The sequence below is a fragment of the Phlebotomus papatasi genome, chromosome 2, assembly GCF_024763615.1.
Source record: "Phlebotomus papatasi isolate M1 chromosome 2, Ppap_2.1, whole genome shotgun sequence".
Taxonomy (NCBI): Eukaryota; Metazoa; Arthropoda; class Insecta; order Diptera; family Psychodidae; genus Phlebotomus; species Phlebotomus papatasi.
In genome coordinates, this window is record NC_077223.1 from 17,236,952 (window position 1) to 17,358,168 (window position 121,217).

At 33.2% G+C, this 121,217-nt stretch overlaps 6 protein-coding genes, 1 long non-coding RNA gene and 1 other non-coding gene across 9 annotated transcripts; 3 read left to right on the plus strand and 5 right to left on the minus strand.

Moving 5' to 3' along the window:
• Positions 1 to 40,036: 40,036 nt before the first annotated feature.
• Positions 40,037 to 42,101, minus strand: LOC129802833 (charged multivesicular body protein 7). The gene is made up of 4 exons (XM_055848944.1): positions 42,027 to 42,101; positions 41,478 to 41,966; positions 40,988 to 41,396; positions 40,037 to 40,920 (listed from the first exon to the last, which is right to left on the minus strand). The coding sequence occupies exons 2-4, from the start codon at positions 41,922 to 41,924 to the stop codon at positions 40,523 to 40,525; spliced, it is 1,254 nt and encodes a 417-aa protein (XP_055704919.1). The 5' UTR covers positions 41,925 to 41,966; positions 42,027 to 42,101; the 3' UTR covers positions 40,037 to 40,522.
• Positions 42,102 to 44,239: 2,138 nt separating this feature from the next.
• LOC129802832 (pantothenate kinase 3) lies at positions 44,240 to 71,348 on the plus strand. Of its 2 annotated transcripts, none has more exons than XM_055848943.1 (5): positions 44,240 to 44,529; positions 59,047 to 59,225; positions 62,596 to 62,888; positions 66,427 to 66,865; positions 70,270 to 71,348. In XM_055848943.1, exons 1-5 carry the CDS (start codon positions 44,499 to 44,501, stop codon positions 70,501 to 70,503), a joined length of 1,176 nt encoding a protein of 391 aa, XP_055704918.1. In that variant the 5' UTR covers positions 44,240 to 44,498; the 3' UTR covers positions 70,504 to 71,348. The 2 variants fall into 2 exon arrangements, with proteins under 2 accessions (XP_055704918.1, XP_055704917.1); XM_055848942.1 differs by lacking the exon at positions 44,240 to 44,529 and adding an exon at positions 52,994 to 54,709.
• A 2,982-nt stretch (positions 71,349 to 74,330) lies between these two features.
• Positions 74,331 to 76,784, minus strand: LOC129802834 (F-box/WD repeat-containing protein 4). The gene is made up of 2 exons (XM_055848945.1): positions 76,615 to 76,784; positions 74,331 to 76,404 (listed from the first exon to the last, which is right to left on the minus strand). The coding sequence occupies exons 1-2, from the start codon at positions 76,754 to 76,756 to the stop codon at positions 75,326 to 75,328; spliced, it is 1,221 nt and encodes a 406-aa protein (XP_055704920.1). The 5' UTR covers positions 76,757 to 76,784; the 3' UTR covers positions 74,331 to 75,325.
• Positions 76,785 to 78,807: 2,023 nt separating this feature from the next.
• LOC129802835 (splicing factor 3A subunit 2) lies at positions 78,808 to 79,824 on the plus strand. Its single transcript, XM_055848947.1, has 2 exons — positions 78,808 to 78,892; positions 78,960 to 79,824. Exon 2 carries the CDS (start codon positions 78,961 to 78,963, stop codon positions 79,756 to 79,758), a length of 798 nt encoding a protein of 265 aa, XP_055704922.1. The 5' UTR covers positions 78,808 to 78,892; position 78,960; the 3' UTR covers positions 79,759 to 79,824.
• A 329-nt stretch (positions 79,825 to 80,153) lies between these two features.
• Positions 80,154 to 80,226, minus strand: Trnar-ccu (transfer RNA arginine (anticodon CCU)). Its single transcript has one exon. It is a non-coding gene; the product is annotated as a tRNA-Arg (tRNA).
• A 2,327-nt stretch (positions 80,227 to 82,553) lies between these two features.
• On the minus strand, positions 82,554 to 87,968 carry LOC129802837 (uncharacterized). Its single transcript, XR_008751825.1, has 3 exons — positions 87,816 to 87,968; positions 87,691 to 87,744; positions 82,554 to 83,856 (listed from the first exon to the last, which is right to left on the minus strand). It is a non-coding gene; the product is annotated as an uncharacterized LOC129802837 (long non-coding RNA).
• Positions 87,969 to 88,456: 488 nt separating this feature from the next.
• Positions 88,457 to 102,908, minus strand: LOC129802826 (uncharacterized). Its single transcript, XM_055848934.1, has 7 exons — positions 102,638 to 102,908; positions 101,756 to 102,464; positions 97,787 to 98,764; positions 93,515 to 93,819; positions 92,784 to 93,421; positions 92,471 to 92,689; positions 88,457 to 89,235 (listed from the first exon to the last, which is right to left on the minus strand). Exons 2-7 carry the CDS (start codon positions 102,379 to 102,381, stop codon positions 89,194 to 89,196), a joined length of 2,808 nt encoding a protein of 935 aa, XP_055704909.1. The 5' UTR covers positions 102,382 to 102,464; positions 102,638 to 102,908; the 3' UTR covers positions 88,457 to 89,193.
• Positions 102,909 to 102,988: 80 nt separating this feature from the next.
• LOC129802829 (general transcription and DNA repair factor IIH helicase subunit XPD) lies at positions 102,989 to 112,758 on the plus strand. Its single transcript, XM_055848936.1, has 5 exons — positions 102,989 to 103,080; positions 103,152 to 103,740; positions 106,768 to 107,370; positions 107,451 to 108,096; positions 112,184 to 112,758. Exons 1-5 carry the CDS (start codon positions 103,076 to 103,078, stop codon positions 112,633 to 112,635), a joined length of 2,295 nt encoding a protein of 764 aa, XP_055704911.1. The 5' UTR covers positions 102,989 to 103,075; the 3' UTR covers positions 112,636 to 112,758.
• Positions 112,759 to 121,217: the final 8,459 nt, after the last annotated feature.

The window sequence follows — 121,217 nt, forward strand, 5'->3', positions numbered from 1 at the left end:
TAATTTATGCATTCTCATTGCAATTCTTACGCAAATTCTCGATTACCGTATTACCTTAGCTCATACTCGGTGGCACTAGGTGCAAATAATATAAGATAATTGAAGAAATAAAACGAAATTTCGTTAAACGGTGAGCAAAAAAAACTGTAAGAGAAATTAATCGTGTTTTTTTGCTCACCGTTTATCGCATTTTCGTTTTATTTCTTCAATTTTCTTATATTATTTTCATCTAGTTCCACCGAGTATGAGATAAGGTAATATGGTAATCGAGAATTTGCGTAAGAATTGCAATGAAAATGCGTAAATTAATTAAATACATTGAGCATTTTACTGTCAATGTGATTCTGCCCTAAGTGTGAGTGGAAATTAAAGCCTCGATAGACAAAGCACTGGCTCTCTGAAGCAAGGAACCTTGGTACAATTCTCGTATCGAAAATTTAAACTAAAAAAAAGCCACTTAAAAGTAACTAAAACATCTTGGTCAATTTTTAGTAAATTTAATTTCAAAAAATACTTAGTAGATTCGCACGTTTTTTATTAGAATAGCGTATGTCGGATTTCAGTATTTTTCAGGAGACGGCTTCAAAAACTAAATTTCATTATATTTTGAATATTTTCTTCAAATAAACTATAAAATTTCTAGTATGTGATTCTACTGAACTGTCCATATATCATCGGTTGCCTCAGCAGCTGTGCTAACTGAATAACTTTTATTGATCAAAAATATTATTATAAAAAAAATTAAAAATAGACCGTCACTTTTACACTAATTGCCAAAAAATTGCTAAAAAAATCCGCCACTGTAATACTAAAAATTCAGACAGGAATTTTAACATACGTCTCTTGTTTAGCCTTAACCAAATTTTTTATTGCACTTAAGCAGTATCTCTTTGGTGCTTGACTACGAAGCATGTTAAATTAATTTTAAAAATCATACATCCTTAAAAGTCAAATACAAAAAATTGTGTAATTTATTTATACTTCATTTTATTTTTTGATGAATTCATTTCATTTTTTCAGATCTCAGCTTTGCTAAACAAAGTTTTTTCTAAATTAAGATTTTGATAAAATGTGTGATACTTCTTTGGAATGAGATTTCCTTGACACAAAGAAATAAGATCACGTTTCATTCATTTTTATTTAGTAATCCCACTTTTTTAATGATTAAGCACAATAAATCATAATATTATTCATAAAATCTTGCAACTTTCTCTAAATGTCAAAAAATGTACGCCGTTTAATGATGCAATGGCGTAGGATTCATCATCAGTGGAATAGTGGCGTATAATTCCACGAAAAACGCCATTGTAACACTAAAGGCCTCCAGGTAAATAATCATACGCCACTTGTACGCTACTTTTATTTTGCAGGCTTGACAAATACTTGAAATTATTAAAATATTTCTAACAAAGTTGTTGAGATTATTACATATAATGAATATTTAATAAATTTCCTATTAGAAAATAATAATAACTCAAAATCGACAAAAACTGAGATACGCCGTTGTAATAATAAACGTTCGAATGTAATATAGTTACCCAGCGAGCACCAAATGCTAACTGATTGCAATTCAGCTGAAAACATATGTATTTTCAGCTGAATTCTGCTAATCTTGAAACAAAATTGGCGATTCAGTGCCATTTCCATATATTTGGTTAGCACTTTTTGTTCGACAACTGCTGATAAGTCAGCAAATTTTTGCTAGTCGATTCAGCAAAAATATGCTGAAAACGCTACTTTTTTCAGCTAAGTGTGCTCGCTGGGTAATAAATATATTGTACTTAAAAATTTAAAGGGAAGGCACTATTTTTTCGACCAAAATTCTACGAATCAATAGTGTTATGCCATTTCGAGTAACCTTATAATGGGCATTTAGTTTCCATGCTGTTAAATTACCCTTTCTAAAGAAAATAAACATGTTAAGTCAATTTAACTATTTAAAGATGATAGGCTAACTGATCATCTAGTAAAGCAATAATTTTATCTGCAACTTTCAAACATGTGATTAAAATATTCTTTGTTAATATTATATCTGAAAATTAATTATGAAGCATACATTAAAACGCTAGCTTCATATTAAAAGACATTTTTATTGTCTAAAATTCCCGCCCAACTCCTCAATTCTGTCGATAACACTGCTACGTATGGGTTCTGCTGACCCGAATAACAATAGCGCTGTACAGAGGGGGACAGAATCGGGAACAATAACAACAACTTAAAAAAATAAATAATAATAATATAAGGGAAAGTACTCTCCCTTCTAACGTTCATGCCTTCGAATAATGTGAATTTTCTTTTATTTTTCTTAAGAAACTTACACATTTCTATTAAATATTAGTTAGCTCATTTCTTAGTGATTGTTATTATGTTATAATCATGTAGTCTCTTAGGAAACATTAAAAATATCAGATTATTTGAAGGCATGAACGTTCGAAGGGAGAGTAGTTTCCCCTATGTAATTCCGCATCAATTATCTTCAAAGTTAAACAATTTTTAAATCTTAAAAAACCAACACTCAGAATGTAAAATTTCAGGTTGAACTCATTTTACTGTAAAATTAACCATATATATGTAGTGAGTTATTCGAGGTCTATTTTGATCCATCGAGATATTCATTGTGAAAAGAAAACAAAACCTATTAAGAAAGCACAGGGAGACGCTATCCAACGCACGTCACTGTTACAAGAAATTTTTTTTTGTATTAAGGTCTTTAAAACACCACATATTTATATAGTGTTACCATATAAGAAAATAATTTGTCACCCGAAATTCAAATCGGGAAAAGGTATGAAGGAAAGTATTATTAAAATTGATGCGATGTCAAACTTTTCATTCACAACATCGTGCAAAAACTTTGGATAACTTTTCGCGGAGCGAGAAAGGTGCAACAAAATTGCCACGTCATTGCTACACGGTATTAAGTGACTAAGAACTGAAGTATCTAAAAATCCTATAAAATACAGCAAATTTTTGGCAATCAATACAGCAGATAAGTTCGAAAACAACCGTTTTTATATGATTTACTTTTATGGTAAATTTAATTGAAGTTCTTGTGCTTCTTAAAGGCTCAAGAGTCCTAAGAAGTTTTTTTTAAAAGAAAGTGTTTTATCATTAAACTAGCAATTTATCGAATTTTAAATATTTCATGAAGTTATAGTATAGTATAGTAGAAGAAGTCTTTTAGGCGTCGTATACACTCTGTCTTCGAACACTTATTATTTTTCCCATATTCATTCATTAATTAAGGAGAGATTTTGTGTAAAACTTACGAAGAAACAATTATAATTTGTATTTTTTGATATGATTTTTACCTCAAATTATAGAATATATCTTTATTTATCTAATTAGGAACTTTATTTAGTCATAATCTAATTTTAAATTACAAAAACTTCAAATTTTTTAAAAATGCTTAGTGTTCCATCTACTTGACCACGTAATATCAATATTCTTGATATCAATATTCCTCTACTAGACCGCCTGGAGTACCTCTACTCGTCCACTCATTTTTTTTTCTTAAAATTCAACATACCACAGAACTATAAGGTCATAGATTAAGCTTTGGCTCTCTAACACTTCATGAAAACACTTAAAATTAAGTTAGTTATTAAAATAAAATAGGAAACCTCACTTTAATGACCTATTGTAGAAGTAGAACAAGATTCAAATGAAAAAAAAGTTTCACTTACTATGATTCGTCGACTGATCGAACTGAGGAACATGTTATTTAAAATACACCTTAAATTTTAAAACATAAAATTAATATTTAACTAAATTATGGAACTAAAATTGTTGCACAGCAATAAGGATAAAGCTCTCAACTTGCGATTAGACCCAAAATTTGAATTTTCAACTAAACTGTAAGGGTAATAATTGAAATAATTCCTTAAGAAAAAGTTATGAATATAAAGAAATATGTCATAATTTGCGAAAAAATGTGAATTTTTATTTATATACCTTCATGCTTTGACTTTTTTATGCTTTTACAATATTTTGTGGTTAATTTGTATGAAATTCTAACTGATTTGTATTATTTATGAAATAATTGACCCTATTATGTTAAACCATTCGCTAAATATTATTGCAAATGTTAAAGCGTTTATCACATTTCCTAAAAAAATCGGCCAGAATCATTGAAGATTAAAGGAATAGGGTAAATGTCATAATTCAAAACGATTTCCAGACGCTTTAACTTTTACAAAAGATTCAACACATTAACTTCATATTTTTTCTGAAGAGAATTACATAAATTTGCTCCTTGACTCTTCTAGAATGTTACTGTTTAGTGAAAATTCTGTAGATATAATTTGAAAACTTCTTAAATACAAGAAAAATACGCGAGCGCAAAATGCTTCTATTGGAAAGATATTAATCCAAATGGAGACAAGGGAAAATTTCTAATTGGAGACAAACAGTGTAAGTGAAACCGCGACGAAAGGCTTCCAAGACCTTATTGAGTTGCTCTTGAGTGCAGGATTTGTTCCTATTCCTTTTCTTTTCTCCTTTCCCATAAAAAACAATTAGAAAATCTCTCCAAAAAAATCATATTTCCGGGGTTTCCTATTGAAGCATTTGCAGACACTTCAGAAAAATCCTTTTTGTTCACGAGATAGGTAATTATTTCATTTGAAAACTTCACGTACCGTTAACAATAAAGAATAGCGCTTAATTTATCAAAAATTAGCCAGAAATATAACATAAATATTAAACAAAACTAATAAACAACAGCCACCTCATTGTGTTTTTCATTGGAAAACATGGTCAATCTATGAAAAATTCAGTGGTGAAAAGGTACACTTTTAATTTTTCTGAGAAATTGACAAATTAAAATTTGTGAATATGAATGGATTTTCGCTTTATTTGGAGCCAAATTAACTAAATAATGAAACTGTGGTATAGAAAATATATAAATATAATAATTTAGTACTGTATTTATCATGAAAACAATGACGTTTCCATTTGGAGTAACGAAAAATTTCCATTTAGAGTAGGTTTTGTATTAGCTTAATTTACCCTACGAGAAAAATAGAAAAAAATATTTGTGAAGTGTTCGAAGGAAGAGGGTTCCGATCAAAAAGCCGAAAGTCAAAATTCCGAATGAGCCAAAATCCTGAAAGCCAAAATTCCGAATTCTTAAAAACTATAGCTACTCCCACGATTGCACCCGCGCTTTCTGGAGGCAAACGGAAATTTTCTGTGTCTTGGGAAATTATTCTACACATTATCCTCCATATCAATCCCTTTCAAGGCTTTGAACTTTCGGGATTTAAGCTTTCGGAATTTTGATGTTCGCGATTTTGACCCTTTTGGGATTTTGGCTGCCTCCAAAGCCAGAGTGTGTACAAAGCCGGAAAGCCTTCCTCTATTCCTTTTATTAAAAAAAAATCAAGTTCTATGAAATAAATAAATTGAGATAAATGTATAATGGCCATAAGGAGTGCCACCACCTTAAAATGGTTTTTATACGCAGAAGATACAGTAAAATTCTCGCTAAGATATATACATAGTTTTAATTTAATAATACAAAAAGTTGATGAAATACGCAAAAGAGGAGAAATGTTTGCGAAAAATTAACAGACTCTGCCTCTCTAACTTCTTTAATTTGATAATCAAATTTACCTTCAAATCAAACCGTGTGCAATTTTCGCAGAATAAAGTCCAAACCTCGCCATTGGTGCTTTGCTAAGCTGTAGATGGGAGTTTGATGACTGTTTTCATTGTCTTACTGTACCAAAAAGCATTATTCTCTTTTATTGACCCCATTCCGTCCAAACAGCTCAATCAAAACTCATTTGATGGATTTATTTGCTTTCTGAGGAATACTCTATGAGTTAGTAGAGATAAATCGTGAGTTGAATTTATTATTCTTCTGCCACTTTACCTCTTAACTTGTGAAATAACCTTTTTACTAGATAAATTCCTTAAGTACATCTTCTGTCGATTAATTTAATACAAGATGGCAGTGGAATTTTCCATATTAGTATACCTTAGCGTGCTGTGTTTAGAAGTGCATCGCATGTACAGCTGGAATATGTATTTCATCCAATGCTGAAGAAAATCGTCGCTCAAGGGGTTTCCATTGTGAGCAAATATGTTCTTACTTTATGTTTGCAACACCCTTTTTCTCTACCATCCAAATAGTTTCTGAGATTCATACAAACCCATCCTCTTGAACCGTTTTTGTGGGATAAATATTTCATCGTTCAAATCTTCGCATTCACCTAAATTGCCCCATTCTTGCCTCTCATCGTATCTATGGTTCTTCTAAGGGCAAATTTTCCCTCAATACGAATTTCGCGAAATATATAGTGGTTAAATATTTTGTGTCAATGGGAATTCGCGGTTGTTTGTCTTATGCAAATCACTCCAAGAGAAAGGCAGATTTACATATTCTTGTGGGAAGTACCCAGATTCGAATTCTCTAGTGAATGGACATTTTTTTTTACCGGGAATTTCGAGAGCAGTGCTCGCACAGAGACATAAGCGGTGTTGGCTGGAAAATTAGCAGAATGAACGGTGGTATTTCCTGAAAATATAGTCACGCAAAGAATCAATATAGACTGCCATATTCTGGGGTATAATAGTGTGTTAAATTACTACTTCAGTTGGTGAATTTTCACATGACTTTTTCATGTGTGGTCAGGAGTTTTGATGATAGCAAACAATTGTTTCCGGAAATAGCGATTTATTGTGTTTACCAACGTACTATGTTTAACCTGCAATCAGTGAAAATTGACTGAAAAATTCTCAATACTTGTATAAAACTTAAAGGGAAACTATCTAAAAAAAATTCTAAATGAATGTTTCAAAAAGAATTTTCTAAGAAAGTATCAAGAGATATCTCATGTGGTATTATCTGGGAAACTTTGCGCTAAAATTATGGTTTCCGGGGAATAGGAAGTTGCAGTTGACATTTAAGATGTTTGAAATATAGTGTCAAGAAGACACAACCATTTCCTGTATTTCCTGATGGGTTTGCGGTTCCATCCTCAGATAATACTGCAACACAAGACACAAAATCCTTGATACAATTTTACCTGAATGTCTCTGGTAATGAAGGTTCAGGGGTGTTCAGGAGTCATATTGTGCGACATTTGGGAAGCACAGCGGAAATCACATAGAAAATGTGTCAGTTGGAAAACCAAAATGCGGGATAAGCATTCTCAATGGAAGTCACAAGAGGCAATCTCAGCACCGAAATTAACTGTCTGATACTTCATTTAAATTTTCTGACACTTTTTCTCCTCCAGCTATAAATCATCTTTTCCCACTCGAAAATTTTCCACGCTATCCTACAACAATTTCTGTGGATTGACCTCAAAAACTTTCTCCCAAGTTCAAAGTCAACCCCTGGAGATCTCTGTCTTTTGCTACCATTCACTGTTGGATGTTACATCAAATTATGAATGTTCATTTCAACTGGAAAAGTTCAAAGTATACTTAACGAAATGCTCGAAACTTGAAATTCTACAATGATCCTGTAATTAAAAATCTGAATATATAATAATAATAATATAATATTTTGTGACCCTTATGGCCTCTACACACTAGATAAATTTATGTCCATATTGATGCAAATTCTCTACGCTTGTGTACACGCTTGTATTAAATTTGGAAAAAGTGTTTAATTTAAAATTGTTGAATTTAAAAATTGTTGAATTTTTATGTGTAAATTCAAAAATTGTTGAACTCTGTTTATTGTTGAATTTTCTTTTCATTTCGAAGATTTTGATTTTTTTTGCCTTTTAGACATTTTTATTGTTTTTTCCTGTACTCGGGATCTCCCTAATGTGAAATGATTACATCTGATGCTCGGATCTTCACGATATACTTATTATGCATATAAATATTTGATGGTCTATATGACTTTTGTCCAATGAAAACCATCTCGACTGAAGTATAAGTCTTAACTGGAAATTCAACAATTTTTGCACAACTTCTGTTTAAAAAATCAAGAACTTTTGTCTCAAAATTGAACAACTTTTGTTTAAAAATTCAACAACTTTTGTTTAAAAATTCAACAAATTTGGTTGAAATATACACAAGGCTTCACACTATAACAGTGTTAAAAATTATGATCAAATTATAATAGTGTTAATTTTTGATCATGTGACAAAAAATACCATAAAATTGTGTATTTTTTCACGCTATAATAATGTCAAAAACTGTAATCATACTATAATACTGGTAATTTTTAGAATTTGTCAAACAGTTTTAAATCACGAAACATTGTTGAAAAATTTTTATTTATTTTTCAACTATAATAGTGGTAATTTTCAATCACGTGACAATAAATTATCAAAATGTTGTGCATTTTTTTTAACTTTTTTAAATTAAACAACTAAAATGGTCGATTTTCAAATATTATACTAGTAAAATTTTACACATTTTTTTATTGTGTTGAAAAAACTGTCAATTATGGACATAAATTTCTCTAGTGTGTAGAGGCCATCAAGAAAAAAATTCATCTCGCAAGCTGTATGAGAGACAAGTGAGATATGTACATTTACTACTTTTTTCTTAAAATAAAAATGAGCACGTGAATACCCTGTGGAAATTTATTGCAACGAATGCAGCGTTTCAAAAACATCTTTAATATTTTAAGAACAATAGCGAATAATAGAAAAAAGTGCTTTATTCAATCTTCTAAATGGCAAAAAAATAAACAGAAAAAGATTAAATTTTGTTTTGCTGGCCAAATTTAATTTTTTACTTCTCAGTTTTTTGCCTTTAGATGAAGCGTGATTAAAAAATTCTTTTCTTAAGGTTCTTTTAGATAGGTCAAATTTCATGAAATCAGAATTCCCTTGTCTTTCTTTCTGAAAAGACTTGCATAAGTCTATCCCACTCTTTCGGTCTCAAAATTTGACTGAACCAAATTTAAATTGGTGTGATGTTTAAAGGAAGAAGAAGAGTGCGAAAGAGTAGGATTGACATATGCTAAACTTTTAAGAAAGAAAGGGATGTGAATTTTGATTTTATGAAATTTGACCGATCTAAAAAGTGTGCCAGAGCCATTACAAATAGATTATCTACTCGTCCTCAAAAGGTTAATGACAAAAAAATTTTAGAGAACCTAAAGAAATTCTTGCATCAATGCATCATAAAGCAAACGCTCTACTACATAACCCATATTTATACCATACCTAATCCCGAAATGCCAAAATCTCGAATAAGCTAAAATCCTGAATGGGCTAAAGTGCCGAATGGGTCAAAATCCAGAAAAGCCAAAATCCCGAATGGACCAAAATCCCGAAAAGCTTAAAATCTCGAAAGCCAAAATTCCGAAAACCAAAATCCCAAACGCCAAAATCGCGAAAGCGTAAGTCCTGAATGGTCAAAATCCTGAAAAGGACCAATTTAAACAAAGAATAATGTGTTGAATAATTTCCCAAAACGCAGAAAATACACCGCGTGGGTGCAATCGTGGCAGTAGCTATGACACCTTCAAGAATTCGGGATTTTAGAGCTTTAGGCTTTTTGGATTTTGGCGTGTGGGATTTTGGCTTTCAGGGTATTAGTGTTCGAGATTTTGCCCCATTCAGGATTTTAGGGATTTTGATCCCTTTGGGATTTTGGCTATTCGCAATTTTGATCCATTCGGGATTTTGATTTTTCGAGATTTTGTCCCGTTTAGGGAATCTCGTTGGCTCCGTTGGTAAGACAATTAACCTATTTTGGTGCAAATATCCCTAATTTGATGGAGTGAAGAAATTCCCGACAAAAGCTTTAAAAAGATAAGTGTCTGGATAACGACAATTTTAGCGTGAATATTCCAGCTACAACATTCATAAGTATCTTGCAGCTATATCAATGCAGTATTATTAGCTCCCGGTTGAGCTCATCTTTAATTACTCCATCACCATGAAAATTGGAGAGATAAACTCCTTTCGTATGCGACGAGGGTGTTCATCGTTTCAGGATATAAAAACATGAATATTTATTATCAAAGCTCTCAGTGCTAAAATTGGCCTTCCCTCAGTGGCCAAAAAAAGTGATTTTTTATACCATCGAAAGCATTGGCAAAAAATTCTCATATTTTCCTGTCCAGAGAGGATGAATACATCTGATGCATCTGGAAGGAGTTTATCTCCAAACTCTCGTGATACATATCTCGTCAGTGCTTCTACATAATTGCTGTGAAATCATCAGTTGCAGTTATCGAAGCGAAACTACTATAGTTCTGTTTGGGAAGTTCGTTGAGCTCGTTGACAATCACACCCCCCAACCCCACTACAGGATTTTGTTTGGACTAGGGGCCTCTCGACATTTCATTTTTCCATACGTTTTTGCATAGAGCCACTGAAGACTATTGGCAAGATTTTTTCTAAGGAGAATTGACTTATCAGTCTGATATATTTCGAAATTGTGCATTAAAAGCTATCTAAAAATATATATTTCATAATGCTCGCCGAAATAGTACAAGAAATACGAGGAAATTTGTTCAACTCGCGGTGCAATATCTGCAAAATTTTTACAAGGAAAAGTGACAAATATCTTCACTTTTTATTAGGCTTAATGGGCCCCTGGTTTGGACACATTCAGTACCGATTTTCCATCGAACATACCGATATTATTAAAACAGTTCGCATATGTAATGCGTTAAGATTTTAAAATATGGCTTAAAGTCAAAATAAATGAATCAAGAATATTATTATTATTATCCAAATAATTTCATTCTTTTGTAAAAATATTTCAAAAGATTCTTCATATTGCCCTTTTGCATTGAGGGCTTCAATTAAATACATCTTTCAATATAATAAAGAAAAAATAAATTTGGAATCCGTGTAATATCTTAACGATATTAGTAGGGGAGACCGGAACAAAATTAGTCAGACATAGAATTAGATTATGAGGTTTTATTGTTTTTCTTATGGCTCTGGCACAGCTTTTAGATCAGGAAAATTTCATGTAATCAAAATTCACGTCTCTTTCTTATTTAAAGGCTTTGCCTATCCGACTCTTTCGGACTCTTCTTCTTCTCTTGAACATCATAAGAAATTCAATTTAATTTAATCTAATTTTAAGACCGAAAGAGTGGGATAAACCTATGCAAATATTTTGAGAAAGAAATCGACTCGAATTTTGATTTCATGAAAATATACCGGCCTAAAAGGTATGCCAGAAGCATTAGAAAGTATATTAAGCAAACTACTATTTCGAAGTATTTAACTCTCTCAATATGCGTTGAAATATTTATAAATCTGAATCAAATATGCTTCTCACAAATTATAGAGAAGGAAAAGTTTCATTTGCTGGCTGCCCCGGTCTCCCCTACATAAGAATTAAAGAGACTTACAACATGTTTAAATAAAATAATGGTATATCTTTCTCATACGTTGTGAGTTATTTAGTAAGAAACAACTTTAAAAGGAACCTGAAATTTGAAATCTAACCGTTTATCCATTTGAAATTCATAATAAGGTTCCCCGTAGCCGATCGGCCGCAAAGTTTCACAGCAACGGAAAAATCCATGGAATTTTTCTCCTATCTTTCCGCGTGAGTTTCCGGGGAAATAAACGCTAATATTCCTTTTGGTATTCTGCGGAGTTGTCAGCTTCTTTTTGCGTGGATTTCCTGGAAAAAATTCCGAAGTATTTTCTTGCAATTATCTAAGAGCATTCCATGGAAATTGAAACAAAATTTCCATTGAATATTCCGAGTATATTTTCTGATATTTTTCCGGCCAAGACTCCATGGAGGTAAACGCGAAAATTCCGCAATTATTTTTCGCCCTAACGCTATAATTCTTGCGAGCTAGACATACTCAAATGAACGATATGGTAGCAATTTTCAACTCAAAAGTAGAACAACCGAATGTTCGTCTGATACATGAATACTCTCCAACTAGTCCCTGGCGAGTGGCTTTAAAAGTTGAAGCCAATTTCTTACTTTCACATACAAATGCGTATGTGAATTTTTCTGCACTCGTGATCGTTATGCTAAATATTTAAAAAGTGAGAAGTTTTTCCGTATTATAAGATACCTTTCCGTATGGAGGGATAAACATACTAAATTTTTGTTTAAGTAAATTTTTTCCTTGGAGCACTGTGAGCTGAGTCCGAGGTCAATTTAGGAATTGGCTTCAAATAGCTCCATATAAAAAGGCCAACTTGCCAGGCGCTTGCTCTCCAAGTTCCAAGTTGCCAATTGGCACTTATAGTCCATTTATTTGTGGATGTTTTTTTTTTTGAAATTCTCTATGAAAATTCCACGCCATTTTTAATTAATAGCCGTTGGCTATAGGGTTATTTTAATGAAAAATTGTCATGGTTTTTAACACTTTACTACTCTCAAGTGCTTCTACATGATCGACTTTTCTTTGTAATGGTTTTTCACAACTGTTTTGTAGAGTTAGAACACGGCAAAGATTGGGGAAAACATTCGAGACAGGAACCAATACAAAGAATAGTCGATAATGCAAAAGCTCTAGAGAACAATAAAGTGATACAAACTAAGTTTATTTTTCATTAGAATAATACCTTAAACATTACATATTTATTAAGAGTTAGACATAATAAAAATAATACAATAATTCATTTATTTAGCTGATATGACTGATACTATTGACCCCAAAAGGAAAAATTTCCTGAAAGGATTGGAATAACCTTTACTTTTCTCAACAAGTTCGAGCATTACAAGTGATGCTTTCTCATTGTTGGAAAATAACATTTTGTCCGATGTGTTTTGCCAAGGAATCCATTGAAGATACTAAAAAAAAGTTTCTATAGACTTTCCCCTGAGATATATCGACAGATAATTGAGTTCCAATTGAAAACATTGTGCTATGGTCCTCTTGAGAATATAGAAAGATATTCTTCAAAATACCAAAAGTCATTTTACATTCTTTTAGTTAAAATCCTTAACTAAAAAGCAAGATGGAGAAAAATATTTAAGTTTACCGGCAGAAATTGCATTCTTGAAATTCATAATAAACTGAAGGTTGTACGTAAGAAATTCTTTGGCAAAGTCAAGTAAAAATTGTTTGAATTTCAATGCAAAAGATATATTCTGTGAATTTAAAGTATACCTTCAGTTTTTTTTTTCGTTTTCTAAATTCGCATCCCAATGAATATATCAGATTTTCTCATATGCTTACAGCAAGTGTTTCGGTATAGCATTTCTAAAGCTTTCAAAGTAGTATATATCCAGAGAGAAATTTTGATATAATATTATATGGGGAGGATTTTTCTCCAACAAAAAGCTCAATTTACAGGCATTGGAATAAAATGAGCAAAATTTGCGACATAAATTTTCAAATATGAGATATTCGTGAGGTCTTCGAATTGGACGATGTTCGATCAATATCACAGCATTCGTTTTCGTCTTGTTTTCTGTGGGATGAAAAAAAATAAATAGGAACTTATCCTTGAACTTATCCGTAATGTGATTTATTTACTTTATTGCAATTTTCATGCTCAGGATGAGACATACCAAAAAAAAAAGAACAGCGAAAAATTGATGAAATGTCTGTGGGATTTACTCAGGGAGGGGTCCTGCTGGTGAGATTATTTTCTTGTCTTCGACATTAATCATCATTTTTGTGCTGATACAAAATTTTACAAAGCCTGTTCTTGTCACAGAAGAAATTTTATCTCGTTATCGAACTTTTGCTTTCAACCTAAAAGAGTTATCTCAATATTTCATACATGAGAGTCACGAATTTTCAACCACAAAATTTGCTATCATTCCATCCAAAATAAATATACCATAAATACTTAAAATTTAAAAATTTTCATTGATTGTATTAGCAAGAAAATTGATTTTTACCATGGCAAGAGCACCAAGAATATTTGCATCTTAAATATATTGGACTTGGGAGATAAAAAGAATTTTGCTTAAAAGTAAATATTTGCCGTGGGGAAGCTTTTAAGATTGTAAAGTGTGGTAAGAGGTATTTATGGTGGAAAAATTCAATTGAGAACACTGAAGAAATGCTGAAAATTCAATAAATATCGACATGGAGATACGAAGTAAAAATTATAATGAGATTTTGCGAATAATAAATTGCTGGAAAATCATCAGTTATCTGAAAGGAAAGCCAAATTTTATACAAAAAAAGGCAACCGTGGGGTGTACCGGCATCGTAACATCTCTCTCTCCTACATAAGAGATTAGACAAATAAATTATAGGAAAAAACAACTTTTTTTGCTTTAAAAAAATATTTTTTTTAATTATCCCACCCACTTCGATATTACGTGATTGTTACTCAATTAATCTACTTTCCTGACCTTATAATCTGGTTTTTTTCTTAATTTTTTTAATGATAAGATAAAGAAAGACATAGTCCTATGTTATAAGTTTAAAAGTATTGAAGGTCTCTTTTCCCACTTGGATTCTCTCTATAATAAGATAGACGTAATATAATAATATAGATTACGGGATTCACTGGAATGGGAAAGAGTCAATATGAGTCCCCACGCATTTTCCTGTTTCTCAACCTATCGGAATCTTAGCTTCGTTGAATTTCAAAAATATATAAGGAGTTGGAAACTGCACAACTCAATGTGATGGATTGGATGGATTCACCATATTACAATGAGGTTTTTCTGTTTGAATCCTCAAAGTGGCCATATACAGTAGAGAGAGTCTTCTAAATTCGAACGCTCGAGGGATATTTTTGACATTTCTCACTTCCCAAATTCGAATGATTTTTCCAAAACTAACGAAACGTAGGGTAAGGGCACATAATTTTGGACAGTCTGCTTATAAGCATCGTTGTTCCAAGTTTAAGTGCGATATTCTCAATAATAATTCATTTTTTTGATACTCTCTTTTCAGAAGGGTTGTTTAAAAACTTGGCAAGGTATTTATCGTCTTTTTTACTAAAATTAGTTTCAATACGTTTAAAAATGAATTGATATGTAGAGGTGAATTTGACTCGAATTTTGGACAACTTGGTTGTATATTTGGACAGTCAATTCGCCTCAATAGGATGCCCATTGTTCTTCATTTTAAGAACCAATCTTACCAAGCCCACTTCCTGTTCATGTAAGGGAACCATAGAATGGCACAAGAAACCCAGAACTCACTGCTCACAGTGAATTTTCAACAAAGCAATTTTAACTCAAATAATATTAATAATCGCTGAGCGCCTTAAAATGAAATCGACCATTAGATCGCACACTACTGCGCTGCCATTTTATTTTCAAAATCGAAATAAAAATATTTATGTGTTCCTCTACGTCACATATATAATAACCCCCGAAAATTTCATATTGATTGATTGACTAACAAAGCGAAAAAAATTTCACGAAAGAAACCGTTAATTTATGGGCATTGTGGTAGATTTACCCCTTAAATTAAGTACTTTTTAAGTGTTTAATAAGTACTTAATATATTTGTGGGGCACATATTGTTACAGATCAAGATGAAGATTGATATTATTGGTAATTCATTTAATTTGATTTATTTATTTATTATTGTAATATATTTTTATATGGCTAATTTGAAATATACAGTAATCAATTTTGTCTGGATACTCCTGTAAATTTGGCCTTAGATTTATTTCTAGCGAAAGTCAAACAAATACTCCAAGTATTTGGCTTTCACCGTTTAGCGGTTAGATAAATAACATGTTATTTAAACACACAATCAAAATTGTTACAGATTCACAAAAATTATGTCATAGTGATTCCAAGGGTGTAGCAGATTTACAAAGTTAAATATAAAAGAGTTTTTTTTCTGTAGACTTTGGACAATAAAATATTCTTGCAGAGTACGGAGCTATTCAAAGTTCGTCCAGTCTATCAAAGTTCTGAATGTAATGTTGCTATAGCCCTCCCAAACCGAACAGGACAACAGGACAAAAGGAGGATGAGTAGAACAATTTCCCATTTTATCGTCAACTTAAGTAGCAACTCTGTGCGCCCCATAAATTAACTCAAGTGCAATTAAAAACATAATTGTGTCACACAGAGAGTGTTCTCTCCAAGCTTTTTTTTCTTTTCCTCCACTTGTCTCCTCAGGACCTAAGTATTTTTGTGGTGTGGGAAAAATCAACAAAAATTTCACCCTCAATGACTTCTGTATCCAGTTCGTTACCCTCTTTGAGCTTTTTTCCCACTCGAAAGCAAAACTCAGACCCCCAGAGACAGATGATATTCCCGTTTCGCAGATGTCTTTTGATCTGCTGACAAAAAGACAACGAAGAGACATGCCTTTTCGTGTCGGTTTTCGCCACTAATCAATCAAACAGCACTCCATCGGAAAAGCCTCCACGAAAAAGCTCCTTGAGTGGTTCTTCCATTTGGGGTGAGGGACGGTCTTGCTATATAGGCTTTCTATATCAGAGTGAAAGTGTTTGGTGCTGCGCTTCCTTGTAATTAAGTTAATATTCCATTATGTCGAGCCAGATTGAATTTCAACATCATCGCATCAATGTCTTCATTACCATGATGCGTCGAGACCAATTTGCTCCTTCACTTCCCATCCTTGTCCAACTAGACGACCCCTTCGGATATTGTATGTGATTTACAGACTCAATGTTTCCATCATCTGGCGATTTTACATATCCCACACATATCGGCAAAGCTAGACACATTCGAAATATTCTGATCCAACTCAATTGAAGAGGGACAGATATGTCTGATATAATATGACACAGTCTCTCAATATTTCTATAGTACTGCCAATCTATAAAATATTCCGTGCATTTTCCAGGAATTTAAATTAAACAAATGGAAATGTATTCTGAAAGTTACGTCACATTTTTTAATTAATGTCTGGAATCTCTAAAAATAAAGAAAACTCAGCAAAAAGGGAATGGCAATGGAAACTCCCAGTTGGAAAAAATACTGTAAAAATTGCTATCCTCCATATGAGCGACATTTTTTAAAAATTATTCTGTTTATTACTCATTTATTATAGATATGAAATATTTCCTAATGATTTTGTTTTCTAATAAATAAATAAATAAATAAATAAAATGTACATTCTACACAGAAAAAAAATATTTTGTGAAACTGTTCGTAAATGTTTTGGGAACTTACAAAATGCTCGTTAATCGTATAACCCACTAAAATATTCGTAAATGCTTGTACTCTTTCACAAAGTTCATAATATGATCACTTGACGATTATTCGCAAATGTTCGTAAACACACAAAAAATGTTCGTAAAATTTTATCGTTTGTTCGTAAAGTTTTATCAGACCAACAAGAATGTAAGAAAAAATACTTGTAATACTTGTACTCAAGTTACGAACAATGTTTGTGACAAAAAAAAACAAAAACTTTTTTGTCGGTTATAAGATTTACGAGCATTTCGCAAATCCCTAGTAGGAATTTACAAACATTTACGAAGAATTTTAACAAATATTTTTTCGTGTATTGTTTTACTGTAGGAAAGTAAGGGAAGGCTCTCAGGCTCCGCACACACTCCAATTTCGAAAATTTCATACAGTGTCGGCCATAAGTTTCTTGACAAATCTATGTTCGATTACTCAAAAAAATTTAAACCCTCATCCACCAACTGATTCTGAATTTTTGGAGCTGACATCATAAAGTCACTATCAGAGATACAGTAAAGTCTCTCAAATCTGAATCTCTCAAATTCGAACGCCGTTTGGATTCAAAATGTCAATTGTGAGGGTATATTAAAAAGTTCGTATTCTGGATGATAATAATACATACATAAATACAGGACATAATCCTTCCTCAAATCCCTTAAAATTTTGTAAGTTTAAGAAGGTTCGTGAAGGCTATCTGTAATAAAAATTTCAATCCTTAGTCTCTTTCATTTTAGAAAATAGCGAATATTTAAATTTTCGTTTTGACAAATTTTGCCTTAGTCTCTTCTTTCTCTGGACGATTATCCATCCTTTAACTTCTTCTAACTTGTCATTTTACCCTTAATTATAAAGTGAAAAAAAAACATTTTATTATTATTTGGCATCACTTTTATATGTATAAATTGTCAATTGCAAACATTAGAAATGCACAAACCCACCATTTGTCTCTCAAATAACATAACCTCAAAATATTATTAGGTTAAAAGAAGTTAGTTGCACGTATTTGACCATTTTGAGTAAGTTTTACAAATGTGTCAAGAAACTTTTGGCCGATGAAAAATGCTCAACTCTAGGAAAACAATTATTTTTGATATGAGATAATGTGAATTAAAATTTTTAAAATACATAAATAACATATATGGATTACAAGGGATTCATTTGCAAAAAAAATTAAAAAGTTTTTTTTTTCTTTCATTATTTCCATATGGTTTCTCGAACAGAGATTTTTCAAGAAACTTATGGCCGACACTGTATGTTTTTCCATATTCCTTTTATGAATCTCACCTATTGGCAATATAATTTTAATTATTTTAATTATTAGTTATATTAACTGCTCGAACTCCACGAGAGAGCAGTTTCCATTTTTTAATTAATTATAAATTAAAGAAAAACAGATAATAATAAAAGTTAATCAATTAATAATAATAAAAATTAATCTTGATTTTTCTGCGCAAATCAACAGACAAAAATATCTTGGTCATTCCTGGATTTTTTTGGAAATAACCATAACTAGCTAGAGTCTGAAATAGATAGTTAGTGTTTAGTCTTCAGCGTGTTAAGAATTCATTGAATGAAGTTTATCAATACTGTAATATTTAAGTATTTTAATTTTCCATTCAAGTACCTTCAAATTGTTTTAGGTATGGGATAAATGTTCTAATTCAAAACCATTTCCAGACGCTTTAACTTTGACAGAAGATTCAACACATTAAATTCATATTTTTTGCTGAAGAGAATTACATAAATTTGCTCCTTGACTCTTCCAGAATGTTATTGTATAGTGAAAATTCTTTAGATATAATTTGAAAACTTCTTAAATACAAGAAAAATACGTGAGCGTAAAATGCTTCTATTGGAAACATATTAATCCAAATGGAGACAAGGGAAAGTTTCTAATTGGAGACAAACAGTCTAACAGAGACAAACGACGAAAGTATTATAGAATAGTATAGAAAATATATAAATATAATAATTTAGTACTGTATCGTGAAAACAATGACGTTTCCATTTGGAGTAGAGAAAAATTTCCATTTGGAGCAGGTTTTGAATTATCTTGATTTACCCTACTTGTACGTTGAAAGAAAATGCTTTAAAAATTTTGGTTTACCTTCGGTTCAGAAGTTAAAATAATATACTCAAATTCTACAAGATGTAATTGATTAACCCATTCCTTACCATGGTATTATACATCATACGCAAATTGAGTGATTTTTGATGATTTATTTCTGAGATAAAAAAAAATTTCTTTTCAAAAAATTCATCTACTAATCTGTAGGAAACTAATCCCAAAATATGAACATTCTATCTCAAGTATTTCTGATACATTAACTGAAATGGATAAAGTAACAAGAAAATAGAATTTTCTCATCAGATTTCCTGTAATTTTCAGAAGGTTTAATGTAATCAAGTAAATTATAAGAATTCTTTACTGAACTTCGTAATTTTTAGTATCCTATTGTTCTCAGTGTAGAATTCAAAGGTGATGAATCACTGAATTGCGAAAACTGGTGAAAACCTTCACACAATCAATTTTAATCTCTTCGAAAGAGCAAATGTTATGGGATAATTCACGAGGAAATTGAGTTCAATTGTGTTGAGAATTTTCCGTTACCGGAAAAAAAGTATGTTTCCTCTTTCGATTGGGAAAGTTTCTCAGTATCGAATTTGCGCCAATACGAATGTTCAGTGGAGAAATGATTCTTCAGAGGAAAAAGCTCGTCAGATTGTGGGTGGTAGATATACTCATGAAACGTGAGAAAGAAGAGCACCAAAAGCATTTAACATTGACTTGCGTTTCCTATTGTGGAAGGAAAAACTAAAGAGTGATTTAGAGGAGTATGAAGAAAGGGAATTCATTTGCTGGTTGAATGATATTGAGTGTCTTTGGTATTAAATGTGGTGATGTAGTGTTTTACCTCATGGCACTATAAATTTGTCGTTTTGTCATCAATTTAACAGACTTTGCGAACCACCCACACATTTTGCCCTATTCTCAAGACTTTCTTTATTGGTAGTTATGTGATAAATGGAAAATGTTGAAGCAATGGAACTTCGATATTATTAAATTTATGCCAAAAGTGATAACGAATTTTGCAACAAAGGGAACACTCAGTAACGTTTTCACCTCCATGTTCTTCACTGCAGAGTCATTTGTCGTCTCCTCCTCAGGGGGTGGTTGGGTTTTTTGGGGAGGTATGAGACTAGCTGGGAAGGACGTCTATGTATCAGGGACACCAGCTGAGTTCAGGCACGATAATCCGACATTTGCCAATATTAACGCAACTCTGGAGGGATATATTGTATGAAATTGCTCCATGAGATACAACAACTAAGATTTGCTACAAATTTTTGCCTTCACTGATAATCTTTATCTTTTCAGCTGACACAGAAACACACTTCCACTTCGTTCAATGCTTATCATCATGATCGAGGAATTTTTCTCTACTTACAACAATTTATTACCACTTTGGCTCAGGAAAAGCACATTTTCAACTTGTATGCAGGATTTTGGTTTAAACATTGATTAAAGAACAGAGATAAGCATAAATAAGTTTACGGTTAGTGAGATTTTATGTCGCGTATATTCAAAATACATATAGCCTGGCCTGAAAACCGCAAGTCGATTTCTCTTTCCGTTCTCTCTCCCGAAACGTTTGTACGATACTCAGAAACGTCCAGCTTGATGGACAGACAAAATAATCGATTTTAGATTGTAAACATTTGTGAATTAATGCAAATCAAAATGTGGTCCTACGAGGATTGGGTTCAATCATACGGTGTCGGGTTTCACCTTGGGCTGCAGAAAAATTCTAATGATAAAAAGTGTTTCCATCATTCAAAAAGTATTTCAAAAGGGATTGAATGTTAATTAAATCAATTAAAAACTGAAGATGCAAAAATATTAGCTAACATAGGGTCGGAGGAACGTCTGTTCGACAGGGAACCCCTATTGACATTTTTGTCAAAATGTTGAAAATTATTTAATGTAGAGTAAGTGTGCCAAATTTCGGCATAGTTGCATGCAAGCGTCAAAGTCTCAAATTTGAAATGTAATATTGTAAATACAAATTGATGTTTTTTTTATTCTTTCTTCTGAAAGAGTGTTGCTCGGAACCTTGTAAAGAGTTTACCGTCTTTATTTACTCTAAAATCATTCTTAATACATTTTAAAATGAATAAAAATATAGACATAGCTTTGGTGCCCTATTTCGGCCACCTTCATTCTCATAGTTCTTTGCCCTTCGGGAATTAATTCAATATCTTTTTCACGTCATCTCGTTTGTCGAAGTTACATTTTTTGTTATTCTTTTGCGTTGTATAATATCTAGAGTACGTAAAATCTAAAAGTTCCTGGAAATTCGAGGAACAAAAAATGTGGCCGAAGTTGCAAACTGGCCGGAATTAGGCACACTTACCCTATCTAGTAAAATATAAGTAATATAACGTTTTTTCTGTAATATACCTTTTACTATAAACAAAGATATTCAAATTTCATATCCCAAATGGTACAGAGTAGGGTGTCAATAGGTGCTGACATGAATTCTTAAAGTGTCAATAGACGTTCCTTTCACCCTATCCGACAAAAACGACCAACAGAAGAGCAATATTAAGCATAAAGTATATTAAGAGTATCTTGATATAGAACCCACCTCGCTACAAAACAAGTCAAACAGAATGAAATATTTATATCAACATTAGGGTAGGGTAAATTAAGCTAATTCAAAATCTGCTCCAAATGGAAATCTTTCGCTACTCCAAATGGAAACGTAATTGTTTTCATGATAAATACAGTACTAAATTATTATATTTATATATTTTCTATACCACAGTTTTATTATTTAGTTAATTTTGCTCCAAATAAAACGAAAATCTATTCATATTCACAAATTTTTATTTGTTAATTTCTCAGAAAAATTAAAAGTGTACCTTTTCACCAACGAATTTTTCATCGATCGCTCATGTTTTCCAATAAAAAACACAGTGAGGTGATTGTTGTTTATTCGTTTTGTTGAACATTTATGTCATATTTCTGGCTAATTTTTGTTAAATTAAGTGCTAATCTTTATTGTTGACGATACGTGAAGTTTTCAAATGAAATAATTACCTATTTCGTAAACAAAAAGGATTTATCTGAAGTGTCTGCAAATGCTTCAATAGCAAACCCCGGAAATATGATTTTTGGAGAGATTTTCTTATTGTTTTAGATGGGAAAAGAGAAAAGACCAAGAATAAGAGCAAATCCTGCACTCAAGAGCAACTCAACAAGGTTTTGGAAGCCTTTCGTCGCGGTTTCACTTACACTGTTTGTCTCCAATTAGAAACTTTCCCTTGTCTCCATTTGGATAAATATGTTTCCAATAGAAGCATTTTACGCTCGCGTATTTTTCTTGTATTTATGAAGTTTTCAAATTAAATCTAATGAATTTTCACTAAACAGTAACATTTTAGAAGAGTCAAGGAGCAAATTTATGTAATTCTCTTTCAGAAAAAATATGAACTTAATGTGTTGAATCTTCTGTCAAAGTTAAAGCGTCTGGAAATGGTTTTGAATTAGGACATTTACCCTATTCGTGAGATCTTTTGGACCCGTGAGGGATACTGCAACGGAGGATTTCAGGATCTGGATTAACAATGCATTGAAGCAGATGTACGAGGAACCCCCATGAGCCAGATCGATCATGTGTACCGAATTCCTGACGAGAGCATGCCCAGACAGCTGGAATCCGGAACCGGTGGGATTTCATGAAATTTTCCTGATCTAAATGATCTACCGGATCCATAAAGAGTTTAATATAGCTAGTAAAAATTTAAAATTAGTCGGCAATGCCTCTGATATACCTTTTAGATCAGGACAATTTCATGAAATCAAAATTCACATTCCTTTCTTTTTCAAATTTTTAATATAAATGTCCATCTTATATACTTTTATACTCTTCTTCTTCTTTTGAACATCACAATAAATCGAATTTCGTTCAATCAAATTATAAGTGGATAGAATGAGATTTAAAAAGCGTCTAAGAAAGGGATCAGAATATTGATTTCATCGATTTTATGAATTTTTCCAGATCTAAAAGAAGTACCGAAAGCATAAAAATGAATATAGTCAGCAAGATAATTAACTTTGATCAGTAGAAAACCTAAATCGTCACAAAAATTAGTAAATTTTATAAATAATATCTAAGATGGGTGCAGGAAAAGTAGAAACTTCTTTATTTTTCCTTTATCAATAATTTTACAATAAAATTTCACTGTTTTAAAGCTCTATTGGGTACTGATCAAATTTGACCTTTTGCTGACCTAATTTAATTTTTGACTGCTGACTTGTGCAGAGCTTTCTCAGAGATTTTTACTATTTCAAACTTTTCCAATATGATGGTTATTCTTCAAAAATGTCGCATAACTCACTCCCTCAATCAAAAGCTGATTATGGAAAATCACTAGAAATTGTATAAGACTTTCGACTGCCAATAAATCACAATTGTAGAACACACAAGATAGAGCAATTCATTGTGTCAAGCTTTATAAAATTTACTATAGAAAATGCAATTTCTTTGCTATTCTTTCTTTGCAATTTCTTTTTTCCGATAAGAAGCACCAGGTGAGCTTGAAGGAGATTTTGCTTGCGCTTGTAAAAGACACTTGGTCATGCACTAACTTACATTATATTTTTATATATAGAGTTTTATATATCATATAAAAATATGCTTTTTCATGCAACTATTAAAATACTAAATAATTAAAATAATGAAAGCATTAACCTTGTTGAAATAAAGGCATAAATAAAAGATTTGAATTAAAAAGAAAATTTTTGGAAATAATTTCAGAATTAGGGGAAAGTGCCCATGCTTGATACCATTGGAAGCTTCGTAATGACTAAATTTTCTATGTTTCACAATATATATATGACTCATCGCAATCATATTTTAAAAACTATGGGAAAGTGGCCAGTTTTTAAAATATATTGCGGAGTCACGTTTATTGAGAAACATAGGAAAAATTTAGTCATTACGGTGCTTCCAATGGTATCAAGCATGGGCACTTTCCCCTATCCTCAGCTCAAGCCAGATTTAAAGTAATTTGCAATAGGTTTAAAATTTCTTTTGAAATAAAATTACATTAATAGGTTACTATCGTGTTTCAATTTTTCATGGATTTCTTGAAAGCTATACGAAATGTGAGGCAACAAAAGTGGTTCTAATTTATTGAATTTCTCTCTAATAAATCAACCAAAAATTTCGTTGACTTCCCTCATGCCATTCTTGGGTGTTTCTCGATTGTAGAGATAAAAATTAGATTTACTGTGGCACAATAGGAATACTCGAGGACTTTTCAAGAGACTCCGTCAGGAAATTGTGAGACCTAAGGAGAAGTCGTAAAAGAAAAAAAAAAGAATGAGACACAGAAATGTGTGATTGAAGAGGATTGCTGGAGAAAAATGACTAAAGAGGGATTGAGGAAAAAAGCCGCCAACAAGGAAGATTATAATCTCTTCTTAACAAAAGTCTCTATTCCAAGTGCAAGGCATTGGCAAGAAGTGTTGAGAGCTTCATTAAAAAACAGCAAAAGCACCAGGCTTTGCCCCAAATTCTCTTTCAGATGGGTGAATATTAATCATGATAAGAGGTGACGATGGGCGAATAAAGTGTTTCGAGCAGAAATCCCTCCTTCAAGCTATAAAGTTCAATGAGAGCTTTTGAGATACAGAAACCAACATGGAAATCATAACAGTGAGAGTAATTGGTGGTTTTTCCAGCAAATTCAGAATCTACTTTTGCATATTGAACTTCATCTCCAGATGGTTAATACCATAGAAAATTGTATCTTTGCCAAGTTTTACTGCATCCCCCGAAGAACTATTTCATCAAACAATTTAATTACTAAAATACATTCCAATTATTGTTCAACAAAGACTTGCTTGTGCTAATTATAAAATATAACAATATGCACAAAATGTTTCAGATAAATTGTGAATTGTATTTCAGATACATTTTCCCTAGAGAAAAAATCTAAGAACTTTCTTAAAATTTAATAAAAAGGAGAAGCACTGTGATTTACACTTTGTGGAACGCTCGGAGTTGTTTTCTGAATGTCAAATATATTCACGAGTTTAAGAATTCTGGGAGGTTTCATTTACGTCACTGTGCCTTTTTTATGTTTACCAGTTCACAACCGATTCAAATAAATGACTAACTAGAGGCGATTAAAACAGATTCATAACCAGATATAACTTAGAAGTTTTTAAAACAGATTCATAACCAGATATAACATAACGGTTTTTCAAAGTCAAAAGTTAAAAAGGCTCTAGAGAGCGCAGTTATCTACCGAATGGGGTCATTTTTTAGCTAATTGGAAAGGTCTTGGAATTTCTGACAAGACTGAGCTGCTTCCAATCGGTTATACGGGCTTCAGACCTAAGGCTTAGCCATCTGGCTTAAGTCCTCTAATTCCTTATCAGGCAAGATTTTTATGAAATTGTTGTTTAGGATTGGATATTAATGACAAATATGGCATTAGATTTTGAAAAATCAATAAAATGGCTTGTTATTTAGATTTTTGAGATCTTCTGGAACTGAGCTAAACCTCCAGTCTGAAGTCATCAGTAGGAACCGGTAATAAACCTATTCATTACCGATATCTAACTTTTATCCAAAATTCAATTATATTACTCTTAAGGTATTTTGTGAAATGTTTTTAATGATTTATAAAAGGTTAAAATCTATTGAGAATCGGTAAACGGTAAATAATGCAAAAAAATGTTTTTGAGGTAGGGGAAGACCTCGTAATTTTCAACTGTTTCTAAATTTGGACACTTTGAGGGTAAAATTGGATACTAGAAATAAATTTATTAAAATTATGGATTTTTACTGCTCGAACTCAAAGGGAGAGCAGTTATATAATAGTCTTTTTTTTTCAACTTTGTCACTGTTCTGGAGCTTAAGTAGTAAGAGATATCGACTTCCAGTCTTCGATGACCCCCAATAAAAAAACAATATCTCTAGACGTTTTCCCCCTCCCCACCCCCCCCCTCTAACTCCTCGTAAACCATCTTTTTTGGTTTTTCTCAAAATTGCACCAAGCTTTTTCAGTTATTTTTGGATATGTTTTAGAGATAGACCAAGCGAACATTTAGTCCAAACATACCTATCAGCGGAAAATTCTCCATTTTTAATTAATGAAGGTCAAAGGTCAATCATTTTGGAGGGCTCACTTTTTAACCGATTTAGTTAAATTTGGATTTTTTGGAAAGGTATTGAAATTCTGAACCCGGATGCATCGGCCTTCATCAGTAATGAACCAGTTAAGTACCGATTTTTGAATAATTTTACACCCTCTATAATTAACGTCCCCTAAAAATAATGTTTTTTTTTCGGTTTTTCTCAAAATTGCCCTAAGCTTTTTCAATAATTTTCAGATATGTTTTAGAGGTAGTATAGGCGAATATTTCGTCCAAACATACCTATCACCGGAAAATTCGCCATTCTGAATTATTGAAGGTCAAAGGTCAATCACTTTGGAGGCCCAGTTTTCAACCGTTTTGCTTAAATTTGGATTTTTTAGAAAGGTATTGAGATTTTGAACCCGGTTGCATCTGTCTTCATCAGTAATGAACGGTTAAGTACCGATTTTTGAATAATTTTACATCCCCTATAATTAACGTCCCCTTAAAATAACGTATTTTCGGTTTTTTATTCCAAAATTTGATGAATAATGAATTCTGTCTAAATATTTGTTCTTTCTGGAAGATTTCAACACGAGGTGATACGTTTTATTTTAGACAAGTATTTTTTCTCGAAATTTCCTGGAGATTTAGCTTTTGTGGTGACTAGATTGTATAAACTCCTGGAAAAACCAAGGAGCTTCATCTCTACGAAAGAGATGTAGTGAGAAAAGCCTTAAAAAGCTCCCGAAAAGGCCAGGGAATGCACAAATCCGTGCATACTTAGAGTACAGAAGTCAACTCACTTTAATGAATAATATGGAAAATTTCCGGGAATCTTGTAACATTTTACGGTTCCCTTACATAAAGGAAGAGGACTTGATAAGATAGGTTCTTGAAATGGAGAACAGTGGACATCCTATTGAGGCAGACTAGCTGTCCAAATATACAGCCAAGGTGTCCAAATTTACAATCAAGGTGTCTAAAATTTGAGTCAAATTCATCTCTACATATCAATTCATTTTTAAACGTATTGAGACCAATTTTAGTAAGAACAAAGACAATACACAGCTTGCCAACTTTCTAAACAACCCTTCTGAAAAGAGAGTAACAAAAAATCAATTAGTATTGAAAATATCGCACTTCAAACTTTGAACATTGATGCTTATAAGCACCCTGGCCAAAATTATGAGCATTTCTCCTATAGAATCTAAGTTACGAATTCGAGCATTTCGCAAAGCCTGGGCCGCTTTCCCACCCCTTAACTGTGTTTTCACACTTGCACATTAAAATTTTAATATGATTCATATTAATTGTCGCTGGTGAGAGTCCAAATGTGTAATTTGTGTGTTTGAATCATTTTATATTCAAAATTTGATCTATTTGTTGATAAAAAGGTAGACTTGGCCCGCAAAATTTGATATAAATTGATTTATAGCATTAATGCGAAAAATTAATGCGATTTTCTCTTTAATTTTTTAATGTGAAAAATATTTATGCTTTAAGTAAATTTAAACTTTTTTTGCAGGCCAAGTCCACTTCTTTATCAATAAATAGAAAAACCCCAAATATTAAGTGACTCAAAGACACAAATAACATATTTGAACGCTCACAAGCGACAATTAATGTAAATCACATTAAAATATTAATGTGCAAGTGTGATAACGTCGTAAGAATAAAAAAGAACACGTCAAGAGAGGATATTAATTTATGGTAAGACTTACCTTCATAAGATCAACTTCTGAAGGTCTCCCCAAGACCATACGTCGTTGTCATTTCCCGTTTTGTCTCAAAGATGTAGAACAGACACATGAAATATAGAAAACGACGAGATGTAAATTTTCACGATACCTCGTAATATCAAATTTTTACGAACATAAAAAGCCAAATTATTTAGAGTCTCATCAAGTGGGACAGTAACATTGAATTATGCCACCACCCTATGATCCTTTCGTAAGGTAAACAGTCGTAATAAGTAATATAATTCACAATCTAAGGATTACATTGCTCTCTCTCCCTCCATGGAGTCAGAGCAGTAACAAATAATTTATATGTGAATATTACCGCAGAACTTCTAAATTAATTAGACTCCTCTGTTTAATATTAGTATGAACAAAACATATTTAGAAATTAAAATAAATGGTTCTCATTTATTCTGCTTGAGTTTTGCGTTGGCTTTTATTTTTCCATGACGAATTTTGTGGAATTTTCATGCTTTGATCCATCTTCCCTAAAATTACCCTAAACAAATAGAGCAGAGAGCTTTATAAGTTCGTGCGTCTCATGGGATTGTTTACAATCGTCGAAATTTTTGGTGCTTTTCTGCCTTGACCTTTTGCCTTCTGCATCACCATCATTAATCGCGACACAGTTTTCCGGAATGGCAAGGGAAGCCTCTTTTGCCTGTTTTTCACAGTTGTTTTTCTATCAAAACTGTTTACTTGTGATTGTGATTGATTTTTCTTGGTGAACGATCTCGTATTTCGGTAGCAAGAACCAATATCAACCACTCAGTTGATAATCAACTAGGACAAATTTCGGTGTGTAGGAGAGATAATCAATATTCTTTTCCTTTTTCCTCAAACATTACAGTATTTTGCAATGCAAATGGGTTTGAGTTATTTTTTTTTCGATGTTGACGAAACGTGTAAATTTATTGAGGACTTTTATCCTTCAATAGATTCACGGTTCAGTGATTTTCTTAAGCTCCCCATTCACCGGATGGAAATTTTTCTCATTAGGCGTGATTTTCCAATTTGGGTAAACCGAAGATATTGAATTTTCAGGAATGATAAGTGAAAAAAATTGAGGGTCACAGAATTTGCATAATTACACTATAAAAAATACTTTTCCTTTGCTTTACTGAACTATAGAAATAAATTAGCAATTTTTATGTGTAAGCCAAACTCTCACAAACTTCGTAAATACCACTCCACTTTGTATACTTCATAGAGAACTTCAATCATGGGTTTGTCGAGTGTTCTAAAATTTCCTAAAACTATTTCAAATCCACTAACAAATGCTAATTTATTCCACAATGCTTTTCCCGAATTTTATATTAAGTGGCATTTTGAGAGATCAAAAATGTTCATTGCAAAGCAAATGCTGGAAATGTGTACAGTACAGTGTGTAAAGTAATCGATTTCTATCGGTGGATCGCATTTTTTTTAAAGTTCTTATATTCAATATTCCCAGCTGGAACCAGCAGGGAATGCACAAAAGGAAGTTGAGAGCGAGTCGACTGAGGTAATTTGGAATCAAAACTTAATTATAGAAAAAGACTATGAAAAGGTAAAAGCAAAAGTACTTCGTGTTATTTCTCCCTACGTCCACCTAAATAGTAGTGAGCAAGGTAGTGAGGAAATCTTAAAATTTCAATTTAGAATCTAAATTAACTCCACAGTAATCTAGGGTAGACTGGGGCAAAAAGTAACAAATCGAAAAATTCAAAATTCATTACCTTTCAAATTAAAAGAGACTGAAGCTTTAAATGTTTACCGTACAATTCCTTTGGACAACTTTAAGGGGGAGGCCTGAATTACAAGGTAAAAATTGATTTTTTTATAATTGCCAAAATCGAAAGGTAAACTTTCGAATGCTCTTGAAATCAATTGCTTGTAACAAGCATTTTAAATTGTTTTTCTTTTTCTCATGGCACTTTTGATCCCACCAAAGTGTTATAATTACCCAAAACTAAACTGTTAAATCAATATTTATCACAATATTTTATGTACATGTACAGCTTCATTATAATACTAATCTATCTACAGGAACATTTCTTTTTGACTAACTGTTTATTGCAATCTGTTTTGATAAACATTCAGCAATTTTGTTCACTCACATGCTTTAACGATAGTAATTGGTTGCTTAGGCTTAGATTAATGAAGAGTAGATCCACCGACCTAGTCTTCCAACATGAACATGATTCATGTACAGGAACATGAATCAAAAAATATTATTACTATTGATAAAATTTCGAAGATACAGAGACGAAAGCAGAGACGCGTATTTGGTTTGGAGCAGGTTTGAAAGCTCTCGGGCGAGCATCCAAAATTTTGAAGCGTGTGTTTTTCCTCTTTTCTTTTTTTTCACAATTTGTCCAATTGGAGACAACGATAACAAATAACTTATAGACCAAAATGTAAATTTGTTAATCACTCACGAATTTGTACAACGTCTTGATTGCATTGAGATTCGACTTAAACTAAATACCCTTTCTACTTGAATAAAAGCTTATTCACTTCAAAAGTAAATATTAAGTTTACCAATTGTTGTTAACCTATTTTTAACTGCTCGAACCCCAAGAGAGAACAGTTTCCACAATCCAATTTTTTTTTTTTTTTTAAATTTGCACTATCCTGACTAATAAACGGTAAGAACGCTTACCGTTTATATTGACTTCCGGTCTTCGGTGACCCCCCCCACAAGTCAACATTCTCTAGCGAACTAACTTACCCAGAGCACCCCCCCCCCTTTTATCCCCTCCCAAAACATGATACCTTGACTTATCTTAAAATTGGCCCAAGCGATTTCAATGATTTTCGGATATGTTTTGTAGTTAGTCCAGCTGAACATTAAAACATCGACACCTTTCAGCGCTTCAATCGCCATGTTGAATTATTCAAGGTTAAAAGGAATAATTTTTAACGGATTTGGTCAAATTAAATAATTTAAATTATTCAAAATTAATCTTATATCAGCATCCAAAAGAATTGCTAAAAAGAATATAAGACAGAGCTCCTTCTTGGGAGTTCGAGCAGCTCGCAAAGCCTCGGACGTTTTGCCACCACTTCTACAGCATGTTACAGTCAAAATTTTATCCCAAAACTGCACGTTTGAAAAAAATGAGGAAAAATCTAATTTCAAGATTTTCTTCGGATTTTCTTTATGTTACTATGAAATACACTAGGGTAAAGTGATACAAGTTGGACATAGTGTTACAAGTTGGACAGGGATTTTTTCTTGATAAATACAATACTAATTTTTTTTAAGCATAAGGAACCAAATTATAAAACTAAAGCATTAAAAATATACAAAGAAAAATGAAATACTAAATTTATCAAAAAAAGCCCTGTCCAATTTGTACCATTATTGTCCAACTTGTACCACTTTACCCTACTGAAAATTAAATTTATTAGATTTTTGTTTTATCAGACTTAGATTAAAAGACGCACATTTCCTGCCTATTAGATAATGTATTAACTTTGATTTTCATGCACATATGAGCACAAAAATTACAGTTAAAACCATCCTCTAAATCTAAATATTTGGGAGGGGAAGTAGACCATCTTTGAATTTGAGCTCCTTTTAAAATAGGTATTTTTCTCCTTTAAAAAGGAGCTGAATCTTATCATTAAGGTTACGTTAGACAAAATAAAAAGACAGCATATTTATCTCTAATTTTTTTTCAACATAATAAAAAAATTATTTCATATCCAAGATAAGACTTATAAAAGTACAACTTTTAAACTATATTTTCTGAAAACTTCACTTAAAAAAATAAAAATTTTTAAATGAAATGAATTCAATTAAGGATTCTTGAAAAAAAAATTAACCTTAATCTTAATCTTAAGGTCCAATTCTATTAAAAAAAGGAAAAAGATTTTTTCAAAAATGCCCCAATTCAAAAGTATCTCTCTTCCCCTAATCGGATTTAATAATGCAAAACAGTTAATTTTACATCAATTCGAGTATGTTTTCCTCATGTTTATTACTTAAAATTCTTGACAAAACTTAATTTTTGCTTATCATTTTTACCAAAATACTGTTACAGTTTTTTTTCTTACAATATGTTTACTCGTAGCGTTGATTTTTTTAGTACTTGATCATTTTGAAATAAAGAAATCACTTGTAATATGATAATAAGTTGAAAGCTTCACTGCACCATCTGAACATTAAAATAACAAAAAGGCTAATTTTACAAATATTTATATAAATATTATTGTTTTAGTGTAGCAATTGTATATATTAATATTATATGTAGTTCACAAAAACCTTTGAGGGATTAAACTTGAAACTTCCAGTTATTTCGAGTGATTTTATAGTCGCATACTTGTATGAAAGAATGTGCAAAATATTTCTGAAGAAAATTCTTCGACTAAGTTATTTGCTCATACATCAACAGACTTTAGAAGTTACTCTCACAAAATTATTTTCAACTCTCACAATAATTTATTACTTAAAGGAATTAAAGAGCTCTTTTACTTGCACTCTTTGGTACTTCGCATAGAAATATTATTTGCATTAAAGGAATGAGGTATCCGCGAAAAACTTTGATCCACTTTACACAGAGAGAGAGAGAGTAAAAATAAAGGAGTTTAAGGTAGAAGTTACGTTGACGATGATCCAGTTAATTGTGTACAATTATCCCTTGTTACTCTATATAAAAGGAATCACATAGGAATTCATAATGACTCTCCTGTTGTGTTTTCCCACAGATAAAAGTCACACGGAGATAATATTCAAGGGGGAAGAATTCCACCCGGAAAAGCTCGGAAGAGCTAGTAAAGGATTGGAAGACTCGTATTGTGCAGACTATTTAATTTATGTGTGCTAATTATCATTCAGAGGAGAAATTTTCTCAGTGACAGAGAATCACAATGCATGAGAAATTATCGGGGGAAAATTCACCGTTGGAATGTTTGATTAGATAACAAGGACAAGAACATACCATGAAAATCCTCATCATCCCAAATAATTGAATTATCACCCCTCAATAGCGTTCCTACTTCTTCCTCACAGTGAGAGACAAATTGTTCGGAAAGTGTATTAATAATTTTCATTGCCGCAGAGGTCACAGAATTATCCTCGTCAGCATTATGTTTAATAAATTTATGCAAATCAATAAAAGTAATTGTAAAACAATTATTTTCTTTTAGCTATGCTGATTCTAAGACAAACTACATTACTCATGCGGAGCTTTAAAGCTGTTTTTCAGGGTGGGGAATTGTCTGTGATTTTAGACTTGTCTCGCCAGATCCCCCAAAATCTCCATAATCCTAAAATTCACTGAACATGTTTCCAAATTTAGGCTTCAAGATATTTGGCGCCAGAGTCCCTTTTAGAGCTTTCTCAACTCTATCGATTGGGAAAGGCATGTCGCAAGATTTTACGAGCATTGCCTCTTGTAGTATCCGTGTTTGGTAGATCTCTTCACAGATTTATTAATATAATTCCCCAGGGAAAAGTGTAAATAATCCATTATATTTTATTCTGTTTGGCTTGAAAAACATTAAATGGGAAAAGTTTGCGATTTGTACGAAAACAGGCAAAAAAGCAATGCTTTAATTGAGCCATTTAATTAAAAATTAAGTTTCTTTATGTTTCAGTATAATCACTGAGAGAAATCCGAAAAAGTTAAAATAATATTCCGGAAATGTTTATTTTATCCTGCAGTGTTGATTCGAAATTGGTGTAAATATTGTGCTTTTTAGGTGTATTAGGGGTTAAAGTTATCCTTTTTCATGTTAATTTTACCCTTAAAAAGTTGTAAAATTAACATTAAAAATGTTGATATATTTTTACACCTTGAAAGTGTTAAAATTATGAGGAAAAAATTTTAATCGCACTTTTTTTCCTCATAACTTTAACACCTTTTTTAGGTGTAAAAATATATCAACATTTTTTAATGTTAATTTTACACCTTTTTAAGGGTAAAAATAACATGAAAAAGGATAACTTTAACCCCCAATACACCTAAAAAGCATAATATTTACACCAATTTCGAATCAATACTGCAGGGTAAAATTAACATTTCCAGAATGTTATTTTAACTTTTTCGGATTTCTCTCAGTGCAGTGATTAGATGTTTTTTCAACCTTTCGATTTTAATTTAATTAGCATAGTTTCAACATCGATTTATTTGAATTTTATTAAATAAAAAAAATATTCTGTCAAAACTTTACGGATTCAGTTTATAAAATATGAATTTATCACCCATTTTACACTTCACGAGTAACCTATGCGATATTATACAATTTAAGAAATATAACAGCGAATATTTTGCATTACATATTTCAAAAATATTTGAAATATTTGCAATAAATTTACTATATTCAAAAATATTTGAAAAATAAATCGTAAAGACCATTAATTTTAATGATCCACCGATTATTCACATAAATAGTCGCGCTTGCAAAATACAAAAAATGCAATCACTATGAATTTTCCTTTGTTTTTCTCACAATATTATTCAACAATAAAAACTTTGGGAAATTTTTGTGAGATTATTTATCTTTATTTTAATGTAAATTGAGGGACAATAATTTTTTAAGAGAATGTTATAAAAATGTATACACTACACAAATAAATTGTGATAAATAGTTCTAAACTCTACTTAACCTTCTCCTAAGGTGTGACCCTCTAAGGATCCACAAGAAAATTCTATTTTTTTTTCTTAAACGTTTCAAATATCCTTTACTCTTCTTTACTTAATATAATCTTGTAAAATAGTTTTATTCGTATCGCGTTCAATTTGGTCATACATTTTGGTAATTGGGATAATGCTTAAAGATTAACAATTTAACCCATGCAAACAATATTACTAGAATATAGGAGGACGTTCGCATTTTAGAGTAATCTCCTTAGTTTATTTTTGCCAAAAGAAAATTTAATATATGTTTTAACTTTAACTGAAAATAAATTCTTTACGTTAAATTCTTTCAAAAACCATTTATTTATATAATGTAACTGTCTAAGAAAAGAATTTGTCAATCAGAATTCAAATAAAGAAAGAGAAAGAAGGAAATTATTATTAAAATCGACAGTTTGAAACCGAAGAAACGGAACAAACGTCAAATGAAAATTGTACATCAATGGTCAAAACGCTACCTGTAGTACAAACTTATTTTGACGTTTTATTTGGTTTCAAACGGTTCTTGCTGACCCCTGTGCTATAGGTTTCTCAAATTCACTATGAATTTCCTTGGTTCACTATGGATTCCTTGGGTTCCCTATGGATTCCCTACACCGGTAGCAGTGAAATCCCGAAAGCCAAAATCCCGAATGTTCAAAATCGTGAAAGGGATGAAATTATGCGGAGGAAAATGTTTAAAATGATTTTCCAAGACACACAAGATTTCCCTTTGCCTCCAGCAAGCGCGGATGCAATCGTGGGAGTAGCTATGACACTTTTAAGAATTCGAGAATTTGGCTTTCGGGATTTTGGCCATTCGGAATTTTGGCTTCCGGGATTTTGGCGTTCGGGATTTTGGCTTTTGGGATTTTGGCTTTCGGGATTATGACCGGGACCCCCTATAGATTCCCTGGATTTTCTACGGATTCCTAAGGTTCCCTATATAGATTCCCAGGGTTCCCTATAGGTTCCCCTGAATTCTTTATAGGTTTCCGAGGTTTCCAATGAGTTTCCTAGGATCACTATGGGTTCCACGGACAAATTGACTTGAGCTTCCTAAAATAAATTACGTGTTGGGCAATTCTGCGTAAATTTAGAAAACTTATGAAATTTTTTGAGAATATGTTAAGAACAGTGAAAAATTCTTAAATTTATTTTCTAAATTATTATGTTTCCATTTAGGTAAACTGAGGATAAGATTTGGTAATAAGATAAGATTTAATAAGATTTGGTCAAAGGGAAATATAACAAAACATGAGCTTTTTTTGTAAATAAAAGAAAGACATAAATCGTAGTTTTCTTACATCAAATTTGAAAAAAATTATAAATCTCCAAATAAAACGATAAGGACTTTTTTCAGTAATTACCTTACCAGACACATTGTCGTCCTTAAAGGGTTAAATTTTGTGAAAAAACAAAGAGAAATAGAAATAACAGAATGTAGTAAGAAATAATATTATACTCTAACACTTAAATCCTCATGCTTTCCTGAGTCCTCAGTGAACGCTTTAAGTCCACTCTCTTCACAGAATCTCTTACTTAGCTGCAAATGTAACATTGTGCGAAAAGAAAATCCTCTGAGGAAACACATATCAAAAGTATGAAGAAGATTTAAAGTGCATTAAGACAAATTGAGAGAGAATTTTACTGAAAAGATTTAACAAAGGAAATATGGTAAGATGTTGCAAATGCTTTCCATTCAACAAAAAGATATTAAAGGTAATTTGAATGGAACTTTTATTATTGTGGAATAAAAGAAGACAATTTTATTTCAGTGATGTGGATAATGATTTTCCAATCTTCATGGGAAAATTTCTAAAAGAATCCCCTCAATTTTTCATCTTTCCTAAATATTGGACATGCTATGAATGCCTGCTCAAAGTCATCCTAGTTGCTTTTATCATGTCAATTCACTCGGGATAGCCGCATAAACGGAACAATAGGTAATTTTGCTGACGAAAAGAATGCATGAGAAGCCTAAAGCATATCCTCAAATGAACTGTAGATTGCTATCAAACTTTACGATATTTCTATTCATGAAAGTGTGATTGATTGGAACGTTAAATTCTAATAAACCACGCAGATAGAACACAAAACGAGCGGTAAAAAATAAATGTCGCGAAACACTTTACTTTATTATTTTCTCATATTCTGGAAAAAGACTAAATGTGAGCAATTTTGCTATAGAAAACTTCTCGATTATCGTTAACAAAGCATAGTGTACGTTTTTACAACATTATCTGAGACTTTGCTTGCATTTTTTATGAAAACAACTCTGAAACAAGCAGCGAGTTGCAGGGAATATGCTGGATAACAAAAAAAAGTTGTAAAAATCTTTTTGTCTAGGAGACTGATTGAACTTTAGTGCATTGTACATATACCCAGTAGAGATGAAAAAGTAATAGATAATAGATTACGAATAAGGTGTTTATGAAACTGAAACTTTCAGAGTAAAAGGGACCCTAACGTATAAGGGAAGAGTACCAGCAATCGGCAGTGTTCCTCGAATCGTCAGGCTGTTACCATATTGTTGCACCAATTCAAATGAATTTTTAAAAATTATTAGGTACTTTTTACCGTTTAACTCTTTCGCGTCATTAGGGTCATATATGACCCGGGGAAAAACATTTTTTTTTAACTATTTACATTAATTGAAATATATCGGTTTGTGCACGACATCATAATGGAAGGATGTAAGATTCTTGGCTAATTTTCTCAAGACTCCAGATATTAGGGAAAAGAAAATATTTCAGATCAAAAATCACTAATTTCGAACTTTTGGAAATGACTTTTCTCTTTCAACATTTTTTATATTAATTTATTTTTTTCAGCAAAAAGTTCAACAAAATATAATATCCAAAGATTGTATATTGCATATTTAGATATAATAAACTACTCTCAATTTTCCAGAAAAGCGTGTAGAATTTTCCGGGTCATATATGACCCTATTGTCGGGGGACCCCCTATAAGTCGACCCAAGGATCATTAACCTCCCCTTCCCTTCCAAAACCATGTTTTTTGGGAATTCTCGAGAACGCGTCGTCCGATTTTTTGTTCATTTTTTGGGTATATTTTAGAGATTACCCAGGCGGACATTTCGTCCTTAGACGAAAATAGCGTTGAATCATTCCTAATAAAGGTTTTCAAGGTCAAAAGTTAAAAAAGACACCAGAGAGCGCATTTATCAAGCGAATGGGGTCATGTTTGGGCTGGTTGGAGAGATCTTGGAATTTCCTATAAAATTGAACCGGTTCTAATCGGTTCTGAACCGGTAATGAACCGATTCATAGCCGATAACTAATTTTTTATCTGAAAATCAGTTCTATTACTTTTAAAACAATTCTGGGGATCATTTGAGAAACTTTGAAAACCTGTAAATGATGCGAAAATACTTTTGAGGTATAGCATCTAAATCTTGAGTTCAAGCATTTTACAAAGCCTGGGACGCTTTGTAACCCCTTTTCATTTCATTATTTATTAATAATAACAATGCTTTGATCTGGTGCTTTTGAAAGAAGAAAAAAAGGATACATATATTAAGATATAAAGATTTGTTAGAAAGCAATACTTGCATCCACCGCCGTCTTAGCGTTGGTGACTAACCTCCAGAACCAAACGTTGGAAATGATCTTTATCTCAGGTCGTATAAGTCATCTGCATCATTTGAAAAAAAAAATCAGAAAAAGAATATAAGGCAAAGCTCCTTCTCGGGAGTTTGAGCAGCTAGCAAAGCCTCGAACACTTTTCCACCCCTTTAATGTCAAGGATCACTGCCTCACTGGATCAGTTCTGAGGTCTGTGAGGTCTTAAGTTCGAAATTCGGCAGTTGCAGATTTTTCAGCACCCCTATCGAATTATTAGTCAAATTAGTATCCAATTAGTTATCGAATTAGTATCGATTTAGTAATGCCCCATGCATTGACAATGAAACAAGGGAGGCTGGTACAGAAACGTGTTCGGCATGAAGAGATCTATCGATACAAGTACACATTCACTACAACTAATCCAAGTAAGGCTTATCTGCCGCAATATAGAAACAGCACTGTGTGTGTACCTCAAGTACACAGAATCCGAGATATAGAGCCAGAGGATTTAATGGGTTAAGATAAACGTTTAAGCCTATCCATAGACAGTCTCAAATCAAATCTTACTGACAAGGGTTTCTGATATTCTTGGTTTCGTGAAGCATCTCTGGGATTTCTCAGGCTTCACGATGCAATATTTGAGTTTTTCAAGTTCCGAGATGCAATTCTTAGGGATTTCGGGTTCCCAGACGCAATTTTCGAATTTCTTGGATCTCGCGATGTAATTTTTGGTTTTTCAGGTTTTGAGAAGCATTTTTTTTTACTTTCTGGGGTTTCAACATCAATTTTTTTGGGTTTATTTATTTCCACGGTGAGATTTTTGGATTTCTTGGGTCCTGTGAAATTTTTTTTTGAATTGTTCTAGGTTTTCTCAACGCAATTTTTGGTTTTATCTGATTTTACAATGCAACTTTCTGGTTTCTCGAGATTTACGAAGCAATTTTTGGGTTTCTCGGGCTACGAAAAGCAAGTTTTTGATAGGGTTTTAAGCAATCGTCAAGGTATTGAGTTACTTTGACGAATCGTACGAATTAGGGTAAATTAAACTAATTCAAAACCCGCTCTAAATGGAAATTTTTCGCTACTCCAAATGGAAACGTTATTCTTCTCATGGTAAATACATTACTAAATTATTATATTTATATATTTTCTATACCACAGTTTCATTATTTAGTTAATTTTGCTCCAAATAAAGCGAAAATCCATTCATATTCACAAATTTTAATTTGTTAATTTCTCAGAAAAATTAAAAGTGTACCTTTTCCCCATCGATTTTTTTTCATCGATCGACCATGTTTCCCAATGAAAAACACAATAAAGTGATTGGTGTTTATTCGTTTTGTTAAACATTTATGTCATATTTCTGGCTAATTTTACTTAAATTAAGTGCTAATCTTTATTGTTAACGGTACGTGAAGTTTTCAAATGAAATAATTACCTATTTCGTGAACAAAAAGGGTTTTTATGAAGTGTCTGCAAATGCTTCAATAGGAAACCCGGAAAATATGATTTTTTGGGGAGATTTTCTTATTGTTTTAGGTGGGAAAGGAGAAAAGACCAGGAATAAGAACCAATCCTGCACTCAGGAGCAACTCAAAAAGGTTTTGGAAGCCTTTCGTCGTGATTTCAGTTACACTGTTTGTCTCCAATTAGAAACTTTTCCTTGTCTCCATTTGGATTAATTTGTCTCCAATTACACTCGCGTATTTTTCTTGCATTTAAGAAGTTTTCAAATTATATCTAAAAAATTTTCACTAAATAGTAACATTCTAGAAGAGTCAAGGAGCAAATTTATGTAATTCTCTTCACAAAAAATATGAACTTAATGTGTTGATGAATCTTCTGTCAAAATTAAGCGTCTGGAAATGGTTTTGAATTAAAACATTTACCAAAACATTCTTTTGCCTTTGTCGGAAATAAGCAAAAAAAAACTACTTTCACATTCCAAACTCCAGGTTTTTTTTTATTTTATGGAGATATGTTTATAATTACATTTTTTAAACTCAAAATTCCAAACCATTAGTAAATCTATATATTTTATAATTGTATTTATTTAAAAAAAAAATGTTATTTGATATTTTTAAAAGCAAATTTTAAATCCAGAAAAGATTAATACATAATTATTTGAATATTTCTAAAATAAAAAAAATACAAAAAAATCAATCAAAAGTCTGCACATATAAAAAAAAATCTCTCATCTTGATATCTTTATCTAGGAAAAAGTTGCAGAGTCACTTATCAACTCTGATGTGATGCTTTGTATTTGAGGACAAAAGGACAACATAAACGACAGAAAGAGACTTTTATCGTGGAGCAGAAGCGTAACTCTTGGCATTTTATCACTCTGAATTTTTCCTAGAGATTTTCACACCATCCTTTGAGGCACTTAGGGAGTCAGAGTGGATGGGGCATTTTTTCTCCTCAATACTGACTCGTTTCTGTTTGTCTGGGAGTACGAGACGGGGAGCCCTCGGGAATCCGCAGAGCTTCAAGTTTCCTCAGAATGTCATCATCTTGAATCTTCTGTGCAGCATCTTCTTCCAGGAGATTAGCCAGTTCCTGCTCGAGCTCAGCATTGTCCGCAGGAGATGACAAATCCGTGCCCAGGGCAGCTTCTACTTCATCACTGACCTGAATAGCCTCCCTCATCTCATCGACTGTCTGATCGACCATCTCAGCCGTGATACCGGAATTTTTCAGAGCATCCTGCAGAGATTTTCCGCCCAATTTGTACGTCTGCAGGATTTTCTTATTGAGCGTGACGTCATGGATCTTAGAGAGCATCTCCTGGATATTCATGATGGCTTTTGTGTGTTTCTCTTTAGAGAGATGAAGATTTTCAGTAAACCCTGACCTGAAATATCGGTGAAAGAAAATGTTACTCACCCAAATTCTTCAGGAATCCATTTCTCCTTGACAGACAGAATTTGGCCAGATTCCTGTTGGACTTCTTTATATATTCTCTCGCCTTCTCTTCTTCCCGCTTCGCAGACTCTTCCTGAGCATCAATCTTCTTCATGAGTTCCTGCTCCATCATCTCCAGCCGATAGATTGAATACTCAATCTTCGAAATTGCCTGAATTTTTTCTCCAGAAACTGCAAATTTCAGCACAACTTCCTCACTTTCCCCGATCGGTGCACAATGAGTAGCAACCTTTTGCTGACAGAGGAGAGCATGAATGGCCAAAGCAAATCCCTCAGGAGATAGACTCAGAGATTCTTCAGCCAATCGCATTGCTTCAGATTGCGAAATTAACCGATTCTGAAGCATTTTCAGCAGTTTCGTTGCTTGATTCTAGAGAAGATAAACATTTGGAAAAAATGTGCAGGATAAGCAAAAATCCATCCAAGAGATATGCCATAAATAAATAAATACCTCAACAACTTCCTGCACAATAAAAGCCATTTCAGCAAAATTGGAAGGAAATATTCTGCTTTTTACAGCCTGAACGCCCCATTTTAGGGGCTCCTTCACCAATAGATTCGTTGCCCATCCAGACCAAGTAGTCTGAGGAGGCTCCATGAAGCTCTCTCTGGGCTTAATCTCGCCTGAGGCTAGCATCTCCTCGAACACTTTCTGAATACAATAGGGCTTCTTCTCATGTCTCCTGAAGGTCTCTTCTACGTCCTGTACAGTCACCTCAGCTGTTCCTCTCCATTCACAGTATTTACTAACCATCTCCTTCCAGAACTTTAGTTTACTCCGGTAGTTTTCGGGATTTACGCTCAATTCCCGGAAAGGTGAAAATAGAACTCCCATTCTTGTATCATCGCTCCAACATTTTGGCAACAAATCCTCAGGAAATTTGCCTTGACTCGTCATTATTCCTATTGCAATTTATAGCACAGGATCTCAATGAGTATTCTGCATAGGAAAAGAGAAAATTACTATAGATTTTCTTGGTATTTAATGTGATTTTCTTACCTCTTGCAAAAAGCCTGAAGAGCCCTCTTGAAAAATGTAAACAAAAGCGACAGTAACCCAGCTGACCAAAGTTAACAACCAACAGCTCTGTGTACTAGAATGTTAACAGCGTTGGTAACAGTTTTGGACCAGCCAGTGGAAAGTACAGTGCTCGCTTTGTAATCCAAAAACATCACAGGTTAATTCATTTTCATTGCTGAACACACATGCATACATGACCTCAAAATGATTTTAAACGTAACCGTCAATAACTCGTTCGGATTACGGCGATCCGGATTAGAGAGCGGGCACTGTAGCACTGAGTTGGCCTAAAATTGTTACCAACGCTGGCAAGTTTTAAACACTTCGAAGAACCCTAACTAAAAGTGTCGCGGAAGGACCAAATGGCAGCCGCTGCCATTTATCGAATTTTACATAATATTTTGATATTTTTACTTATATTTAAACATTCGGAGCGTTAGTCAGTTCTTTTCTGTTGTCTGAATCAGAAATTTCATCTCCTTGGGTACTGTATCTAAAGATTTTTAACCATTCGATGTTTTCATCTTTACCAGAATCATGGAGTAAGGGAAAGTGATCTGCCTTTGAATGCGGCAGCCTTTGAATGTTTCAATTTTTCTCTTATTTTTCAAAGCAAAAATTCTACTTTATGAACTATAGTTAATACTATTAACTATTTTCTATTAACTTCGCTTAACAAAATGGATTTTTAGTTTTGGCAAATAAGAGAAAAATTGGATTTTGCTGATTTTGACATATTTTTCGCATTCTGCTCGCAAAAATTCAGCCTAAATCACTTGGATTTCCCATACAAGGTCTTCACTGGTATACCTTTTCCACGACTTTATACTTCTATCCAAAACGAGAAAATTTTCAAGAAATCATGCAAGTGTCCGCATTCCGGAAGTTGCACATTTGTTCTTATCACTTATACTTTATTTACGATTTTCCACCTCTGGCTAGCAATTTCTTCCAAAAAATAGACAATTTTCCAGAAGTTACACGAGTTACGCGGACTTCGGAATTTTTATACTTTGTTGATCGTCATTGTGGCCAAAGATCTGCCCAAATTCCTAAGATGTGTTTTTTGTATCACTTATTGGCATACTTTCTTTAGGATCTTCAACTTCCGTTCCGACATTTTTGCTTAAAACCAAAAATTAGATTTACAGTAGAGTTCCTCAAATTTGAACATTTGGGGGGTATAGATGACATTTCTCACTCCTCAAATTTGAACGATATTTTCAAAAACGTAACGGAATTCATGTGAAATGCACTTTCCGTCAATTAAGATAAACAACTTTAGAGAATCTATCAATGTAATTTATTGTGAAATAAATTAAATTTGTTGCGGAAGTTAATATAAAACGATAATATTGAGGAAATACCAGAGAAAAATGGCACTCCACGCAAAACTTTCTTCACATAACCTCAAATTTTACATTTTGAACTCAACTGTCGTTCAAATTTGAGGAGTTCAAATTTGAGAAACTCGACTGTATCATTTTTTTATTTTTTTCTTACATGATCCTGTGGATGAATCAAGATTGCTGAAAGCAGATTTGGAGAAGTCTAGCACGGAAGAAATTCCGACAGATCATCCCAAAGGCAAGAGGCAAGGAGGCAAGAGACAAGACAGCACCAGCGAGCTTGAGAATAAGTGCAACAATTCCTGCATTACTGCCTCATTCGGTATTTTTAAAATATTGTAATTTTCTTTAATTTTTTTTATTTGAAATAAAATGTAATTTAATCAAAAAAATGTTTTATTATTTAAAAAAGTAAAGAACGATTTTGAAAAACTATTGTTAACACAGAAGTAACACTGCATCTGTAACATTTAAGAACAAAAAGTGAGATGTTTTTGTTAGGAGACCAACCAGAGTTGTTAACAGAGTTGTTAGCCAGAGCTGTTCTGTTTGCCAATTGTTAACACCTGGTCAGCCGGGTGGGGAGTAGAGCCACTGTCTACTGTGGAGACTTTTGAAACTAATTTTTGAATAACCGAAGAACCGTTGATGAATAAATTTTTGAGAGTTCTTACAAATTTTGACTATTATATGTCGATACTTTCCTTCTGAATAAACAAACCTTCAAGATTTTTCTACCTAATGTTTAAAAATAAATCTTTTAGAGGTAAAAATACAGAAAATACATAAAATTATAAGAATAAAGTTTCTTTTATTTTTTTCTAATGTTTAATCACAGATGGCACTTCAGGAGCAAAAACGTCAAATGTCAGGTGGTGTTGTGTTTTCGTCCATGTGAGGTGTTCAATGGAGTTTTCTCTGAGAAATCCTTGACTTATCAACTTTACATCACAATTTTCCGCAGCATCACTCTTAAGATATGTGTATGAAGGTGCTCCATAGGTAGAATAATCTGTGGCATTAGTGAATCAGTGAGAAATTTGTGTAAAAATCAAGTGTAGAGAAGCGTGACTGGGTAAGGAGAGCATCTTCAAGAAGACCAATGGCCTCTGGAACGCGAAAAGTTCGTAAAGGTAATTTCCACCTTCTAATTCAAGTGCATCAGCTAATAAGGTTGACCTTTGGATTGCTTCCCACGACACATGGGATTTTTTCTGGGGATTTATTGCCCCTCAAGTGGTCGACAATCAATTCATTTTGATAGCACTTCGGGGTTAGAGCTCATTTTATCAATTTTTTCTCTCATTCAATGTGTTTTTGCCACTAAATTGCTTTGTTTGCGAATGAGGGCACGAACACAGAATCTATCAAAAGCAACTACTGACTGAGTATCCTAAAGAGATTCTATCAGACGTCGCAAAAAGCTGCAACAGAAACGGTGAGTACAGCAGAGAAAACAAACCCTAACTAAACGGATGTTTGTGGCAGTTTTGCCGACACGATCTACACTGTTTACTCACCGGTAAACTAAAGAAATCCAGCTTAAAGTCGTGGTCAACAATCGCCTTACCTCTTACTAGATAATCTCATCATTATATCGCGCGTCATCAACTTTTTTTCGAGGCTGACCAGCCCAAAGTTCACACTTCGATTTATCGGTTGAGGTATTTGTCCAATTGCTGGATTACTAAGCAAGATTCCAACTGGAATTTCACCTAGGGCATTTTGTCTGACTCCCAGACATTCCTCAAATCCGACAAACATACCAAAAGTTCCCTAAATCATTAGCCCAAAGATGGAAATGTTCAGAAATCTACACAAGAAGCAGATTAGCTAATAAAGGATGGCCAATTTCACAGCCTGCTCCGAATGAGAATAATTCTCTTTATTAACTCCACTTTTTTCATTTATATTATTATTCTTAATTTTTTAACCCTTTAAGGACGAGAAGCTTTCCGCTGAGCAAAATTCAACGAAATCAAGTTTCCCTCGATATTTTAGCCTAGAGATTTACGGTTAAAAATAACTTTTCCCATCCCTAGGAGTCCTGGAAAACTATGGGTCATATATGACCCAATCGTCCTTAAAGGTAAAATAGCACAAAATTTTCCAGACGACTAGTTTACTCGTTTGCTGTGTTATTTTTGAAGGATAGATAACTTGAATATATTTGTAATAATAAAAAAAAATATTTAGAGTACGAGTAAAAATTAAAAGTTTGGGCTTACTTAAAATTAGAAGTTTGGGCATGTGATTCCCTTTTCGGGGGTGACTTGGCTCCAGGGTACTACTGATGGGGTGTCTGGGGGGTAGATTTGGGTGGGTGTCATGTTTGCTGAGGGGTCTTTGGAGGTTTTTCGCCTTTGGGCTTGGTCTCACTTTCCCGTATCTTAATCTAAGCTTAGTCCTCTGTATGTTACTTATTATTAGCTAATGTGCTTTTCGTGCACTTTACGTGGGTGGGTGCTGTTTCGCGAATGTATTTTGTGAGCTTCTGATTTAATCCACACCTCATATTTGTTTCCTTTGATATTCTGTTTATCGTATAACTTATTTATTTATTTATAACTTACTATATTTATATTTAAAATACCTTTTTGTTATTTCTTTAAACTTTATTATATTAAATGCCATACGGCTGTACTAGCCTGGCCATTGTCTCTTGCTTGACATTTCCCATTCCAAAAGATACCATTTATGTATGAAATTATTGTAAAAACGACTTATACAACCTGTGAAGGAGTTTTCCATCGTTTTCACTCTGGAGGTTGGTCACCAGCGCTAAGATGTCGATGGACGCATGGGAGGTGGGAAATGTGAAATGCAAGATGAAAATAAATACAATACAATACAATACAATTAAAACGATCAAAAATTAATTTTAAAAAATCTCATTCAATTTTTGGTCTCAAAGACTCTTGAAGACTTGTACACAAAAACAATAATTTTTCTGAAAAATGTATTACATACTTCATTTTTAATTTTTATTATATTCATCGAAACAAATTTCGCATAATGGTAAGGTAACACAGAGATAAATGTCGCATGCCTCACAAAACAATTGGTCTTATAACCCTTTTTTCTGATAGCACCATGTGCACCTCAGTTGTCTTCGAAACATGTTTGATGGTAATGGGTAGGTGCAATGTTGTTTGTCTCTGGGAATTTAGGACGTACAGTTGCACATTGCTGTGGATCCGGGAGTTCTTCCAGAGTTGATGCGTTCTTGATGAAGACTTCAAAGTCCACTTCTTCCACGTCTTGTTCCAAATATATTATATCGCTTTCGTTCAGGACAAGATTGTCGGCGTCATCGCTATCTTCCGGGAATAATATGTGGATGATTTCGGGTTCATTGATCATGAAATGTTTTTTCCATTTTTGAACTCATGTACAAGAGTAAAAAGTTATGAATTTACAACATATACGCAGAAGTATCTTATAAATTATCAAAATATTACCTTCTTCAGTCAGTATTGCACTGGGAAATCTCAGCTAATTGATATATCACACAATATTACACGAATAATTAACTATTTTGCTCACACATACACAAAAACATGAAACAGTCTAACCTCAAATCTTCGAAAATCCACTAGAGACGAATTCGGTGTTTTTTTACCTTTAAGGACGATTGGGTCATATATGACCCATAAAAATTATGAAGCTTTCCTGAATTTTGTTAATTTTTACTATAATTTTTACTTTGTTGAGAAATATTATGTATAGTTATTATAGTTTCTAGTCCCAAGAGGTTTTTGTTTTAAAAAAATTAGACATATTAAAAATATTAAAATTCAAGCACCAACGTGAAAATTTGAAAATTCGTTATTTTTGAGCTCAAATATTTTTTATATAGCAAATAGCTGGAGATTTGCAAAAAATATCCTAGATTCCTACATCCTTCTACTTCGTGATTTGGTAAAAACATTAGAAAGAAATAACTTCAGGTAGTCAGGAAAAATTATTTTCTCTATGGGTCACGGGTGACCCAGTCGTCCTTAAAGGGTTAATACTCAGTTGTCATTAGAAATATGAGAAGAAAATCGTATAACAATGTAGCCCCACCTCCCCCTAAGTAATTTTTTTCAATAAGTGATTATTGAGAAATTACAGCAGGTAAACAAAAGACTAAGCTTTAGATTTTTAAGTCTATATAATAGGGTTTACGTCTACATAGAGTCGAGGCTTAGCCCAGTTCCTTAAAGTCTTGATTTTTTAAACAATATTAGCAATGATCTTAATAGTACAATCTATAGGGAAAATTTCTCATACAACATTAAAGCTGTTAAGCTTCTATCTATATTTTTACGACCTAAACATAAAAAAATAGCAAAATTGATAAACTGAGAGACCGCTTCAAAAGAAATTCCCGAATTATTGTTTTACTAAGTATTACTATTGTATTTTGTACTTATTATTTCGCTATTTAAGTTGTTTCTCAGGTAACTTTTGAATTTGTAATAAGCACAAAGAAATTTCTGTCTGTTCAAATACACAAATTTATAATATTTCTAAAATTACAGTTGAAGATCTTTCAAAATTTGCTTACAGATCTTTATATGGTTTATTTCGTATCTTGTATTTTATAAGGCAACTTTTCAGGAGATGATTTTCTCCTCCTTTCATTTAATTCTCAATATGCATTAAATGCAAATACAGCAGCGAGTGATGCAAACGACGATATTATTCCATTTCAGTTTCCATAATCTTAAAATATTGTCTTAGAAATAGCTCGAATTCCTCAGAACACTCCAGGCCAGGGTCTTTCTCTTCACTTTCGCAAGGGAATTCAATAGCGAACTGAACTTTTCCGTAGTGATTTCTTTTCCCGCCTTTTGAGGCCACGAGTTTTCTTGCATGAGAAGTTTTTCTGCTTTGTTTTTTTTTAAGACGTCCAAGTTTCTGAAGTTTGAATTATATAGTCAAAGTTTCTTCCAGATGCCTGAACTTTATTGGCAATTTTTAAATGGATTAAAAACACTAAAGATTTTATATTCCATATGATATATAAAATACGTTCTACAAAACTTAACTAATATAACACGGCTTAATTTTTAATATAAATATTTATTATATTCAATTATTATTTATGCCGTAGGCAGAGTTACGGCGTGAGCCGAGAGAAAGCTTACTGGGAAACTGATGATGGGAATGTAGTCTAATCATTACTTTGATCATAATTACGTTAAGCCGACTCTGAAGCTTAAGCTTAAGCGTCTGACTCTGACTAGTAAGTGTCTGACTTTTCTCTCAAAAATTCAACATGAAAGTTTTCAAGATAAATTAAATAATTTTTATGGCATTTAAAATGTTCTCATTAATTCGCAAAATCGAAGCTTAAATTTGCATTTTACGCTAAGTCTTACTTTAAAGTTTAAAGCTCAAGGATAAGAAGGTATTCTTTTTGATGTTAAAAGAAAAGTTTTATTATTATGATCTATAAAGAGATTAATTGCATTTTAAATTATTATAATAAAACAACCCTATTTTACCTAAGGCCATTTTTTTGAGTTAAGGAGTTTCCTCATAAATGTTATTAAACTTGAAGTTAAATTTTTTAGACAGCAAACTTATATAAGTTACCGAAGCTCAAAATACATAATCAGTCTTGAAATATTTAAATTAAAAAGCTTTAAAAACGACCTAATTTTGTCGACTTTTTAGGTTTAAAAATTTATAAATTTGTTTAGCATTTTATATTTTTTTTTCTTTCCTATTAAACTTCAAAGAAAATTTAAAGAGTAATTTTTTTCATTCAAATGTTCAATTTTCTACTCAAAGAATGTAATTTGTATAATTCTCTCAAATTGTACGACAATTTCTCCTTCAGATGTCATGGAGAAGCGTAAGAACAATTTACAAAAAAAAACGAATAGAATTTTCCTGAATGACGCTAAAATAAGTAATACGCCATGTTACGCGTACTCCATCCTGCGCATTGCCATTTAGTTAAAAAAAAAAGTGTTTGTCCATTTATCACTTTGCTCATCTCATTGTTTGTTTCATCAGCTATTTACACATGTACCAGCGCAATTATTCCTCCGTCTCTTGTGGAATTATTATTGAAGAATCACTTGAAAATGTTGTTAAAATAGTTGTCTATAAATAGCCATGGTAGTCGTTTTTCCAATGGAATTATGACGATAACTAGAGCCCAAAAGAAGTCTCTATCTTTGGGTTATTACAACATTTTCGCGAACTTGAATTTCATGTATACATGTGTAATATATTTTTAAAATTTTCTATTTAATTTTGAATCATTTGACGCTAATCGTTTCTCTGGAAATTTGTAAGCTTTCCATTAAGTTACATTAGGCTTTTTGAAGTTTTATGAAATGTTTCAAATTTTCAACAATTTTTTTAGGGAAGAGTGAGGTAGTTTCACGTAATGGAACTTTTATTCTGCACTCACGAATATGAATATAAATATGAATACGAATCATATTCAAATTAATTTTGATTGTAGTAGTCCCCTTTGAGTATTGGAAGTCTGAGAATATTCGAAAGCAATCTATGTGTAAAACTACCCCGTATCCTTTATTAATTTTTTTTTAATGTCCAAAAAAATTAGGTATACCTCTAAGTTTTCCGCAAGAAAGGTTCTTTGTCATCTACAAAAATACATAAATTGTAAAATTTTGAATTCTGTAATATTGAAAAAATATTGTGAATTGTTATAGCTAGATAATTGGGCTTATAAAATTTACCATTCGGATTTTCCAATTTTTCAGAGACACTATAAAAGTAATGAATAATTTCAAAAATGTCATAATGCATGTATTGGCATAATTTCCTTTATAAAGACTAAATATATAGCATAATGGAAAAGTGTTTGCACGGCATTGCAAAGTGCTTTGTTAAATTACAATCTTTATCGGGAACTTTGGAGATTAATCATGACAAAAACAAAATAAATGGGGTAATTTGGAAACATTTGTAAATATGATTTTGATATTTCCTCACTGTTTCGGATGGGCAAAAAAAAGAGAAGTAATCTTGACTGAGGGCTTGTTCTTCTTTATGGTATTCTTTTTATTGTTACACCTTTGAAACGGTGATGTCATCTAAAATTTCAAAAATAAAAATAGTTCCAATTTCCGTTTTACCCCATGTGTCGTACTCTGAACTTGATTAATAAATAAACTTAAAAGTGTTGTAAAAATGAAATAATGCCCAAATTTCCCACCATCTTTCATAAAATAATTCAAATAAGATACTAGAAGAATTAAGGTTACACTTTTTCCAGAATTATAAAATTTACAATTTAACTATTAGATCTATTGGATTATAAAATCAGCTTGTAAGAGATAATCAGTAAGCAATTAAAATCTAATATCCGCAGAATTTAAATTATTATTATAACAGCGGGTAGAGGTATAATTCTAAAATTACAGACTTTGTAATCTAAATGACAGTTGCAGTGTGATATATTTCCTACACTGAGAAAAAAGAGGCTGCGAATAACTTTTTTTTCGTCATAACTTTAACACTTTTCTACACCTTTTAAGGGTAAAATCAACATATAAGAAGGGTAACTTTAACCCATAATACACCTAAAAAGAGTAATATTTACACAGTTTTCGGATCAATACTGCAGGGTAAAATTAAAATTTCCGTAATGTTAATTTAACTTAAATAAAAAATATCAATATTCTAATAGGGGAAGTGCTTATAATTTTGGACAGTCTGCTTATAAGCATCGAAGTTCCAAGTTTGAAGTGCGATATTTTCTATACTAATTGACATTTCTTGTTACTCTCTTTTCAGAAAGGTTGTTTAGAAACTTAGCAAGCTATTTATCGTCTTATTTTTATTAAAATTAGTTTTAATACGTTTAAAAATGAATTGATAAGTAGAGGTGACTTTGGCTCTTATTTTGGACAACTTGTTTATTAATTTGTCCAACTTGGCTGTAAATTTGGACAGCTAATCCACCTCAATAGGATGCCCATTGTTCTTCATTTGATGAACCAATCTTACCAAGTCCTCTTCCTGTTCATGTAAGGGAAACGTAGAATGTCACAAGAAGCCCGGAAACTTTCCATATCATTCATTAAAGTGAGTTGACTTCGGTGCTCCAAGTACGTGCGGATTCGCTCATTCCCTGACCTTTCTGGGAGCCTTTCAAGGCATTTCTCGCTACATATCTTTCGTAGAGATGATGCTCCTTTGTTTCTACAGGCATTTGTCCAACCTAGTCACCACAAAAGCTAAAACTTCACGAAATTTCGTGAGAAAAACACCTGTCCAAAATAAGAATCATCACCTCACTGGTGAATGTCTTAAAAAATTTCCCATTTTTCACACGAAAAATCTAATTCACAAGGCAAATCTCACTTCAGGTCAAATGTACAAATCATCAGTAACGTGAATCAACACAATATTCAATGAATATTCAATAATATCACTCAAAAACAGCGAACAAACTTTGTTAGTACTTCACCAAAACTAAATAAGACTGAAGTAAGCCACGAAGTTCTGTCATATTTCTCGTAAGCAATTGCTCACACTGAATTTTCAACAAAGCAATTTCAACTCAAATCATATTCAAAATTTAACGTATTTAGTGTCAAAATCTTCCAAAAAGGACAAATATTTAGATAGAATTCATTATTCATCAAATATTGGAATAAAAATCCATCATTTTAATCAATTTATTTTTAGTGTCCAATGTTATCCTCAAAGTGTCCAAAATAAGAAACTGGACAAAATTATGAGCATTTCCCCTAGTCTTTAATTTTTATTTGTTTATATTCGTTTATATTCGTTTAGCAATTTAGGGCAGAATCACATTGACAATGAAATGCTCGCCGTAGCTTCACCGTATTTCGTTAATTTACGCATTTTCATTGCAATTCTTACGCAAATTCTCGATTACCGTTTTAGATTATCTCATACTCGGTGGCACTAGGTGAAAATAATATAAGAAAATTAAAGAAATAAAAAGAAAATTCGATAAACGGTGAGCAAAAAAAAACTGTAAGAGAAATTAATCGTACAGTTTTTTTTGCTCACCGTTTATCGCATTTTCGTTTTATTTCTTCAATTTTCTTATATTATTTTCACCTAGTACCACCGAGTATGAGATAAGGTAATACGGTAATCGAGAATTTGCGTAAGAATTGCAATGAAAATGCGAAAATTAACGAAATACGGTCAGCATTTTACTGCCAATGTGATTCTGCTCTTAATCTTGAAAAAAAGCTCAACTGTGTGAATCTGACCCATCCTCCCCTAAGCCGTATGAGCCTTATTTGGAGGTGCGGTCTATTGTTTTCACAGGGGAGTGACTGATTGTACTTTTTGCTGTCAAACGCTCCACCCACGATTGAAGTGGTGATAGTAATTTGCTTAGAGTGTTTTGCAGTAGTCAGTGATTGTTATAATATTCGAGATCGAACCCTATCGTACGGTTAATTATGCCTATCTCCTAATACTGAAAGAGGCGTGGCCTAAATTGATTTTCAGATGGAGCTTCAAAGATTAAAACCACCTCCATGAAAAAAAATATTTAAAATAATAAATTCTCATATTGTAAAGGAATTCTACAATTGTACATATGAGCATGAAAAATGTTTGAGAACCACTGTGGGTCCAATTCAATGAATGGATGTTGAAAGTTTTGTTGTCGCGTGTTTCTCTTGTGTGTATAATACGCGAATTGCTCGCCCCACTATCGGATGACACTCTTCACCTCACGATGGGCACGAATATTTAATTCACTCGACTTTTTGTTCCATCAGCGTTTTGCTGATTTGGAAACAAAGTGCGAAAACCGTCGAGTGTGTATATGCGTCCGATCGTCAAATGGGGAGTTGAGTGCGATCGTCAGTTTGGTCAGAACTTTCCATGTGGTAGCATCTGAAAAATTTTGTACTGGAATTTTTACTTGGATTTTCAGTGATTGCACGTGAATTATTGCTTCTTTCGAGGGGAAAATAAAATATTTTTGTGCTAATATAGTGAATTTTTTTTTTAAAAATTTTTCCTCAACGCACAATATATTCCAAGATCAGCATTTTGAATTTTTGGTATTGACAGTTTGTTTTATAAAAAGGAGAAAATTGTTTTTTGGAATTTAAGGTGGAACTGAAGAAATGTGATGAATTTTTGCCAAGTGTTGAAGATACATTATTGTTGTAAAAGAAAGTAAAAGACGGTTTCATAACTACCAGCCTGATTTTTTTTTGTTTCTCTGTTCACCCAACAAACCTCACGCAAAAGAAGCTCGCTCGAATTAATAAAAAGTGTGGCATATATAATAATTTTGTGCGGAGGAGAAAAAAGTGCTTAATGTTGCGATAAGATTACTTGGAGGAATTGTGAAAAATCTCACTGTTTCTGAGCAAGGCACAATATCAGACATGGTAAACATGATCATGTCCAAAATTGACACCTTCAGCCACTTATAAATACAGTTTTTGAATGAAGAAATACTGTAAAAAGTGTGTGAAGATCACCTGGGAATTCCCACAAGGCTCAAAGTGAAGACTCTGCTGTAGAGGGACCTCTAAAAGACCAATTTGTTGAGATACTCTGGCAGAAATTGCGCCAAATTTGCACAAAACTGCATTGACCTTAATAGATGAATTTTTTTTGGAAGCACGATTAAATCGTATGATCGCGAGTAACACATTGAACTCGAAGTTGGAAAAAAAAGAGAGACGGAAAAGTCAGCAATTTCCTGAGTATTACAAATAAAAAAAAAAATAAAACAGTGCATAGAAGTTTTCCGGAAAGACATTTCTCAATAAGTGTCCTCTGAGTAAAGTCAGTGAGATGAAAATTCAATGACTAAAGTGCACGAGAGAGTGTCAAACTCCAACTAAAGACCCGATAACCTTCTGATTAGAACAGCACGTTTTTGTACATTTTATTAAAGAGTCATCTCGGCCAGATCAATCAGTAAAACCCCTAAAGTCATCGGGTATCTCTATCAGACTGATCGATGGGCTTTTGAAGTGTAACGAGTGGAGAGACTTACGGGAAAGGGTGACATAAATTCACCCCAGAGTCAAGGTATTGACCTCAGAAAGACAGTAAGAAGTGAAATTCAAGAGAAATTCCACAATTGACGTCCGGAATAGCGGAAATTGTTAAGAGAGTATAGAAAAATGCCACATAGATCAAAAGTTAGATGTTTGGTCAGAGGAGGAAGAAAGCAAAGACGAAGAAAGGGAAGGACTGTGGCAGCTGGAAGTTGGATTCCAGAATATTTCGAGATTGTAGAGGAAAAGGAAACACTTAAAGATACCAAAGAAGATGATGATTTTGGAGAGAAGGATTCAGGCTATGAAGATTGGGATTTGTGTAAGAATATTCTTATAATTCTCGCAGTTATAATACATTGAATATGATTAGGACAAACTACCTCCGAATTTGTAGGTGGTGGGGTTACTAAAGTCTCGAAATGGATATCTATTACCGTTTGCTCTTTAGAATAGTAAATAAGAAATTGACAAACACAGCAGTTGCGTAATTTTTCTAAGAAGTTTGCATTAGCAAAAATTTAAATAAAACAGTAATCCCTGAATGGTGAGGAATTGATATGTCGCTCATTTGGTATTACAAGGGCACAACGATAGCTATAGCTTTACTTCTGACGGAATTACTTCTGGTTTTTTTCTATTTTTGCTTTCTTTTGCACAAGAAAGAAAAGAATAACATAATATTCAAACATTTTTCACTCAAAAGCTCACAGATAGTTATGCCTCCACTGAGAGAAATCCAAAAAAGTTAAATTAACATTACGGAAATGTTAATTTTGCCCTGCATTATTGATCCAAAATCGGTGTAAATATTACCCTTTTTAGGTGTATTGGGGGTTTAAAGTTACCTTTTTTCATGTTAATTTTACCCTTAAAAAGGTGTAAAATTAACCTAAAAAATGTTAATATATTTTTACACCTAAAAAGTGTTAAAGTTATAAGGAAAAAAAGTTAATCGCACCCTCTTTTTTTATCAGTGTCTGCAATACAACAATAAAAAAAAACATTTTCGCGAGATAGAATCCCATATTTGACTACTATTTTATAACTCTTATTAAAATTACTACTATAAAATTTCTGATAACCAGCTGAACGAAAATCGAAACTTGATTGGTCTAAGTTGACTGATTGAGTTAACTTCACTGTGAGAGAAATCCGAAAAAGTTAAAATAACATTACGGAAATGTCTATTTTACCCTGCAGTATTGATCCGAAGTCGATGTAAATATTATGCTTTTTAGGTGTATTAGGGGTTAAAGTTACACTTTTTCATGTTAATTTTACCCCTAAAATGGTGTAAAATTAACATTAAAAATGTTCATAAACACCTAAAAATGTTAAAGTTATTAGGAAAAAAAGTTAATTGCACCCCCATTTTGTCTCAGTGTTCAGATCAATGTCCTAGAAAAAGAACTCGCAACGAATTTATAATAATTTTCTCTGGAAATCCTCAGTTGGAGTAGTGGATAGAGTTTGTAGACAAAATTTCAAAAACAAATCACAGATTTGACCACTGAGGAAGGCGCGTTGAAGCGCCGGAAGCTCTGGCAAAGAATTTTGTGTTGTCGTGACGCATTCGGAGGAAGTACATGTCCTTGATTTCCTTATGCTATTTCTACCGTCAGCATTCTAACAACAAAAATAATACTTTACCAGAAGCATGGAGGACAAACTGTGATAGATATAACCTTCCAAACCGCTTTCTCATTACACGGACTGCTTCAACAATACGTTGGTTTTTGAATACTTTTATTTCTGGTCACGTTGCAGTATAACATTTCGTCCATAGCTGGATACCTGTGACCGAAATTGTACTTAAACCACCCCAAAGGTTTTATTTTTTAAACTTATTTGATACGAATTGAATAAAAAAAAAAATAAAGAATTTAAAATTTCTAAATCAAGTTGTACCGGGTTATATCGGTAATGAATCGGTGAAGTACCAGAAAAGCTGATTCCTTCAGGTTATATATCATTGCTTTTATATACTAAGTTACATTCGTGAATTAAAGTCTGGAAGTGCTTGTAATTTAGAACAGAGTACATAAAGCACCAATGTTCAAATTTTAACCCTATAAGGACGATGGGTTCAAAAATCGGGGGTCAGAAAAAATCACTCTTTCTAACCTTTTAGAGCAAAGCATAACTTTAGTTTAGAAGATCGTAGGAAAAATTTCATTTTTGGGTCACCGGTGACCCAATCGTCCTTAAAGGGTTAAAGTATGATATTTTCAATACAAATTCAAGTTTTTTGTTGGTTATTTTTCGAGACGATTTTTTGGAGCCTTGTAAAGTAGTTTATCGTCTTTGTTTCCTCTAAAATTTATCTTATTACATTTAAAATTAAATGAAAACGTAGATTTGAATTTGATTGTAATTTTGGATACTTTGCTTGTAATTTCGGACAGCTGAACCATCGAAGTAGGATGACACTCTTGTCCATTTCAAGAACTCAACTTACTAAGTCTCCTCCTGTTTATAACAAGCAACCTCAGGATATCTACTATGTCCGGAAACTTTCCATACAAATCATTAAATAAAGTTGACTTTGGCACTTTAAATACGCGTGGATTCGCATATTCCCTTGCAGTTCTGAAACTTTTCTAAGGCTTATATACTTCATCTCGTTCGTAGAGATAGTGGTTCTTTGTTTTTTTACGCATCTTACAACCTTATTATAAAAAATTAAAAATTTATAGATCTTTGTGAAACAAATCTAATGTCCGAAATTAGAAGCATAAATTCAGTTCTGAATCTCTGACAAAATTGTCTAATTTTTACACGATAAACATAAATCGCATGTCATATTTCACTTCAAGTCTAATGAACAAATCACTATCAACATGAATTGGCACAATATTCAAAGATTACTCAATAATAGGATCGAAGGAACACCTCTTTGACAGGAACCCCTATTGACACTTTTGTCAAAATCTTGAAATTTATTTAAATCTTGAAATTTTTTTCCTTACTCTACGTGTTCTGATAAGGATAGATATTCAAATTTCGTATTCCAAATGGTACAAAGTAGGATGCCAATTAGTCCTGACACAAGTTCTTAAAGTATCAATAGAGTAAGTGTGCCAAATTTCGGCATAGTTGCATGCAAGCGTCAAAGTCTCAAGTTTGAAATGTAATATTTTAAATACAAATTGATTTTTTTATTCTTTCTTTTGTTAGAGTGTTGCTTGGAACCTTGTAAAGAGTTTACCGTCTTTATTTACACTAAAATCATTCTTAATACATTTTAAAATGAATAAAAATATAGACATAGCTTTGGTGCCTTATTTCGGCCACCTTCATTCTCATAGTTCCTTTCCCTTCGGGAATTCTTCCAATATATTTTTCACGTCATCTCGTTTGTTGAAGCTACATTTTTTGTTATTCTTTTGCATTGTATAATCTCTAGAGTACGTAAAATCTGAAAGTTCATGGAAATTTGAGGAACAAAAAAAGTGGCCGAAATTGCAAGCTGGCCGGAATTTGGCACACTTACCCTAGGTGTTCCTTTCATCCTATAACTTAAAAATATCGAAGAAAAATTTTTAATATTTCACCAAAGCGAAATAATATTAAAAGTAAGCACAAAGTTCTGTCATTTTTCTCGTAAGGAGTTGCTCATAAACGGAGTATCGATAGAGCAATTCTAATTCAAACTTAATCAAATTTGAACAATTTTAGTGTTCATTTCTTCTAAAAAAAATAAACATTTAGGTAGAATACATTAATACTCTCATTACATTTTATTTTCAAAATGTCCGAAATTACAAGCAGATTCCCTAAATGGGTTAATAGCAAAAGAAAAAAAAATAATTTTATTAGCTATTAATGAACAACACGTTATTTTCTCATAGAAAAAAATGTTAGTGGTTTTTTAATAACTGTTTTAAATTATATATTTAAAATATTCAAAGGTTAAATAGGATCAAAGGTCTTCGTTTTATTACACGTGTTTCGCAGGTGGATCAATATACGCAACTAACAGTCAAGTGTTTGTATAGCCCTTGCGTATAAAGTTTGACGTCAAATTTTTTAAAAACGTGATCGACAATCTTTCTCAAAATATCCCTGAAAAATTGTCCCTCATTGATATCATTTCCTGTTGAGATTTTTGGTGAAATTTTCGCGAGATCACGATGTGATCTCATGTTTCTTTCACATACAAATATGAGACAAACACTCCCAGACATAAACACTTCACTATCGCTAATTTATTGGTAAACGATAACTGGAGAGACAGGCAATTGAGCTTTTTGCTGCAGTTAAGTAAGAGACAAAAAACTCGCGGGTGGAAAATGCTCCATATCAACCGTTCGAAAGGTCAAAGGCACATTCAAAAAGAGTTTTCTTATGCAACCAATTGGGATGATTGCTGCGAGGCAGCACAATGGAAAGATCTATTGCAAATTTTCCAGGAGAAGAATTTCACATGCTGGAAAAATCCCTGCATTTTGAACATGGGGAAAATACACGGAGAAATATGTCAAAGGTTGATTGAATTGCGTTAACTGGGCGTGATGTTTTCGCATTTAATTGTTATGTGGGGAATTTTAAAATAAGTTTAAAAAAAAATACCCATTGAATAGGGAAATTAAATTAGGTGTAAATGTAATTTATTTAAAGCAGTTTTTTTTCTCTGATTTATTTTTCTACATTCAGCCATGCCATGGTTTGGAATGGATATCGGTGGAACTCTAACTAAATTGGTGTACTTTGAACCTAAAGACATTACACCCGATGAATTGGATCAAGAAGCAGAAATTTTGAGGAATATTCGGCGGTATCTTACAAAGCATTCAGCTTATGGCAAAACAGGCCACAGAGATGCACATTTACAGGTAATTTTTTGAATTAAATTGACATTCAAAAATATTTCTTGAAATTTACAAGTTTTGGAAGTTTTGACGAAAGTACTATGAAAGTCACGCCCCCTTGTAGCATACCCAAGTAGCAAAATTTTACCATAGTATGCAAATTAAGTCATGAAAACGATATTCGCACGTTATGATTTGGGAACCCCAAATTGAGATAGCCCGAAGTTCCAGTCACCCTGTTACCTCAATATTACGTTATTTTTACCTGAAATAAATATGTTAAAACTGACCAGAAAAATAACGTCAACGGCAGCCTTTCTTTTGATTAAATAATTGTGTGTAATTTTGCCGAGGTAAGATTTACGTCAGTAAAACGAAACTTTTTGCAATTACGATTAAGATGAAGTACCTTTTAGTCCGATGTTTCAGAAGTCAGCCATTATGGTGTCTTTAAGTCTCTTACAGCGTTATCACACTTGCACATTAAAATTTTAATGTGCTTCACATTAATTGTCGCTTGTGAGCGTCCAAATATGTTATTTGTGTCTTTGAGTCACTTAATATTTAGGGTTTTTCTATTTATTGATAAAGAAGTGGACTTGGCCTGCAAAAATAAGTTTAAATTTACCTAAAGCATAAATATTTTTCACATTAAAAAATAAAGCGAAAATCGCATTAATTTTTCGCATTAATGCTATAAATCAATTTATATCAAATTTTGCGGGCCAAGTCTACCTTTTTATCAACAAATAGATCAAATTTTGATTCAAATACACAAATAACACATTTGGACTCTCACCAGCGACAATTAATGTGAATCATATTAAAATTTTAATGTGCAAGTGTGATAACACAGTTAGAAATGCCGATATGTAAGTAATAAATAAGTTTTACGGCAAGTAACCAGGAAAAAACGTGTAGTCGACATAAATAACCTCAGCCAGATGAAGATAGGAACACTAATATCGTAGTGGACTTGTTGAAGAACCCTCCACATTTCCAAATTTTGTTGTTTTTTTTAGTAACTGTGAAATATTTTATGTCACAATAATTATGCCGAAAATAGACACAGGCTGATTCTGGAGAATACTCAGCTCGTAAAATTTAGCGGTAAAGGATCAGCCCAAACTATCATACATTGAGGATTTAGGATCAAAGATTAGCAGTTTCAGCGTAAATTTCTATTAAATCTCCACACTTTGATTGTTGAAAGGCTTCTTAAGTGCAACATCAATGGATTTGTCGTACAGTAAGGAGCACTCTGATCTTCTCTTTACTTCAATCTTAATGCATTTTAAAATTTTGCGATATTGAGTACCATTACTCTGCATGTTTTTTCACCCAATTGACATTTCGAAAAGCACCCCAAAAACCCCCAAAGTGAAGCTTTTTAATTTCAGCACTGGCGCTGATGTCGTCTAATCCCTGTAATTTCACTAACGGCCTAGACACACTTACGACTTAAGCCGAGAGACGACTTAGTGGAAAATTATGGAAATGTAGTTTAATCATTATTTCGAATATAATTACGCTAAGCCGTCTCTCGACTAATCCTCAGGTCTGTCGAGGCCCTAAACCTCATGAATTTAGAAGATCAGCCTGATCCTCCAAATTATGGACTGATCCGTGAGTGTATCGACACCAATCCTCATTTTTCGGGCTGATCCCTAATGGCGTCTACACATTAGTAGACATTTCTTTAAAAAATGCCTTTTTAAAAAAAATTTCCCCTATCCTTGTAGGCAGAAACGTCAGAATTTTTTTAAAAAGGCAATTTTTGACGAAAATTGCTTCTCCCTGTGTCTAGTTTCGGCTTTACAGTCTGTTAAGTAAAACCGTGACCGTCTTAATGTATTTAAAAAATGATTTATTTATTTTTAAGTACATCGATATGTGGTACTCATTGGAGACCAAGACGCTTTACCACTAATAAATAACGGATCCAGTCATCACCATGATTGATAAGTTGGCCTTTAAAAAGCATATTTCCACTAAATTTACAACATTTTTCCGTGAGGACCGTGAAATGAGACGAATTCGTCTTGTTAGATTCTTCAAAATGTACACTGTACACTCTTTCTCTTTGAATAATGTACTTAATATAATGTGTTCACATTTTTAGTAGAATTTACATTTCGCTTCTATAAAATCCAATTAAGGGTGACTTCGTAACCATGCATTTTGTTAAAAAATGCCATTTTGTTCATTTTTGACTTTACGATTTTGTTCTTAATTATTCCTCAATGTTTTCCAGAATAACGATACTCCACCATAATTATTAGGTAATAATCATTATTCGAATGGTGAACTTTGATAAAATAATATTTTATTATAGACATGATATTTCTATTATCCAATAAATCCAATAAGAAAAATGAAATAAAAGCCGTACTCACTATGGCGTTGTTATCTCGTAATCTCCGTAATCTGTTATCTTGTTATAATTTTTCATTTATAAAATACATTACGAGAACATAACGAGATAACGAGATAACGATATTACAATATAACAGCGCCATAGTGAGTACGGCTAAAGTTAAACTTACCATATAATAATTTTATTGTAATTATAACCTTATCATAATGTGGAGGTCATACTTCACTTTGAAATGAAAATATGACATGGAGGTGCCCAAATTATTTTTATGATCTAAAAATATACTGTCATGCTGACTTCATTTTGTTACTTGGGTATACTGTCCCAACTTGCTTTATTACACGATCTCCACAGAGAGAATAATACCAATAAATGTATCGATTTCAAGTAATACTCATAATTCATTGCCTTGCTGCCTTCAAAAATCGATCTTTGTATCGTTAGGAAAGATCTTTTTGGGATGTTTCAAAACAGGAGTCAAACGTTTTTTTCAACTTTTCTAAGGGTGTTTTCAAGGTCCAACATATGAAAAGCTTTAGACGGCGTATTTTATAACCGATTAAGACAAGTTTGGGTTCATTTGAAAGGTCTTGGAATCCAGATCAGATTTAATTTAATTCCAATCCGTTATTAATCGTTATTAATGTAATATTTTTAATAGTGGATTCTTTGGAGATCAAATACAACCTTTTTGCAAATTATCAAAAGAAAACCTATATAATTTTGTTTATTTATTAACATTTTATAATTCAGATGTAATTTTTGAATACCTGTCATTTTGTACAACAATTATCTTTTATTTAAAAATCTTCAGAAAACAATCCAAAAAAAATCATTTATGGAAAATTACTTACTTTTTTCAAGAGAGATGGTAATTGCCAACAAAGTCAAGAGTCTATACATTCTGTGTAAATACGTTTTTAGACTTTAGTAGGGGATCTCAAGCATATTATAAGTTTTGCGTAGAGAGAATCACGTCAGAGTAGCAGATTTTTAAGTTGTTTTTGACCTGTGTAGATGGACAATGTTGAGATTCGCGGGAGACGCGGATCACTGCATTTTATCCGGTTTCCCACGTCAGAGATGGGAAATTTCCTGACACTGGCTAAGGCCAAGGGCATGGCACAACTTGTGACGACAGTTTGTGCAACAGGAGGTGGTGCCTTTAAGTTTGAGAAGGACTTCAAGGAGCAGGTGAACATGAAATTGGCCAAATTCGATGAACTGGATGCCCTCATTAAGGGACTCCTCTTCACGGAATATAACAATCTCAATGAGTGCTATTACTGGGAAAATCCCGCAGATATCATGTGAGTTGCCCTTTATAATATTTATTTCTTTTATCGCTCACAGGGGACAAGATTCCTCTGTAACTGATTTATGGGGCGTGCTAAAGGTACAAAAAGACTTGCTCTTTGGGGGTGATCAAAAATGCGGCAAAGAAAATATTGCTTATCTCTCGTAAAATATCAATCTTCAAATCCCTCTAGTGATTATTGGGATTATTGTCATAAAAAAATATACGTCAATTTGAATTGAATAGGTTTATAAACCATAGAATGTTTAGTAATGGTAATTGTGGGGAACTTTTATTGGATACCATTTTATTTTTTTTATTCAATCATATTTTTTTCATAGGATATCTTGAACCTATGCGGTTCAAATATTTTATTATTTCAGAAAGATGTTCAGCATTTTAATCACGTTTTCGTTTTCATTCATAAATGTAGGGCTTTTCTAGTTGACTATTTATGACACAAAATTAACTAATTTAAATTGCAAAATATGAGGAACAGCTGAAGTGGGAATTTTGCATACGTCACATTTAGTTCTGGAACAAACAATCGAGGGCATTAGATCTCTTTAGCATAACATTAACACATCATTCATTTAGTACCGAGGCTAAATTCAATGCAAAATTCAAAATTATGCATTGAATTTAGCCTTGTAACATATTTAGTGATATTTTAGTTTATAATGGCTCCAGTACACCTTTTAGCTTGGTATAGCTTCATTCATTCATTCATTCATTCATTTTCAACCGCTTATCCCTTTTGGGTTCGCGGGCCTATGACAGCAAGGTTAACTGCCTACACCTGTCGATCCTCCGCTACTTCAGGAAGATGTTCGGGTTCGATCCCAAGGCGTTCCAAGGCAAGATTCTGAATTTGATTCAGTCACCTTGTTCTAGGTCTGCCTCGAGGTCGACGCCTTCTCAGAATGGTTTGCATAGCTTTTCTGGGGAATCTTTCTGATATAATTTCATGAAATAAAGTCGCGTCCTTTTCTTAAAAGATTTGCATAAGCCTATCCTATTCTTTCAGTCTCAAAATTAGATTGAATTAAATTGAATTTGGTATGACGTGCATAAGAAGAAGAGTTCGAATGAGTGAAATAGACATGTGCAAAGCTTTTAAGAAAGAAAGGGATGTGTGTGAATTTTATGATGTCGAAATTCGCATCCTTTTCTATCTTAAACCTATTACATATGTCTATCTCACTCTTTTGCACTCTTCTTCTTATTTTAAACATCAGAACAAATTCAAATTAGCTCAATCAAATTTGGAATACAAAAGAATGAGATAGACATATGGAAAACGTGTGAGAAAAGAAGGAATGTTAATTTTGATTTCATGAAATTTTCCTGATCTAAAAGGTATGGCGGAGCCATTATAATTTAAATGGTAAAAATATAGGGTAAATTAATCTAATTCAAAACCTGCTTCAAATGGAAATTTTACTCTATTTCAAATGGAAACGTCACTATTTTCATGATAAATACAGTACTGCATTACTATATTTATATATTTTCTATACCTCAGTTTTATTATTTGGTTAATTTTGCTCCAAATAATGCGAAAAGCCATTCGTACACTGAGAAAAAAGAGCGTGCGATTAACTTTTTTTACTCGTAATTTTAACATTTTTAGATGTAAAAATATATCAACATTTTTTAATGCTAATTTTACACCTTTTTAAGTGTAAAATTAACACGAAAAATGGTAACTTTAACCCCTAATACACCTAAAAAGGGTAATATTTACACCGATTTCGGATCAATAATGCAAGGTAAAATTAACATTTCCGGAATGTTATTTTAACTTTTTCGGATTTCTCTCAGTGTATTTACAAATTTTTATTTGTTAGTTTCACAGAAAAATTTAAAGTGTACCTTTTCACAATTGAATTTTTCATAGATCGACCATCTTTTCCAACGAAAAACACACTGGTGACTGTTGTTTATTCGTTTTGTTTAACATGTATGTCATATTTCTGGCTAATTTTAGTGAAATGAAGTGCTAATCTTTATTGTTAACGGTACGTGAAATTTTCAAATGAAATAATTATCTATTTTGTGAACAAAAAGGGTTTTTCTGAAGTGTCTGCAAATACTTCAATAGGAAACCCCGGAAATATGATTTTTTTTGGAGAAATTTTCTTATTGTCCCAGATTTGAAATGAGAAAAGACCAGGAATAAGAACAAATCCTGCACTCAAGAGCAACTGAACAAGGTTTTGGAAGCCTTTCGTCGCGGTTTCACTTACACTGTTTGTCTAAGGGGGGTGGCATTATCTCTGAAAAATACGACCAGTTTTAGTGTAATTTTTTCCCTGTTTTCGTACACATTTCACTAGATATCTCCAAAACTACGTAGATTGCCAATTTAGGGTTTTCGGTTGCCTCTTCGTTATTAAATTGGCTTTTATTTTGCATTAGTATTTTTTACTAATTCATTCTACAATAACAGAAAACATCTAATAAACTCAAAAACTTTTTCGGCTCACTAGAAAAATATGGGAAACATAGGAAAAGTCATGCCCCTGGTTTGTCTCCAATTAGAAACTTTCCCTTGTCTCCATTTGGATTAATTTGTTTCCAATAGAAGTATTTCGCACTCGTGTATTTTTCTTATATTTAAGAAATTTTCAAATTATATTTAAAGATTTTTTTCTAAACAGTAACATTCTAGAAGAGTAAAGGAGCAAATTTATGTAATTCTCTTCAGAAAAAATATAAACTTAATGTGTTGAATCTTTTGTCAAAGTTAAAGCGTCTGGAAATGGTTTTGAATTAGAACATTTACCCTGATAGCGAAAATATTATGTTTTTTTGGAGATTTCATAATTAGTTTCGCTCAAATTTGAAGTTAGGTCACACTTCTTCAAGTTCAGGTTCCGCACATACTCTGGCTGCGAACACTTCATATTTTTTCCATATTCCTTTAATCAATCTGACCAATGTGACCTAGTGGCAATATATTTTAACAGATAGTTTTAGATCAGATTTATTAAAGAAATTTAGGGAAAAGATAAAGTGTTCGAAGCCAGAGTGTGTGCGAAGCCTGAAAGCCTTCTCCTAAATTAAATTTTTAGATGTTCTATTTTGATATCCATTTCAACTTTCAGACTAGTTTTTATTGGGTATATTAGGTTAACCCTCAAGCAAACCACGCCCCTATTTTAATCATGGGAGGAGCTTAAAAATCCGCATTATAAAAAAGAGACCACGCCCTCTACAGAAATTTAATTCAAAGTAACAAAGACTTATTTTTTTTTAATTTTTCAAAAATAAATCTAATAAGGGATAAGGATAATACATACAGTAAAAGATTTTGAAGTGGTCAAAAGCACTGAATTAAAGAAGAATTAATGTGCGAAGAATTATCGAAAATAGAAAAAAATCCCTTCCGGATGCGTTAGGAATGTGTTGATCTTCTCAGGAACAAGAAATAAAAATATTTTGTTTTTCTGTTCTGAGAGAAGATTAATAGAGCTAACGTATCAGATATTTTGCCAAATTTTCTTCTTACGATAATTGTTGCTGAAACTATCTACTGATATTTTCAGTAAGAGCGCCAAGAGGCGATATGACTTCTCCATGCCCTATCCCTTCATCCTCGTAAATGTGGGATCTGGCGTTTCGGTGCTGACGGTACGTGGTCCAGACGATTACCGTCGGATATCGGGTACCAGCCTGGGTGGTGGAACATTCCTGGGCCTCTGTTGTCTCCTCACAGGCTGCCAGACCTTTGAGGAAGCCATTCAGCTGGCCACAAAGGGGGACCACAAGAAGGTGGACAAATTAGTTAAGGATATCTATGGTGGCGACTACGAGAGATTCGGCCTGCCAGGGGATCTGGTGGCGAGTAGCTTTGGACAGATGAATTCACGCGAGAGACGAGCAAGTGTGTCCAAAGAAGACCTAGCCAATGCTACTCTTGTCACCATCACCAATAATATCGGTTCCATTGCCAGAATGTGTGCCAGCAACGAAAAGATCGATAGGGTAAGTCAAGCTTCTTTTTCAATTCTTAATTTTATATTATTGCTTTTCAAGCTTTTATGACAAATTTAAAAAAAAATCCCCGCAATTTTTTGAAATTTTGAATTCAGAACAGAAAATTACTACAAACGATCATTAGAAAAGATTTGTAACTTTTTCCAAACCGCAATAAGCGATCTGATTTCACGATTTTTGATGAAAAATGTCTTAGCTCAGGAATCTATTGAGCTCCTACAAAAGAATATCCTAGATTTGGACATCCTTATAGCTTGAAATCATCATGGAAGATTTCTTAGGGAGATCAAGGCTTATTAACCTTTTAAGGACGATTGGAACACCGGTGTCCCATAAAGAAAATAATTAATCCTGACTACCTAAAGTTATTTTTTTCTTATGTTTGTACATAATTGTAAAGTAGAAGGTTGAAGGAATCTAGAATATGTTTTGCAAGTCTCTAGCTATTTGCTATGTAGGAAATATTTATGCTCAAAAATGGCGAATTTTTAAATTCTCAAATTCATAATTGATTTTATTTATTTTTTATATTTCCAATTTTTTTTAAGCAAAACCCTTTTGGCAATAAAAACTACAATACTCATACGTAATATTTTTCATTAAAGCGAAAAATATTATTCATTGGTATTGTTAGAAAAATTACTTAAATTTTTGGGCTATTTTTGTCCCTATCGTTCATAGAAGCACAAAATACACCGAATCAGACTCTGTTGGACTTTCCAAGGTTAGATGTAAGACTTATCATTGATTATGTTTCCCAGTTTAATTTTTATTGTTGATTTTCAGTCCGTAAAATGTGTCTCGTCGTTAAAGGGTTAAAACTTATTAAAGTAATCGATTTAGTTGATTAGAAAAATTGAGAAATTACAAGTTTTTTTTTGACATTAGCGTCTCCTTTAGTCCTAGAAACATGGTATTTTTAACAAAAAAATAGAGTTCAGCGGGATAGGGAAGATGAAAAAGAATCCATCAGTCGGGTTCTATTTCAATATCAGATCGAAAATCTCGAAAAGTTTAGATTTTAAACTCTCTAAGTCTTAAATAACCTGAATCTGAATCTTGAATAATTAATTGTTATTGTTGTTTTTCGTAATTATTGTAGTCAATATGTTTTGAGTTTAATGGGTAATGGTGCTGTTGCCATAAAATATGTAACGGAGGAATATTTCTTTTGAGCATTATTATTGATCGAACTCAAAGAGAAAACAGTTATGTAATCGACTTTTTTAACTTGTCACCGTCCTAAAGCTTAAACGGTAAGAAATATCAACTTCCAGTTTTCGGTGACCCTCAATAAAAAAAAATCGAGACTATACGCTTTTTTCTTTTTTTTTAGTACATGACTGCTCTCATGTGACTCTGTGTTATCGACTTTTTTTTGTGTTGGTTTATGTCACGACTGATTGGTGATTTTGGAACTCGACGACAACTGGGCAAAACAGTCATGACAGAAACCAAAACAAGGAAAAGTCGATAAGGCAGAAGCACATAAGATGTGTCATGTGCTAAAATAATGTTCAGGAGAAAGATGTCCCTTTTTTAAAAATGAACATGTTTTTTTAGCACTTTACTGCATTATCGATTTTTCTTTGGAAAGGTTCGACAATATGGGGCAAAATGTCATCCGAATTATCGAGAGATTCGGGCGTCAAAGTTTTGTAAATTCCAGAAAGAGGACTAAATTATAATGAATCACGATGAAACAAGAAGAACTATAGCGAATTTTAGCAAATTTGCTTCTAAATCGAACGTGAAAATTGTGAACAAAATTTTTCGCCCGATTGAGCAAGAGTCTACTGTATTTGGTGTTTTTAGAACGGACTGGGAAAACAGTCGCGGTTCGTAATAGGAACCATTACAAATATAAGTCAAAAATGCAAAGGCGCCTGAGAACAGTTAAAGTGCTGAAAAACATGTTCATTTTTCATTCGAATAGCACCATAATTAATTTCAGGAAATTAGAGCCAATCTGGACAGAGAACACATTGGAAACTCGGAAAACCCATATATCTTTTAAAGAACCGGGAATCCATACATTTATTTCAAGGAACGCACGAGACACCGTAACGAGTCACTGTTAATTGTTTAAGAACTAAAGAAAGTGTACAATGTTTGTTAGAACATTGGCTGATTAAAATAAAAATATTAGATTTTAGCAAAATGTAAACATAATCGGAGAACATGATTTTTTTGACAAAATTGCGATTTTAAGTTTGCAAATAAATATAGTTTTTCGTATGCTTTAACTGCACAGAGAACAAACATTTCGTAAAGTTGTTTGTAAATATTTGTGAAATTCTAATGGGAACTTACGAAATGTTCGTAAATCGTATAACCCACAAAAAAGTTCGTAAAAGTTTGAACTTTTTCACAAACATTATTCGTAACGTGTTGACGAGCATTTCTTTGTTTCTTTTTTACAAAAATTTGTTCGTAAATTTTTGTTTGATTGACAAAATTTTACGAACAAATGAAAAAAGTTTTACGAACATTTTTTCATGTGTTTAACGAACATTTACGAACTTTAGTGGATTATACGATTCACGACCATTTCGTAAGTCTCCAGAAGAAATTCACAAAAGTTTACAAATAATGTTACGAAATATTTTTATCTGTGTGTTTTAACAACTGTTCTAACATAAGACTGCAGCGCCTCTAGTGTTAGTATCACAAACTTATTTTATTTTTAGAGAATTATAAGCCCACTAAAGAGCTTACACTTTAACTATTTAAAAATTAAACCAGATCAATAACTTCATAGCTACGGTCTCTCGACACACCTTTCAGCTCGGGAAAATTTCATAAAGTCAAAATTCATTCCTCTTTCCTTCTCAAAAGATTTACATATAGGTCTACCCAAATCTTTCGGTTTCAAAATTGAACTGAACTAATAAATTTAATTTGGTGTGATGTTTAAAAGAAGAAGGAGAGTGCGAAAGAGTAGGATTGATATATTCAAAATTTTTAAGAAAGAATGGGATATGAATTTAGACTTTAATGGCTCCGGCACACCTTTTAGATCAGGAAAATTTCATGAAGTAGAAATTCGAAACTCTTTCTTTCTCACATGTTTTGCATATGACCATCTCATTCTTTCGCATACCAAATTCAATTGAGCTAAATTGAATTTGGAGTGATGTTTAAGAGAAGAAGAAGAGTGCGAGAGAATGAAATAGGCATATGCAAAACATGTGAGAAAGGAATCCGAAATTCGAATTCATGAAATTTTCTTGACCTAAAAGGTGTGCCGGAGCCATAAGAAATTTTCCTGATCTAATATACCGAAGGAATAAAGCACTAAAAAGCTGCATAAAAGATTTGCCTAGATTTCGGGAGCAAAAGCTGTTCATTTATTGACTAAAGATCTATTTTTTATTTTATCTAATTTGAAGGTGGTTTTCGTGGGAAATTTTCTGCGCGTGAATCCCATTTCGATGAGATTGCTGGCCTTTGCAATGGATTACTGGTCCAGGGGTACACTGAAAGCTCTATTTCTCGAGCACGAAGGCTACTTTGGGGCTGTGGGGTGCCTCCTGCAGTTCAATGGCGAGCTCATGAGTGGCTCCTTTTGCAACGACAACCACGAATCGTCGAGCGCAACAGAAACAGGCTCAGAGGTTGAATAGAGAACAATTTCAACTGGCACAAAACTTCCCGCCGACGATCCGGCCAGAGACTGTGAATTTAATTGTAGGGCGACAATTGAAAGGTAAGAGAGAGAGAGAGAACGTGTGAGAGGAGAATAGGCAACAAGAACTATTTTAATTAACGCAAAGTTCAATATCCAGCAATATCAGATTTTTTCCCTCTTTCAATTTTTTCAAACAATTTAAGACTTTCGTAAAAAAAAAATATCTCGCTTCTGAAATGTTGAAAATGTGAAATCTTATCTCAGGTTTCTTTATTAGCTCGAAGAAAAATGTTTAAAGAAAAACCATGCACCAAAAAAAAAACAAAGAGATGATAAACTGCTCAGAATTGCACAAAATTCTTTTTAAAAAAAAATTATACATATATTGCGTTAGAGGAGTTGAACAGGAAATCTTTCCAGTGTGAGTGATGAAGAGATGAATATCTCTAAAAAGGTATATTTATCAAGTTCTTAGAATAAAATAAGGAATAATGGCGTAAACAAAAAAAAAGAAATTCTTTTGTACGATTGCAAATCGTTTGGTATAATTTCCGAAAACGAATAAAATTCTTAGCCCGATGAAGTAACTAGATCAAATATATTTTTATTATTTTCCTTAATCATTTATAATTTTTTTTGTAATGTTATTCACTTTCACTTATTATATTTTTCATTTTGTAAGGGGAACTTTTTTATACTGTATTTGTGATGAAAAGTATCTTTTATAAAGTTTTTAGGCAGATTTCAGCTGCAGAAAACAAATAAATTCCTTGTAATTGATATTTATTTTACAAATAAATATTACATGTTTTTTTGTTATCACGAAAAAAAATCACAGAATGGAGAATCTTTTATTTCGCTGAATGCTTTCAGGAGAATTTCTTCTCGTCCAGTCTGCAAAGGATATCAAAGATGCAGGTTTTTTCCAACTTGTTTATTATGCTCTACAAAATCGTTTCTTCGTATTTTTTTGTATTCTCAATTTTGTCTTATTTCTTTTACAAATAATAAAAACGACTCACATAAATTTTAAACTAACAAGATTTCCATTAAATTTTCAAATTAATTACATTTATCATTTAACATTTCGATCCTCAATGCTTTCTTTTTCAAAAATATTTTTTGTTGCTCCAAATCAAGGAGAGCAAAATATTAATTGTATTTAAAAAAAAACTTACTTTTATATTCTATTTCACTATTCTCAGTTTTTCTATTTTGACATTGAAACCTCAAAGAATAAATAATAATAATAATAATAATAAAGATTTACAATTTTCTATTAAATCTAATGCCCAACGCACAATAACTTTTATTTTGTAAACGTGTTTTTGACATTTCAATGAGAGTGAATGAAACAGAGATCTAGTTATCTCGTTTTCTCTCATAGGAAATTTTTAAAACATATTTACAAACAAAAGTTATTGTGCGCTGAACATAAGTTTACTAATTTTTAATTTACACTCAACATTTTTAATTTACATTCAACAGAAAAATTCGTGAATATTACGGAAAAGTAGTGCAAAGCGTCCCAGTGCTCGAACTCTTTACATACATTTTACCCTCAAAAGTACTTTTACATCATTAACGCTTTATCGGTTATAAACTGATTTAAACTGATTCGTAAATCACTAAAAAGATCCCCCATAATAGTTTTTAGAGTAATAGAATTGATTTTCGGACAAAAAATACTTATCGGTTCATAATTGGTTCACAACCGATTTTATCCGATTTATAAATCACTCAAAATTGCCCAAAACCGGTTCACTACCGATTGGAACCAATTCACTACCGATTGGAACCGGTTCAGTTTTATCGGAAATTCCAAGACCTTTCCAATGAGCCGGAACATGATACCATTCTAGGCACTATCTAGAGTCTTTTTAACTTTTGACCTTGAAAAATCGTAATTAGGAATGATTCAACAGGATTTTCGTATAGAGACGAAATGTCCGCCTGGATAATCTCTTGGCCTGATATTTCTGACGATTCCCTTACAATCCCACTAAATCTAGCTTAGCCAGTGTTGAACTGCTTTATTTGTCCTCGTCCATGATCGTGGATCGTAAACCGTAAACAATCCGTGGATGTTCTCATATGCATTTGCGTTATCGACTTTTCCCCTGTCCTCTGTCGTACTCCAAAACCACGAAAACTTTGTGATAGGAACTAATACAAACAAAAGTCGATTAAGCAGAAGCACATAAGAGCGGTCATCTTCTCATTTTAAACACTATTAGGTGAGATTCTTAACAAATCTCACCTAATATAATCCTACCAAAATTTCATGTCCCCCGATCGGGCTCAAACTTGGTCAAAAGATGTTTCGACACTTTCTGATCACGAATATATGGGTGGCTAAGTTACGTTCCCGACCGTCCGGCCGCTCTTTGGAGCTTAAGAGCTCCCGAACTAAGAAAGATATCGACTTGCGGTTATTTTATAGCTGGGCCTTAGAGCTTTCCATCAGTATCAAACTTGACATTACTAGAGTCTCCCTTAGACCGTCTTCAGACTAGAGGTTTAGCCCAGTTCCCGAGGGTCTCAAAACCTTAAACAGCAACCGATTTTATTGATTTTTCAAAATCATATTGGTTATTTGCCCTTAATAATCCAATCCTAAGTCAAAATTTTCCAAGAAATCTTGACTGATAAGATATTAGAGAAGTTAAGCCATATGGCTAAGCCTTAGGTCTGAAGCCCGTATTAGGCTTGAGGTGTGCAAAATTTCACCTCGAGGATAATTGGAAGAGAAATACATAAAAACGTCTAAAAAACTTTAAAGTCGATTTTCTCGGAAACCATGAGAGAAAGAGGCCTCAAACTTAACATGCGAATATCCCCGAAAAATTTCGTGAGCCGCGAAAAATTTCGTGAGCCGCGAAAAATTTCGCGATCCGTGAAAATCCACGAAATTTTTCGCGGAAATTGCAATCTTCAACTTGAAATATTTCGAGAAATCATGGAGCAATCTCCTATTGTTTTTTTTTTAATTTGGTCTACTCAAGTAGACGCTACAACATGAACATAAAATGATTCAATTTGCATAGGCCAATTTCTAGAAAATATTACAAAAACCGGATTTGAAGACATCAAAACCATTTGTCATATTACAATAGACTCTCTCTCAATCAGGCATTTGGGGCAAAATGTCATCCAAATTATCGATAGATTTGAACATCAAAATCATTGTAAATTCCACAAAAAGCGCTCAAATATAAAGAATTACGATAAAACAAGAGGAACTACAGCAAATTTGAACAAATTTGCTTTAAAATAAAACGTGAAAATTGTCAACAAAATTTTGCGTCCGATTGAAAAGGAACCGATTGAGCGAGAGTCTACTGTATATTTATCGCTTTTCCCGATTTTTTTTAAGGCATCTCGGACATCTCGGATATTTCAAGGCTCAAAAAGTTTCTCGAGTTTTCATAAAATATTCAGACATTTTCTCATATTTAATGAGATCGTATCAAGCTCTGTCGGGGCGATTTTTCAGAGATTTTCGGTTTTCTCGTAAGTTTCAGGATTTCTTGGATTTAGCAAGATCTTTATTTTATAAACTTTTTTATTTTCTTGAAATTTTAAAGCTACTGTTCGACTTTCAAAGCTCAGAATATTTTTATGGAGTTTTGCAAAACGTTTCTCGGGTTTCGTGATTTTTTTCTAGGCATCATGGGTTTAGTCACGGATTTCTCCGTATATGAATGCCTAAAGCCAAAAGCTTTTTATCAGAATCGGAACTAAGGCTCAGTGTCAGATTTTTCTTAGTGTCCTAGAATTACGTAATCTCTTCAATTCTTGTATGGAAACTTAGACTGGTGAAGGCTTTCCTAAATCTAACATTTCAACTAGAAAGGATATCACAAGTTCTATGTGATCTGGAGGGTAATTCTGTAACGCTCTGGCAATGCCATATGACAAATTGGGTTTGAATCTTTGGAGAGCTTTTTCGAAAATGCGATTCTGTAGCCATGACATTGCCATTTCAGCTCACGTGGCATTGTTAGAAGACACATTTGAGATTTCTGGCAATTAAAATGACAATGAATTTTATTAAACAAATCAACCAAGACAGACTGTATTTGCATAAAATCATCAAGTAAAGGGATTTCATTGAAAAATCAATGAATTGTATTTTCGAACTCATATGATATGACAAAAAAAGCTCAATTGATATTGTCATTTTTCGAACTCACGCGTGACAATGCCACGAAAATTACAGAATTGCCCTACTGGAGGGGAATTCTGTAACACTCTGGCAATGCCATATGACAAATTGGGTTTGAATCTCAGGAGAGCTTTTTCGAAAATGCGATTCTGTAGCCTGACATTGCCATTTCAGCTCGGCATTGTCAGAAGTCACATATTTGAGATTTCTGGCAATTCAATTGACAATGAATTTTGTTAAAAAAATCAACCAAGACGTACTATATTTTCATAAAATCATCAAGTAAAGGGATTTCATTAAAAATTCAATTAATCGCAATTTCGAACTCATATAATATGACAAAAAAGCTCGAATGGCATTGTCAGGTTTCGAACTCACGCGTAACAATCCCACGAAAATTACAAATTCCCATGGGGAATTCTGTAACGCTCTGGCAATGCCATATGACAAATTGGGTTTGAATCTTTGGATAGCTTTTTCGAAAATGCGATTCTGTAGCCGTGACCGCCGTGACATTGCCATTTCAGCTCACGTGGCATTGTCAGAAGTCACATATTTGAGATTTTTGGTAAAAAATATAGAATTCCCCTACAGATCACATCTTGCTCCTGATCATGGCTTGCTTCCTGTTTGCTCCCATTTGCTCCATTCACTTGTCGAAATTGAAGACATTGGAGTAGTCCCTATAAACTGCCCAATCCGCATCGAAGTTGAACAGCCTCAAATTCCGGTCGGTGACCACAAAAAGTTGAGTAGCATCACTGGCTATATCATAGACCGGAGATCCGTAGGAGTTCATCTGCGAGGGATAGTACATTTGGACGAACTTCTTCGTCACCCTGAGGTCATAGAGATTAACTCTGCCATGATACTTCATTCCACAGAGCACTCCAAAATGATCATCCTGGTCCAGGCAGTAAATGGAGGAGTCATAGGGATCTTCGTAGACTTGAGCATCTGTATTGGATCGGATATCAAATACGCGAAAGGTGGAATCGAAGTTGGCGGTGAGCAGAGTGAAGTTATCGCGCCAGAGAATGTGATAGACAGCATGGGAAGCAGAATTGAGCTCTTCAGCTGTTCCTGTGGCCAAATCTATGAGTTTGAGGGCACAATTGGGATCTCTGTACCTTCCAGCGGCTACTTTGTCTCCATCAGGGTTGATTTTGATGCACTTGAAGGCCTGTTTGAGATCATGACTGCTCTCTAGTAGCACAAAATCCAACTCTGTCTCCTTCCTCCAAATTTTTGCCGTTTGATTGGTAGTTGTCACAAAAACATCTCCCCGGAAGTCCACTGAATTTAAGTACTCCTTTACCGAGGCTATTTTCTGACTGATAAAATTCTGCACTGAACAGTGCTGAGGATCATGCAGGAGGACAGTTCCACACATTGTTCCGGCAAAAATTATTTCTCCGTGCTTAGTAAAGGCTGTTATATCGGGATCTCGAGTGTTCCCGTAAGCTTGGTCAGGGAATCTCTTTAGGAAGTCTTTACTGCGTCTCCTGTGGAGTCTTACCTGCCCTCCATGGGTCATGTACAGCCAGTTCTTTTCCAGGTGAATGTGAGAGGAATAGGGCACTCGATGTGGAAAGAACATTGATTCCTCATATCTGCCCTTGCACCAATTCTCATGCAGTTTCCAGCGACGCTTGAAAGAGAGGCTGTCGGCATGTGTTCTTAGAAAATGCAGGGAATCCTTCTTCCGGTGGCAAGTCATCAGGATGTCTGCAAATCAGTTAAATTCAAATTTTTAAATTGACAACGCAATTTTTTAATCACGTGAGTTTTATTTTTATAAAAAATGTACAGAAATTGATTCATTTCAAACATACAATAAATTGCATAGAGACTATGGATTCTAAAGAATCGTTCCCTGTATCTTGTTAGATAAGACACTGGCCAGGAAAAGCGATTTCCAGGTTCCATTGCACTCACCTAGGGTCATTCTGTAGAAGAAATACCGATCCACTAACTCCGCCAGCCGTTCAGATACACTGTACACATTCTCCAGGTCACTCACATTTAGGTATCTCAGGATGCTGATGAGGATATCATCGTTTAATTCCAGTAAATTCATCCTGGAAAATCTCCTGACCACCCAACGACTACACTAAGAAGAAGAAGAAGATAATTAGAAATGTCCACGGAAGGTCCACCCCTTCCTCCAACTTTCTTTCCTTTTTCTTTATTTCTAACTTATACAATTTTTAATTGCGATAAAACATTTCTTTTTTTCAATTAAAAACAAAAACTCCTACACAGATTTTTGTTATGAAAATTATATTTAAAAAAAAATTGTAATTTTCTTATGAAGAACCCAGCTGACCAAAGTTAACAACCAACAGCTCTTGGTACCAGAATGTTAACAGCGTTATTAGTACAGTAGACAGAGTCTCTCAAATCTGAATCTCTCAAATTCGAACGACATGGATTCAAAATGTCAGTTGTTTGTGGGGTTATGTTAAAAAATTCGCATTTTGGATGAATGAAAATCATATTTATGTGTTTCTTCCTGACTGTTTACATACATTATGATCGTATAAAATGAAAAGGAAGTACAGTGCTGTCTCGCTATATGCACAGTTTGGGTACTTTTTTTTGACAGTTCTCTCTCTGAATATGCACAACTTTTTTTGAAATTCCCAACGGTTTTTTTCTTTCTTTTAATAAATTATAATTTTTTATTGTTCTAGAATTTCCCGCGTTATTTTAAATGTAATATGAGACAGAAAAAATAAAATTTAAGAAAATTAAAAACAAAAAAAAAATTGTTACCAAGAAAATAATTTTCTTTATTACTTTGTCAAAATGTAAACAAATTGATTATGAATGTGACCGACACAAAAGCTGTGCATATAGAATAGAGAGTGTGCATATAGAGAGACAACACTGTATGTTACCACTAAGACTTATGAGAAAGTACGGGAATTTGATTCAAAGTACAATTTAATCTCACATAAATTTCGTTAGTTTTGAAAAAATCGTTCGAATTTTAGAGGGGTGTGAAATGTCAAAAATACCACCCGAGCGTTCGAATTTAGAAGACTCTACTGTAACATTTTTGGGCCAGAGTGAAAAGTAGCACTGAGTTGGTCCAAAATTGTTACCAGCGCTGGCAAGATTTAGGGTACAGGGGTACCCTAAATTTCTTCTTTATTTTTCTTAAAAATGAGCCCCGAATGCGATACTTTTGTGTCAAAATAATAAAAGTGGCACTAATAAACTATAAGTTAACTCGAGAAAATCTTTATAAAATTATTTTAAAGCTGAGATATTGAGTGAGATATATGTTGTTAGAAGAAACACAATGAGATTTTATAGTAACTTCCATCGTTCATGAACCCGTAACTTCCAAAGTATGGAAATCTTGGAAGTTACGACAATTTTCAAAAATGCATTATATAAATTTTAATTACTCTAATGATAATGATTGCCTTTATTTGATTAAATTAGTCAATTAAACTGTTATCCCTGTCACTAAAAGCTTTTATTTCGCAACTTTTATTGAATAAATATTGTGCGCTGCGTTACTTGTTTTGTTTTGAATTAATGACAGATGGGCAGGGATTTTTTCTTACTTTTTTCTCACAAATATTGAATTAAAATGATTTAATGTTGCATTATTCGCACTGTCTTTGGATATTTGGAAGAGATTGTAAACGTTTTAATGAGAAATATTACATTTTTGCTGCAAATTACAAGTCACGCAAACGAGCAAAAGAAAGTTACGGCAAATGCTGATTAGAGAAAATTTTGTATGAAAATTTGTCGTAACTTCCTCAAAAATGGAAGTTACGGCAAATTCTGATAATTTTTTCTTAATTACGGGCACTTACGATATTTTTTGTTTAAAATAATTTTTATTGGGCTTATAAATGTTTCTTTTTCTCAAGTGTGTTTAATAAACAAAATTACGCCAATTCCAAATATGTATATACCTGAAAATCGCAAAAATGAAGTTACGACAAATGCTGATTTAACTGACGTTTTGTTAGGAGACCAACCAGAGTTGTTAACAGAGTTATTGGCCCAGCTATTTGCGAACTGTTAACACCTAGTCAACCGGGAAGTCCGCGGAAAATTCGTTGGCGGTCTGAGGAGTGATTGCAGCGCCGTATGGTGGTGGACACAAACGTTTTACATCAACTTTGCGGCATTGGTTTGTTTACATTTTTCAAGATCCCAGAAAATTGCAGATTTTTCTGTAATTAAGGTATTTTTTATTCAAATTGTGAGAAGAGTCTTTGATAAAAGTTATTAACTATCAAATCTTGGTGTAGGATGGATTTCCAGAATCGTCCTGGTGGGAAAACCGGAGGAGGAGGAGTGGCATCATGGTCAGAAACGAATCGCGATCGCCGGGAACGTTTGAGGCAGCTGGCCTTGGAGACAATAGACCTGGCCAAGGATCCTTACTTTATGAAGAACCATTTGGGTTCCTATGAGTGCAAATTGTGTCTGACCCTTCACAATAACGAGGGAAGCTACCTGGCACACACGCAAGGCAAGAAGCATCAGGCTAACTTGGCCCGGAGAGCTGCTAAGGAGGCTAAGGAAGCTCCTCAGTCACTGGCACCGGAGAAGCCACGAGTAGAGCCCAAGAAATTCGTGAAAATCGGACGTCCAGGCTACCGTGTAACCAAGCAACGAGATCCGGACAGTGGACAGCAGAGTCTCCTGTTCCAGATTGACTATCCCGAGATATCGGATGGCATTGTGCCACGACATCGCTTCATGTCAGCCTATGAGCAGAAAATTGAGCCTCCAGATCGTAAATGGCAGTACCTGCTTTTTGCAGCTGAACCCTACGAGACCATCGCCTTCAAGGTGCCCAGTCGCGAAGTGGAGAAGACAGAGGGTAAATTCTGGACGTACTGGAACAAAGACACCAAACAGTTCTTCCTCCAATTCGCGTTCAAGCTCGAGCCCAAGATTATTCCACCGCCGCCGCCGAATCTTCGAGCAGGGGGACATGGAATGGGTTCAGTTGTTCCACCTCCTCCACGTCCTCCCATGTTCAATCCCGTTCCACCTCCTCCGCCAATGGCTGTCCTTCCTGTCCCAGCACCACCAATGTGAGACACAACTTAGACTTTTAGACGGAACCATGAAAGGAATTTTATCAATAAAAATTGTTTTAAAGTCTCCAGGTCTTTTGTTTATTTTTTTTACCTTGGAAGATTAAACTTCTGCTTAAAAACAGGCTAAATTTTAATTTATTCGATATTCAGTGAAAAAAACATTCGAGGGGCGACTCATTGTGGAAAATCTTAACCCCCAGTCTCTTGAAACAAATTTTTGGTACAATAGAGAAACTCCAGGGCAGTGAGTTCAAATCAGATGGCCTCTCGACAAAGTTCCACTTATTATTCAATTTTGAAAAGAAAGATTTTATTGATATAGAAAAAAAATAAAACGATTTTACTGGGTTTAATTAAAATATGAAATAAATAAAAAATAAAAGAAAAAAACCTTACCCCAGGAGGGACTCGAACCCTCAATCCCCGGCTTAGGAGGCCGATGCCTTATCCATTAGGCCACTGGGGCTCCACCGATGCGGTGAAAATTGAAAAAGTGGTTAAAATGGATTAGAAGTCCTTTTTAATTGTTTTTTTTTGTAATTAAAAAAAAACTCGTAAGTATCTTAAAAAAAAGGAATTTTTAGATTTTAGATAAAGGCGTAAAGGCAACAAAAATGGTTGCAAAAAACAAAAACTATTAAATTATATTTTTACGTTTAATTTTAACACATCGAGTCGGGGCCCCTATCTTTCTTATCCGACACAATTTTTATGGAATTTTAACATTTGATTAAATTAATCACAATTATAAAATATCAATTAGAAATTGGTTAACACATATTTAACAAAAAAAAAAACATCTTAATTATTTTCGAACTACTAATAATATATGCACGATATGCACAATAAAATAATATTAAAAAATTACATAAAAAATATTAGATTTAACTATTTTTTCCTTTTCTAACTCAACAACTTTTACTACAAATAATTAAACAGGAAAGATAGCGTAACAGCGGTAGGGGAAAGTGCTCTATCTTCGAACGTTCATGCCTTCGAATAATGTAAAATGTAATTTTTCTTTTATTTTTCGTGAGAGACTTGCACATTTTTATTAAATATTAATTGGATTATCATCAATTGTTGATAATTCCATGATAATTTTGTGTAAATCTCTCACAAAAAACAAAAGGAATTCGCATTATTCAAAGGCATGAGCGATCGAAGGGAGAGCTCGTTCCCCTATAGGGGAAAGTACTCTCCCTTCGAACGTTCATGCCTTCGAATAATGTGAATTTCTGTTACTTTTCCCAAGAGAATTACACATGATTATCGCATATTTATCAATAATTGATAATAAGCAAAATAATATTTAATAGAAATGTGGAAATCTTTTAGGAAAAATAAGAGAAAATTCACATCATTCGAAGGCATGAACGTTCGATCGGAGAGCACTTTTCCCTATATTACAGCGTGAAACGCGGGTTTTTGCGAATTCAAAAAGGATCTTTACATTTAAATTAATAATTTAATACTTATTATTATTATTATTTATTCACTGTCTAAAAAAATTGCAATATACATCATTTTTTAGATAGACAAATAAGAAGATCTTTATTCATCGGCAAACGCTTAAAAATCGCAACAGTTTCTAAAAACAGTGATTTTTTCTTTCTATTGTGTCCACTGCTGTCTTAGCGTTGATGATCCTCCAGAGATAAACGGTGAAAGTCCTCCTTCATAAATTCTATAAGCCTTTGCAGAAAAATCAGCTTTTTTACAAGTCAATTGAGAAAAAAACATAAAAAACTTAAACTCTCATTGTTGATACAACCTCATAGGGGAAAGTACTCTACCTTCGAACGTCTATGCCTTCGAATAATCTGAATTTTCTTTTATTTTTCCTAAGAGACTTACATATTTTTATTAAATATTAGTTAGCTTATCTTCATATTGATAATTACGTGATAGTTATGTGTAAGTCTCTCAGGAAAAGTAAAAGAAAATTCAAATTATTCAAAGGCATGAACGTTCGAAGGGAGAGTACTTTCCCTTATATTACAAAGGATTACAGGATTTTTCTTATTTTTAACTGCATATCGAAAAAAAGTAGAGGAGAATTTAAAGACCCAGACGAGGTTAAAAAAGAACACGTTTTGTCTCTCGGTCTTTGACAAGGATTAAAATTAATTAGAGGTAAGTGTAAAATGGATAAAAGAGATAAAAATAAATCATAAGAAAAATCAGGTCAAGAATGAGTTAAATAATAGACGAATAAACGTTTTTTTTTTCAAACGATTTTATTTAATAATTAAGGTCTACCGAACAAAACTGTTTAAAAGGTTTAAAATGTTTTTTTTTAATGTTTAATCCATCGAGTCGAGGACCCTATTTAGATGAAAATTTTATGGAATTTTAAGATTTTTTTTTCAAAATTTATTAATATAGTGGAGGTTGCGGTAGTTCTACAGCCGAACTTTTATCAGAAATCTTTATTTCCGAAATCAATGCATGTATGAAAATACACCACCTTTCCCTAAATGATTGCCCAGCCAAGTCAGAAGAACCTCGACCTCGGAGCAGACCAGACCTAGGTCAAGGTGATTGAATAAAATTCAGGATCTTTGTCTTGGAACACCATAGGATCGATACTTATGGTGTCTACACACGAGAAACAACTTTCAGTAAAACATAAATTTATTTTTTACTGAAAGATATGTCATTCTACTTTGCATATTTCATTTAAAAAATTGAAAAAACTAAAAATGTGAATTTTAGAAGCAAAAAGAGTTTCAAAAAATTTTTATATTTTCTCACCTAGCGCCTGAACTAAAAGATATAATGAAGAATGGATGGTTTTTTCGACTTTATTGGATCATAATTATCCTAGAAAACATTGTTTTAGAACTTTTTTCGCATATTAAAGAAAACACCGTTAGAGGGTTAAATAAAATATTGTTACTATCATGTTAAATTTATCAATTATCTTGTGAAAACATAGAATAATACCCCTTTATTATCAAAATTTCACATTTTAATTGATTTTTTTCGGACTCCGATAGAGTCACCGAATCCAATGGAGTCAACAGGCCTGGAAATAATTAGGTGACTCTATCGAGGTCCCACTGTACTCACAATTAGAGGATTTTCACAAAAAAAATGCCTTTTTTACTGGCCTTCGAAAGGTCTTTTGTTGAATCTTATGAACCTTATGAGCTTTCCAAAAAGCGCGAAATGATTCAATTTAGATTAAAAATTGATTAATATGTTTTTATTTTTCAGAGAAACGTTGAACAAAATCTGATTTTAAGAATTTTTAAAAATTTCTACTAGCTTTTATAAGGATTTTGGGAAGCTTTTAAACAACTTTTCCTCCTAAAGCAATATCGTCTTTTAGAAGAGCTTTGAGAGTACCTCTCAAAATTTTTCAATGAGAATGCAGAAAACTTTTGAGACTTTCTTAAGTTAAAAAAAACTTCCACCTTAGAAACAATGTTTTCTCATTTCTGAATCAAGCTTTTTATTAAAAAAAAATTATTTTTAGTCAATTTTTCGGCATGTTTTGTAACATAGGGACAAAGGATTTTTATCATAAATGGCTTTTCTTTGAAAATTATTCGCTTTTTTACCATTTATAACGATTACAAGGAGGTATTATTTCATATTTATTTTAGAAAATCAATTAATCTGTGACAAACCAAATTAGATTTGAAGCGATCCAAGGCACAGATCGCATGCTTGCGAATTTATACCTACTTTTTATAAATTTTTTGTTAATAATAAATAAAAATTCAAATGCATAGAGATATTTAAATAAATTTTGGGATTTATTTTGAGCATTCTATAAAGAAGCAAATCCGTGGTACCCTTACTTACATTATTTCCAACGTAACATTGTTATAAAACAAATAGCTATGACGAACAATTAATTTATAGAGAATAAAATTCAATTTGTATTTTATTTTTAATTTGCGCTGCCATTTATTTAGAATTTTTCATTAAATCATTTTTTTTTGGGATTATACAACAATTCTCATTAAACTTAATCCAATTGTTGAATCCAGTGTTTTTTTTTATTAGAATTTGGCAAAGTTCAGGATCTTTGACGTTGTTTATTAGTCGAAACCGCCACTAAAGTCTGAAAAGTCTCCGAAACCTAAAAAAAAAATCGAAAAATTGTTACAAATAACACCTTGATATTCAAATTATTTAAATAAAAAAAAGAATAAAATTTGAATATTTTAATTTATGCCTAGAAAAAAGAATATTTTCCTATTAATTAAATGTGAGAACTAAGCTTTTTAAATATCGAACAATAACGAAATTTTCCACTTGACTTTAAAAATTTACCAAAATTTTACATATCATTTGAGGGAGACATGAGCATTAAAAAAACGCGAGTACCTTTCCAGTCTTTACTTTTTATTCAGTTGAAGTGTTTTGTATAACATAAATTTCCATACCATTTATTTTCTCGTAAACAACACATAATCACACTTCTATTTATAAATTTCATTAATTCACTCTATACATAATTAAAATATCAGCGAATAAACAAAATTCAAGATTATGTCGTTGTTTTTTGTAAGAAATGTGTGGAAAATAGATCACATATCCTATTCGAATAAAGAATTTGAAATTAGAAAGTGCAATTTTGGAAATGAAATATTAAAATATAGATTATAAACTCAGAGATCCTGAATTTAAATTCTTTATTAAGGGATTACGTGGGTCAAAAAGACTGGAAAACAGTAGACTCTCTCTCAATCGGGCATATGGGGCAAAATGCCATCCAAATTATCGAAAGATTTGGGCGCCAAAGTCGTTGTAAATTCCACAAAAGAGGCGTTCAATTATAAAGAATCATGATACAATAAGAGGAACTACAGCGAATTTACATAGAGCAAATTTGCTTCAAAACCAAACGTGAAAATTGTCAACAAAATTTTGAGTCCGATTGAAAAAGAACCGATTGAGCGAGAGTCTACTGTATTTTCTCTATTTTTCTAAAACAATCGATTTTTATTTTAATTAAAGTTCTCAAGCATATAAAAGTATACAAAATTTATATAAACTATATTTTCTAAAATTGTAATTTAAAAATTTTAAAAATTCAGCCTTTGGGCCTTGATTTTCGAAGACATTTTTAAATAGGGCAAAGCGCCCATACTTTACACGATCCCAAGCTTCATAAAGACTAATTTTTTCCTATGTTTCTGAACAAATACGACTCCGCAATATATTTTAAAAACTGGACACTGTCTCCTATTTTTTAAAATATGGATGCGATGAGTCACATTTATTGAAAAACATAGAAAAATTTAGTCAGTATAAAGCTTGGGACCGTATAAAGCATGGGCACTTTCCCCTATATTTTTCCGTGAACAAGATTTCTGAGTGAGTGTATATTCGTCTGACATCAAAGAAACTAAATATTTCCTCTTTTAGCTGATGAATTAAACTCATACTTGAATGGTACTTTTTTTTTTAAAATTAAATCTGTATTTTTTAAAGAATTTTATACAAAAGATACAGCTTTTGGCGTATTTTACACTATGTTTTGTCTTGTAAAATAAGTTGTGATCAAGATAAAAAAAAATCCACCGTTCAAGTACGAGTTTAACTCTTCAGCTAACAGGAAATATTTAGTTTTTTGATGTCCGATGAATACTCTGATAAGAAATTTTATCTACGGAGAAGTATGATTTTTTTTTCAAAAAACTGATTTTTTAAATGAAATTTTCAGAAAATATAGCTCAAATTAAATACTTTTTTTTTATTATGTTGAAAAGAGATACAGTAGATCAGAGGTGTGCAAAAACCATTGAAACTGAATTAACGTCAAAATAAGTTTGTTATAGTAGCATTTTGACCATTGACGTACATGTTTTATTTGACGTTTATTCGGTTTCAACGGTTCTTGCACGCCTCTGCAATAGAGCCTCGCTATAGGCCATACTTGTTTCCAAATTTGACACTTGGGTCGCACTATAGCTCTTTAAGGACGATTGGGTCACCGGTGACCCAAAGATGAAACTTTTCCTACGGCCTTCTAAAGTTGTATTTTGTTCTAAAAAGTTAGAAAAAATGATTTTTTCTGACCCTCGTTTTTTGACCTTCTCGCCCTTAAAGGGATACAGTAGACTCTCTCTCAATTGGGCATTTGGGCCAAAATGTCATCCGGTTTAGCGATAGAATTCAACGTCAAAGCCTTTGTAAATTCCACAAAAAGCGCTCAATTATAAAGAATCACGATAAAATATGAAGAATTACACCGAATTTGAGCGAATTAGCTTCATAATTAAACGTGAAAATTGTCAACAAAATTTATCGCCCGATTGAAAAAGAGCCGATTGAGTGAGAGTCTACTATAGTCCATGTCATTTTTTAAAATTATCAACGACTTTTAGTATTGAAATTGCTCTACGGCTTCCACTTTCTTTTGCGATTGTGGTACTTGTCCTCGCTCTCTTCATTATGGATCACAATTATCACAACTAATCAATAAAGTTTGCCGAAAATATTAAAAAAAAATTATGACAACATTGCATGTCGCGTACTAAAAAACATAATCTAGCTTAAAATCAGTGTTTTGAAATCAACGATCGATAAATTGTAGACTATAGAGCGATGACCTATAGCGGGGTTCTACTGTATAAAGAAAATATGCTATTTTTTAGTCTTCGTGATAGACGTAGCTCCTTAATTTTTTTCAAACTCTATTTATAAATAAAGTGTAACTACCTAATAAAGGAATTTACCATCGAGGTATTAAATCGGGATAGAGAATGAAGGAAAATATCATCAAAATCAACGCGATGTCAAACTGTTCGTAACGTTATTTCGTGCACAAATTTGGCATAACTTTTCGAGAACCGAAAGAAATCCAACAAAATGTATTTCTAGCTCTGTCGAACTATTGTTCACATGTCATTGAAGAATTAAAAAAGTAACTAATATTGATGCTATTCCAATGAAAAATTAACATGTTTTTCAGCACTTCACTGTTCTCAAGTGCTTTTACATAATCGACTTTACTTTGTATTTGTTACTTTCACGACTACTTGGTGCTTTTAGAACACGGAAAGGATTGGAGAAAACAGTCGAGACAGGAACCAACACAACGAAAAGTGGATAATGCAGAGGCATTTGAGAACAGTAAAGTGCTAAGAAAATATATTCATTTTTCATTGGAATAGCGGTATAAATCCTGTATCGCCAGCAATTTCGATATCAATTGCATAAAATAGATTATACACTCTTAGAAAAATTTAGTCCCAACTACATCATATACAGTTATGGAAACTATTAAATATAGTAAGCATAGACCCATCCATATATTTAGCTAGGGTAACTAAATGAAATAGTTGACCAATATTAGTTACAGTATCTTTTTCATTTAGTTATCATACCTAAATTAGATTAGTAACGGGTACTATAACATATTGGTTCCAATAACTAAATAAATGGGGTTGATACCCATCTTATTGGCTGTAATAACTATATCGTATTAGTTGTGGTTACTATATAGCTCGAAAAAACTTCAACACATAAGTAAAAAACCACTCTTTTCTATTGCAAAAGTTGTCAGAACTTTATGAAAATATAGGCACATTTATTTGCTTTAGTTGTGAGAACTAAAAGGAACTAGTGACCAATATTAGTTGGGATATCGATTTCATTTAAATAACACAAGCAAATATAATTATATGAAACCATTATGAAATAATTGCCGCAATTATTCATGTAAATATTGCCTTATATTCTCACTACTAATAAATTTATTATGAGTAAAATGTTTTAAGATTATAAGAACTATTTTAAATATATTTGATAATAATCACCCGATCAACTAATTTTCATTAGTAATGATGTCTAAACTTTTCTAAGAGTGTATCAAAATCTCTGGATTTGCGTGATGCAGCGTACCATGTTTAATAATGGGTTAAAATTTAAAAGGGTAAAGGGATTCAAAAGTATTTCAACTTACCCGAAACATCTCCATAATATCCACCAAAGAATGGTTTTGGCTCTGGATCTGGATCTGTTGATTTACACATTAACAATTATGTTTTTAATATATTTTACAATAAAAAAATGCGCGTAAAATCTTACCTGCGTTAACCATATGCATTATACCAATCAGGAAAACCACGAGGAACACCAACTTTAGATAAGTCATGATTGATTTGGAAATTTCTCGTCTGTTTTGAACAAAATTGCAAGATCCACTGTACAATTTTTGATCGTATTTATCCCTATTTATACTTTTTCTTGGCATTTAATAATTAGTAAGACAAAGTTCATTATCAAGGTGACTTCCAGATGGGATCAATAAATTTTGACTCTATTTGTTTAAAAGAGAACTATTTGGACAACTGTCTTAATATTGATTAAAATATTAATTTTGTAGTTTCTTGTCTTCATTCTTTTGAAAAATTTCTTAGAAAATACTGTGGACAAATGCGCATTGACTTTTTTTGAGGAACATCGTTTTCACCAATTTATTAATTTATTCGCGGAATAAGATCAACCTAAATTCTTATTGAAACAGATGCGCTATTAATACAAAATAAAATCGTATAAGAAATATTGCTCTAGTGTCGCTTGCTCTAGCTTAGAGCTTGAAGAATGTGTCTTGAATTTCTCTCATGTCTCTTAAATTAAAAGACAGAAAAGAATTTCAAGCAACAAGTGAAACACCACGAAAAACTCTCCAATTTGGAAGTAAAAGGGGTAAAAAAAAAACAGAATAGTCATTGTATAATTGGTATATATTGGGATATGTAATATAATATATATTTTAAAATATATAAAGCAAATACATTACATTATTTCAATATTTGTAAGCAAATACCTTCAATGTAATTGTTCACTTTAATTTTATATGCCTTAAAATATCTTCAATATTTCATCATAATAAAATTGACTGGTAAGTGTATAATGAAATGATATTAAGATGAATAAATCGAAAATTTGCTCAAATAAATAATAATTATACAATTCATGTCCAAGTCACATAGAAGATTAAAAGGAATCTCCTATTTATTTTTTTTTCTTCTTCACTTTTATTAAAATAAGAAAAAAATCATTACCCACAGATTCACAATAAATTCAATAAAATAGCAGACACATTGAAAGCTACTCAAGTGTATACAAAAAAAATCACTCCTACAGTCTACGAAATTGATTTGGCAACTATCTTTAAAAATGTTCTTTTACTGTAAATGATCTTCTTCTTTTTTTAATGGTCTCTACTTCTACTCATAAACTTTTTTATCTTCTTTTTTTTTCAGTAATAATATAGTAAAATTTTAAGGAATATTTTTTTTCTTTTATAAGAATAAATGGCATTAAGCATCAATGTATTTTACTTTGCATGATGCATCTTATCATATTCTCTCTCCCTTCCTCATTAGTAAAAAAGGACAAAAAACGTCTTGTCACTGAAGACATTGGTAATACAAACATGATGTACAAACCGGAAACCTTCTTAACCGGTACAAACTTCCGAATGTTCATCCCACGCAGAAACCTGAAAGAAAAAAATCAATTGCAAAACACGGAATGCATGGAATATATGTGGTAATAGGAGTCTTAATGTTATATAAAAAATTCTAATACCGGGTTCAGACATGTGGCTTATACGGGCTTCAGACCTAAGGCTTAGCTATCTGGCTTAACTCCTCTAATTCCTCATCAAGCATGAGTTTTTAGGAAATTGTTGTTTAGGCTTAAATATTAAGGGCAAATGATTCATTTCATTTTGAAAAATCGATAAAATTGCTTGTTATTAAGATTTTTGAGACCTTTGGGAACTGGGCTAAACCTCCAGTCTGAAGCCGGCATTAGGCATATGGCTAAAAAATCAATTTCCTATCAAGCAATATTTTTGGGAAAATTTTGAATAAATTTACTTATTATAATTATAGGAAAATTATTCATTATATTTGGAAATTCCGTAAAAATTACTTATTACTTAGAATTTCTAGACATTGACCTTTAATAACTGGGCTAAACCTCCTTTCCAACCAGTAAACTGATCCGGAAACTAAGATTCTTTAAAATTCGCACAATATTTAAAGTTGAAAGAACAGCAACACAAAAAAAGCTGTTATATATAGGAAAAATAATATTTCGGTAAAATTGTTTGTAAATGTTTGTGAATTTTTACTGCGGACTTACGAAATGGTCGTGAATCGTATAACCCACTAAAAAGTTCGTAAAAGTTTGTATACTTTTTTCATAAACATTGTTCATTACGTGGATTACTTAGTGATCATTTTTTGTTTTTTTTATGGCCAGCGCACAATAATTTGTTTTATAAACATGTTTTCAAAATTTCCCATGAGAATGAGCGAGATGACTAGATCTAAATCTCACTCTTTCTCATTGAAATGTCAAAAACATGTTTACTAAACAAAAGTTATTGTGCGTTGGGCATTACAAACATTTGCTCATAAATATTCGCAAAATAAACAAAAATGTACGAACAAATGTCTATAAAAGAACAAAAAAATGCTCGACAAGTGATTATATTACGAACAAAATTCGTGAAAAAGCTCAAACTTTTACGAATTTTTTAGTGGTATACGAGCATTTTATAAGTCCCTAATAGGAATTCACAAACATTTATCGAACAATTTTACAAAACATTTCTTTTCTGTGTAGGGCAATGGACCGATCAATATGGAAATTTCCCAAAATGTTAATGCGGTGGTAGTTGGATGGGAGAATTCAGCCCAGAAAATTTGATTTTTGAATTTTGTCCACAAAGAACTGCGTCTAACAAAATCACAGTGACTTTCGAAATGAGTCCGGTTAAGTAATTTTCGATTATAAGTGAGCGTTTGTCAAGGAGGAGGTGCGCGAGCGACCCATCGTTGGTCTGATCTCAGCTACGATATACTGAGTGCAAATTTTTGAAAGTCTCACTCGCACCCGTCAGTTTTTTAGTTACCAGAAGACTGGGATTTCCTGGAGGAAGCTATAGGAATCCTCTGACCACAGAAAGTATCTGAAGTGTTCTTGACATAATTTTCAAAAAAATCCCAGAAGATCTGGGATTTCCTGGAGAAAGCTCCAGGAATCCTCTGACCACAGAAAGTATCTGACTGGTTTTTGACATAATTTTCAAAAAAATCCCAGATGATCTGGGATTTCTGGAGGAAGCTCCAGGAATCCTCTGACCACAGAAGGTATCTGAAGTGTTTTGGGCATAATATTCAAGAAAATCCCAGAAGTTCTGAGATTTTCTGGAGGAAGCTGGTGATCAGTGCTGACCAAGTTGGGTTCTTGAGGAGATTGAACAAAATATATAACCAAATTCCAAGAATCTGGGATTTTCTGGAGGAAGCAGAAGAGAAGTGTCTTGACTTGGATTTTGATCTTGGATGTGTTTTCATTCATGAACAAGGAAAATCCAGCAGTTCTGTGATGTTCTGAAGGAAGAGGATTCCTGACCATTAAAAAATATTGAAGGAAATATCAAATCAATTTGATATTTAGAATTTCTTTGAAATTATATTTCAATGTGACTGAAAATTTTTATTGACATAATTTGGCCTAGTTTGTAGCCATTCAAAATAATAAAATAAAATATTGAATAAAATGTTCCATATTGAAACAAATATTTCAATATTTGACTACACATTGGACAATTTTCTTCAATATTGAGACATTTATGTCATTAAATCTTTGCAGTGTGGAGGCAATCCTTGTCAATATTTGACATTGAAAAGAAATATTTCAATAAATTATGTCTAATGTATAGCCAGCTTAAGGAGTTCGTCCAGTAAAAATCACAAGTCTTTCTCATAAGTTTTCTACAAGCTTACCATTTAGCTTGATAACCTGTCTTGACCTTTGCCCACTTAAACGAATAACCCCACAGTGAACTTTACAAAAGGTAAGTCCTTGCTTCTTCTCGTCAAACGTTTTATAGAAATTTTGTTCAATAAAATGTTCCCTCTAAAGTTTTTCACACTCTCTTAATTTAAGAGAAGACTTAAAGAAAATGTTTAAGGTGATTTACACTGTTTTAAAAAATTCTAAACTATGATTTGACCAAGCCAATTTTCATCCAATAAAATCTTCTTAAGTAAATAGAAATATTCCAATATAAAATGAAAACTTAACGTTTATAGGGTAAGTGTGCCAAATTCCGGGCAGCTTGCAATTTCGGCCATATTTTTTGTTCCTCGAATTTCCATGAATTTTTAGTTTTCGGATATTCTTGAGATTGTACAATGCAAAAAATAACAAAAAATGTCGCTTCGACGAGCAAGATGATCTGAAAAAGACATTGAAAGAATTCTGGAAGGGCAAGGAACTATGAGAATGAAGGTGGCCGAAATAAGGCACCAAAGCTATGCGTATATTTTTATTCATTTTAAAATGTATTAAGAATGATTTTAGAGAAAATAAAAATTAAAAACTGTCTGCAAAGTTCCAAGCAACACTCCTTATAAAAAAATAACAAAAATATTCAATTTATATTAAAAATATTAACATTTCAAACTTGAGACTTTGTCGCTTGCATGCAACTATGCCGAAATTTGGAACACTTATCCTAGGCATTTCAGGAATTTCAAAAAAAAAAGAAACAGTGAGATATTTTATTAATTACGGATATTTCATTCAGATTTGGGAATATTTATTCTTAATTGAGCCCAGTGTTTTGAGAACTAAATTTTAAAAAAAAATCCTAGAAATTTTCCTTCAAACTTCCTCCTTAAATTTTTGACAATAATAATGGAAAATTGACTTACTTGACATTCTCGACTGCAGTACCATTGATTCCCACATCCGGCACAGACAAATTGGGCTTCACGCTTCTTGCATCCCTGGCACTCTGGTACCTCATTCTCATGGAATTCCTGTCCCACTATGCTAATTTGTTGATCCTTAGCCGAACCAGATTCCATCATATTTCGATCACCGCCCTCATCGATAACCAGTCGATCTGCCGAATCATCTGCTTCATCGTCCTTTTACCCAAAAAAAATCACAGAGTCAATGAGGAATCTTTCCCTGAAAAAAACTGTGAATAGGGAGGACAGGACAGAACATTGCTGTACTTACAATATTAAAAATATTCTCCTGCTTCATGCGCATCGACGAATTGCAATTGTCAAATCTCTGTTGCTGCTGCAACAGACTCTGCTGCAAATTTGTCTGATTCACAACAGGAGTTATTGTTATTTCACTGTGAGACTTTGATAGATTGAGTGCTGGATTTATTTGTTGCTGAAATTGCCCTCCAGCATTTTGGGGAGTTGTTGTTATACGTTCAGGGGCTGTTAGGAGGCGTGCAAGTGTAGGTGAAAATGACGTGAAACCTGATGAATTTGGTCTTGTTGTACTCTTTGTGAGTATACCATGAAGGAGGGAATTGGAGTGAGTGTTATTGGTGTTATTGAGGACAATCTGGTCATTTGATTGACTATTGACCGGATAGAGGGTAACCTCAGGATACGGTGGTGGTGCTTTTCCCAAGGAATTGCTTATTGCATTGGCAGACGATGTCTCAGACGCCGTCGAGATCATTTGTCGATCACTCTGGCTCAATTTGGCAAATTGCACGAGAACATCCTTAAAGGAAAGATTGCCAATTGTACCAGATTGTGATGCACTCTGATGCCCAGAAGATGGTGCAAAATTGCTATTTGTTGCATTGCTGTGTGATGAATCAGCACTAGAGGGTCGAGAATTTCCACTTTCTACGATTATCCCCCAAAAAAAAGAAAAAAAGAAACCCATTCTGTAATTCAAATACTTCAAACTCAACAAAAAAAAATCTTCGTCTATCTCACCCTTCTGACAACTATTCTCCCCCAGCATCGACTTCATCCTTCGACCACGTCGCGGAACAATCTCCGGATGCCTCTGACGGTAGTCAGCAATAATACTCTTAACATCTTTGATTGCACCCTGACGACCCATTTGCTGAGTCATTCGCGTATTGTGCCCATTGAACAAATCATTAGCAAATGCTTGTGCCTGAGAAGCTGTAAGAACGCCTTCGGTGGAACGATTTCGTCCAGATTCACCCGTGTTTGAGAGAAATTGGGCAGACTGCGAAGAATTGCCGTCATTCGTCTTCAAGTGTTGTGCATTCCTGCCAAATAAAAACCCCAAGGATGCTAAATAATTCCGATACAAACCAGAAAATACGCAGATTTGCATCCCAGTATCTAATTGGTTCCCGGTTGCAATTCTGAAAACTTAAATTCCGAAAGCTAAGATTCCGATTTTGAAGGTTAAAATCCCTAAAACAGAGGTGTCCAAGAACGGTTTGAAACCGAACAAACGTCAAATGAAATTTGTACGTAAATGGTCAAAACGCTATCTGAACAAACTTATTTTGACGTTTATTCGGTTTCAACGGTTCTTGCACACCTCTGCCCTAAAAGGTGAAAACTACGAAAGGAAAAAAATTCCGAATGCCAAAATCCCGAATGGCAAAATTCCAAAGCCAAAATCCCGATTGCTGAAATCCCGGAAGCCAAAATCTCAAAATAGGCAAAATTCCGAACGTGAGAATTCTGAAAGCCTTAATCCCATAAGCAAAAATCTGGAATTCTAAGTGATAAAAATTCGGAAATCCAAAATACTGAAAGCCAAAATCCTATTACACTAAATCATCGAAAATCAAAATGGCCAAAATCCAGAAACCCAAAATTTCGAACGACAAATATTCCACAAACCAAAATCTTAATAGGGCCAAAATCCTGAACGCGAAAATGTCGAAAGCTAAAAGCCGGAAATAGCCAAAATTCCGAATTCTAAAATTCCTAATACAAAAATTCTGAAATCTGAATTCCCGACAGAGATTCTAAAATGTCAAAATTTCAATAGCCACAAAATCTCAAATACAAAATTCCGAAAATCAAAATCCCGAATGAGTCGAAATTCTGAACGCGATGATAACTGAAAGCTAAAATTACGAGAAAATCAAAATTCCGAAAGCTAAACTTATGAAAACGAAAATCCCGAAAACCAAAAACCCAAATTCCAAAATTTCGAAAGCCAAAATCCCAAAGAGCAAAATCCCAAAAGGGCCAAAATTAGGAACACGAAAATACAGAAAGCTAAAATTCCGAACGCCAAAATTCTGAAACCTAAAATACTAAAATTACAAAATCCCGAAAGCCAAAATTCCGAAAATCCAAAATCCCAAATTTAAAAAACTGCGAACGCCGAAATTCCGAAAACCAAAATTTCGAACGCGAAAGTTGTGTACATGGCTAGACTCATTGACGACAACACGAAACTATATTTGCTCCTTGGAAATTACAAGGGGCCAACTAATTTTCGGCCATTTTTCAGGAGACATGAAGAGAAGCATGAAAGATTCAACTTTGTGTAAATAAGTATCTCAATTTAATGACTGAACAAAAACAATTTATTTCTTTTCTATTTGTATGAGCACTAATATAAACATCGAAACTTTAATATTTTTACCTTTCAAAAAATGTTTTTTTAATGAGTTAGCTCCTTTTCGTTCTAAATGATGTGCAAATTTTGTTGAAATTATAATGACAAGGGATCAACTTGCTTGAGTTGGTCTCCTGTTTCACAAAAATTTGAACGATGAATATATTTTGTGCCCCTTTACTTCAAATAAAATTATGCAAGCAACCAAAAAGATTAAAATTTTGATAAACTTTTCTAATAACGAAATTTATTGACTTACAGTGGTGGCAAAAATAATAGGATCACCCCTGCAAAAACCATTATTTTTTCTTTTGCATTTTATTTTATTCCAATTTGTTCAAATAATTTTGATGTTGAAATGTTCAAATAATTACCTTACGTCAAATACATATTGTTTTGGACGCAAGAGGTCTCTATTTTTCACAAAATATGTCAATAGTGAAATTCTGTTTTAACAACGCAATAGGACCACTTTCATTTAAATAAATGAATGTGACCTATAAATCGAAAAAGTGGAACTAAAGCTATATTTAGAAATTACCCGTCAAATAATTTCGTCAGATATCTTTAAGTTTTCTGCAGAAAATATCTACACCTCTGCCGAAAATCTGCCGAGAAATCTGTAGATATTCCTACGAATTTTATATGGGCTTGGAAAAAAATACGTCAGAAATTTTTGCAGATTTTCTGACGAATCCTGGTGCATACTCTGACGAATTTCTGTAGATATTTTGCCGATTTTCTGTAGATTTTTCTACATTCCAGACAGCTGTGTCAGAAAAGATGGAATATTTTTCACTGAAGTTTATTGCAAAAATCAATAGTGATTCTCTTGGTGATTTCACATTGTCTATATAAAATAAAGAATTCTGCGACGCCGTGTTCTAAGTAGAGAATAGTGAAGTGAAAACTTTAAACAGAGTGTCGACCAAAATTTCGTGTTTTTGTATCATTCGATTGGCGATTTTTAAGAAATTAGTATTTTTGCTCGCATTTTTTTTTCTTATCTAAAATGTGTACTCGGTAATGCTTGTTAAGCAGAGCATACCATTTTCTTTATAACTTCTACAGTTTCTTCATAAATCAACAATATTTTTGTGAAGTAATGGAGGTTATGCAGATTTTCTAGGGAGAAATTCTGCCGAGAATCTGCAGATTTTCGGCAAAATTTCTGCCGAAAATCTACAGATTTTCTCTGAATGTACTAGAATATACCGTTAAAATTAAAAAAATCTCCGAGTAAAATCGGTAGGTAGAGCAATGATTTGACGGGTATATATGACGACAATTTTCCTATTTTATTGTCCGAATTGAATTTAAGTGTTTGTGTATTCTGCGCAATGCAGAGACCTCTAGCGGACAAAACAACTTTTATTTTACGATGGAATTAATTTGAAGATTTCTACATCAAAGTTATGGCAACAAGTTGGGAAAAGATACAAAAATTAAAACAAAAATAAGCTTTACAAAGTGGTCCTATTATTTTGGCCACCACTGTATATCATCTGAAAATTTATTAAATTGTCTTTCTAAGTGCATTAGAATCTCAAAATCGCAAAAAAAGTGAATTGACCCCTTGTAATTTCCAAGGAGCGAAATGCTTCTGTGATTTATGAATCTATTTGATCTCTAGTAGACCAGAGTTAACACGAAAATATCATGAGAAAAATTAATTCGCGGAGAGCTCTATCTCGTGAGTTTGAGCATTCCTCAAAGCTGGGACGCTTTGCCATATCTTTTCTTTTTTAATTCTTCTCAACTTTGAAAAAATCAAAACAATTCTATTGGGAAAAGCCATAACAAAATACCCGAAAAAAAGCACTAATAATTTTTGATGGGTCATAGAAGATCGAATGGCGATATCTTGAACCGTTTGGTCTATAAGTCAGCTAGACGCATTAAAAATTGTCACATACAAGCTTTAAAGAAATGAGGAAAATGGAACATAAAGACGTTCAGTCTGCAAATACTTAGAAAAAAGGGGTGCGATTAACTTTTTTTCCTCGTAACTTTAACACTTTTTAGGTGTAAAAATATATCAACATTTTTAATGTTAATTTTACACCTTTTTAAGGGTAAAATTAACATGAAAAAGGGTTAATTTAACCCCTAATATACCTAAAAAGTGTAATGTTTACACCGATATACACCGAATGAAGGGTAAAATTAACATTTCCGGAATGTTATTTTAACTTTTTCGGATTTCTCTCAGTGAATGAACCCGAAATTGGCTTTGAATCATAATTAAATGTCGCACCAATTCCAATTGCGTCAAACGTTCTCGGATTACAATGATCAGGTTTTTACGAAATGGCTAGTGAAAAATGTACCCAAATTCTTCATTCGAATCACTGTAATTAAGATTCTCAAAACAAATCACTGTTTTCCTCATTTTCTCTCTACAATATTATAGAAAAGCTTGAGTGAAAACCGTCACCCTGAAAGCATTTTTTTAAACCCGATTGTGCCCTTCTCAGTAACCTTTTGATACGATTCTATTCCAAGGAATTAAAAGCTGACATTGGCCTTAAATTTTTGTGAAAGATAAATCCAAATGCGAATAACAAAAATATTGAAGAATTATGGACGCAAAAAAAAAGAACTTTGGTGATTAAAATGAAAAATCAAATTACATTGAGTTCACTCACCTGGATTCTGCTGAATTGGAATTATTCTTTTGCTGTTCGTTGGCTCTATTGAGTAGAATGGCCTGTGTGAGCTTTGTCATTGAACTCTCGGGAATATTTTTAGAATCCTTGGTCAATTTGTGGACATCATCGCCACCAGCAAATGCTGTATAATCGAGTGATGAACCAAATTTTGATGCTGTATATTCCAGTACGTGCCTCTTTCTCGTGAGCCTTGCAACAATTTCCTCTTTGACTTTTTTCAAATGTACCATATTATTCCATTCTAGTTCTTTAGCACGTATCATATCATTGAGTGTCTGTATCTCAACAATTAATTGTTCCACGTGGCGCTGAATGTCACTGGCAGACTCATTCGATGTACCCTCAATGTATTCATTGAGTATTTTGTCATGAGATGCAAAATTCATCTCCAACTCCAGACACAACTTTTTAGTGGGTGGAATATTTGGGTCATTCATACTCAGGTTGATTGTTGCTGATTTTCCCTCTCTCTCTTTCCCATCGGCCTTTGTGCTCTTCTGACCACTCTTCTTCTGCTCAAATGCCTCTAAATTCTCATTTCCTCCATCATCATCCTGGTCAATCTTCTTTACTTCTCCCCTCTCTTCCCTCCCCTTCTTGCCGTTCTTCCTATCACAGAACACTTTCTCCCCCACCGCCGTTGCATCTATCATCATCATCTCACCCTCAGGCATCTTTCTCACCTTCTTGGCCACAACAATCTCCACATCATCGTCTATTCGTGATCTCTTGGCTTGATTCTCCATCTCAAAATCCTCATCTTCCACCTCTTCCTCCTCCACTTCCTCATCATCATCATCCATATCCTCCTCATCCATATGCCCCTTGAATCCCTTCCCAGACTCAACATTCTCTTCCTCCATGAATGCCTCATAATTAAATGGTGATCCCTTCTGCACCTTCCGCTCAAATGCATTCCTCTCGCGCGACACTTGATATCGATTTTTATTCAACCTACCGGAAATCATGAAAAATCCAACATAAAATAGCATTATTTATTTTGTAAGATGAAAGAATTGCGCCAGAAAAGCCAAGCAAATGAATACACAACCAAAGAGAGAAGAGAAAGGTATAAAGCACACCGAGCACTTTCACTGCACGCAATCGTGCACAGAAATTTTCTGTCAAAAAAACTATCATCAAAACCTATTTGATTGTATTGTTATTATCGTTATTATACCGCCTAAAAATGTGAGAAACTATCTATACAATGAAACTATACTGCAAGATTGTCTGTATTTCTTGCCATTGTGTCAATATCTTACAAAATATATTTGTTTTATCACTTCTGGCAGATCTATTGCAAAATCTTGTATATTTATCAATGAAAATTAAGTCCTAATTAATTGTTCTCTGTACGCATAATAAATTAATAAAATATCAATTTTAGCTAGCAATTGCGAATTAGTAGGGGAAGGTTTTCAGGCTTCGCAAACAGGGCAAGTGTGCGAAATTACGGCCAGCTTCTAATTTCGGCCACTTTGAGTGTAATTTCGGCCATGGAAATAAATTAATTAAAATTATGTATGTTATCTTCGAATAGTCAATGAATTCATTTTGCTATCATTCGTTTCCTATAATTTCGCACTTAAAGGGTTAAATGGGACAAAAATACTGAAAAACAGCATATTTTTTAAAAAATTTTTTCAACATAATAAATTTTTCATTTAATTTAAGTTCTTAATCATATAAAAGTACAATACAGTAGACTCTCTGAAATTCGGGCATATGGGACCGAAATGTCAGCCGAATTAGACAGAAATTCGGGCGACAAACTTTGTGAAATGCAACGATTTTTTATTCATATGCAGTGCATATAGATATTGTGTTTACACACTCATATATAACGTAAATTGCATGAAAATCCCTCAATAATGCAAAATCACATCAAAACTAAAACAAACCATGCCAAATTTGAGCATATTTGATTCATTTGATAATCATAATCAATCTTGAAAAATGACAACAAACTTTTTTCAAATATAACCGCTGCCCGAATTAAAAAGTATATTATAAGTTTATTAAGTATATATATACAATCTACTGTATATTGTTCCGCAACAGTTAAAGGGTTAAGCGTTAAGGGTATTTCAAAAATGATTTAATAAATGAGCTCCCAAATGTAGGCAATTCATATCAAATTCATTCAATCCGTTTTCACTTAAGCCGAAACTGCCTGTAGTCAAAAGAGGAAGCAACACAAATTTTCAAAGGAATAGCACCATTACGTTGAGCAAATTTTATCCATTTTTTTCGTCTAACTCGAACTTCGTCTTTTGCTCGACGCGATTCTTATGTCTGCAGCACACCTTTTTGATCGGTAAAATTTTATGAAATCAAAATTCGCGTCTCTTTCTTTATCAAAAGACTTGCATTAGTTTATCCCACTCTTTTAATCTCAAAATGAGACTGAACTAAACTTAATTTGTTGTGATGTTTAAATGAAGAAGAAGAGTATGAAAGAGTAAGACAGACACATGCAAAACTTTCAAGAAAGAAGGGGATGTGATTTTTGACTTTATGAAATTTTTCTGATCTAAAAGGTGTGCCAGCTTGCATACACTGAAGAGTATTTCAAAAATGATTCTATAAATGAGCTTTCAATATAGTAAGCAATCCATATCAAATTCATTCAATCCGTTTTCACTTAAGCCGAAACTCCCTGTAGTCAAGAGACGAAGCAACACAAATTTTCATAGGAATAGCACCATTACGTTGAGCAAATTTTATCCATTTCGTACGTCTAATTCAATTTGCTCGACGCGATTCTTATGCCTCCGCAACTTTTAAATCGGTATAATTTCATGAAATCAAAATTCGCGTCTCTTTCTTTCTCGAAAGACATGCATAAGTATATTCCACTTTTTTGATCTCAAAATGAGACTGAACTAAATTTAATTTCATGTGATGTTCGAAAGAAGAAGAAGAAGAGTGCAAAAGAGTAGGACAGACATATGCTAAACTTTTAAGAAAGAAGGGGATGTGAATTTTGACTTTGTGAAATTTTCCTGATCTAAAAGATGTGCCGGAGTCTAGTCCCCGGCGAGTGGCCTTCAAATTTGAAGCCAATTTCTTACTTTCACATACAAATGCATATGGGAATTTGCCTGCACTCGTGACCGTTATGCTAAATATTTAAAAAGTGAGAAGTTTTTCCGTGTTATAAGATACCTTTCCGTATGGAGGGATAAATATACTAAATTTTTGTTTAAATACATTTTTTCCTTGGAGCACTGTGAGCTGAGTCCGAGATCAATTTAGGAATTGGCTTCAAATAGCTCCATTGTAAAAAGGCCAACTTGCCAGGCGCTTGGCCGGAATCATTAATATCTAAAGTACAACTCAAAATCGATAACTTATTTCTAGGCTACCGGTACATAATCTCAGGCACTACAAGCTTATCTAAGCTTATCACAGCTTACGCTAACGACGGGATTTATTGCCTGTGAAATTCATTGTAAAAATTTCATGCAATTGAATTTTTTTGTGTGCACAGCATAAAATCATTACGATCCTTTTCTTATCTTTGAACACATTGCAGGATTTTTTTTTCTCTTCTCAAAGATAGTAATGACCTATTTGTAGAAACTCTTATCGCACAGCAAGAATTGCTGTTTTTTTTTCTTTAGTAAAATCATTGAGAGTTGATTTTTCATTTTTTTTTCAATAATGTTACTTCTGTCTGTACATAAGTAGGTAAATAAGAGAACTCCATCAGTACCTAAGAAGTGTGCAGGGAAAAAAATGAAATAATGCGAAAAGGCGCATGTATTTGCAATTGTTTAAAAGCTCAAGAGTGCAACCTTGGGCGATTAACTCTTCTCTCATTCGCAATTTTTTTTTAGACATTTTTTTCGCATTGAACGTGTATGGTGCACGTTTGCAAATATTGCAAGTTAACAATATAATTCTGTTTGGTAGGATTTTTTCTATTAGTATACGTACCATTTAATGCTGCGCTTCTTGAGAATCACTGCTGAACTCTTCCAGTTGCTGTTACGAATTCTCATCACTTTTGCCGGTGAATACCGTGGAATATCAATTTGTGGCTGGATTGACACTTTGGGGATCTTCCCATTGTCCTGTACTGCTTGGATGTCCTTGTCATCGTCGTCCAGGGCTATTTTGATGCACTCAACACTCTCGGCATCTTTCACCTTGCACAAGTCTCCATTTTCACTTTCATTCACTGCTTCATTGTTTATTACACTCACACTCTCTTCACAGTCACTTTTCTCACTTTCTTTGTCGGACTTTTCATCAAGTCCCGCCGTCTCTTCTGTGTCCAATTGTTTACTCGGACTCTCACATTTCTCCGGTGTCTTTGCTGTCTCTGCAGACTCACTGTGTCTCTCCTCATGTCCCAATCCCTGAACCCTTTTTGCACTTTCCTCCTCCACATTTTCCGCCGCCACTTCCGCCGCATTCCTCATGGCCTTTCCATTGGTCTCCTTTTTCTCCTTCATCTCCTCCACCATCAGGACATCCTTCTCATCCATCGGTTCAACATTTTTCTCACCCACAAGACCTGGGACAAACGGAAGATTGGACTTTTCCACTGTTGCATCCATTTTCTTCTTCCTCCTCTCTCGCTCGCGCAAAATGCAACAAACTTTCCACTTCAATGCATCCAAAAACTTTCCTCAGATCTTCCCTGCAAGACAACAAAGCCCTCAATCACCATGGAATTTCTCACAATTGCATTGGACATTGCTGCAATCTTCAGCATAGTTTATTTTTCTTCCCAAAATATTGAGTTCACAAATTATTTCTCAATATAAATCCAACATTTTTCATCGTGTGGGGGATGAGTACAAGCAAACTCACCTACAACTCAAATTTTAATTGGGAAAAACACCTATTTTCACCACACCCACAACTCCAATAGCTAATTTATCAAAAACTACAAGAACTTCTGAGAGTTTTTTCACACAATTAATTGATCTAATTCACAATAATCGTGGTAAAAAGTTGAAAAAATCTCACAAAAATCGCACCAAAACACCAAAGGTGGACACGACAATTCCAACGAAGTCGGCCGGATGCAGTCGATCTTCGGTTTGGGTGACTTTTCGGACCAAAAGTCACCCAAACAGCTGCCGAAATTGTCCGAAAACTGCCGAAGTTCAATAACCGCGACAACAGCGCCAAAGCATCTTCTGTGGTGAACATTTCCAAACTCTAATTTAAGGTTATGTCGAAGCCGCTTGTGAAATTTTATGCTCCCATAATAAATAGTGAATTATCCTAAAAAATACAAAGAAAATGAAGTGAGTTACTTAAAATTTCAATAAACAAACATCTCAACTTACATTCCACATCAAATTTATCCCCAAAACAGACTCAGTATCGACGGATTACTTGTGTACTTCCCCTACGAGTACATCTACCCCGAACAATATGCATATATGTTGGAACTCAAGAGAACCCTCGATGCCAAGGGGCACTGTCTACTGGAAATGCCTTCGGGCACAGGGAAAACCGTGACAATTCTCTCCCTAGTTGTAGCATATATGCTCGAAAATCCCCATAAAATCCGCAAATTAGTTTACTGTTCGCGAACAGTTCCGGAGATCGAAAAAGTCATGGCAGAATTGAAGCAACTAGTGAAATACTACGAGGAACATGCAGTGGAGGAATCCAACATCTTGGGCATTGTCCTGAGTTCACGCAAGAACACTTGCATCCACCCAGATATCAGTCGAGAGCGCGAAGGGAAGATTGTCGACGCCAGATGCTACGGGCTAACAGCAAGCTACGTCCGGGAGAAGAGGCAGTACGATGAATCCATTCCCTCATGCCAGTACTACGAGGGATGGGATCTCGAGGGGAAGGAATCTCACATACCAACAGGAATCTACGCCTTGGATGATCTAAAGGAGTTTGGCAGGCAACGAAATTGGTGTCCGTATTTCATGGCCAGATACTTGGTAAGTACAGGAAAACTTAGTCCAGATATCTCAAAATCATTTCTGTGTGAACAATTTTGCGGTAGAATTAGAACGGAATAATCAAAAAACCTTCCCAAATAATTGTTATTATTTCATATGAAGCATAGGGGAGACTGGGGCAAAAAGTCACAAATCGAAAAATTCAATATCTTCCAAGGTAAAGAAGATAGCGGCTCATTTTTTTTTTCTATAAATAGCCTCCTCCATAGACTATCTTCAACGTCGTAAGTTTCTTAAAATTCCAACAAGAAATTTAGAAAATAAAAAAAAACGGAATTTTTAGTCCTATTTTTGAAATATTTTCCTTGCAGAAGATAACAATTATTACCTACTCATTTTCCAAAATTGATGCACTGGTGAATATTTTCCAAATAATTTGGATTTTTTGAATACGAATCCGCTATCTATTTTACAATTTCACAAAGGTTCTTTTCTTCAGAAATCCTTTTATTAAAAATGGCCACTTGGGGTAAAAAGTAACAAAAGGTATGGAGCAAAATGTAACAAAAAAGCGAAGCAATTTCTGATGTCTCACGGCGAAAAGAAACGTCATTATCATGTCTCGCCGCTTGTTGTTTGCATTGGTCAAACGATTTGCAGTCTTTTGTTTTTTTTTTTTCTTAAATAGCTTGAAAAGCGCTTTCCTCGTTTTCTCACTTTTCTCGCAGAGAAAACGGTGTTTTACAAAGGTGTAGATGAATAAATTTTCTATGAAAATATGTCCTCTCGGTATTTTTTCAAATTTACGGAAGCCCGTAATGAAGCGAATCAAAATATAATAATACCCAATGTCTGGTACTATTTGCCCCAGCATTTTTGAGAATAGTCACAAAATTACCTTTTAGAAATTGGCTCGATAAACGTATTTCCTTACAAAATAGAGGAAAATTACTTTCACAAAGTTGTAGAGCGGTAAATTTCCTATAAAACTGCGCTAGGGTAAATGTCCTAATTCAAAACCATTTCCAGACGCTTTAACTTTGACAGAAGATTCAACACATTAAGTTCATATTTTTTCTGAAGAGAATTAAATAAATTTATTCCTTGACTCTTCTAAAATGTTACTGTTTAGTAAAAATTCATTAGATATAATTTGAAAAGTTCTTAAATACAAGAAAAATACGCGAGCGTAAACTGCTTCTATTGGAAACATATTAATCCAAATGGAGATAAGGAAAAGTTTCCAATTGCAGACAAACAGTGTAAGTGAAACCGCGACGAAAGGATTCCCAAACCTTGTTGAGTTGCTCTTGAGTGCAGGATTTGTTCTTATTCCTGGCCTTTTCTCATTTCCCATCTAAAACAATAAAAAAAATCTCCAAAAATATCATATTTCCGGGATTTCCTATTGAAACATTTGCAGATACTTCAGAAAAACCCTTTTTGTTCACGAAATTGGTAATTATTTCATTTGAAAACTTTACGTACCATTAACAATAAAGATTAGCACTTAATTTAACTAAAATTAGCCAGAAATATGACATAAATGTTTAACAAAACGAATAAACACAGTGTTTTTCATTGGAAAACATGGTCGATCGATGAAAAATTCGATGGTGAAAAGGTACACTTTTAATTTTTCTGAGAAATTAACAAAAAAAAATTTGTGAATATGAATGGATTTTCGCTTTATTTGGAGCAAAATTAACTAAATAATGAAACTGTGGTATAGAAAATATATAAATATAATAATTTACTAATGTATTTATGATGAAAACAATGACGTTTCCATTTGGAGTAGCGAAAAATTTCCATTTGGAGCAGGTTTTGAATTAGCTTAATTTACCCTACATTCCTTTCGATATCAAATACAATATTTATAATACAGAACCCAAAAATGAAATAATTTACCCAAATTGCCCCGATAATATTAATATTTTTGAAAAAAAATGTGTGTGAAACTGCCTCGCCTCTTCGAAATTTTAGTGACCTACATTAATAACTAGTATATTTTGTATACTTTGTCCACTTTATCAATATTGCTATTGACATTTACCAAGAATTATGTAAATATATTTAATGAAAATATAAAGAATTTTTTCTTGCTAGAATCTGGGTTCTTATAATTTTCCAATTTTAGATGTTATGTAAATTCTATAAGGGTTTCTGTCACTTTTGACAATACGAAAAATTGAAATTCAGTGGAATGTAACTTTTAAAGGGGGCGTGGCCTAAAGTAATTCATGAGAAGCATTTACTCTTGCTCTGGAAAATATTTTTTTTATTTTATTGTTATTCTGTATGTAAAAACTTTCAAGCTCACTGGGTTCGAGCACTTTATATTTTTCTCATATTTTTTTTAATGAATTTGACCTATCTATGGCAATATGTACTTTGGTAGATAATCTCAAGTCACACATTTCCTCAAATAATAGGTCAAATTCATTAAAAAGTGAAGTGTTTTAAGCTTAAGTATTCTCTATATAAAACACTCCCCAATTTTGCTTAAGAAACAAATAACAGACCTGGCAGACTGCTCCAAGGGTAGTCGATACAAAGTTTGTGAAGATTTTATTGGAAATTTCTCAGATCGAGTTCTTTTGCAAAGCAAGGAACTCGAGAAGGACAATTGCAAGGCTTTCTTCAGAGCACAAATTAAGGATTTTGTTACTGAACTATTAATTAATAATCGTGGGAAACTTCTGTCATAAACCCTTTAGGCCACGCCCCATTTAGAACTTTTAGCCCAAGACATTGAAATTTGCGATTTTTTTAATAGACATTGGTGTAGAGTAAAGTGATATAAGTTGGACACTGGACATAGTGTTACAAGTCGGACAATTCGTCGGTATAAGTTGGACATATGGCTTTTTTCTCGATAAATACAGTACAAAATTTGTTTTTAAGCACAAGGAACCAAATTATAAAACTAAAGCATTAAAAATATACAAATAAAAATGAAGTACTAAATTTATCAAGAAAAAAAAGCCCTGTCCAAATTGTACCATTGTCCAACTTGTACCACTTTACCCTATCTAGTTTTTAAATTTAAAAAAAAATCTACAGATTCTACATGCTCAAATCATCGTATACAGTTACCATTATCTCTTGGATCCTAAAATCGCAGAAGTTGTCTCCAAGGAGATTCCCAAGGAATCTGTAATCATCTTCGATGAAGCTCACAACATCGACAATGTCTGCATTGATTCGATGAGTGTGAAGATCAATCGGCGAATTATTGAGAGAGGTACAAATAGTCTTCATGCCCTGGAGAGAACAATTGCGGGCATTAAGGAGTCAGACACGAGGAGATTGGCAAATGAGTATCAGAAACTCGTTCAGGGTCTCAAGGACGCAACAGCAGCACGGGAGAATGACATGATGCTGGCCAATCCTGTTCTTCCCGATGAAATTCTCCATGAGGCCATTCCGGGCAATATCCGCACAGCTGATCACTTTATTGGGTTCCTAAAACGCTTTGTGGAGTACCTAAAGACGAGATTGAGAGTTCAGCATGTGGTGCAGGAATCACCAGCTGGATTTCTCAAAGATTGCCAAACAAAAGTTTGCATTGAGCGAAAGCCACTGAGATTTTGTGCTGAGCGATTGGCGTCGTTACTGAGAACATTGGAAATTACTGATATGACAGAATTCGGAGGATTGACTGTGGTGAGTATCGCAAGGATCTGAAGAGGGGGGAGAAAGAGGTAGGAGGGAAAAATGAAAGAAAAATATTTCTTTCATTTCAGATTACTCACTTTGCAACGCTCGTTTCTACTTATACTAAAGGTTTCACCATAATCATAGAACCCTTTGATGATAAAACCCCAACTGTTTCCAATCCAATCCTTCACTTTAGCTGTCTGGACTCTTCGATAGCCGTCAGGCCAATTTTCACACGTTTCCAGACGGTTGTTATAACGTCTGGGACTCTGTCGCCTATGGATATGTATCCAAAGATCTTGGATTTTGATCCTGTCATCATGAGCTCCTTCACAATGACACTCGCGCGGCCCTGTTTGCTGCCCATGATTGTGTCCAAGGGCAATGATCAAGTGGCCATTTCGTCAAAGTTCGAAACTCGAGAGGATTCCGCCGTGATTAGAAATTACGGACAATTGCTCGTGGACACAGCTAAAACCGTGCCCGATGGCATTGTTTGCTTCTTCACTTCGTATTTGTATTTAGAGTCCGTTGTGGCTGCTTGGTATGATCAGGGAATTGTGGATACCCTCCTGAGGCATAAATTGCTGTTCATTGAGACTCAGGACAGTGCTGAGACGTCCTACGCTCTCATGAACTACGTCAAAGCTTGCGAGTGCGGCAGAGGAGCTGTTTTACTCGCCGTGGCCAGAGGGAGAGTCTCAGAAGGAGTGGATTTTGATCATCATTTAGGTGAGTACTTTACTTTCATATTATTGCCTACCTTTCAAGCAGTCTGCTAGGTATGTTATTTGTTTGTTAGCAGAATAGAAGAGTGTCTTGTAGAAGTCAGTTCTTCTATAAAGTTGTAACGGCCATAAGGTAAAGTGCCCTCAAGTCGACCGGTTCCTCAATTCGACCGGTAGAGTTTTGTCAATTTATTTATATTTGCACTAATATTTGGCATATGATCTAACAGTAATAGTCTATTTTTCCATAAATGAATACGAATCTTTTTTTTACATATACGGAAACAATTACAAATACATATACGAAAAAAATTTTATAGAAATTCACCATCAATTATTCAAAAATTGACCACCGGTCGAGTCGAGGAACCGGTCGACTCAAGGGCACTTTACCTTAATTTTTAAAATTCACGAGTTAATTGCTCTCACTAAAAGGGAATCGAGAGGAGAGCATTCGTGGAGAGCGAAACAGTCTTCGGAGCATCGAGCTCCGCGTTCTAGGTCTCAAGACATCGATTTAGTCTTCTCGGGTCCCGGGTCAACAATTTTACATAAATGAATTTGGAATGAATTAAAATAGGGGAGAGTGGGGTAATTTCAGGCATTCATAATGAAATTAGAGGATAAAAAATGAATATTAGGAAAATTTAGTGTATATTTTAGAGTACCCAATATCCAAAAAAAAAACTAACTGAACTTAGCTTTGATACGAAAATTGTTTATTTCCACTTTTCCTTTTCCTTGGAAGGATCGAAGGAAAGAAGGAAAGAAAAACAGATGTATCTGGATAAGGAAAAAGGAGAAAATAGGGAAAATGTCCTAATTCAAAACCATTTCCAGACGCTTTAACTTTGACAGAAGATTCAACACATTAAGTTTTTTTTTTCTGAAGAGAATTACATAAATTTGCTCCTTGACTCTTCTAGAATGTTACTGTTTAGTGAAAATTCTTTAGATATAATTTGAAAACTTCTTAAATACAAGAAAAATACGCGAGCGTAAAATGCTTCTATTGGAAACAAATTAATCTAAATGGAGACAAGGGAAAGTTTCTGATTGGAGACAAACAGTGTAAGTGAAACCGCGACGAAAGGCTTCCAAAACCTTGTTGAATTGCTCCTGAGTGCAGGATTTGTTCTTAGTCCTAGTCTTTTCTCCTTTCCTATCTAAAACAATAAGAAAAGGTACACTTTTAATTCGTCTGAAAAATTAACAAATTAAAATTTGTGAATATGAATGGATTTTCGCTTTATTTGGAGCAAAATTAACTAAATAATGAAACTGTGGTATAGAAAATATATAAATATAATAATTTATCATGAAAACAATGATATTTCCATTTGGAGTAGCAAAAAATTTCCATTTGAAGCAGGTTTTGAATTAGCTTAATTTACCCTAAGTGATGTTTTCTTAAAAGTTTTGGCAAACGGTTATTTAAGAAAAATCAACTACCATATTGCCCCATCCTCCCCTACGACTTGACTTTTAATCTAGAATATCTTTGTGGTATTGGTTCTGATTTTAAACAGGATCATAAATCATTAAAAATTTTCATTGGGATATCCTGAAAAAACAATAAGAAACAATTTTCCTAATTGATTAGAAGGATTATAGATCGTCATAATAATTTCAATTTATCGCAAGGTTTTAAAACTTCGAAAAACGAAAGCTTCATACTACTTCCAAAATAAATTTGACTAGGGTAATGTTTTCGATTCCGAATTATCAGATTTAGAATTCATACAACTTTCTTAGAACGATAAAAGGGGTGACTAAGCATCCCATGCTTTGCAAAATGATCGAATTCATGACACAGATGCCATTCCTCAAAGGAATTTTCCAATAATTTACTGTTTATTGATTTACAACCGATTTGAAACGATTTGCAAATCACTCTAAAGTTTGCCCAAAATACTGTATAAGAAATATAATTGACTTTGATATAAAAATTAGATATCGGTTCATTACCGGTTCATAACCGATTAGAACCGGTTCAGACTTATCAGAAATTTTAATACCATTCTAAAAAGCCTAACATGACCCAATTCCGTTAATAAATACGCTCTCTAGAGGCTTTTAGCCTTTTTTTAACTTTTGATCTTGAAAAACCGTTATTAGGAATTATTCAACGGTATTTTTCTAGGTAACTTCTAAAATATTTTTTATTATAATTATTAGAGAATTAAAGTGGTCCCAAAGCAGGCACAGGCATTGAGACTGATCAGTCTATTGTATACTAACTTAGGCGATTGCAACGTCCCTTTCGAGGTTTTCGCGTTCGGGATTTTAGCTTTCGGGATTTTGGCGTTCGGGATTTTAGCTTTCGGGATTTTGGCTTTCGGGGTTTGCGCGTTCGGGATTTTAGCTTTCGGGATTTTGGCTTTCGGGATTTTGGCTTTCAGGATTTTGGCTTTCGAAATTTTCGCGTTCGGGATTTTAGCTTTCGGGATTTTGGCATTCGGGATTTTGCCTTTCGAGATTTTGGCTTTCGGGATTTTAATCGGGACCCTATCTCGGTGTTTATGTAACTTAAAAAAATATCTCCTGTGGTATGCAAGTTTTCTGTGTTATAGAGTGAATTCGTGAGTTTTGTAGAAAAATATTTTTTTTTTAGAATATAAATATTTTTCTTGAAGAATTATATTGCTCTTGAGGCTCGAGCAAAAAAAATCAATGACGGATTAAATATTTTTTAACAATCTGTTAAAAGTGGTTTGGCGCTATTTAAAATTATCCGATAATCAGTGATCTCTCATGTGAATCTAATTTAAACCTACTGGGTTTGAAATAAATTGCTGTAGAACTGTTTAACTTTTGACATTGAAGAACTTACGTGGAATGATTCAAGGTTATTGGGATAATTAACGCCTACAGCTTAACACTTAAACAGCTTAACGACTTTTCAAATATTTTTTTTGTTGATACAAATATTTATGTTCCTTATGCTATCCAGAATAATATTCTTATCGAAAAATGTTGAAAAATGCATCATTTTTTATACAAAATAGCAAAAAATGTAAAGAAGTAAAAGTGGTATATTTCGGGACACAAAAGTCGCTATTATGCAAATAAATTTCACCGAGCCTAATTATTTACCTTTAAGTTGAAGTTCTAAACTTCACTCTTTCATAAAAATTTTGTTTAAATTTCACTTTTAAAGTGACTTAAATCGAAAAAAACTAAGCACTGTGTTGACATCTGCAAAATTGACCACACTGAAAGTCTTGTAAAAAGTGAAATGTGACACTCACAATTCACGCGTATTTCACGCTTTAAATTAAATAAAATTTCAGAAGTTTTATGTTTATCTGATACGAAAAGAACTTAATATTTCATATAGAACTTAAAAATAACTAGAAAACAAATATTTATGAGATTTTTGATGTATCCCAAAATACTCATATTATGTCCCGAAAAGCACTTTGTCCAGAAATACCACACGTTACCCTGCTCCAAACATTTTTTTCTTAAATAATTGCACAATTTTGAGGAAAATGAAGGTCATTTTAATGATGCGAACTTTGGTTTCTTTGATAGGAGGGGGGGGGTAATCGAAGAACCCTGGTTACTATCTATAAGCGTTTGGCCTTTGATTCTGATAACGACAAAATGAACAAACGGTCACTGTGTAACTCACATAAAGTATCCCGACTATCGTGACACAATAAAATATATTTGAACTAAATGTGTAAAAAAAATGGACAGGAAACAATTCATCAAGAGTTTTATTTCAATTTTACAAACACTTCCACCACCTCTTAAATTAAGAGAAATCAACCTAGAATTGGTTTTTGAGTGCAATGACGGCCTTCACGTGCAAGAATTAATAATGTGCATTGCATATCGATATTTTTGTATGATTTCGCCTCGTTGGTTGCACTTTAAACACTATAATAAAGCAAAAATCGATCAGAAATTCGATATCCCAATATGTTGTAATGAGTTTTGTATGAAAATTATTGCAAAAAGGTGAAAACTAGGGTTTAACTGAATAACTGAAGTCATGTTGAGCATTAATATTTTGTTGTTATGTGTTGTTCTGCGAAATCTTGGGGAAATTTAATAACTTGAGATTATTTGCGATTTTTCAGGAAGAGCTGTACTTATGTTTGGCATTCCATATGTCTACACTCAATCTCGCATTCTAAAAGCGCGTCTTGACTATCTCAGAGATCAATTCCAAATTCGAGAAAATGATTTTCTTACTTTTGATGCCTTGCGACATGCTGCACAGTGTGTTGGTCGGGCGATTCGTGGGAAAACTGATTATGGTATCATGATATTTGCCGATAAGAGATTTTCGCGGCAGGATAAGCGTGGGAAGTTGCCAAAGTGGATACAGCAGCATCTGACTGATAGTTACTGCAATTTGAGCACGGAAGAGGCGATGCAATTGGCCAAACGTTGGCTTCACATCATGGCACAGCCATTCACGAGGGAGGATCAGCTAGGGGTGTCTCTGTTGACGCTTGAGCAGTTGGAGAATACGCGAAAGGAGAAGCTTGAGCAACAGGCTCAAGGAGAATCGATGGATGTATCGTGAGATGTTTAAATCTTTTTTTTAAATACAAAGTTATATCATCACAAAGTAAGATGCAAATGACATATTTTTTCCAACATTAGAAATACATGAATGGGCATTAAATGGAAAGATATGCGAGCATAACACGTGCAAATATTTAATGATAAATTAGCATTTCTCTTTTTTCACGTCGTATTTTTTCCACTACCATTGTTGTTGCAGTTCACTTTCTTCACTTGGAGTATTTGGTGCGAACTTTTACAATCATCTCTTCTTTCTGCAGCATTAGACTTTAAAATCAAGAGAGTAAAACGAGAGAAAAAAAAACATACATTGCTTATTGAACACATCACTTCAAATTACGTGTACCGAGATCATTAAATGAGATTTTCATGATCGCGTTTCAATTGCCACTGCATTTTTTCGCATCTTATCGCCACTGTAAGTGGAAAATTGTGGAGGAGAGTGCAATTTAAACAATTTATTGATACAAATTAAAATTACTGCTAAATACCAACAAACTTCTGGAGGAGAGCTCTTGGGGGAATGGATTTCTGGCAAAACTATGGATTTTCGAATTGCAAAGCTCATTCAATAATTTAAATAAATTTAGGCAAGGGCCATTTACATTGTTGAATTTGTTCTCGAATTATTGGAATTAGCAAAAACACGTTTGTTCCTCTCAAAAAGAGTTCCAGTTTAATTTTGCCCCAAAACTTTTGGTTTGTTTAAGCTAATCTTGAGCATATGATATTAAGGGGAAGGCTTTCAGGCTTCGCACACACTCTGGCTTCGAACACTTCATTTTTTTCGCACATTTCGTCAATTATTATGTCCTAATGGCAATATACTTTAATAACTCGTCCTAAGTCACACATTTCCTGAAAATATGTCAGGTTCACTAAAGGAATATGGGGAAAATATGAAATGTTCGAAGCCAGAGTATGTGCGAAGCCTGAAAGCCTTTCCCTAAGTCCAATGTTAAAAAATGATATTTACACTGAGAAAAAAGAGGGTGCGATTAACCTTTTTTCCTCATAACTTTAACACTTTTTAGGTGTAAAAATATATCAACATTTTTTAATGTTAATTTTACACCTTTTTAAGGGTAAAATTAACATGAAAAAGAGTAACTTTAAACCATAATACATCTAAAAAGCATAATATTAACACCGATTTTGGATCAATACTGCAGGGTAAGATAAACACTTCCGTAATGTTATTTTAACTTTTTCGGATTTCTCTCAGTGTAGTTAGAATTAAAAAGCCATCTCAAAATTCTTTTGAGTGGGAAGCGAATTTTAGAGATGCATACGTCCTTTAGACCTAAGTTGTAGCCGGTATGGCTTAACAACTCCCTTACCGTTCATTCCCTATCAGGCAAGATTTGTGAGAAAATTTTGACTTAAGATCAGTTGTTAGGCTGAGTTCATTAGATTTTGAAAAACCCCTTAAATTGCTTGTTTTAACCGCTAAGCCTTTAGTTAAAAACCGATATTTATATGGGCTTCAGACCTAAAGTCCAGCCAAATTACTTCTCTAATTTCTAACAGGTAAGATATTAAGGAAAATTTTAAAATAGAATTGAATATTAATATATTTATAGCAAATAATCCATCAGATTTTGAAAAACACCAAAAAATGTCTAGTAATTTAGAATTCCGAGATATTCAGAAACTAGGCTAAACCTGCAATATGAAACCTGTATAAATCTGTCTTCAGACTAGAGGTTTAGCCCAGTTCCCGAAGATCTCAATATCTAAAATAGCGAGCAGTTTTCTTGTTTTTTGAGAACCTAATATAATTTATTTATCTTTAATAATCCGATGCTAAGTTAAATTTTTCAAGTCTAACCGTGCTATCACACTAGGATTTTTTCAATTTGTAAATTCAATTTAATTTTCAGATGAATTGTTCCTATGCATTATATTGCATTAAAAATCACTTGAATTAATAGATTTTCGCTTATTTATTGACATAAACTAATACTTGGCCCACCAAAACATGTTTAAATATGCTAAAATAGCATAAATGTGGTTGCTCAAATTAATTTCAATTCAGCAAATTAATATGTTAAAATTGCTCAGCAATTCCAGATAAGTTGGGACTTAGGCGATATAGGCACCCTCATTTTCGTTGTTTCTTTCTGCAAATGAGGTTCAAGTATGTGAAGTAGTTCCTCAAATTCTTCAGTAGCCATACGAAGAAAATTCTTGTGTCCAAAATACAATATCGACAGGTAGCACAACTTAAAAGAAATCTAACCAAGATGTAGAATTTTGTGTCAAAAAGCAGCATTTGCGGGCAGTTCTTCACAAAAACTACAACGAATGTACCATTGAGAGTCACTTGAGAAAATTTGGTTAAATGCTTTAGAAATGATGATTTCGACGTGACCAAAAACAATTACCGTCGTTGCGGGTGACTTTGCACGTTTTTTCGCTATTTTTCAACTTTGCTCTCTAAAAGTGGATAGTTAAAGTGAAGGGAGGGGAGTTTTTGAGTAAAATTATTTGTATTCAGTTGTTAATGAATGGATTTTGTGCCACTAGCCTTAATTTTATAAAATTTCACTATGTTTAAAAAAATCAAGAAAAAAGGCTTGCACTGGGTATAAGGTGCGGGTGACTTTGCACTTTTTAATAAATACTAAAAAATCAACAATTTCTGATAATAAACGACAATGAAGATCTTTACATCTAAGGGTTATATGCACGAGATCTACAAGATGACATGATCGCCATCTTGATTTGACGTTTCTGTCCGCCATTTTGAATAACTGTCAAAACCTAAAACTGGTCCGATTGAGTTGAAATTTTAGTATGTTGTAGCTGATGTCAAGACCTTTTCAGAACATATCTATGTCCCAGTCTACGTAAAGTATTAACCTAGACACAGAGGCTCAAATTTTAAAATTTTGAAATCATCATATTTTGGTGATCTTTATTTACTAATCCTTAATTTTAAAATCTAAATGAAATGCCTCAGTAACCATTAAAAATGGTTGAGGCTTTTATTTTATATATTTATTTACTCTTCCATAATTAAAAAAAAATAAATGAAAAGTGCATTTATTAATTTTTTTATTTTTTCATTTTTGCAAAAACAGTTTTTCAGATCTTCAAATAATATGCTGTTATAAAGAAAAACATTACTTTTCTTTTTGTTTGTAATTTAGATCTCATCGCCTAACGATAGTACTGTCTTTTTTGTGATGATTTCGATAAAAGAAGCTCTCCGTAGTTCTGTATTCATGAAAATGTCAAAATTTTGAACTTGGAGCTCCTGTATCCAGGCAATCGCTTGACCTAGGTCGGATGTTATATATGTTCTGAAAAGGTTTTGACATCAGCTAGAACATACTAAAATTTCAGCTCAATCGGACCAGTTTTAGGTTTTGACAGTTATTCAAAATGGCGGACAGAAACGTCAAACCAAGATGGCGACCACACCATCTTGTAGATCTAGGTCACTTTATCTTAAATTATCAAAAAATTGGATAATTTTTAGCCAAATACTTTTAATATAAAGCTTTAGAAAGACCATTACATGCAGTTTTATAACATAAATCATGCGTTCTTAGAAAGATAATAGGGAAAAAAAATATTTTAATAAAAATAATCAACAAAATCGAAGTGGATTATTCTAGCCAGATAAATTTAGAATAGATTTGGGCAATTTACTACTCTGAAATCGATTTTGGAATTGCATCTTCAGATAACTTTTTCGCGGAGTCGTTTTTTGACAAAATACCTATACAAGGATTTCATTGACTATTACTGAAACTACAAGAATCCTTTTAGGGATCATTGTACCTTACTTGGTACTTAACATATCCCTATATACTTTGACATGGTAGACCGGATCGGCGAAGACTATCAATAAGTGCTAGAATTGTTCAAAGTCTCACGAACAGCAGAGTGCAAAGTCACCCCCCGAGTGCAAAGTCACCCGCAACGACGGTAACCCATTCCTTACCATGGTATTATACATCATACTCAAATTGAGTGATTTTTGATGATTTATTTCTGGGCAATTTTTATCAGAATTGCTGTCGGGAATGGATTTTTAGTAACTTTAGTTCTTCAATTACTTGGGATAATTGGTCCGACAGAGATGAAAATACATTTTGTTATTGTTTTCTTGCTTCGCGGAAGGTCATGCAAAATTTTTGCTCAAAATGGCGGACGTAAAATACGACATCCCGTCGAATTTGTTAAAATTGGCCTCTTTCCTCTTTCCTGACTTGAATTCTAGTTCCCAATTTGTTTTCTTGGATAGTTACTCTATCTAAAGCAATAGAGTTTGTAATGAATTAATGCACAGAATTTAAATTCAGTGACCGTTAGTCACCACTTATGGCCATCATATACATATGGACAGCTTGCAAAAATCTTAAATTTTTACCTAAAACAGATTTCGAAAAATCACAAAATTGTTTTGCAAGCTGTCTATAAGTGTATAACGTTCATAAGTGATGACTCCATCAACCCTATGAGTGGTTTTAATTCAAGAATGTCTCTTTTTTCTTTGGGCATCCATGTATTGCAGCTAGCGAGGACCGATATTTTGTATAATTTATTTTTGGATTTTCTCTTGAAATTTTTCGTGTTATTTATTTTTTTTTTTTTTTTGATCAAAAAACTGCGGATTTCAAGTTGAGGACATTGAAAATCTATTGGAGTAACTGGCAAAAGTAACCCAATTTTTTGCAATACTGTATAAGAAATTTAATATTTCATGATCTAATTCCTATATTGCATTGTGCATTCAACTTTTTTTCCTTGAAAGCTCTATTCTAAGCTTTTTTTCTAAAGAGCTCTATTCTTCTCTATTTTCTTGATCCCTAAGCACTAGTTTGCAGAGGGAAAAATAAAAAATTATTCATAATCTATTTTCTTGAAAACTTCAGAGTAAAATCGGCAGATAGAGTAATGATTTGACGGGGTCAGTTGCAGGGGATGAACAAAAATATGGTTAGTGAGTGAACTTTGAGTGACATATCGGCTGATCAGCTTGTCGGTGCCGATCAGTCCCCATGATCGACTTACTGGCAGTACAATCTTTATAGTGTTCTTTCCATAGTGATTTTTTAAGTAATAAAATAGAACCACTTTCATTTATATATATAAATGAACGTTGTCTATACATCAAATTTGTGGTTCAGCGTCCATCTCCGTCTTAGCAATAATAATCAACCGTCATATACTGATTATTATGAAGCTATAATGAATTTTACAATCCAAATGATACTTGAACCTTGGGAATTTTTGAAAAGTGAAAGAAAATAAATGCAAATAAATTTTTATATACTTGAAACAATTTTTAAAAAAATATTTCACGCTTGAATAAAGTTTACTCAGATAAAAAAATGGGATAAAGCTATTGGTCTAACTCGTGTAATATTGGTTTCTATTGAACTCTAATAATGAGGAATTTATTAACTTTATTTATAATTCCTCTAATTCTAAATGCATAACTTTAAGCATTATATAACATTTTTTTCTAGTTTGTTAGAGTATTCAAGACAGAAAAATTGCGTGACAAATTGCCGAAGAAAAATTTATGTTTAGTGAGATTTAGATGGATCATTTATTTTTCAGAAGATTTTAATATCTTCTTGACTCAATTGTCCGGAATTAAAATCTAGGGCTAATATTCCACATTTCTATAAAGATTTTTAACAGAATTAGAGTTGCATATTGTATATGATGAAAGTGTCACGAGAATTTGTACAATACTCTGGCTTTCTGTGTCAGTGCAGAAAAAAAAGTTTCTCTTGAATACTTGTCCAAAATCATTTCAAGTTTTTTTGTGGGGAAAAGTTTTATTGCGAGAAATTCGTTTAAATAGTCTCGATTTATATATGTTAATTTTTTTTCACTCTAATGAATTCAACATCATATTTTGACTCTTTTATCAGCCATACATAGCTCAACCGCAATAAACTCTACCATTGGCGTGCAAGTCTCAAGTGGTTCTCTTGAAAGACTCTCCACCTACGTGTCTCGATGATTTATTGACAATACTTCATGCATTATGTAGAATACATTGGAGAATTTACCTGAGACGAAGTGTAAGAATATTAAACTAAAGGTTTAGTACGCGTCAAATTGAACATTTTGGTCTTGGCTAGCAGAGAACCTTTTTGTGGTTTTAGTGGTGAACAAAATAACTCTTTTATTAACTCTACATAGTTTCATATTTGCACGTCATTCTCTGCATATTGATGAAGGTTCATGTATCATCTTTATGAATCTATTGAACTCTTCAAAAATTAAATGGTTTAAATGTGAATAGGAAATATTTTTCCATAACTAAACACAGTCTTGAACACAGTTCAAGCTTGTTAGGGTTTTATTGAAAATAACGCCTATTTATGGAATATTTTGACGCATAACAACAATAGTTTTTTTTTCTAATTTTGAGTTTTGTCCGTAATTGTTAGTTTGAATAGTTTGAATGCATATTCAACAGGGTGTTTCATTAGTTTTCCAAATATGGGCTATTAGCGTAAAAACTAAATTTCGTCTTTCTCTTCACTGTTTCTTCTCTTTGGCTTTATTAATTCTTCGTCAAAGAAATTGCATTAACTTTTAAATTTTCGTTTCTAAAGTATCAAGTATCAAACAATATTCCCATGTATAATTGAATATTTCATCCCAAAAAATATTTTTCTGAGGCACAAGTTTTTTAACCAGTTTTATTCATATTTTTTTTTACAAATTGTATTGCATCAGTTTAAGATGCGCATGATATGAGCAATTTAAAACTGAGTCACATTTGGGTCTGTATAAATAGTAGACGAATTCTGTAAACGTGATAATAGATAATGTCATACTCCTCGATTCTTTTAGTCTTTCATTTTCATATATGTAAAACCCGTTATAGTTAGTGTTAGTAATTACTGCCATACGGGATTCAGACCTGGAATTAGCCATTATGGCTTAACTTCAACAATTTTTTCACACTTAAACGGTAAAATCGGACAGATCGCATTATCTGATCGAAAAATGATGTATGGACGAAATGTACACACGAATGTTCTCTACAATTATGTCGAAGTAATCATCAAAATCGGTTCAGCGACAGTCAAGATAATTGAGGTTATGTGATATTGAAATTGGTTTCTCGACTGTCGCGCCCCTGGTGTTGGTCCCACGAAGTTCAAATGTTCTAGAAAGTTGTAGCATTTGGTGAGTTCTTTCGTTTAAGCCCTCATTCATCAAAATCGGTCACATAGAACCGGAGATATGATTTTTTGAATTACGTGAACTTTGACCCCTCATATCTTCAGTTCTATTGAAACCACAGCGCACTTACGCCCCATTTTGGAAACGTCCTTGAATGGACTATAACACTCTAAAATTTCATTAACTTGCACAAAGGAATTTTTGAGAAAAATGAGTTTGAATTTCGATGAAATTTGACGCTATCGCAGCGCCACCTGTGGTGACTTTTTGAACTTCCATCTGAAAGTGCTCATTGAGACGAAACCATAAAGCCAAAATTTAGGTCGATATGTTAATTAGAACCGGAGATAGAGGCCGGTCTATATTCGAACTTTGACCCCTTATAGCTCGGGACAGGGGTTATGGATCGACTTAAGTATTTTTTTGTTTGATAGGTATAATCAGCGGCTACAACATATTAAAATTTCAGCCCGATTGCATAAAGGAATTTTGAATTATGTAACTTAGAAAATTGAAAAATCTTCTTTTTAAAAATAGCGCCCCTAGCGGTGGTTTTACGAACTTGTGATGTTAGAAGGGGAAGTGGCATTTCACAAGAGCTTTCCAAAACGCCCTCACTTTTTAAATTCTTATAATTTGAACCAAAGTTATGGCAATTTTAAGAAATTTTTTTGGACCCTTATAACTCGGGTCAGGGGGGTGGGGGAACCTTAAGTTTGGTATTGATGGAAAGCCCTAAGGCCCAGCTATAACATACTAAAATTTGAGCCCGATCGATGCCATAGGGGCGGAGCCATTGAGAAAACAAAAAAAGGGGGGTATTCAAAATGTCGGAAGGAGGGGTGGGGGGTGGGGGGTCAATGCACCAATTTGCAATTTTCATACGATATATAACCTTTGCCGAAAACCGCAAGTCGATATTTTTTTTAGTTTAGGAGCTATTAAGCTCCAAAGAGCGGCCGGACGGACGGACGAACGGACGGTCGGGAACGGTTTTTAGCCATCCATATATTCGTGATCAGGAAGTGTCAAAACACATTCTGGCAAAGTTTGGGGCCGATCGGAGGACATGAGATTTTGTTTAGATTATAGTAGGTGAGATTGTTAAGAATCTCACCTAATATTCTAGGTTTTGGAGAATTTTCCATTGCAACTTCTGAAATTTTGGCAGTCTTTTGTTCGGCGCATGATTTAATGCTGTCGACTTGCAAGTTTATGTAACTTTCTTTCGTCCAAATTCGGACGTTTTTCGTAAAAAAAATAAGCGCATTGAATCTAATGAATTTATCACTGTGCTTATTTGATGGCATTGGAATAGCCCAAATAATTTCCCTGGAATTCCATAAAATTTGCATCAACACTGGCTATTTTTTCCAAGACCTTTTCCGCTGTTGCTGTATTAGATCATTT

What these genes read in the sequence shown, in the direction of transcription:
- LOC129802832 (XM_055848942.1), top strand. Translation starts at nt 54,514, where the DNA reads ATGCCACATAGATCAAAAGTTAGATGTTTGGTCAGAGGAGGAAGAAAG. An exon ending in CTATGAAGATTGGGATTTGT is followed by an intron (nt 54,710 to 59,046) that starts GTAAGAATATTC and finishes TTCTACATTCAG; the next exon opens with CCATGCCATGGTTTGGAATG. An exon ending in GAAAATCCCGCAGATATCAT is followed by an intron (nt 62,889 to 66,426) that starts GTGAGTTGCCCT and finishes TGATATTTTCAG; the next exon opens with TAAGAGCGCCAAGAGGCGAT.
- LOC129802829 (XM_055848936.1), top strand. An exon ending in ATTTCATGGCCAGATACTTG is followed by an intron (nt 103,741 to 106,767) that starts GTAAGTACAGGA and finishes AAAAATCTACAG; the next exon opens with ATTCTACATGCTCAAATCAT. An exon ending in AATTCGGAGGATTGACTGTG is followed by an intron (nt 107,371 to 107,450) that starts GTGAGTATCGCA and finishes CTTTCATTTCAG; the next exon opens with ATTACTCACTTTGCAACGCT.
- LOC129802835 (XM_055848947.1), top strand. Translation starts at nt 78,961, where the DNA reads ATGGATTTCCAGAATCGTCCTGGTGGGAAAACCGGAGGAGGAGGAGTG.
- LOC129802833 (XM_055848944.1), bottom strand. Translation starts at nt 41,924, where the DNA reads ATGACGAGTCAAGGCAAATTTCCTGAGGATTTGTTGCCAAAATGTTGG. An exon ending in TTGTGCAGGAAGTTGTTGAG is followed by an intron (nt 41,397 to 41,477) that starts GTATTTATTTAT and finishes TATCTTCTCTAG; the next exon opens with AATCAAGCAACGAAACTGCT. An exon ending in TGGATTCCTGAAGAATTTGG is followed by an intron (nt 40,921 to 40,987) that starts GTGAGTAACATT and finishes ATCTCTCTAAAG; the next exon opens with AGAAACACACAAAAGCCATC.
- LOC129802826 (XM_055848934.1), bottom strand. Translation starts at nt 102,381, where the DNA reads ATGGATGCAACAGTGGAAAAGTCCAATCTTCCGTTTGTCCCAGGTCTT. An exon ending in GGAGAATAGTTGTCAGAAGG is followed by an intron (nt 93,422 to 93,514) that starts GTGAGATAGACG and finishes GGATAATCGTAG; the next exon opens with AAAGTGGAAATTCTCGACCC. An exon ending in AGGAGAATATTTTTAATATT is followed by an intron (nt 92,690 to 92,783) that starts GTAAGTACAGCA and finishes TTTGGGTAAAAG; the next exon opens with GACGATGAAGCAGATGATTC.
- LOC129802834 (XM_055848945.1), bottom strand. Translation starts at nt 76,756, where the DNA reads ATGAATTTACTGGAATTAAACGATGATATCCTCATCAGCATCCTGAGA. An exon ending in CTTCTACAGAATGACCCTAG is followed by an intron (nt 76,405 to 76,614) that starts GTGAGTGCAATG and finishes ACTGATTTGCAG; the next exon opens with ACATCCTGATGACTTGCCAC.